At 33.4% G+C, this 107,010-nt stretch overlaps 4 protein-coding genes across 7 annotated transcripts in view; 3 read left to right on the plus strand and 1 right to left on the minus strand.

Annotated features, from left to right (window-relative positions):
* The window catches only part of LOC140436297 (clavesin-1-like), a 50,220-nt gene extending 36,381 nt beyond the window's left edge, over nt 1–13,839 (plus strand). For both annotated transcript variants that reach the window (XM_072525005.1, XM_072525006.1), the window contains exons 5-7: nt 2,918–3,111; nt 11,927–12,105; nt 13,410–13,839. In XM_072525005.1, the coding sequence (XP_072381106.1) occupies nt 2,918–3,111; nt 11,927–12,105; nt 13,410–13,578 (542 nt within the window). In that variant the 3' untranslated portion in view covers nt 13,579–13,839. The remainder of the gene's footprint in view (nt 1–2,917; nt 3,112–11,926; nt 12,106–13,409) is intronic.
* A 14,556-nt stretch (nt 13,840–28,395) lies between these two features.
* Nucleotides 28,396–82,627, plus strand: LOC140437809 (alpha-tocopherol transfer protein-like). Of its 3 annotated transcripts, none has more exons than XM_072527558.1 (7): nt 28,396–28,565; nt 57,727–57,896; nt 65,712–65,806; nt 67,021–67,171; nt 80,135–80,328; nt 80,706–80,886; nt 82,447–82,627. In XM_072527558.1, exons 2-7 carry the CDS (start codon nt 57,728–57,730, stop codon nt 82,581–82,583), a joined length of 927 nt encoding a protein of 308 aa, XP_072383659.1. In that variant the 5' UTR covers nt 28,396–28,565; nt 57,727; the 3' UTR covers nt 82,584–82,627. The 3 variants fall into 3 exon arrangements, with proteins under 3 accessions (XP_072383659.1, XP_072383658.1, XP_072383660.1); XM_072527557.1 differs by lacking the exon at nt 28,396–28,565 and adding an exon at nt 35,902–36,061; XM_072527559.1 differs by lacking the exon at nt 28,396–28,565 and adding an exon at nt 48,250–48,393.
* On the minus strand, nt 44,531–46,476 carry LOC140437926 (uncharacterized). Its single transcript, XM_072527711.1, is given in 2 exon segments — nt 44,531–46,162; nt 46,315–46,476. Coding segments are annotated over 2 exon segments (1,794 nt in total).
* A 3,348-nt stretch (nt 82,628–85,975) lies between the features above and the next one.
* LOC140436298 (alpha-tocopherol transfer protein-like) lies at nt 85,976–93,316 on the plus strand. The gene is made up of 6 exons (XM_072525007.1): nt 85,976–86,134; nt 86,210–86,295; nt 89,489–89,683; nt 89,834–89,980; nt 91,830–92,082; nt 93,217–93,316. The coding sequence occupies exons 1-6, from the start codon at nt 86,038–86,040 to the stop codon at nt 93,246–93,248; spliced, it is 810 nt and encodes a 269-aa protein (XP_072381108.1). The 5' UTR covers nt 85,976–86,037; the 3' UTR covers nt 93,249–93,316.
* Nucleotides 93,317–107,010: the final 13,694 nt, after the last annotated feature.

Consider the following 107,010-nt stretch of genomic DNA (forward strand, 5'->3'; position numbering starts at 1 on the left):
GAGAAGCTATGAGCATATTAACGTGTTTATTAAAAACGGCCTAGGTAGGCGTGGCTAACGATCATACCAATATGGCGGTGGGATCATGGCCGGACTCAATAATATTAAAACTACTATATAAATATGACTAGTTATTCAGAAGATTTAATCATAATCTAAAAAAGTGCAATACATTTTTAATAAACTATGATTTATTTATCCCGCGGTAAAAACTAAAAACACGATATATTATACATAAATATAAATTAATACAGTCAAATACTATTAATTTATTCTTTGATATAACGTTATTCCTGTAGATTTTTTATTAACATTGCTTCTGCTACTGCAACTACGTTTAGAACAAGAAACCATTATTATGCACTATCACAATATATTGTTACAGTTTCTATAAAAGTAATATAAAACTAAAAATATTCGAAAAACAACAAACGTAAACAAACGTATAAGATCTGTCAAAAGTGTCAAAACAATCTTAACAATATGGCCGAAGTGAGGTCGTTTTTAGTCACGTGATGCCCCTCCATAGATTCTAACTGGATGGTTTTAATGAACAATGATAACAATAACAAAACATCAAAACTTAAAAAAAAAAACAACTATATGTAACTTAAAATAAGTAAGCAAATAACAAGAATAAAACTTCTAATATATAGCTTAATACTTTGTATTGCCTCCCCTAGCCTCTATAACTCCCTGTACACGTTGTCGGCTCATGCTGTCTATGAGGTTGCGAATATCATCTTGCTGGATGTTTTGCCATTCCTCTTCTAGAGCCAAGCGAAGTTCATTAATTGAGGCTGGCGCAACTTCGCGACCTCTAATATTTCTACCAAGCATGTCCCAAACGTGCTCTATTGGGTTGAAATCTGGTGAACACTCTGGCCAGTTCATTTTATTAATACCAACTCCCTATAAATATTGTGTGACACACATTGCAGAGTGTCACACAATTCAATATGCAGTCAACGAACTCTCAATAAATACCAATTCAGTGTGCACCTCTCGGGATATTGTGCCGTGGAAGTAATTTGGACCCAGTTGCTGGTTTGCAAGTTTCCAAACCAAATTCATGTAATCTTTGACGATCTTTGATCTTTGATCTTTGAACTGTAAATATACTTATATTATTGCCTCGAACCTTTTGAAGCTGATTTCTTGTTTGCACCGCTGTTAAATGTCGATCCCGCAAAGCGTTGACTCGTATAAAACGATCATCTAAAGCGGTAGTTTTGCGCTTCCTGTTACTTCCCGCTTTTTGCTTGTTTGTTCCAGTTCGTGTAAAACGTTCCACTACCCTTTGGATTGAAGAGCGATGAGTGTGTAGTACTCTAGCCACATATTCATATGTAATTTCGCCCATCTTCAACCAGAGCAACGGCTTTCGCGCAATCTTCGACACGAAGAACCATGATCGATCATAGGTAAACAAAATGTAAGTGTCAATATGACATAATGATAACAGTCACCAAAGCCACCTTGTCGTATTACAAAATAATCATAATTAAAAGTCCTAAATTGTGGGTGGAAAATTCATTTGGCTCTAAAAAATGAACCAAGGCATATTTTGTCACGAAATAAAAAGCACAATGCTTAGGAGACATGGTTGCAACCGAAAAATAATGTTTTACAAAAATTCGCACACAGGATGTTTCAAAGTTAGGATAATAAAACCACGTTTTAATTAACCCGGTACAATAAGTCAAATATAAAATTTTATCAAAAAACTGATTATACCAAATTAAAATTTATAAATTCATACACAGTGTGCTGAAAAAATCATCAAAATAGGGCTAAAAATAAGAAAATTGAAATACCTTGAATTTGTCCAAAATTTTCTCCGTTGCGTTTTTTTGGATCTGAGTGTATAAAAATTCGTATGTGTTCAGTCGACGATGCTGCTAAGAATCTTATCGTGAGGCAGATGTGTGTGCAGCTTGAGGAACGAGACGAATATTATAAAAAGTCCTAACAACTAAAATAACTCATTATCAACAATGAAAATGACCCAGAGGCATTTGAATTTTAGTCAGCACATGAGATAATCATGGAGAAAATCAAAGAAACTTCCATTAAAATCAACTAAACTTCTAAAAAAACTGCAGAAGTTTCACTAAATGCCAATGAAAAGAATTTTTTCGAAATGTTTGCATCTTAATTTGTATACGAACTTTCTGTATAATTATCTTGTTGTTCAACTGCCAAGCTTATTTTCCGCATTGTTCTGAATAAGGATCTTGGATCTAGCTATTTCAATACAATTTTTAATCCCTTGAATTTGCTGTGCATTATGAGCTAACCATGTTTTCAAGTACTTGTACCTAATTATTCTTGATATATTATGATTTGCTGTCTCGTACATGTTTAGTAGTAAACATGTCTTTTGAAACGACAGAAAATGTGTGTGACTAGCAGAAGTAGCAACAGAGGATATCAAAAGATATCCTTCTTCTTGTGCCCTGCTCGATTATCGTGCGTTGGCTATCAAATTGGCTATACTAATTTTGTTGACGGCAGCTTGGAAAAGGGATGCAGAGGATCTGTTAAACTGTTCTCTTAGGTTTTTAAGCCATGACGTTCGTCTTCGACCTGGTCCTCTTCTTGTATCTATCTTGCCTTGTATTATTAAACGAAGTACATTATATCTCTCTGGGTGACCACAATATTCTGGTTTGTGATTTCTTACTGTGTTGACCACTTCCGTAACTTTTCCCATCCTCTGCGAAACAATCTCCATACGAATTCGTTAGGAACTTTAGCAGTTTTCTCTCAATATCGGTATCAAATTATTCTCTTCTTATTTGTTTTTAAACAGAACCAATATCTTTGGTTTTTTTCTCGTTTAATTATATGTCAAAGTGGGTATTCTGTTTTTTATTAAGTGATTAACAAAAATATGATTTTGTTATTATTTTAGGTAATTGGGATCCAGCTAAATTTTCGGTGGACGAAGTTTTTCAAGCGACTATGTTAGTATTAGAACTGGCGATACTTGAACAAAGAGCTCAAATTCTAGGCGGGATCGGCATGTGGGACCTCGGTGGTCTCTCCTTAAAACAAGCTTGGCAGATGACGCCATCTATAGCCAGTAAAGTTGTACAAATCATGGTGGTAAGTAATCTTTTTACTATTATTAAATAGTATTAGACTTTGTTTTTCGATGATTTTAGACGAAGTTTTTCTTTGTCGGTATTTGACTAGATGAACAATAAACCATTCTGTTCCCACTCGTCATTGTATCTCTTATTTTTCATTTTAGCAAATTTTGCGGTTTTTCAATTATTTACTTTTATTCTATTTATATAAGTATATATATATATATATATATATATATATATATATATATATATATATATATATATATATATATATATTCTACCACTTTCTACCCTAAGGTGTTGGGTGTAAAGTCTCTTTTTAGGTTTCGTATACAAACTTCCTCCAATTCTTCTTGTTGCTTGCCAATTTCTTCGCTTGCTCTTTGGTGACTCCTCTCTTGTCTAGCATGGCGGCAATTTCATCATTCCAGGTCTTCATGGGTCTACTCCTCGGTCTTTTTAAGATTCTTCTCGCTTCCAACACTTGTTTCACTGGTCTTTCTTTATCTATCCTTAACATGTGGCCATACCATCTCAGTTGGGCTTCTTCGATTTTCTTCCCTATTGATTGGACTTTAAGGCGTTCTCTTATTTCCTCGTTCCGTATCCTGTCCATACTGGAGGTGAGCGTCCAGCTTTCACATCTAAATGTTAAGATAGGTACAAAAACTGTGTTGTAGATAGCTATCTTGGCTTTTTGAGATACTTCTTTTTTCAATAGGAATGTGCTCTTAATTGCGTGGTGCTCTATTTTTTATATCATTTGATTTATTGGCATTTTTGCCAGGGACAGATTGCGGACGCCTTACGACGAGATATCCTTTCGGACAGATTCCGGCGCCAATTACATCTTTAACACATTAGCCCAGGGAGACCGACGGTTTTACGTGCCCTCCGAAACATGGTGAACGGCTAGTATCATTAATGTTTTCTTTAACTTTTTCTATAATGGCCTGAAAAGAAAAATAATGTGTGAAATCTTGGCCTGATGATAACCCATTGGCAGTCAATGGGTTAAAAAGATTTTTTTTAATGTTAAAAACTTTCCGATAATAATGTAAAAGAGGAATATTACAGCTAATATTATTTGCTCATCAAACCATCACAAATTTAAAAATTGTTATAAAACAAATTTCATTATATTAATAACATAAAACCATCGCTTAGCAAGCTGAATAACATTAAAAATTTGTTATTAAAAAAAATCTAAAACAATGCATTACATAATATAGTTCAAACGACTTTCTCGCTAGAGTAAATTATGTAAAAGAATTTTCAAATCTATTAGGAGGAAGCGATTCGTGTGAGAGTCAAGTACCGTTCAACCGAATACGACACGAAGAATTTTATAAGTTACGACGTTGTCACTTTCTCTCATTCATCGCTTGTTCTGCGGTTTTTTAAATGTTACATTGAATAGGTTAAAATGGCAAGATTTTACGTACTATTAATTATAAATATAAAAGGACATTAGTCTATTCTACGTAAATGCAGAAAGCTATTAAATGTTGTTCAAAAATACGTAATCTATTTTTTGATCTACTTCTTCTACAACTACTTCTCTATAATAAATAATATTACCTTTTTTTAATCTTTATTACTTAGTTCATATTGTTATTATTCATATTTTTCAAGATATTTCAATACTTTTTTAGCCCATTAATAATAATCATCCTCATTATTTTTTTTTTATTTACCGTATACGCAATTTCTTTAAAAACTTTTAAGAGCTCTGGCGTATGCTCACATAAATTGCTAACGAGTTATTCGATAACACATTTAAGCCTCATTTTTTCATAGGATGTCTTTCTTGAGTAGTCACCGTTGTAAGTCGCTTGAAAACAATTAGCTTGATCCATTTAGTCCTAACAGACAAGGAGAAAAGCACGGCAAACAAGCAAGCAATTTAATTAAACCCAGCCCGTGAGACATGTTCACCGCTAAAAATTACGTTCGGGTGTAACAATTCATTGGAACGAGGTGTATTAACTCGAGTAAAAACAGGAGTCACTCCACCGCGCTCCAATGCTCCAAACCATCCTTTCCCCCCTATAGCACTCTGATGCGCCGTAGGGGCATAAATATCAGCCAAATGCTCTTCATGTGGGAGTCCTGGGTAATAGAACTCCAACATGGTTTCCTAACCGAGTTCATAACTCAGGACAGCGCATTGTCGCTATAATCCGCATTGTTATCTTACTGTGGCTTATCCGCGAACTAAAATTGGGCCACAAGTCTCCGCTCAGAGCTAGGCTCAGTTCGGCGACTTGGTGCTCAAGGGGTTGGGCCCTACGTGCCCGGGTTTTTAATGATTTTTGTTATTATTTTTTTTTTTTGTGGCTTGCGCCGGTTTTTGTTAGTAGTTTTTTTTTGGTGGCCGAAGCCGGTTTTTTTGTGTATTTTGGATTTTTTTTTGTAGGATGCCTGAAACATAAAATCAGAATTAGTATATATTAGTATAATAATTATCTACTTAAAATTAACTGGGTCCACATTGTACGTTGCGATTGTCCACGAGTTTTTTGAGCTACGAACTATCTTCTTGGTGCGTTGTTTTTGTTGTTTTTTGTAGTGTTTTCTCTCTGGTGTTAGAAAAGCACGAGCAAAAAAACCTTTTAGACCAAAATAGTACAAATCCAATCATTGCATCTGAAATTTTACATCTTCTTGAAGTTTGCATAAACCAAGACTACTTTGAATTTAATAATGAATTATATACAAATAACAGTGCAGGACTTATAATGGGCAATCCTCTAAGCCCATTGCTATCAGATATTTTTATGGATCATCTAGAGAAAAAGATTTCAAAACATCCCATATTCAAACAGTTTTTATATTGGTGGAGATACGTAGACGACGTACTGGTATGTTTCACAGGAACTAACAGGCAACTCGACCAATTTTTATCGTATATTAATTCTCTTCATAGTCATATTGAATTTACAATAGAAACAGAACAAAATCAATCCATAAATTTTTTAGATTTAAAAATTACCAGACTTAAAAACAAACATGACTTCTCCATATTTCATAAACCTACCCATACTGACACGACTATTCACAATTCATCATCCCATCCCACACAACATAAACTGGCAGCCTATCATAGTATGTTACATAGATTAACAGCAATTCCTATGTCAAAATACAATTTTGAGACAGAATTAAATATCATTAAGCAAATAGCAGTAAACAATGGATACAACGAACAAACAATTAATAAAATGTTAAATCAAAAACTACACAAGAAAGCCCTGAACTTAGTATTTCCACCACCAGAGAAAAACCCAGTACCTTCTGCTCGATTACATATACAGGCAAAATATCGACAAAAATAGCCAAACACATAAAAAAGAAAGGAATAACACCAGCTTTCAGAACAAATAACAACCTAGGCAAATATATTAAAAACAATAAGAGCCAACATAAAAAACACTTACACAGTGGTGTGTACAAACTTAAATGTGGCGACTGCCCAAAAACTTACATTGGTCAAACAGGTAGAAATTTTAATAAACGAATAGCAGAACATAAAAGGGCTTTCATTAATAGAAAAACAGATTCTACATACGCACTTCACCTTCTAGATCACAATCATTCTTTTAATGACGAATTTAAAATTCTACACATTCAAAATAAAGGCCTTAAGCTATCTTTGTTAGAATCTATGGAAATCAACAAATTAAAAAACACAGATATAATTCTGAATGACCAGCTTGAGACAAACAGTTCTCCCCTCCTTAACCTATTTCATTAGAGACTATAAAGTGTAAACCCATGCCAAAAACAGATCACTTGAGAAAGGCAATCAGCCGAAACAGCTGTAGTGATAATAATTTAAAATAAATTTTGTGGAAGTTTGAAAACAAAGTTTTCAGTGTTTTATTGTTACATAAAATGAATTTCCATCAAGTAACGGTCGAATCCATCAAAGATCTCTTTAAGTTTTGCCAATATCGAAACATATAAACTAATGTAATATTACGTTTTCTTCTACTGACGTTTGTATTAATTTAGGTACCTTAGTAGTTTCTGATAATATGGCAACACTGGTACGATTTAAATGTTCGATAAAACTTGAACTATGTATTTAACATGTACTAACAAAAAGTCTACTGTCAATAGGAAGCGAAGTAAAAGTAGTACATCGCCATAGTAGATAACATTTTTAGATCCACTTTTCCTACTTTGTTCGGAATAGTGCTAATTTTAGAACGTTACTCAGCAGTTTGTAATATAGAAATGCAATTTTTATATCAAAGTTCAAAAATTATAACTTAATTTAATTGTAATAAAAATGATTGTATTTATGCAGTTATACATAATCTTTTAACAAATTTCTCTAATTATTTGGTAGAATTCTGAAATAATATCTGAGGTAGAATATATTGAAAATATCTTCTTCTTTTTCTTTACCAGCCTATTCTGGTCCACTCCCGGACATACACCTTTCCTTCGACTGATCCAGCGAAGACTGTACCTAATTGTAATTGTAATTGACTGTAACTAATTTTTTTAAAACATAATGACGATAAAGCTTGATAAATTACTCGGCAAGGGAATCTAAAATTGCATTCCACATGCCGTTCATCATGGTCAAAATTCGTAGTGAATTCAGTTTCTGGTACTCCAACCGAAGTAAAGTAATAAAACGTAATGACGGTATTAGATTTTTGTTTTGATACAGGGCAGGGCTATACCGCTCTGAGGAGACCTAAAGAGGTCGAAATACGTATAAGCGGCTGTCGCTGCCCTGTATTAAAACAAAAATCTAATACCGTCATTATGTTTTATTACTTTACTTCGGTTGGAGTACCAGAAACTGAATTCACTACGAATTTTGACCATGATGAACGGCATATGGAATGCAATTTTAGATTCCCTTGCCGAGTAATTTATCAAGCTGTTTGTTTCGCAAGAAAAGTTTTCGAATAAAGCAAGATAAAGTTTTGATTAATGCAAAAAATCGGGGTTCTTATTTACTAAATTGTTTTTATATTTATCCGTTGTGTTTACCGTATTGCTCCATTTGTGCTTTTAAATATGTTTATTTTGATTCATTATCTGGTTTTTGAATGAGTTAGGACACTATTCGCTGGAAAAAAATCGGGAATATAAATAATACATACCATCGTTCTGTGAAACTGTATGATTAAAGTCTACATAGAAGTTAAATTACAAAATATTTCATATTTTTATTATGTATCAGAATGTATAGTTCTATAGAAGCCATCGTACATAGTAGGAATTTTTCCAGTATCGCAAAACCATAATAACCCAGTTAACTTCTTCTTATCTATTGGCAAAAGATTTGTGTATACTTTACATGGAAATTTGTCAATAGAAGATGGACGTCTCCTTTTTGCTTTTGTTAGATCACACCTGTTAGAATCGGAACTTGAACCATGCTTAAAGAAAAACAAAATTTAGTGTGTTATACGTAAGTACTGATTTCCTTTATTTGACTGATTTTGATCATTCCTTTTCCATTGTCAATTTTCCAATTTTTGTTGCCAACAAGACTTTTGAAATCTAGGAAGTCTTGTGACATTTCTGTTACATTAAATGCTTTTCCGATATTTTTGGCCATTCTCATCAAAGTAATCCATAGTTCAGGAACATACAAGACCGAGTGACGTTTTTTCGTGTTTTCAATTGCAGCATGCATGCTGTCTCCCTCATTTTGGGTGTGACCTTTCACTAAAAATCTATGAGTAAAACTAACTTGGAAATAGATAGCTGCATAAGCAAACATTGAAAATATGGTGTGGTTTCTGTTTTGCCCACCACAGTTATCCGAATAGAAGATAAGTGATTTAACTCCCTTCTTTTTTGCGTCTCTATAAACTTTCACATACAACTAGAAATTTCGTTTGAACCTCGTTTAGGAATTTGTTCATGCCATACATAACAGAAACCATCATTGTTGCCTGTATCAAATATGGTGAAGTTGTATGTGGTATACTTACTTTTATAAAGAAATCGTTTACGTTCGATTATGGAGTCGCTAAAACTTTTTGGAGATAGTAACATGGAACACAGATGGTCTGATAATAAGGCGAGTTCTTTGTCACTGTTTTTTATAGTTCCAGCCAATATTTTATTGACTAAGTGACGTTCAAAGCTCTCCTATAAGCCGACCTTTCCAGTTTCATCAGCTAGGTTAGACTCAGCAAACATTGCACTGATCTTTCTTTGGTCTAAAGAAACTGATATTAAATTCAGAGTTAAAAATATCTCTATACTGGCGATGCGTAGCAAGTTTTTTGAATGCTTAAACCCTCCTTATGATACATCCTCTTAGAATCCTTCTGAATATAATGTGAGGATACCAACAGAAATAATTTTATGTGCTTTCTTACAGATTCTGAAATATTTGGAGTAAGTTTATGCGGTCGTACTTTATGTTTTCCACGTTGATCTGATTGTCAAACTCCAGTTTCCTTTCTTTTAACCAATGCTGTATTTACCCAAGTTTGTGAAATACCAAGAGTTTTTAAAAACATATTTTTACAAATTTGGTTTTGTTCACCGTCAAGCTGAAAATTATATTGCCGAAAAAAATTCTCACTACAGTGTACACCAGCAAAAACAGTACTTTGTTTTTTCTCGATGTGTGTCACATGCTACACAATAAAGTCCCATTACCTTGTATGATCTTGCAAGTTCCAATAGTCTTTAAAAATCCTCTGTCTCATTTCTTCATTTATTTTTGTAGTACACTTAGCCTGCATGTTTGTTGGGAAGTTTCACCTATTTTTCTTGCCTTAACCAGTATTCCCTGTCGATTTGTATGTTCCAACTCACGATCTAGACCAGTTTTAGATTTTACATCAATCCATTCTTCCTCTTTTCTTTCTCGTTTTCTACCCAGTTTAACTGTAGTATTACTTTTCTTGTTCTTCTTACTATTACTTACTTGTTCCTCATTTTCCTTCATATTATCATATGAAATTTTCTTATTATGATCTAAATTAATTAATTAAGCTATTTGTGATTTTCCAGAGCCCAAGAATAAGAAAGAAACTTTACAGTATTTGGGAATGATAAATTTTTCGTCTAGGTTTATCCGTAATCGTTCTGATTTATTAGAACCACTGACAGCTTTACTGAAGAAAAATGTTAACTTTAATTGGGGTATATCACAAAAGGAAGCATTTAAAAAATCGAAACTGCTACTAAGTGTCCTACTTTGGCCTATTTTGACCCTACCAAACAAATTTTGGTTCAAGCTGATGCATCTTCTTATGGCTTAGGAGCATGTTTAATGCAAATTTCTGATGGAAAATCTAAGGTTGTGGCATATGCTTCAAGATTAATAACAAATACTGAGAAAAGGTATGCTCAGATTGAGAGGGAAGCACTAGCTTTAACATGGGCTATGGATAAGTTTTCAGAATATGTTATTGGTTTACCATCAGTTACATTGCAAACGGACCATCGTCCTTTGTTGCAAATTTTACAGACAAAACCAATTGATGAACTGACACTTAGACTACAACGTTTCAGGTTACGTTTAATGCGTTTTAATTACATTGTTCATTATTTGCCAGGCAAAGATTTAGTTATCACGGATGCTTTGTCAAGGAATTTTTCTGATAGCGCTGAGCAACCAGAAACAGAGGAATTAGAGGCAGAAACAGAGATTCATGTCAAATTTATACTGGAGTCTTTACCAGCTACCTCTAGTTTTCTGGAACAAATAAAAGAGGAGCAAAAGCTAGATATTATTTTATCTCAAATAATATAGTATACTGCAGAAGGATGGCCAAATAAACACAAGTTAAATCCTGAATTAATCCCACCGCTGCCACCATGTTTAGTTGGGTTCTTGAATAAAAACTATTACTTGAGATTAAGTTACCTTTATTCTAGCTTCTATATAAGTTTTTAAAACTACCTCCCGGTCATGCCTGGATAACACTTAACCTAACTTATTCCTAACCCTCAATCTCTACCTACATGCCATCTATACAGGCAACCAAAGATACCCTAACAGAACATAAAGGTAAATAACCTGGGTCAGTGTCTGAGCTTGCATGAAAAGGGTCTTCAGTATCAACTTCAAAATTTTCGTTAACTGTATTCGTTTGTTCCTTTGCTGAAAACAAAAGACGATGCATTCTATATTATGAATCTTTACTTATTTACATTAAAACAATCCTATAGACGTTTCGATATTAGCAACTATAACTTCTTTGGTCGCGTGGTCCGGGTTATCACAAATTGTTTCTAAAAAAAGATATATAAATAATTCATGTTTCTATAGTTAAAAGAGGATCCCGAAGCCAAGAAAGAAAACCAATCTAAAGGAAAAACTCTTAAACAAACTGACTTTAAAAATATAATATAAATGAGTATATAATTATTAAAAGTACATAGCAACTATATCGCAACGGATTAGATGAAACATTTTTAATGCTTAAAAGCTAGATCAAAGACCTTTGCAAGAGGCATACGAAAACGAGAAAGTATAAAATCTGCCACAGAAGAAGAAATTTGCTTTCAGAACTAGACTTCTCAGGAACAAAATATGGTGGAAAAAGGATGTAGGGCCACTGATTATTTACAATAAACTATTTTAACCAATACGAAAAAGCACACAAACGCAAGACAACAAAGAACGATACTACGCAAGAAGAGTAATACGTGAGCGTTATTTATTTTTATTTGTATGTATATGCTAGACTTGCGTGAATCACGCTGTATATTTAAATTTATGTTTATAAAGCGCACATTTTTATACATACACTTTTATTCCATAAGTGATTTATACACTTTATGTACATTATTTGTTTCGTTTAAACCGGTATTTTCTTTTCTTTTAGACTTCTTTTCCAATGAAGATAGAAGCTCTGCACATCGTCAATCAATCCTGGGTATTCGATATGTGCTACAATATTTTTAAACCGTTTTTAGATGACAAGATGAAGGAGAGGATATTTTTCCACGGCGAGGACATGGAAAGTCTACACCGACATATCGATCCAAAACATTTACCGGAAAGGTAAGAATAAAAATTAATAAAGCAACAAGGTTTTTTCACTGGTAGACGAAGGTCCTTCAAAGGATGGAAATTCAGACCCTATTATGTATTTCAATGACTGTAATTTCGACTGCAGTGTCGAAATTCTCTTCTTTTGGTATGTGTAGCAATAGTCCAATGTACCAAAATCCCAATGTACCAATAGTCTCTTTTACAAAAATATTTGATTTACTGTTAGCAGTACACTGTCATGCAAATACTGTACAGTTAGAATCCGAGCTTTTACATCTTTTTGTTATAAATTACTCGATCTGCATCATCTGCAAGTTCATCTTAAGATGGTAAAACTAAGACACCAGCTTGTTCTAGTAACAATTTTACTCTGAATAATTAGTTGTTGAAATTATTTCCATAGAGGGTTTGATGTTTCTAACTTAATTTATTTCTGCCATTTTGTCGTTGCGTTCCGTACCATATTTTCCGTAAAAACTTTCTTTCCTTAATACCACTATGTAAGTCACTTTACTTTTTTTTTCTTCTATATAGAAGCAATGGACGACAGCAAGATTGATCATGGGTATAGTGAACTTATATTTACAAAAATGCCACTACATCTTAAGATGCACGATAAAACCCGACCAATAAAAATAAAACGTGGGATAAGGCAAGGAGATACATATTCACTAAAATTGTTCATAATGGCATTAGAGTACGCGTTTAAGATGGTCAATTGGGACCACAGAGGAGTAACAATGGACGACGAAAAGCTTAACCATCTCCGTTTCGCATATGACATTGTCCTTATCACAGATAATTTAGGAAGATGCAACCCTCTAGGGATGCGTGGTGGGAAATAATCTACTTAGATGGAATATTAGAAAGAATGAGTTGATAAACATGAACGTTTTTATTATAACAATAATGCATAGTTACGATATGAACTACTTGTTGACTCGTTGACACTTTTGTTATCCTCACGTAGTGCCAGCACTAAAAAGATTCAGTATAGAATTGTAATAAAACACAACCAACACATTTTGGTCTTAAATTGGTAATCATGTAAAAAATCTATTGAACACACTGCAGCAATCACAGTGGCTTTAGTTATTGAGGTCCATAAACCTTATTTCTCTGTATTATAAATTTATTTTTGTACGTTGGTAACAAATTAAGACAATTACAATTTTTAGAAGTTGATATTGGTGGAATAACAGATTTGACAAATCATTTATAGAATAGATGTTTCTATAAACGATAAAAGAATTTCCTTCACATCTAATACCCATTCTATAATGTTAATTTACTAATTTTTTACGATTTTTTAGATATGGAGGAATTCATCCCGACTACAACTACAACGACTGGATAGAAGGCTTCCTAAAAAACGATCAAATTCTGAAGGAGATGACTTCGTTGGGATATAAATATAAAGATGAAGATGAAAGTGACAGTGAAGTTGAAAGCAAAGACAAGCTAGAAAATGATGAGCAGTGATAATAAATCGATTAGAAACAATAATGGTTTTAAAAACACTGCCTACAGCTACTAAAGCCTTTGGTAGCTAAAATCATCTTGCACAATGCTTTGGTCCAGTTGGTGGGATTAGGATAGAAGCTTTGCTGATCAGTTATTTATTGCAGTATAAGTTACACATTATTTGTATTAGTTAAAAAATTTATAGCTGCGACTAGCGTTTGTTTGCTTTTTTATAAAGTAATGATGTTGTTTAAGAATAAAGTATTTTATTAAATTATATTTGAAGTAATATATTTAATACACTAATACATTTTTTATAAACACAAGGAAACCCACATGCATACTAGAGAAGGACCCGAAATATGCAGCGACCATTACATGGTAGTAACAAAGATACAATGAAAAAAGGAAAAGTGAAGAAAAATGCAAAAAAAATATCTGAAAGACTAAACAAATGAGACGTACTATAAATAGAAAATTGAAAGAAAAAAAGTTTGGAAAGAAAATCGAATAAAATAGCAAAAGTAACCCAAAGCTATTTTGGTTTTTTTTTATTTATTTACGCTGTAACCACCAGGGTTATTAGCGACCTAAAAAATTTAATACAGGTAAAGTTAGAAAAAATTACAATAATTGATATAGTCCTGAGTCTTTAAGATAACTGATTGTGTTTTTAACGTTCATGTTTTTTCCTAAGGCTTCCTTTATGTTATTTGGGATAGTGTGCTTCTTTCTTGCTGCTTCATATGTTTTGCACTGAGTTAGTATATGCTTCACGGAGAGTGTTGCTTGACAATTTTCACACATTGGCGACTCAGTTCGCGTAAAGAGGTGTTTATGTGTAAAGTTACTGTGTCCTAGTCGCAAAGGTGTTATTCTCACTTGGTCGTGTCTATTCGCTGTGGGGTGGAGCCACGGTTTCACTAATTGTTTGATTTCCTTCAGTTTATTTTGTGATGTACTCCACTTATTTTGCCACGCACTTAACACTCTATATTTTATTTGTGACTTGAAATCATCTGAAGAAACCTCATTAATAAGAATGGAGTCCTGGCTGAACGATGCTAAGCGGGCTAGTTCATCTGCTTCTTCATTTCCTTGTATACCTGAATGTGATGGAACAAACATGAAGTCAACAGTGATCTTATTATTATTTAGAATCTCTATTTCTGATTTGATATGTAAGGCAATTGGATTATTGGTATATAAACGTTTAATAGTGTGAAGTGAGCTTAGTGAATCGGTTATTATGAGAGACGGGGACTGTTTCGACTCTTTTATGTGGATAAGTGCTTGTAATATTGCAAACAACTCCGCAGTGTATGACGAAGTAACGGGATTGAACTTAAATTTTAAGGATGTATTGGGTGTGAGAATCGCTGCACCAACACCGTCTGAAGATTTGGATGCGTCAGTATATATCTTATAGTGATTTTTATAAGTTTACATTTCTATTAAGAATGATTGTTTGATCAAGTCTGTTATAGTCTCACGTTTTTTATATATACTAAGGTTAGTATTAATCTTGGGAATTGTTCTTTATTACTAGCTATTTTAGAAGCATATGAGAGAGAAATGTATTTGCATCGTAAACTTAGGGGTGGTTCTCCAGTTAAGCATTGTAAACTTTCAACTGGTGTCGTTCGAAACGCACCTGTAGCTATTCGTAGAGCTGTGTTTTGAACAGTTTCTAATGTTTTCAATACTGATACTTTGCTTGATGAATAAACTATCGCACCGTAGTCAAGTTTGGATCTAACTAAAGATTTATATACATGTAATAGTGTATTTTGATCTGCTCCCCAGTTTTTGCTGGAAATAGTTTTCATAAAATTTAATCCTGCTTGGCATGATTTTTTAAGTTCTTCTGTATGTTTTTTCCAGGAGAGTTTTTGGTCGAAAACCATACCTAAAAATCTGATATTATTTGTGAAATTGAGGGTTTGATTATATAGCTTCAGATGTGGAGTTAGAGTGTTACGTTTTCGTGTGAATAAAATACATTTAGTTTTTGTCGGTGAAAATTGTAATCCAATAGTCCTAGACCATGATTCTAACTGATTGATTGTTTGTTGTAAATGTTTTTGAATAGATGTAGAGTTTTTTCCTTTAGCAAATAAAACTAAATCATCAGCGTATAATCTTCCTTTAACAATGGGTGAAAGCTATTTTGGTTGAAGACGATAAGAAACAAAAAAAAACATTAAATATACAGAATTAAATATAAAAATGAAGAATTAATAACAGAAACAAAAGAAATAGTTAAAAGATGAAATCAACACTTCCAAGAACTGCTAACGGATATAAACCAAAACATTAATGAAGAACAAAACAGTATATTGAAAGATAACGCAGAAAACTCAATAAACGAGGAAGAACTAGAAGAAGCAATAAAAACGTTGAAGTATGGAAAATCTCATGGAGTGGATAGAATAACAACAGAAATTATAAAAAAAATGGGAAAATGGAGAACAAATATTACTAAAAATAATGAATAAAATATGGAAAAATGAAGATCTACCGGAAAATTGGAAAGTGTCATTAATAGTAGCCATATACAAAAAAGGAGAGAATGTAATAACTACAGAGGATTGACGTTGCTATGTACATGGTATGAAACACTTGAAAAAAAAAATAATAATAATCAAGCGATTAAGAACAATGACCGAACACACATTAGACGCAGCACAGGATTTAGAAGTGGTAGGAGTATACAAGATCATGCATTTACTTTAAGATTGGTAACACAAAAAGCGCTGCAAGAGAAAAAGAAAATATGCTTGAAACAGAAAAAGCCTTTTATAAAGTACCAAGACAGAAACTACGGAAAATATGAAGAGAAAAAGGACTGGACATCAAGTTACTAAGGATGGTACAAAAAATATACAATGAAAACAACAATACCATAATTTATAATAATACAACATAGATACGTTTACAATAAACGGAGTCTTAAGACAGGGGGGGCACTTAGTCCAACACTATTTATAATATTTATGGACAAAATTGTTAACACATGCACAAAAAGAAGTAAAAAACTGAATGTAGGATTTAAAAATATGTAAAGAGTAGAAATCTCGGAAGGAGTATATGCTGACGATTTGGTGCTAATTGTAAAACTGAAAAAGAACTTCGGAATAATTTGGAAATATGGGAAGAAGTACTCACTGAAAACGGAATGAAGATAAATATTAACAAAACAAAAGTTATGCAGATAGAAGAAACAAGAGAAGGTCTTAATATAGAAATTGAAGGAAGAAACATAGAACAAGTTAAAACTTTGACGTACTTAGGAGTGATAATGAAAGAAACAGAAATTATTATTTAGAAGCAGAAATTATTAGCAAAGTAGAGAAAACGCTACAACTGTATCTTACAATGAACAAAAAATTTATATCCAGACAAGAACTAACACGGAATACAAAAATAAATGTTTTCAAAGCAGTTTATAGACGTGTCCTGCCATTTGTCAGCGAATCATGGGTACTAACGGAATTTCAAAAGAGCAAGACACAGGAGACGAAGTTTTTAAAATGAGTTAAAGGCGTTACCAAAATGGATAGAATAAGGAACACAGATATAAGGAACGAACTGAAAATACAATCCACATTGGAATTTATAGAAGAGGGGCAGCTGAGTTGATGGGGTCATTTACAAATCATAAAAGATACCATCCCAGTGGGAAAAGTGTGGGAAGAGTAAAAATTTAAATTTTTTTAACATATCTACACAAATGCATAAATGGCATTTTTTTTATTTCAATTTATTTAGGAGTTATGGTAACCGCAATATGTTATAGAGTGATTTCCTATGGTACAATTTTTAGTGAATAAGTTAAAATAAACAATTATTATGACGATTTTTATAATTATCAACTTGTTCCCAGATTTTTACATTATTAAAGTCAAAGTTATGTCCTGTCTTCAAGTGGTGGTCCACTAAGAATGACTTTTCCTGACTAAATATACCTGAATATATTTCCTGAAAATAACTGACTACGTACCATCCATTACATTTTATAGATCAATTTACCATGTTCCTGATTCTTTCTCAAATCTCTACTATTAATTTCATCTTTCTTCTTTATAATACTGTCATAATAATTGTTTATTTTAACTTATGCACTAAAAATTGTACAATGGGAATTCACTCTATAAAATATTGTGGTTACCATAACTCCTAAATAAATTAAAGTAAAAAAAAATGTCATTTATGTAGATATGTTAAAAAAATTTAAATTTTTACTCTTATAGTTGTAAGTATTGAAATATTCACTTTGTTTACATATAATATTTATTCTAATAAATTTAAAGTTTTCTCCGGAAGATGTCACAAAATCGTGACGAAATATTGAGACATAGAACAAATAGAGTTTTATTTCCTACAGACCGATTGTTGATACTATAAATCTATATATATATATATATATATATATATATATATATATATATATATATATATATATATATATATATATATATATATACATATACAAGTCTATGTACCTTTAGCTCAGAGTGAAGATAAATATATCGAAGAATTTTACAATCATCTTGAACAAGTATTAAAATATGGTAAAAAATCTAAAATATTTATTATATTGGGTGCTTTCAATGCCAAGGAAGGCAATGGAAAATGCTAAAATTTGATTGGAAAATACGTCCTTGGCGAGCGTAATGAAAGGGCAGAAAGGTTGGTCGAATTTGTCCAAAAAAATGGTAATAGAAACACGTTATATAAGCTTTCATCAAAAAGATTATATAACTGGAAATTGCCTCATAATACAAAAAATAAAATCGTAAGAAATCAGATTAGATCAGATCACACTATATTATTACAGGAAGAAGATACAGAAATTCTATCAAATTCGCAAAGACGTATCCAGATGCTGATGTATCTTCTGATCACAATATAGTTGTTACTGAATTCATATTTAATCTAAAGCAGTCTAAACAAAGCCAAAATAGACACCACATGGATATCTCCATACCACACTAAGAAACAGGAAAACAAAATTTAACGTTCAATAAGAATAAGTCAATATCTACTGCTAGCGACAACTGATAAGAGAAAAGGTCAGGATGCAACATTTATTGGAAGAACTTAAAAGACATTTCTTATAAATAAGTAAATAAGAACTCAATAAAAAATGCCAGAAAAAAACTGAATAACCGATGAACTACTTAAGTAAATTGAGAACATTGAGAACAGAAGAATCATTAAAACTGTAGATAAAACAAGATATACGGAGAAATACAAAAGAAATAGAGTGAAGCAAAGAAAATTTGGAGAGATTGGTTAAGTGGAAAATGCTGTGAAATAGAAAATTTGCAAGAACTACACGATTGGTTTAACATACATAAGATTAGAGAAATTACCGAAAGCTACAAACACAGGCATGGAAATAAACTAATTGACGGCAACTTACAGATAGTAGCAGACAACGCAACAAAAATACGAGTATAGAAGTAATCTATAAAAGGTCTCTTTCAAGAAGAAAGTCTCGAACAATATGAAACAAGAAAACAATATGAACCAGAATATAAAAAACGGAAAGCCTCCTGGTCCGGATGAGATATCTGTTGAACTACTTTTATTGTAATCAATAAGAAAAACAACGTCCAAGAACGCAAAGCTCATAGAACAACATTACAGTGAATTTTTTTTTAATTATACACAACCGTATTTACAAAAAATTAGAACCTAGCATAAGTAACACATAGTTCGAATTTCGTAATGGATTGGGATGTAGAAAGTCTTTAGTCTATTTAAACATATTAACACAACGATGTTTTGGGGCGAATAAGTATGTATATACCTGCTTTATAGAGGAAAGATCTACTTCAGAAATAGCAAATCTTTCCCCACGAGTTCATGGTTTTGCCCCTAAATACCTTTCTCCTCGGGGAACCATGCCACGACCCATATAATTTCTATCTACACCTTTTTCCTTCCCATCCTACAACAAAAATATGAAGAAAACCAGATACATAAAATCCGAGTTACGCTGCCGCTAAAAATGGTCCTGAGACCCTGGGCGGAATCCCATTGAATATCAGCATTGCTCCTGTACACGGAGCTCTACAGGAATCGACCGACATTCCTCAGCTACTCGTGGAAATAAATATGAATATTCACCAACATGAAAGGCAAGTACGGTGTTAAAATGCCAAAAGCCCTACCACTGTAAACCAACCCAGCTCAAAGTGCATCAATAAGATAAACCTCAACATCGCTACATATAATGCTCTCTAGCGGGAAAAGATTCAAAGAAATGGAAGCACTCTCAGATGTTAATTGGGATATTGTGAGTATCAGTGAAGATAGAAAAAAAGTAGAGAGTCTTAACATACTCCCATCAAACTATTCATGGTACTACAAAGGAGAAGAAGAATCGACAGTCGGAGGCATTGGTTCCTTTATTCACAAAAGAATTGCAAACAGAATTGTGTCAATAAACCAAATCTCAATCAGGATGATCTACTTAAACATCAAAATAAGCGCAAGATATATCCTAAGATCGTTCAAGTGTACGCCCCTACTACAGGACATCCGTATGAAGAAGTCCAAATATTCGACTATCAAATATCCTGTTAATCAAGGAAAATCCTGGCCACTTTTAAATAAAATGTGGCGATTTCAACGAAAAAAAAAAGGTACTAGGGAAGACATCTCTGAAATAATATTGGAAAATTTTGTAAGCGAAGGCAGAAATGATACAGGCAAACAACTGCTAACTTTCCTTCTGGAAAACTTCTTCTTCTTCAAGTGCGATCTCCGCGGCGGAGGTCGGCAATCATCATAGCTATTCGGACTTTTGAGACGGCTGCTCTGAAAAGTTCATTTGATGTGCATCCGTACCACTCTCTCAGGTTGGGCAGCCATGACATTCTACGCCTCCCTATGGTTCTCTTTCCTTGGATCTTTCCCTGCATAATCAGTTGGAGCAAGGTGTATTTCTCTCCACGTGTAATATGTCCGAGATATTCTAATTTTCTTGTTTTTATTGAATTTAAAATTTCCATTTCTTTGTTCATCCTTCCCAGAACCCAGAACCTCTTTGTGACGTGTTCTGTCCATGATAGAGATTGTGGAAAACAATCTCTATTAAATGAACAGTTTTTTCAAATAGAAAATCCGTAGAAGATGGACATGGGAAAGCCTTGATGGAAATACATGGAATGAAATCGACTATTTCTTAACAAACAAACAAAAATTATTAAAAGACGTAAATGTATTAAAATAGTTTAGTACAAGCATTAATCATAGATTTTTACGACCGAGAATAATGATATCATCCAAAAAAGAAAGATACAAAATAATAAATAAGAAACAAAGAAACAAATGGAAAAAACCAACTAATATTTAGGAGAATACAACTACTATTTGGTGAAAAGTAAAAAACAAGAACATCAAACGAAAATCAGGAATACAACTTGGAGAAAATTTTTAAGTTTGAAGATCTTAATGGATAGGCTTACCATACGTGTGATTGTCCCGGTTTTAGACATCGGTCCCGGAGTCCCGGCCGGTTTGTCATTTTGTCCCGGTTTGACAAAACTGTCGTAATTTTGAATTTTTGTTAAGTGATTTCACACGAATGATTTTTTTCCTCCTGGATTCATATTTACTGATAATAAATAAGATTATTCACGTTCGTATTATATAAACAATTCTAATAATGATGATTGCACATCTGAGGGTTCCCACAGAAGACGTGCTTAATTCTCGAAATCATCAAAATGACCAATTCAGCAATTCACCGTATCACATTTCTTAAACACATTATTTCAGTGAGTCGTTAACGAATATAAATATTAAAACAATCAAGAATTGATGAATTTAAAAAAAACAGATCTCAGTTTACCCTAATCATTTGCAGTGCGATTATATTTCGTTTTTTTTTGTGAACGGTGGTAAAATACGAAAACACTTTGTGTTTTATTTAATTGCTGTATTTGATTTAAAATGCCGAAAAGAAATTGCAAATTCACAAGCGAACTTGAAAAAGACTATCCTTTTATAAAAAAAGCTTTGTAGTGACAATAGCAGGGTGAAATGCCAGCAATGTTTTTCAGAATTTTCAATTGCACGCGGTGGGCGAGCAGATATGATATTAAAGATCACTTAAAGTGTGCAAAACACAAGACTAGTGTAACGGCGATTGCAAGTACTTCTATCAATTTTTTTTTAAATGATGATCCCATTCAAAACGATTTAATTATTGCAGCTAAAGAGGCCACATTCGCTTATCACACGGCAATGCATGATATAAGCTTCAAAACATCTTATTGTACGTCGAAATTGATTTCAAAATTTTTTGAATCAAAATTTGGGGTTGCCAGAACCAAATGTGAAGCGATCATTTTAAATGTGTTGGCACCTTTGTCTTTGTCAGAGTTATATACCGACTTACAGATGGCCTTTTTCGTAAGTGTTACTAACGACACCTCAAATAAAAAGCACATCAAACTGGCACCGATTATTGTTAAATAATTTTTACCATTAGAAGGTGTACATGTGAAACTATTGAATTTTAAGTCCGTTCAGGGTGAGACATCGGAAATATTGACTCAAAATATAATTTCAACATTACGTCGTCATATCATTACAAAAAACGTAGCTGCATTTCGTGGCGACAATTGTAATACAAATTTTTCAGGTGTGCATAGAAGAGGACAAAATAATGTTTACAGAAGACTTAAACAAGAACTCGGTGTAGATATAGTAGGAATTGGATGTGGCGCACATATTGTACACAATTCACTTCAAAATGCTGTGGATGGTTTACCAATCAAAATTGAACCACTAGTTGTCAAAATACATAAACATTTTCATATCTACACAGTTCGAGTAACTCAGCTGAAGGAATTATGTGAATGTGTAGATGTGGAATATAAAAACCTCATCCAAAATAGAAGTACTAGATTTCTTTCTCTTTTGCCGGCAATTGAGAAAATTCTAAATATATTCGAAGGACTAAAAGCATATTTCCTTTCCCAAGATAACTGTCCACGTGCAATGCGAGATTTTTTTGAAAGTGAAACGGGAGAGTTATATTTTTGGTTTGTGCATGAACAATTAAACAATTTTAACAAAAATGTACTACTCATGGAAAAAAGTGAAGCAAGTGCGTCTGACATTATTTTGGAATTAAGAAGATTGAAATCTAATCTTAAAGAACGCATGGACAGCAATTTTGTACCACAAAGAGTGAAACAATTATTATTAAAGAATCTTGGTAGTAGCCAGGATATTGATAAATTTCAAACAGAAGTAACTGATTTTTACCGACGATGCATTTCATACATTGAATTGTGGGAAGACAGTTTCGGAGGAGCTGACATTTTCGAATGGATTGGACTGAATTACGTATTGAAATGGGACGAAATCGAAGGATCTGCTGAAATTATAAACAAAATACACGGTTCAGACGATCCACAAAATATTAATATTGACAACCTTTTTGACGAGCTGTCACTTACGAAAGTTTTTATAGCATCAAAGAATGATGAATGAAATTCCACGACGATACAAACTGATAACTGATTATGTTGACAAATGGGTTCTACTATTTAAACATTTTCATGAACAACACATCGATACACCCAACCTGGTAAAAATGGTGCAATATATTTTGTGCTTACCAGGCACCTCCGCTCCTTTAGAGCGTGTCTTCTCGATAATGAAACATATTTGGTCGGACGATAGAAGCCGTATGTTGGAGTCTACCATACAAGCATTACTATACTGTAAATTAAATTTTATTATGACATGTAACGATTTTTACGAAAAAATAAAAAAAAATAACATTTTATTAAAAAAAGTATATACAAGCGAGAAGTATGAATGATACAAAAATAGGTATTTTATTAATAAAATTTTTTGGCAGCAGCTTAATAGTTTTTTTTTATACTTTACCCTATCCACCATTTACTGTCCCTCCAAACTGGAGAAAGAAATAAAAATAATGAAAAAAAGGGTAAGGGAAATGTAGAGAGGAAATAAAGATACTAAAAGAGGGGAATGAAGAATTGCAAATAAAATGTGGCAAATTATAGAAAAACAATGACAAACAATGTAACCAAGACAGAAAACAATATGGAATGGATGAGAAAGCTGAACAGAAGGATGAACAGAAAAACACAAAAAACAATATAATTTCAGGGGAATGCAAAAAGTAGTTATATGAGTAACTTTTGAATAGAGCCTATAGAGTTGTAGCCATAATTTTAGGGAAGAACGTGATAGGAAAATACACAGCTAACAGTGCAAGACAGACCCATTAAATGACAAAACGAAGCTAAATACTTAGGAGTCACAATGGATCAAGCTCTTACATTCACACCACATGTTAACGCGACAGTCTAGAAACCAGCAACGACCAGAGCCGCGATAAGAGGACTCACAGGAAGAAGAATCAAATTGGCTATAAAAACAAAATTGATGAATAGCATCATACTACCAATAATTACATATGCGTCTCTTCATCTTCAACAACTGCCTTAAAGAAACTGCAAACGTGCCCAGATACGTCGCTGAACGAACGGTTCATATTCAGAGACTAAAACAAATAAGAGTACTGGATATGATAAAGAAAAAAGCAAAAACAAAATTCTCTGAATTAGAAGACCACCCAAACCGCATCCTGCAAGAGATATTAAGGTATGATGTGTACCATAGATGGAAACACAAAATACCCAAATAGCAAAAATTAGCAAATATATAATAAATTTTACAACAAAACCTACAACGTCAACTACATAGTTAAGACTCAACAAGAGAAGAAGTGTCAAATGCCATTCTAAAACTTAAAGACAATAAAGCCCCAGGAATCGATGAAATCTCTTCGGAAATGTATAAAAAAGGTGGTGATCAACTTTTTGCAGCAATCCATAAACTAATAGTACATATAATAGCATAATGAATTGGTACCAGAAGAGTGGCTAAATGGAATAATATGCCCGTTGCATAAAAAGGGTGATCAACTGGAGTGTAAGAACTATAGAGGCATTACTCTGTTTGAATCTGCGTATAAAATCTTCAAAAATGTATTGAAAAACTTAAACATTTTACAAAGGATATTGTTGGTTAATATCAATGCAGATTTACTGCTGGAAAGTCAACTACACATCAAATTCAAACCCATAGGCAGATTCTAGAAAAGTCACTAGAATATAACATAGATACACAGCATCTTTTCGTCGACTTCAAAACAGCCTATGACACTGTGAAAAGAACTGTTTATATAATGCAATGATGAACTTTAGGATCCCACCTATGTTGGTTAAGTTGACCCAACTAACAATGCAAAACGTAAGCCCATGCGTTAGAATTGAAGAAGAAAACTATACGTTCTTTGTCATTATTATTTGTCTAAGACAGGGGGACACGCTAGCGCATTTGTCGCATTCGCTGACGATATAGCTATAGTGGGGAGAAGCATGAGAGACATGGTGCAGTATTTTACAAGGCTTGAGGACGCGGCAAGTGAATTAGGACTTGTGGTAAACAAGGAAAAAACCAAATATATGTTGGTTTCTAAAAACCTCCGAAATATCCAAAAGAGAATTAGCAATAGCAAACAGAACTGTATACGGTCTCCAAAAACACTTAAAAAATAAAAATATAAAACGTGAAGTAAAGCTCAATATATAGAAGACCTTAATAAGACCGGTTTTAATATATGGGGCTGAAACGTGGACCTTATCTCAAAATGACGAAAGACTTCTTGGTATTTTTGAGAAAAAAATTCCTGGTAAGATTTTTGGGACCGTAAATGAAAATGGGCTATGGCGTCGAAAATACAACTTTGAACTATATCAGTTATACACCGATCCAGATATTGCGAAATTCGTTAAAGTGCAGATACTTAGATGGACTGGACACATTGCTAGAACGTCAGAATGCGAATACACGAAGAGATTAACATTTTCAAAACTCACAAGAAATAGAGAACGGCCACGAAAGAAATGGATTGATGATGTAGAAGAAGATGATTATAAAATCTAGATAATCGTGGCTCTATCCAAAGAAAAAAACGCGCTCACCTTTGACACGGCACTTTATTTACTAATGTTGATTTTATCTGTTTGAGACAGCCCTAAAAAAACACACAGAGAACAAAAAAAAGGCCTTGTACCCAGATGATAAGCACTTTGCTGATAAAAGAGCCTCTATAGCGCATCAGAGCGCTATCAGGAGGAAAGTGAATGGTCTTGAGCATTTGAGCGGGGTGGACTGATTCTTGATTACGCGAGGTAATCCTTCTCGCTCCAAATAATTTTACCACCGTAATGTCATATTGAAGGGGTGTACAAGTCTCTTAAGCTGGGTTAAACTATTGCTTGCTCCATAGGAAAATACAAAACTGGTTTAAGAAGAGGCAGAATGACAACAGACCAAGCTAAAACAAATACAAAACTTCACTGATGTAAGGGATCTAATTTATGGATGAGAAAACTTAGTGTACCTTTAAAAGTTATTCTAGATGACACCAGTTTGAATATTTAGTTGATAAAATTAAACGTCAAGGAAACAATAAAATTGATTGCGGAGAAAACTGTAATAAAAAATACGAAGATTAAAGTATCAAGCTCATCGCATAATAACGACCTTGGAAAAATATGAAAGAATAAGAAAGACTACAAATGCAAGCAGAAGATGTTATTAAAAATTTGCAGGCATAAGGTGGACAAATATAAATAGCAAGAAACAGAGAAGACAATAAGAAATCAGAAGAGTATGGTTGATGCTTTAAAAGACAGGTGCCACAAACAAACAAATTTACAGTAATACTTTACGTTCATATTACGTTTAATAAAGATGTAATCTTTTTGTATTTATTCTTGCATTTAACAAGTTCCTTTCGTCGTTTCTAAATTACAAAACAAAAGCATCTATTTTGCAAAAGCATTTAATCCGCTAAATGTTTTACCTCGCCTATAAAACTAAAACAATGAGCACGTGACGTGAAAAGATTTTCCTTCACCGCAACTGCATTAATTCAAGGATTCACAAGAATTGAATTGTTCTTAACATTGCCTGTGTAACAACTATGAATTATTTTATTAATTTTAATACACTTTGAGTCAAAAATAATGCCTGCTTTTGAAAACAACTTTATTTTCCATGGAGTAGTTGCTTGAATTTCTAATTTCTAATGTGCACAGCAAATTGTGCGTGTCCGCTAGCAGTTCTATCTCATCTTTTATATGGCCTACCTTTTAGTCTACTTCCCCCAAGTTTATTTAACGTTTCAATTTCCACTTTACCATTGAGAATATATATAAAGATAACATAGCTATGGTAAGATGTAAAGGAAAACTATCGCAACCTATCAAATATGAAACTGGCATTAGACAAGGAGATTCGCTGAGCTCATTAATATTTAATCTGATAATGGATGAAATCATAAAGAAAGTTAAAAAAAGAAGAGGATATAAAATGGGAGAAAAGGAAATAAGGATAATATGCAACGCCGACGATGCCATAATAACAGCCGAACATGAAGATGACCTATAAAGATTAATTAAAAAATTCGAAGATACGGCGCTCATATACAACATGGAGATCTCAACAGAGGAAACTAAAACGATAGTGATATCAGCGGAACCGAGACGATGTAAACTAGTCGTAAATAACAAAATAATAGAACAAGTGATGGAAACTGAATACTTGGGAATAAAACTGTCAAGCTACGGAAAAGTGGAAGAAGAAGTACAAAAACAAGTGAACATGGCAAACAGAGCAGCAGAATGTCTCAACAACACAATCTGGAGAAACAAATACCTCACAACGGAAACGAAAACCGGGATACATAAATCAACAATAAGACCGATAATGACGTACACAGCGGAAACAAGAGCAGATATAGAGTAAACACAAAGACTACTGAAAACAACAGAAATGAAAGTCTTACGAAAAATAACAAACCAAACTCTAAGAGATAGAGGAAGAAGTGAGGAAATACGAGGGAGATGTGGTATAGAGGAACTCTGGAGAATGGAATCAACACATCGAAAGAATGACAGAAAATAGAATAGTACGAATAGCAAGAGACAAATCGCCAAATGGAAGATCATTGGGACGATCGAGGAAAAGATGGTCAGACAAAGTCAATTGAGGCTAAAAACCGAAGTAAAACAGGCATTAAGCCTATTTATAAAGTAGGAAGAAGAAGAAGAAATTAATTTTTATATTTTCACCTGCTAGCATGCTAGTTTGATAGGATATTTCCTTACCTAGCGATTCACTAGGGTGTCGCAATTTTCCAAATTTTTATATAATAACTTATGGTGGTTTAGGTGTTTGGTTTGGTTTCTTTACTTAGTTCATCCTCGTCTGTGTGATATTCTATACATTCATTTTCCTATTTTTTTTCTTCCTCTATTTTCTTTTGTAGTGTACCTATTTGGAGTTTTATTTGTTGTATGACCATATTTAGATCTTTTCTTTTTTTTTTCCTGTAGCCAGTCGTTATATCACATTTGCTGAGTAAAGAGCACTTGATTTTGTTGAGTAACGGATGCTTTACTTGGTGTTGTCTTTTTCACAATAGGATAATTTTGCAAGTAAAAACTTTTAAATTTTTACGTATTCCTTTTTTAAATACTAATTTTATTTTAATTTAAAAATAAATAACGGTAGAAATTAAAAAAAAATTCATTGCCATCTAAAAACAATGGCAAACAATGAATTCAAACTAAAATAGCAATATTTTTGTCAGCATGTTTATAATCCCGCATTAGGTATTACACTCATAGATTTGCTCACTGTGAATATTTACATTTTATTTATAAACACTCATTCTTTATAAAATTATCTATAGTGTATGTGTTTGTATATTATTAAGGTTAAAGTTCTTCGAAGATTAGATTAATCTTAATGTGGAACTAAATATTATGATTTCCTTAACGATGCGCTGAGTATTTTTAGTGTGCATCCCAGATTCGTTCTAGTTTTGTGTTGGTTTTCATTCGTCTGTTTCAAACAAACTTAGTAAAGTAAGTATGCACATATTTTTTATGGAAATATTTTCAAGTGTCAGTTCTAATTGATATAACAGTAAAAATGAATCACGTTAAAATAAGAGTGTGTTGAAATTTTTTTCATTTTTCAATTTCATCTATTTGGAAAAAAATAATTGATTTTACGTAAAAGTCTCATACAGTAAAAAATTTATTATAAATGTTTATAAGCTAAAAACTCAGCCCTTTTTCAAACTGTTTTTAATAAAATTTACTTCTTCGTCCCACCTTCTTCACCATTCTTCTTTCGAGTGATTCCCGACATTCTTCTTTCTTCCATTCTGCCAATATGTTTCACTTTTTTGCTGTTTAGCGCCCAATCGTTAACTTCGTCTACGCCACATATTCTTTATGTTTTTACTTGTTTCACTATCTATAAGAGTCTTTCGAGCTATGCCACGAAGTAGCTTCATTTCTATTGTATCAAGCAATCTTTTGGTTTTTGTTGTTTCTGGTCTAGTTTGTGCAGTGTATGTATTATAGGCCTTATACCAGCTTTATATATTCTCGATTAAGTCTCAATGTGAATGTTTTTATTAAGCCATATTGTTTTGTTAGATATATATTGTGGCTAAATACCCCACACGGGGTTACGCCGCTTAAGCTCTCTAGATCTATGTTACGAGGTAGATCAGTCCTCATTTTCTTTATTTAATTTTTCCTGTTATTTTTCTCCACTGTTTCCTATCTCTGGTTTTTTCTCTCCATTGCCGTACGCCCGCCCTGTTGAGATCATTTGTTACTTCTTGTAGCCATGTAGATCTTGGTCTTCCACGTCTTCTTTTACCAGCTGGTGTCCATTCCATTATTGAAAATATTGTCGTAGATGGTCCTGATCTCCATATATGTCCTAGCCATTTTGTCCTTTGCTGTTTTATTTTACAAACTATATCCTCTTTAATTTCGTTTAGTAGTTTATGATTCATTCTTTGTCTATATTGGTTTTCATTAATTTTTACTGGTCCTAATATTGCTCTTAGTATTTTCCTTTCTAGTATTCTAAGGTCTTTCGGCAGCATACATCATAGTAGGTCGAATTATTGTTTTATATATCTTCATTTTCGATTTCTTGCTCAGTAATTTATTTTTTAGTATGTCTTATTTGCTGTAATTATCCTTTCTTTAATTTCTGTTTCCCTTTCTCTATTGTTTGTTATTAATATTCCCAAATACTTAAACTTTTCTACTTCTTCAAATATATATTCTCCCAGTCTAGTCTTTTTGTTTTCAATTTTTTGTTAAATCTCATTATTTTTGTTTTTTCTTGATTTATTACGTACATACTTTCCATTGTTTTTCTGTTGTTCATGCTATTATTTGTCCCTCTCTCGTTCTCGTGCAGATAATGAATCTCCTTGGCGTACACCTTTATTTATAACAAATTGTTCTTGTGTTTTTACAGTTACTACAGTTTTGCTCATTGTCATTGTCGTTTTGTTAGATAGCCGGGTATTTTTGTTGCTCTCGTCGTATATTCTCTTACTTCTGCTTCAATGTCGCCATGGCCTGATAGTTCAAGCTTGTTGTATTCTATAACTTTCTCTATCAAAGACTTTATTAGTTATAATGGTTATTCGTTCCTTCAAGTCACTTCTAAATCTGATTTGCTCTAGTCGGTTGGTGAAAAATAAATTACTTTATACCAGTAACTACTGTTGTTGTGTTTTGATGCATATACTTTGCTATATTTAAAATTTGTATGTATATAGACAATCACCTTATAAACAATGTGTTCTGGGAAAGGCCAGAGGGAAGAAGATCTGTAGGGCGGCCTAGAAAAAGGTGGAAAGATGCAGTCAAAGAAGATCTAGAGAAAATGGGAATGCGACAATGGGAATTCCTGGCACAGGACCGACAAACATGGAAGGCAATAGTAAACATGGCAAAGACTCACGAAGAGTTGTAGCGCCATTGATGATGATGATGATGATATGCAATGAATATAAGCGTCTCTATTGGTAAATAGTGTCAATATCCAAAGGCATAACCAACCGAGGCGTACAAATAAGTATTTAATGGACAAGAAAATTTACATCATGGATGGATATCCATGGATATTTGGATAATGGAAATTTACATGGATACCCAATTCATTTCACGGTTTGAGGATCTTTTAAGTCCCTCCTATCGAGTTTCTGTTTTTCTGCTACTCACACCTATCTATTCATGTACATATTTTAAAGAAAAATACTAAAATCAACTATTTTTCATCATAATTTACTTTCCTTTTTTTTTAATTAATTTACTTTTTGAGATTCTTAGCCATTGTAAATCTTCTATAGAGTAAAACCCTCTCTCAAAAAAAAATTATTCAAAAAAAGCTAATTATTAAAACATCTTGCCACGTGCGGTTCAGATATATTGTTAGAGTTCAGAGTCATATGTTCAGAGATATTTATTAACGAATATTTTATATCATGCATAATTATCCAGGATATAATTATTTTCAACTTAGCATTAAAAAGATTATTGCCTATTTTTTATTAAGTCGCTAATGATAGATCCGTATTAATCACGAAACTAATTGCATCATGAATATAATTTTTCTCGAATGAGAATGAACATTATCTAAAAATCAGACAAATAATGAAATAAATATCAAAAAATAATGAAAAGGAAAAAGGGGAAATTTACTTTTCGAAAAACTAATACATATAGGAGTCCCAACTAAATGTGGTTTGCCGCAGGGATCTGTGCCTAGCCCTCTGTTGTTTAATCTACATACTATGGATCTAAATAGTATGTGTATTAATTATTGTAATCTTTTACAATACGCCGGTAATTCCTGTCTTTACATTTCTAAAAATTCTTATTAGGAATGTATTGATTCAATAAAACGGATTATGTACAGTTCAAGAGAATACTTTCTTAACCAAGGGTTGGAACTCACTTCGAATAAATCCGCTGTGGTGTTGTTTACTGATCATTGCTTACCGAATATATCCAGTATTAGAATTGATAATCTGAGTATACTTGTCCAAAAACACTATACTTATCTCGGCGTAACACTCAATACCAAATTAACATGGGAAGAACATATTAATATATTGATATAAGGTTAAATGCTCGAATAAATAAATTTTAATCAAATAAAAGGCAGATATCGAGCACAGTTTATTAATTAAATCTTGCCCAAGTACTTTCGCTCCTAGAGCATCTTCAGGAGCATCTAAAATAAGCCAAGAAACGTTTTTTCAACTGAAGAAAAATTGATTAACTTCGAAAATTATATTTATATCTGTTTAATTAAGTGCGAAAAAAGCCTAAATGTTTTAACGGTAAGTAACCGTCACCAATGAGACTAAGGTGAATCTAATGTTTCATAGGGCATATACCAGGTCAATTCTTAATTATGGTTGCTTTGTATACGGGTCTGCTACAAACACTAGACTTAAAAAATGAGACCGAATCCAGTACAAAGCTCTACGTTTGGTTTTAGGTGCACTTAAATCTACACCTACTGAAAATCTATTAGCCGAATGTATGGAACCTCCATTACATTTAAGACGTCTTTTTTAGCTGAAAAGTTTATTCTTAAGTAACAACCTTTATACACAAATTTATCCTGTTTTACCTACTGCGCCTATAGCTGCAAGAAGTCATCCCAATAGAAGAGTATATTCAATGTTTGTTAGATGCCTTGTTAATCATGCTACTGTGAAAGCCTATTTCATAGATTTAATTTAGGTGAAACGTGAAACAGGACTCTGCGATTATAATGGTAACACTGACGATATCAATCATTGGATGTTCGAGTGCATATATAATGATACTGCTATTCAGTATCTATTGGAAAATCTGATAAAAAAAACAAATACTTCTTCCTCAGAGTCAATCTTCTATTTTATATATCTCTCGTCGTAATATTAGGCTTAACCAAATTTTTTGGGATGTTTAAAAAGTACTAAAAGGAAAATTTCGCTATGAAAGGTACCTTAGCGTGAAAAGTATCCCTATATTATGTAATCCCTTGTTGGTTGTAAATATTCACTTTAAGTTGGTTAGGGTCCTGAATGTAATGAATGAAAGTATGGTTTCTTGTCAATCTACTGATTCTTGTGATACTGATGTTTACAAAAATGGTACACCATGCCTTTATTTGCCCAAAAGTGGAAGACCCAGATATTTAACTTCTTCTCGGGAACAGAAATTAATTCAGAATATGGAGAACCAATTAGGAAAGTCTTTGCAAAATGTTGGCCGAAGATATGTTTCACGAACTACTGTAAACAATTCGTAGATGTTGCCATGCATTGTAAAATTCTCATTATTGATGATGAAAAGTATTTGACTTTATCCAATTCCTAAATGAAAGGTAAACGGATTTTCTACACGCAATGTACAAGATACGCCGGACGAAGTTAGGTTTAAGGGAAAAGTGAAATTTGCCGATAAAATTTTGGTATGGTATGCCATCTCAGAAGCTGGTGTTTCACAGCCGTTTGTTAGGCGTATTCGCGGTGAAGCTCTCAATGCTGACAATTACGTTGACAGATGTCTTACAAAGCTTGTTTAATTGATAAATGCTCATCACCCCAATGATGAAATCATACTTTGGCTCGACCTAGCGTAATGCCATTCTGCCAGGAGAACGACAGATTGGTTAATTGATGAAAATATTAATTTTTTTTCCAAGCGCGACAATCCTCCAAATTAGTGTTGCCCAAATGCAAGAACAAGACGAGACTTAGACAGTCTTGGTCTTGGTCTTGCGCCAATACACCTGGTCTTGGTCTTGGTATTGCACTCCCGGTCTTGGTCTTGGTCTTGGTCTTGCAGCAAAAGTCTTGCTAGTCTTGTAGTTACCCATTAGCCTATTGCTATTTAATAAACGTTACTTTAGATCTTAGAACAACGTAACAGAGTAAGTACATTTTAACCTTGAATTAACATAGCCATAATAAAGACCAACCAAATTAATAAATGTCTAAACAACTGACACTGAGTGGGGTTTGAAGCCACGATCTAAGCGATCCGTGCCTATGCTCTAACTAACTCAGCTATCTACCATGCCCCACGGAAGTCAATCTGTTTCTTAATAAACGTTTACATTTACTAAGCTTACATGTGCTAAAGCATGGTAAAACACAAAAAAAAACAAATTAATGACATAAGCATGCCTGTATTTTAAAGAACATTATCTGGCTAGAAAGGGATTGATGAACAGGATGGGAAAAAATCCACATAAATGTATCTAAAGCACAGATTTTTTAGGTGATAAGATAACAAACTATAATCCACTTATTAAAGCAAAATAAATGTTTTTACCAATCTTATCTCTACTTTTATATAAAACACTAACTTGAAAAAAATAAAGAATAGGTAAAAAAGCAATGATAATCAAAAGAAGGTATTTTAAATTAGGGAGATACCTACATTAATTTACCAAAATAAAGTAGTAGGTACATAATAATATATGTAATTGGTAATAAGGTAATAAATATATTTTTTTACATGTCCATTTTTCCAGCGGTTTTTAAAAAGCTTGTGATATCTCCACCGAATTTTGGTTTTTGAGGAAGAAATATTTGTAATTCCTTTTTGTAAAAAGATATTAGATGCTTCCTTAAACCTGGCGTATTTCTGTTGTTCATTTTCATTTCAACCTTTCTATGTAGGCATAATTTACACAAAGCAATTTGGGATGCATGAATTATTTCGAAAAACTCATCGAATTTGCTTTTAGGTCTTTTAGATCTATAACTCCAACGCTCACTACTCCGACTAGAACTATTTGAATCTTTGTCCCTTATGTTAAATTGTAAACTTGTCACTCCGAGAATAACAAGGATTAGATGAAAAACAATTATTACATTAGACTTAAAGGAAAGCTCAATTGGGAGTTAAGTTAAGTGATGTCGAAAAAGTAACGACTATACTACTAGTTACTTTATTTTCGTTACTATCCAATTAATCCAATAGTATCTAATAACAAACCGAAAATTATATACCGTTACTTCGTTAGTCTAAATACTTCGGTATTTAAGGCGACATTATCTGTTATTAATTTGTCTCGTTACTTTTGAATATTAGCCGTGCTCTTTCAGCAAATTTTGTTTAACCGTATGATCTCATCGCACACTCAGCAGAAACAATTTAAAATCTTAGGCCGATAAGATTTGTTTATTTAGATTCCTCCTGACTAAATTATAATGGGAAAAAAATTGAATTATTAAGTGGGTGTCCGTAACAATTATATTTTTATTAGCTAGGGTGACATATTTTAAAAAATATCGATACGATATTACTGTCGGCGTCGCAATGCAAGAAGATTATTTTTATGATTAAAGCGCGGCTATTTTCAAATATGGACAATTAATTTCAGAGCGAAGAAGTCGTCTGCTGGAAAAGAATGTACAAAATATTTTATTTTTACATTGTAATTATGACCTCTGAGCATGTGTCAAATGTGTTTTTTAAATGAATATTTTGATTCGGTATGTATGTTTATGGTATTGTTTGTAATGCGCATAAGTCCAGTTTTTCAAATTTTTTTGCGTCTCATAGAGTCTTTAAGCATATACCCGAACTACTATACTCGCTAAATCCACACTCAGTCCTAACTGCAAGACGCAAGAGTCTCGCAGGCTTAGTCTTGTTCTTGCCTTAATCTTGCACGGTCAGTCTTGGTCTTGGTCTTGCTAAAATTAGGCTGACTTGGTCTTGGTCTTGGTCATGCAAAAACGCAAGCACAAAACCAAGACTGCAAGACCAAGACCGATTTTGGGCAACACTACTCCAAATGTTCCTCAGGCAAGGCCTATAGAAGAGTTTTGGGCTGTTTTGAGTCGATTAGTGTATAATAATGGCTGGGAACCCCAAAATGAAGATCAGCTAAGGTGAAGAGTTTTGCAATAATTTCGTAAGATCGATTTAGAAACAGTCCAAAGTTTTATTGCACACGCAAGACCAAATTTACGTGCTATCGAAGATTATGCACCTCTTTTTGTTTTATAAAAATATATTGTAAACCTTAAATATGTAGACTTAATTTCCTGTATTAGGTAATAAAATAAAATTAATTTACAATTAAAAAATACATATTTATTTTTTCCGAAAACTTTAGGGACATGCGTTATATAAAGTCCAATTTTATTATTTTTAATAAACAAGTCGATTGCAAAACTAAAAAGTATTTATATATTAAACGTTCATCAATATTCTTCAAAATATGAATAACAAAAATAAATTAACAAATTAGCGGTTATTCAACGGCACTTTCAAACTCAAATAACGTTTTTTTTGATTGTAAAGAATCTATAACTGTTAGACAACAAATGGTTTAAAATGGTACCTACTCGCCGGTACGGTGCCATATCTTCGCTGCTAAACACAGTCGAAGGTGAAGGAAAAAGTCTTGCAATAGTTGCAGCGTGCTATAACCAAATTGGTTCCGATTGTGTAGTCAGTTTCGTTGTAGGAAGTGGGTTTATTTGATCGAAAATGCGTGAAGTTGAGTTAAAAATACAATGGTGAGTTTTTTAAATTAAATAATTTTTTTAAGAAATTTAACCAGAGTTGTTGAATATTTTTTTTTTCTATACATTTTGGTACTTTCTTTATTGTCGCTTCTTTATTCTCTACTTTTTGACTTTTTTAGTTTCTTATGCTAATTCTTTATTTAGCTCAAGAGATTTAATAAATCTAAAGATCTCAGTAAATGTTAATGAATATCAAAAGTTTAATAAATCCAAAAAATCCAATAAGTTCTAAAAAATAAAATACATTTTATGAATTACAAAACTATTAATCATATTTACAATGTAATCTTTTTAACATATTTTTCCTTGCAATTTTTTATTGCTTCTTTCTTCTTCTTCTTCTTCTTCTTTCTTTTATTTCTATTCTGTGTTTTCGTTTTCTAAATCTTCTATCTAACGGCCATCATCAAGACAATGCTAAAGAGCTCTGTGGATGTTGCTCCAAATCACTTGCGCACGTTTTCAAGCCAGGAAATTCTTCTTTTAGGACTTTTTTTGCCTTTAATCTTTTCCTGAAGTATAACCTGAAGTAACCTGAAATATTGTAGTTTTGACATTTTACTATTAGCAGCAGGTCAGGTTGAAAATTCATTCTATTTTTTGTTAGTAATTCTTGCGGTCCATGAAATTTTGATAATTCGTCGATATATCCACATCTCGAATGTCGGTATTCCAATCTCTATGAACTGCTATATGTACTCATTCTTTTGAGGTTTAAGCTTTATTTTTAATTCTTCATTTAATGTAAATCCTAGATATTTAAACTTTGATACTCTGAATGTATAATATCTGATTTTTTGTCCATGGTATGGTGCGTTGGTTTTTCGATTTACTTATGGCATATTTCATCTTCTTTGCTACTTCTTCTACTTCTTCACTCATTGCTACGACTGGTATCGGTAGGAATTTGTAAACGTTGCAGGGTATATACTATTAACATGGTATCATGGTTGTTTCTTGCATTTACTTTTATGGATTTGGTTTTATTATTATTGATTTTTAAACCTACTTTATTGGCTTCAGTGGAAAGTGTTTCCAATTGATCAGCCACATCTTGGAACCTTTGTCCTAATAGGCAAATATCGTCGGCGTATTCCAGATCGCTTCGGCGTGTGGTTAACGTCCATCGTATCTCTCTTGTGTCTGAGTCTAGTTTGGAGAGAATATAGTCTACTGCGATATTAAAAAGAAACGGAGAAAGCACGCATCTCTGTCTAACTCCAGTAAGTATGTCAAATTCGTCGCTGTTGATTTCATCGTGGGTCACTATATAATAAAAATTATTTTATACGGGATGTTTCTTAGCTCTAAAATTTTCCATAAAGCAGCAGCTGTCAAAGGCACGCTCGAAGTCACAAAAACCATGTATAGGGGTATGTCCCATTGTTCCATTATTATTGTTCCATTATTACCCTGACAGTATTAATGTGGTCTATACAGGAGGATTCTGGTCTAAAGTCTGCTTGACAAGCTCGAAGTTTTGTTTGTTAATCTTTTAAGTATGATGGTCGTGAAAATTTTATTTATTGCGGTAAGCAAGGTTATTCCTCTTCAATTTTTGCGCAGTGTGAGGTTGCCATTTTTTGGAATAATAATGTTACCCCTTTTCCAGCCCGCTGGAATGCGGTTTGTTTCCCACACCTCTCGGATTACGGGGAGCAAAAGTTCAGCTGTTGGATGCAAATCAGTTTTAAGTATTTCGGCAGCAATGTTATCATTGGCAGCGATCTTATCAGAGATTTGATAGCTGTTATTATATCCGATTTGGAAGGCGCCTCGCAAGATATATGCAAGTCTAAATTCTGCGGGTTTTCGACAATTTCATCTGCGTTTTCCTTTAGCGTGCCTAGCATCTCCTAAAAATGCTCTTTCCATCTCTCTACTTGGTCATTTGATTGGTAAGTAATTCGCCTGTCTTGGATCTTACAATGTTTGAACAGTTGGGCCCATTTTTTGTTAGTCGTCTAGTAATTTGGTAAAGCTCTCTAGTTCTGTTGTGTTGTGCAGCTGTTTCAGCTTGTTTTGCCAGTTCTTCAGCCAACCTTCTTTTATCTGTTCTTGCATTTGTTTTAACTGTTTTATTTATTGTTTCATATTCTTGTTGTCGGTTCGCCCTTTCTTCTACAGTTTTTGCTTGCAAAATACCTTTCTTCTGCTGTTTTCTTTTCTAGATAAGATTCCAAGTTTCATCTGACATCCACTCTTTTCAATGTTTCTCTTTTTTACCCAGTTTATCTTCAGCTATTTCTGTCAAAACATCTGCCAAATCTTCCCAGCTATTTACTTCACGTTCTCTTGTTTTGGGTTGGAGTTCCTCCCTAAACATGTGACGTCCTGGAGCCGTTTTTAATTTGTCTAGATTGTATGTTGGTTTGTTGGTGTTTCGCGTGATTCTGTTTTTTGCCATCTTGATTTTAATTGTACCAATTACGAGATGATGGTCACTTGCGATGTCTGCTACTCTTTTATTACGTACATCAAGAAGAGATGATCTCCATCTTTTTGATATACCGATGTGGTCTATTTGATTTTCTCTTATATGACCTGATGAGTCCATGTAACCTTGTGGATATTTTTACGTTGGAAGATGGTTACACCAATAACTAAGCTATGATTGGAACAAAAATTATATTAAATTCAATTATTTTAAAATTTATTGTTGCGCAGCACTTGGAACAAAAAAGCTCGAGAATTTTTTGTTAAAATTAAATTTATTCCATTTTCCCCTTCATGTTGGCTCCTTTGTTACATCCTTGACAGGTCGTGGTAGTATTATTGCCATTTGTTCTGTTTTACTGGCAACTGGTGTACAGTTTAATATGATTAAATATTATTTATTTTCTTGAATATATGATAATATTTTATTTCTTATTGAATTTCCTAGCATTTCGATCAATTCATTATGTGTATCTTTTCTTTCTGTCAATATGTGTCTCCATAATCGGGTCAAATTTAAAAAAATTGCCATATTTCTACCGCGTAATATATCCGATGATCTCCGAAAAACTAAGTGTTGTCCTTCCCAAAATTTTATATTTCTATGAATCTTGTTAAAACATTTATTTCATGTTTCATCTCCATATCCACTATAATTTGCTCTTGACAATGAATAGTGATTTTATTTTTTATTTTTATTATAATTGATTCTACGTCTTGATCTAACAAGAATGCTATTAAGATTTTCTATCAGTCTATATTTTATTCTCACCGCCCCCTTATATTAATTGATAAAACACGTCGTTATAGTTTACATATGCTAGATTTAAATAACGTGGACTAAAGTGGACCTGATAACAGGATTTTGACAGCTCTTGTAGATGAGGAAAACAATTTTTGGGGCAAAGCAATTTTATCTTTGGAAAAGATTTTTAGTAAATATTGATTGGCGTACCGACACTACACTGACCATAGTGTATTCTGTTCGTCTTACGTTCATAGAAAAGCATTTTATAATTGATCGCCCACGTGCAGTTTTCCACGTGGCAACCGAAGAAGAAGACTCACATTTACATCACAGCCACATACATTTTTTATCTAGATACTTAGTAGTCCAAAGTAGTCTAGTATGTTTAAAGAGGCATCTAAATTACAAGATAAAACTTTATTTTCCTAAAAGAAATATATTTTCGGGGGCTTTAAAGAAGCTTAAGCCTTTTAAGAGTGTCTAAAAGATATGTTTAATAGCAGATTTGAAACAATTCTTAAAGCAACTAATGAACACTATGAATCGCAAGTTTCTAATATTGTTGTTACTAATTTTTTTGTTTGTTTTTAATTAACTAATTCTTTGGTCCAGTAAAAAACAATTACCATCAGTAAACAACATCGAAAATATAATAGTAATCAATTTATACTTAAAATGTGTTTATAATTTTTATAAATAACTATTATATAACTAAATAAAAAATATATAACACAATGAACAACGTACTATGTATTTAAAAAATTATGTAAACCATTGTTATCCAATTTACACAATTTACAAATCTCACCTAATAAAACTGATTTAAAACAACAAAAAAGACTATTTTACAAAATCAATATACTACAAGTTTAAATACACAATAAACATTTAAAACAAGAAGATTTGCTCTAGTTTTTGCTGTACTAATACAAGGTGGTAAACAAGAAAAAAAGTAGTTTTTCACGCAGTAAGACACTACTTGAATTTAAGTACTGTTCCCTGAATTTTTTACTTTCGTTCTCTCGTCCTTGTTTTTGCGATGTCGTCTTCCTTAATCACTATAAATCAAGTTGGTTTTAAGAAAGTAGTGCAAATTTTTACAAATGTTTCTAAATAGATAAGATTATGTAAGTTACGAAAGTTTCAAAAACGTAATATGTTATTAATTTAAAAGATTTGTTACATATTATTTGCTAGTTTTTGTGTGTAGTTCTTGAACACCGTAGTATAATTGTATACCACTAACAGAAATGTGAATACAGTTATTTATGCACTTGGACGTCTTTTCTGGGCCACAAATTTTATTTCTCTTCATTTATTTTGATGTGTATGGCATTTCTAGCTTACTACTAACCGTACAAATATGTTTACACAATTCTCAAAGACCAACAGTTAAATCAATTGACTAAATAAAGTATCCGGGTCTCTTTCTCATTTCTAAAGGCTCTACAATCATGTTGAGGAGGCAGAATTTGAATAACAGAAATTTTTTTTGTTCTAACTTTTACTAACTAAAATCTTCTTCTCTTCTTTTGGTCTTTTCTTGTCTCGGTAGGATAAGACTATGTGTCTCTGGCGCTTAATTATGAGATCTTTGCACCAAACTCATCATTTATATTAAACTCCAACAAGAAGCCAGTTTTCTGGATTTAAACTAGCACCTTTTTATGGAGAGTTAACTGTTTTCTTCTAGCTTGACAGATCTGATCTACAAAAAATACAAATTACAAATGATTTGCTGCATTCCGTTAAAATTTAGTTCTTAACATTTTGAATGTTCAGATTAGCAACGCTGTGATACTACTTTTATCTTCACCAATTACCCTTTGTTCTCATCATTATCATCACCATCATCCTGTATGAGTCCACTGTTGAACATAGGTCTGACTCAGCTCTTTCCATCGGTCTCTGTCTTGTGCAACTTGCATCCAGTTACTGCTAACATGCTTCACGTAGTCAATTCATCTGATTAGTGGATATCCTCTGCTCCGTAATGCTTCTTGTTTTGGTCTCCACTCGACAATACGTGTTGTTCATCGTTTGTTTGATAATCTGCAACGTGTTCTGCCCAATTCCCTTTTATCGACGCTCTCTATCTATCTATATAAGGATTTTTACAGCTGTCGCCGCCTTCCTTCTTTCATCCAACGTCTCCAGTCCTTTCTGTTCTGCCATTCTCCATCTCTAAAGTCTCGTCTTTCCATGGCCTCGTCCACTTCATGCCTCCATGATCTTCGGGCTCTACCTCTTTTTTCTTTCCTATTGGGCTCCAATCCGAAATCTTTACTATCCACCTTGTATAATCTGTTCTTCTCACATGTCCATACCAAATTAAACGTTGTTCTTCGATGTAGCTGAGTATGTCTTGTTTCACTGTCATTCTTCGTTTTATCTCCTCATTTCTGATGCGATTCATTTTTGTCACTCTGTAGCTTCTTCTCATGAACTCCATTTCAGTTGCTGTGATTTTGGACCTGTTTCGTTTATTTATTACCCAATTCTCAGCTCCATAGGTCATTATACTGCGTACCAAGGTGTTATAAATTCTCTTCTTTGTATTTCTGGTAATCTGTTTATCCCACAGTACCCCGTTCATTTGTTTAATACATGTTCTTGTCTGTGCTAATCTGCTGGTTATCTCTTGCTCGGTGGTTCCATTTTTTGAGAATATGAATCCTAAATATTTGAATTTGTCAGTGCCGTTGATTTCCCTATTATCGTCCATTTCCAAGTTTCTCACTGGTTCTTGCTCTGTTGTTAAATATTCGGTATTTTCTAGATTTATTTCCAGTCCATTTTTTGTGTATTCCTTTTCTAATTTTCGGAGCAGATAGCACAGATCTTCTTCATCTTGAGCCGTTACCACTTGGTCATCTGCAAAGCTTAATGTGTACAAGAAGTTGTCCCGGATTGGTATTCCCATCCCTTCACATTTCCTTTTCCATGGTTTTATTATTTGTTCAAGAAATATCTTGAACAGTGTCTGAGATGTAGAGCATCCTTGCAATAAGCCTTTTGTGGTCTTAAATTCGTTGGAGTATTTATTGCCGGTTTTAACTCTTACCTTGTTTTTGTTGTAAAGGTTTTTTACGGCTTCTATTAACCTCTGAGTTATTCCGATTTCCTTCATCGTGTTCCATAGTTGTTTTCTGCCAAATCTATGAATGCCATGTGTACTGGTCTATTTTTTGCCATTTTTTTTCAAGCAACACTGGTGGAGAGGTGGAGACGAACATCAAGAGGAAATTATTAAAAAATAACAGATCGGCATATACCTATATGCTCCGTGGATTTTAAGAAGGCATTTGACAGGGTCGAAAAAAGGGCGTTATCCAGATATTATACGCAAGAAAGATCATGTAATAAAAGCATACATAAAAATAATTTTTAGTATCTCTAATTATCACATGGTTCAGGTTTTCGAGGAGATATTTGTTGCTACATATGATATTACAAGGTAAAATACAAGGAAAGAGGCGCATTGGAAGAAGTCGCATTTCCGGGTTAATAAATTTAAGAAACTCTTGACCTACTCAGAGCTGCAGTACCAAAAGCGAAGATAGACCCTATTGATTTATTTTATATTTGGGAAGTATAATTTACTTGTACTTAATTGTCTTAATCTTAAGGTCGAATCATAATTTTTTATTTCTTCCGGCATACTTACAATTTATCATTTGCACATTTAAACTTCCGGGCTTATATAATTGCATATAAATATAATTTTAAGTGCCAGCTGAAAATACTTTGTTTCGTTGCATAAATCAGTGTGCTCAGATAATTTTTTACGATATTATATAATCTATTTGTCTAGTCATCTAACATTTCGCTCGAGGTGCCCGAATATTTTGATGATTAACGGTGTAGCACTTGGAAATGTTTTTAAACTTTTAGTAGGTCAAACCATCACAAATCTGAAAGAAATGAGCTACATAATATGCAACTCTTACTTTCAGTAATAAGCGAATTGTTCGAGAGTTTTTTTATCACGCGCTTTATTAGAAAAGAACGTAATAACAATTAAATGGACACTGAAGGCAATTAAAAAGACATTTTCTAAAGAAAAACTTGAATTTTATGGCAATATTGATAAAAAAAGACTGAATACTTCTTATATTATTTTTATGTAATTTAACAACCAGAAAATTACTCAGTAACTGAAAGAGTTGACTTGAAGATGCATTTGTAAGATTTATATTATTTTTAAATTTATGTTACAGTTCAGTTCGTTTGCAGATTTTTCATATACAGAGGATAATTAGAAAACTTCTCGCCATTAATATCTTCATTTCCACCAATAATATAAAAAATCGAAAAGGCAGGTTGTTGGGGACATAGCAGTGGCGGCCCTTGCTAACTATTCAGAAACATATTTTTTTATCTTTAAAACATCTCAACCCTTTAACGTACGGTATTTTTTTTTTGGATTTTGTCTATTATGATCGATTTGATGACTTAGTGATACCTTTGGAAACACTTAAAAATTATTTAAAAAAATTATTCTTGATTTAGTTATGATTTAAGGAGTGGTCCGATTAGGAACCACTGACCGTTTATGTACTTGAAGTGAAAGAAATGTTGGATGGTATCAATAAAGGACCACTTACTTTAAAAACAAAATTTATTTATTTTTTATGAAATGGTTCGAAACATGATAAAAGTAGTCCTACACTACATTGTTTACATTTTTTTTAGTGCTACACAAAGTGCGTCGCCGTTTTGTTCCTAGTTAGGTTTAGTCCAGATAATTGAAGACCTTGGGACCAGAAAGGGACATGCCACAAAAGATTATTTTGGAGAAAACGTCATTTTAAACTTATTTTCAAATCCTGAAATCCAAATTTTACATTGTTCTCGGAAGTAAGGTCCACAATCGTTTGGAAATATGTTATTAAATACACAATAAAAGTAACAAAAATTTTTATTGAACGGTTTTTGAGTTTTTGAACATTTTTTGAAAAAATATGAGGCTTATCCCCTTTTGAACAAAAAAATATATTCTAAAAAATGAACATAAAATGCAACAATGAAATAATATATTTAGTTGTCAATATTTTCAATATCCGAAAAGTCGTCGAAATGTTCAATATATTCCAGTGATTCATTATCAGTACCTGGTAGAAACTGTTGGCAGGCACCAATTTCTTCATAAAATTTTAGGAAAGCTGGTGGAATAAACTGTAACAGCTGGGAAATATTTTCAATTTTTTTTCTATTTAGTGGAATAGGTTCACTGTATTTTGATTTCAAATCCCTGGAAAGTAAAATTGACTTCCTCATACCTTTCTTTCCAATATTAACTGCCTATACATTATGTTAGGTTGTTCAGATGAAAACTTGAGGCTTGATATTTTGGAAAAGTTAACTTTTTCCTTGTCATCTGTATGGCTTTTTTTCGTAATTTCGCTTTGGAGTTCTTTAAAAGAAAAAAAGTCGGATTGTTTCAATACAATTACCTCAAAGCAGTTTTTTCTTTTACATTTTCTCACTGCTTCGTACCAATCGTCTGGAGTATACACTTGTTTTAATCGATGACGCTTATACTTTTCAATTACTGCGAAGTCACGGTCACATGGTAATCTCGTATGCCCTACTACCAAGTATTTGTGCTCAATAGAAGTGAAAATGCCTTCTATAGTAAGTTGTTGCCATAAACAAATTAGAGACCAATTTTTGTTTTGGCCGCTGCAGTTATCTGTATACACTATAAGTTTATTAGCAGTGGGTCTATTAGTTCGAAAATATTTATATAAAATGCTGGCAATTTCATCGCTACCTCACTTGGCAATGTTTTCTGGCCACATGTACATGAAGGCCTTTCCACTAATACAGTCATGGATGCCGAGATTATAAACCCATGCCTTTCTCAAATAGAACGCTGCTCCCACTGTTAAATTTGGCGCTGGCATTGCATGTTGTAGGTCAAAGCTGATAACCATTGCATTTCCCGTGGCTTTAGCCTCTTCTGTGTCCTTTTTCATTAGATCCTGCATGGCCTGGGCACGTCTTTGATGTAACTCCAAATCAATTTTCAGTGTCTTTGCAATTTCTATGTCAGCTTCATTACTAATTTTCACATTCATTGAATCACATACTTTACAAGTATCGCTCTTAGGTAACTTAAAGCCTATATTAAATTCTGAGCAGAATATGCGCCTATATTTGTCTTGGGTTACTGCCACAAAATTATTTTGGCGGCACCACTCAAGATAATAATCATGATATAAACTGGAAATTGAAATATCGGAATCTAGGTAGACTTTTGTTGGGTTTTTTTGTCTGCTGTAATGGCTTGTGTATTTTGGTATCAAATTAATATGCTGTCTAACATACTCACAGTGTTCTTCTGGTATTTTCTTGTTGTTGTTGTCATGCTTACCTCTTTCATCTGACTTTGGAGTAGACGCACCTTCTTTATTTTGGTGAACCAGTCTTTCAATACGTTTTTTTGAAATGCCGTGTATGGCAAGAAACTCTTTCTTACAAATTTCAATTTCATCTCCATTTACTTTGACTCTATATTTAACTGATACATTTCTGGACGAATGAATTCCTTTTGTTTTCTTTGGGTAACTTCTCTTCTTTGGAATTACTGTCATAGTTGAGAAGAGGTAAATATTTTGCTTGTCATAATTACCCAGGTTCCAAAAGGCATTAAATATATCATTTTCCTTACCTGCCAAAAGCTGTCTACACTGTTTTGTGCAACCGCAAGGCGCACCTAATTTTTTTGGTTCTATTTTCTTCCCTTTTGTATTTATATATTCGTGACCTAGATTTCTTTTAGTCTTGCGCTTAATTTTTTTATGCCGTTGGGTATTCTTGTGTCTCCATCTAGAAGGCGCCTTCTTTTCTGGAGTTGGCAAGACACCTCGAGAAGTCTGTGGGGTAAAAACCTCTTCATTCTCCTACAATAAAATAGGTATTTTACTAAAAAGGGATAAGCCACAAAAAACCTTTAGAACAGGATAAGCCACAAAAAACCTTTAGAAAAATCCTAATGTTTTTAGGTTCGAAAAATGTAACATAAGGGGACAAGCCACATATTTAATAAACTTACCATTTTTAAGTTGATATTTTCCGAATCGCTGCTATTTCCGGACACTGTATAGTCTTTGTCATCTTCGCTTTCATTTAAAAATGGATCTTGGTCACTGTGATCAGAATCAAACTCAGAAAAGTCTATTTTCCGTTTACATGCACGGGAATGTTCCGCCACCATGTTGATTGCTACTGTGGCTTGTCTCGTTATGTTGAAAAATAAAGTAATGGTGACACAACGGGACTTAACTACAGCGGCGCCATCTATAAGAAAAAAGCTGAAATTTTCTCTTCGGGACATTAATACGGTCTTAAAGTGGGCGATTTCTACTTTAACTCAATTTTGATGAAATTGTGGCTTGCCCCCTTCTGGTCCCAAGGTCTTCAATTGGTGTCGGCCGATATACGCTCGACCGTTTTGCGCCCTTACCTGAAATCGGACGGTTTGCGCTCTAACACTTTCTTAATGGAAATGTATAGCTAATTATTTTCTTATATCGACCGTTTTGCGCTCTCTTGTAATCGACGTTTAATTTTATTCTACCATAACGATCAGGTAACGGTCGGGCTAGTAAAATTAGTTTTAAAAAATCATAAAACTATAAAAAAATAATAAAAATAAACCATCTTCCCTTCACACTTTCATTCAGGCTTAGGACTGTCATAGTTTATACATAATATAAACATTGGCGTGTTTAGAAGATGTTTTTTTATTTTTCATTTTTTTTTCGTTTTTTTTTTTTGTTAATTTTTTTTTTGTTTTTTTTTTTAATTTTTTTTGTTTTTTTTTTCGTTTTTTTTTAACTTTTTATACAGTAAAATACAAAAAAATCTTGGGAATAAAAAATTGTCTATTGCAGCTTCTGGACATATTATGCCAATGTCGTTAAACACAATCTTAAGTCCCTTGCATCTTTATATTTCTGTAAAGTTTTGGATATTCTTTCATCAAGATTAATATGTTTTCTTGCGCCGCTTTCCTTCTAGATTGAAAGTAAATCGATCATAAAGGTGATCGTTGATGATCGAAAGTTCTAAAACGTTATTACTGCGATGTCTTTGATCATGGCAATTCCACATTTCCTTGGTAATGTGGGTATTTTCTAACCATTGTTTGACAAAGTAGTCATAAAACTGTTCCATTTTTTCAGAAATAGGAAATAAGTCCAATATTTTGAACATTTTTTCATATACATTGATTGAAATGAAAATTACAACCGGAAATTTAGGCTTCGGGAAAATAATTTTCTAAGGCACCAATCACTGCCTGTTCAAAATCCAGTTTTATAAGAGATGGTTTCGAATTTGCTAGTTTCTCTTTCATTGATGAAAATAACATATCGTATGTCTCTTTAGTTTGCTGGCAAACATTGTCATTTTTGTCCACATTGTCATTTTTCCATAGCTACCTCTGGATTTAACGTAATTGTGAAAAAATCAACTATGTTGACATAAGTGAATGCATAGCCACGGTTTAGTGAATTTTTTTTATATTGTCGAAAATAAATAAAAAACCATAAAGGTGATGTTTTTAATAAATATTAATAAAAACACCATATTAAATAATATGGGAACTTATAAAAACATGCAGCTTATAATTTGTTTATGGTAATCGACTTAACTGCAAATTCCATAGGTGGGCCAACTGATATGGGAAGAAGCTCGTAGTTACTATATCATATGCTTTCTCAACATCAATATATTCCAAGATAAGTTTCCTTCTTTTAAATGTATGGCAACTTCTGTAAAATACCCAACTACTAAAATTAGAACTACTTAATTTAAACACCTGTCCACCCCGTATACATATTATTTAAAATAATTAGTACTAATAGTAGTACCGATTACCTTTAATGCTATTGATGCACGATAAAAGCATTAACGATAATTTTGAACAACACGTAAAAGGTGGAACCATCCAATGAAAAACTTTACATAAAAAAATAAAATTATCGTTTGCAAAAAGGTATTAATATTAATGACTATGAATTTTATATTGGCGATAAACCAAGTGTAGAAAAATCTTGGTTTATTTATATAATTGTTGAATAGAAGATAAACGGTGGCTAGTATCTTTGTAATTTGTTCTTACAAATAGGTAAGTACAAGACAAGTACAAGACATAAGTCCATTAACCCTCTGTTGCACTGGTTGCACGGTTGAGGCCTGACAGTCCAGGCAAAATTCTTTTTTTGATATTTATTTTATATATATATATATATATATATATATATATATATATAAATGGCAATATATATTCGAGATATACCGCTAATCTAATTTTTTTATCGAAATTTCTTTATTTTTAATTTTTAATCGAATTTTCTTTAAAATCTTGCATAACAAAAACTAGACCACCCCTCGTAGGGAAAAAACGGAAAAACTTGTGTGTCGTAGAAAAAAATATTTCAAATAAAAAATGTAGCTAAAACAATTGCGGCGTTCTTTGCAAAAACCCCAGTTGTCATAATTTACAACATCGAAGATATTTAACAAAAAGTTATTTAATTGAAGCTTATTAACTTTACTTCTTCTTTGTGTGCCGTGCTTGTATTCAAGCGTTGACTATCGTCATGTTGACAAGCTGATGAAATGATTCTCGGTCGGCAGCTAGATGAAACAGTTCCTCGACCGTTCGACCTGTCCATTGTCTAATGTTACGCAGCCAGGACAGTTGTTTTCTTCCGACCCAACGTTTTCCTTCAATTTTGCCCTGAATGATTAACCGGAGTAAGCGATATTTAGGTCCTCTCATTTAATGACCGAAGTATTGGACCTTTCTCATTTTGATGATGTTGATCAATTCTCGCTCTTTGTGCATGGTCTCTAGCACGCGTTCGTTAGATATGTGTGCTGTCCACGGGATTCTGAGCATGCGACGGTAACACCATAACTCAAATGCTTCTAATTTGTTAAGATTTTTTATTTTTGCTGTCCAGGTTTCACATCCATAGAACAAAGTGGACCAGACGTAGCACTTCAATACTCTTAGACGTGTGGTCAACGACAGACTTCTACTGCATAATACCGAACGCCAGTTAATAAAATTTTTCCGTGCGAGTTCTATTATGGTCTAAATTTCCTCGTCACTTTTAACCATGCAGTCAATCCAGCTACCCAGATATCTAAAGTGTTCCACCCTTTCGAGGATTTTGTTATCTAATCTTAATACTGAGTCTTCGATATTAATTTTTCCGACCACCATCCATTTTGTTTTTTTTTGCGTTGATTGTTAAGCCCTTTTCAGTGCATTCGTTGTTTACAGCATTCAACGGGGTTTGAAGATCTTCTAGACTTTCTGCCATTATTGCGGTGTCATCGGCGTATCTGATGTTGTTAATAATTTCACCACCGATCTTAACACCTTCGCGGCGATTATTTAACGCTATTTCAAAAACTGGTTCAGTGTAGGCATTAAACAACATCGGTGACATAACACATCCCTGTCTGACACCACGCTTAATAGAAACTTTAGCTGAAACCTCTTGGTCCACCTTAACACAATCTGTCTGATTGTAGTAAAGATTTTTAAGCAATCTAATGTCATACGTGTCCAGACCAACTGAGTCTAAGCATTGAAATAATAATGTATGTGGTACTCTATCAAAAGCTTTTTCCAAATCTATAAAACATACGTAAATATTTTTCCTAAACTCAATGCTCTTTTGTAAGAGTATTCGCATGCAAAACAGAGCTTCTCGAGTACCCATACCGTTTCGGAAACCAAACTGCTCATCACCAGTTATCCCCTCACAAAGTTTATATATGCGACAATGCAATATTTTCATAAAAATTTTGAGCGTGTGACTCATTAAACTGATAAGTCGATAGTCGCTACACTGTCTGACATTCTTTTTCTTGGGAATAGTTATAAATATCGATTCTAACCAGTTGTCTGGTAATTTGCCGCTGCTGTATATCTTATTACAGAAGGATGTGATAATCGTAACACTCTCATTATCTAATAGTTTTAACAATTCTGCAGGTATTTCGTCAGGACCAGAAGCCTTCCTTCGTTTCGCTTGGTCGATAGCCTTCTGAACTTCTGAGATTAGAATCGGCGGGCTTGTATGTCGGTTAGATGTTATTTCTTGGTAGATTTTTTGGTCATCGTTAAATAATTCTATTATGTAATTTTGCCATTCGGTACAGCGCTCTTTTTATCATTTAAAATTCTACCACCAGAGTCTTGTAATATATTTTGCCCATAAGTTCTGCTTTTGCCTGTTAATTCTTTTAGTTTTTTTATTATTAACTTTACAGAAATTCTCAAATTAGTGATTTATTATTTTGATGATTACACACAGTTTACAATATAAATAACATTATTTTTTCCTTCGGTTTTTTTATGAAAGACATTTATTCATTTGACATATGGGTTTTTGCAGGAAATTTTCATTAATTTATTGAAAAAACGATATTTTAATAAACCAAAATAAAAAATGAACGAAAACTTTTATTTGAAATGTGAAAAAATTGAAATATAAAATTGTTGAAATTTGAAACAAAATATTTAGTCTCCATCACATACACCACTGCTGTTATCGTCTTCGTCTAAATCGGCAATCTTTTCAGACTGATGACCAGATTCTGTGAGCAGTTCGTTATTAAAGTTTTGAGCCTCTGTTTTTTCAAATATTGGGGTTAAATCTCTAAGGTTTTCTTTTTTTCCCTGAAGAATATCCAAACGCGTACTATATAACGGTTTAAATTCAAACTCTTTCGGTATAACACGTTTGTTTCTTATAAGGGATTTTTCCCAGCTACCTGTATAAGTCTGTCTTACTAAAACAACTCCAGGTTCATCAACTGATTATCTCAACATTCGCGCAGTTTTGATTTTTACTAGAGGACGAACTGATCTAAGAAAAAATGGAGTTACTGCTTCTGAAATGTTAAATATCACAGACAGATTACCATCAGTTACGGTAAACGGTGATGGTTTACTCCTAGCATTCTTGATTACGTTTTCCCATTCTTTAGGCATTTTGACGGTTTCAGATTTTTTATGCTTTTCAATAAATGAAAAATCTTGGTTGCAACTTAAAAATAAATTGCCTCGAATAGGAAATACATGTGTGATAGTTTCAAACATGTATAAACCATGGACAAGCAAGTACAAAAATTTCAGAAGAACTTAGTTTTTATTTTGTCCGGCATCTTCTTCTTCTTCTTCTTCGTCTAGCCATTCACGTCCACATCTGAACATAAGCCTCTTCAAGTCTTCCTTTCCATTGTTTTTTATTGTACGCTACTTGTAGCCAATTTTTCCCGGCAGTCCTTTTCAGATCATCTGTCCATCTCATAGGAGGTCTGCCTCTGGGTCTTTTGTGTTGGTATGGTCTCCAGGTTAAAATTGATCTGTGCCATTTGTTTAGATCGCTCCTAGCTACATGTCCAGCGTATTCCCATTTCAACTTTAATGATTTTTGCACCACATCGGTGACTTTGGTTTTCTGTATTATCCATGTGTTTGTTTTCTTGTCCTTAAGTGATATACCTAGCATTGCTCTTTCCATCGTGTGTTGAGTGACTCTAAGTGTCCGGCAATATCCGTCGCTTATTAGGATAATATTATTTGTCGTCACCTCGTTAGATCGTAAATATTCTAACACTAATGAAGCTACTTCATTTTGTCCTTTTCTTCCAATGGTTTCATCGTAAGAGAACATAGTTGCAGTATTATTTCCATAATTGTGGACACCAAATACGTATAACCATAGCTGCCTAGCATAGAATACTGCATTGGTACGTATATATGTGGCATTGGAAGGTTTTGCATATAGTCAAAACAGAAGCAAGTGTAGTTCTCTGAATCATCACGTGCTTTTAATTTATATTTTCTTTTTAGTTCATAAAACTTCTCAGCTTTACGTAAGTGGAGTTCTTTCTCAATATTTAATTTTCGCAAGTCTTCTGGATCGTTACAACTAGCTAATAGTTTACTTTGATACCGATCGCAAGTACCACATGTATCACTTCTCGGTAAGCCAAATTTAAGGTTAAATTCGGTATGGAATATTTTCCAATATATTTTATAAGAAGACTTTACACCGCTATGTTTTATTTGGTCGGTTTGAATGCTTGCCTCGTTTATCCTTTGGTGCTGATCCACCATTGAAGACATGTTTTTGTAGCCTTCGAACCCTTTCCTATGGTATTCCATGAAGACCGCAAAAAGCCTTTACACATACTGGTTCTTCTCTTTTTTCCAACCATATTTTATAATTATAGGCAGCAGAATGTTGGTCTTTGAGCGTTTGTGGAACATTACCTTGGCTTGGCGCATCATTTTCTACTTCTGTTCGTAAAACATCCCTAATTTCAGCGTTTTTTCAGCTTCTTTGCTTTGGAATGTGATAATATATAGTCCTTCAATGAAATATACGTGCTAATATTTTAATTGTTTAAATAAAGCGATTAATTTTACCTGCTAAATAACTATATTGCTCGTTTTTACTTTCCAAAGCATAAAAGTGATCGAAAACTCGAGATTTCTCTTCATCAATAATTTTAGAAAAACATTGAAACCGTGAACACCTAAAAGGAATATAAATGTTTCACTCATCATTTTACAATTAATATGTGTAACGTACTCGCAATTGGGACCCATTTGTACGTGTGCTTTTTTATGCCCTTATAATTAACATGTTTTTGTCCCTTCACTCTTGCCTGTTTTATCTCTGTACGTCTCAGCACCCTCCTTTTCTTTTCTAATGGCACATTTTCACTTGAACTTTGTTGTTCGAGTTCATTGTTACTTGTATTTATTATAAAACTCATTTTACTAAATTGGTTTATGGTGTTTACTTATAAAATCACACAACACAACTATTGTTTCGAAGGAACAACTATTCGAAGGAACGTTAACCTATAAAACCTACTGACAACCAAGCGATAAAGTTTCCTGCAAACACACCAATAGTCATTAACAACTGTGGTTTTTGTTTTGCAGCAAATTGCGCTTGACATATGGGGTTTATGCAAAATCGCCTATATTTTTCTCGCTTATATCTTGGACTACTGTGGTTTTAATGGAATTTTCTTACGCAAGGAACATAGGTAATTACTCCTTCAATCCATAGATGGCGTAAGGCCATTTCCGAAAAAAACTGACATATGGGGTTTTTGCAAAGAACGCCTCAATATTGAACAAAAATGTTCATAAGCACTTTTTTGTAAAATAAACCGTTTTCTCAAAAATATCGCTTGAAGCCACGCGGCTACGCGCGCGTATTTTAAATAAAATTTGTATCAATTCGACGGTAAAAGTTCCATATCTTTTGATTAGAGTGTCCTAGTGACAAAAATCAAATGTTTCAAAGGTGAAAAGTGCAGCTAAATTTTTTATTTAAAATATTTTTTTCTACAACGCACACATTTCTTGTACAAAACATTTCTTGTTTGAAATAGTTTTTTCTAAGGGGTACAGATTCTTGGTAAATCGATTTTTTTCCTTCAGACACATAAGAAATTATTAATATAAATATTTAATTTATTCTTTTGTTTTATTATAAGACTTTTTTGAATTCCTGGAATTAGTTTTTAGAACGTGTTTATGATTTGTTTATTGTAGTTTTATTATTTTTGTCTGGTATGGTTATTCCTTTATAAATCACAAATAATATTAATCATTTTGCTGTCAAAATAGACTTGAAACAGAATGAAAATCCATCTTGTATTTTGATATTAATCATAATAACAGCAATTTTGTTCCACGATAAACCGTCTTACATCATTTTCACAATAATTTATTGAATTAATGCAAATGTTACAGGTCATAAGGAATAAAATTATGTATATAGGGTTATTGAGTTCATGTCCTCACCGTGTACAGACCGTAAACATTTACTTTCAATAACAACTAGTATAGTCTGATGTATTTGTTTATAATAATAACAAAACACTAGCTACACTTTTACTAATTGCTGTGTGATTAATGTTGACCTTCATGCTTGGTTATCTTGTCTGAATGCGTTGTTTGGCATTCAATTACAAAAAAAGCCAATCACAAAGCAACGATTTTTCTTTGTGGTCTATAAAACGTTAAGGACATAAAGCGGATGGTTGTATATATAAAATTTGACCATGAAAATTGGAGGTAACACGATTGCAGCGTTTTTAACTCTTGTCTTGACAGTGGCAAAATTCACCAAAAAGGCTTTTTAGTTACTAGTGAAATAATAATGTATGAATTTTTCATCAGTTTTTGTTTAACAACTGTTTATAACTCTTTTTTTTTTCTTCTGTGAACTCCAATAGTTATTTTTGTAGTGTTGTAGTCCTGCTTTCACATAGCAATTTTTTCGGAAAAGATCGCTTAACTTGAAAATTTGGGAATAAGTAGTGAATAGTCTAAGGATCAACATCTATATGATGCTGAAAAGAGTTTTTACCATGAGGGTAGTTTAACACCATCTCAGGAGTGGAAATTTTTTATTATATTTTGTCCACAAAAATTGCTAGAAAAATTAATTATAAGCAAAAAATATTCTATACATTTTTTTGATAAAATTAATAGTTTTTAATTTATTCGCTATCGAAAGTATTAGTTTTGTATCGCTGCTCAACAATGATTTGTTTTATCAAAAAAAAAAACTGTATCTAATTAACAAAAATGTACGTTTTGAAAAAATAAACTTCTTCTTCTTCTTCCTTCTTGTATGTAGGCTTTAAAGTCTGTTTTTTCTTCAATATTAGCCTCCTAAATGTTTAAATTATCGCACTATCTCTCGCTATCCAACAGACTTTTCCCTGATATTCGTCGGATTATTTTATCTCTGTAGTTTCTAGTAGTGATGTCTTGTCCCCGCCGTGTATGTTAATATAGGTCTAATTTTGTTCTGAAGCTATTTTCTTGTGGCATTTTAAAGTAATTACTATTTAAATGGGAATAAGCCACAATTAAAGGTTAAAGTACGTTTATTGACGTTTCAATTTCCACTTCGGAAATCGTTTTCAAAATACAAACATTAGTTTGGTGAAGTATTTGATGTTTTGTACTTCGTGTAGCCTCTCGTTTCCCTTTACATTTCTCTTTTATTTCTTTTCCATGGTGTATTGGTGTTGTTTCCTAGTGTGACTTTGCGTTTTCTTAGAGCTTTTGTTACTGCTTCTTCAATGTTGTTTTTAATTTTCTCCCAGCTCGCATTTATATCTTCAATGTCGTCTACTTGTTTAAGCTTTATCTTCGTGCTAGCCTCCTTTGATATACTTCTCTTATAGAGTCGTTCCACAGTGATTCTACTTTGAATTTTTTCTCGGTGATATCCTGTAGAAAATGTTTTGGTGTTATTTTCATTCTTATTTTTGCTAGTACTAGTTTGTGTTCACTCCCTGCGTGCGTCTGCTTAGTTTAAAGTTCGGATATTGAGAATCTGTTTTGGGTTCATTTTTCTAGTAGTGACTATAAAATCAATCATAGATTTGTGCCCCCTTGAGTTTTAAAATGTATATTTATACTTAAGCTTATGGTCGAAAAATGTATTATTGATTCTCAGTTCGTTAAAAGCACAGAGATTAGACATGAGTTCTCTATTTGCGTTGACATGGTTTTCATTAAATCATTGTTTTACTCCTGGAACTATTTCATTTCCGATTCGTGCATTAAAGTCACCCATAAGAATTAAGGGTCCTTCATGAGATATTTCATCCAGGATGGTATGCAATTCTTCGTAGAATGCCTCTCGTTCCTCCTTAGGTTTGCAGTCCTCGGGGCTATAGATAGATATAAAAATTAATTTTTGGTAGTCCATTGTGATGTTCATATGTATTATTCTTTCGGAGATATAACGGCAGTTATTTATGTTATCTTTAAATTAAAAAAAAATAAACAAAATGGTTTTTTAATTTTCTTTAAGACCAATATTAACCGAGCTATACTTTATTATAGGATAGCTCTTCTTCGTCGAATGCTAAATTTTGGAATTTCAAAACTATGCATTTTTCTAGGACAACTTATAGAAATTTGATTTAAAGTATTTAAAAAGACCCTATCTTTGACAAAAGTCTCTAGCAGAAAAATTGAGTGACTTATGATGAAAAGAAAGTCAGTCCCTATTTTTTTCAGCAAGAAACTCAGGGTATACAACCCCCTAATTAAAAGCCTAATTAAAATTAGTCATTGACATTGTAGTCTTAATCTTCTTTATTTATGTATTATTAATACATTCTAGAAGTTTGACCGACTTTAAGTAATTAGTTTTCAAAAAATGGAGTTAAAAGCGAATAACGAATTTTGTACTTTGGTAAAAAATGCTCTTTTCGTCAAAATAGAAAGGTTAGCATTAGAAATAGGAAAAAAATGTTTATATAAAAAATTGTAGCTTTTTAATTTCCAAGAATTTGGTTTAAGTGATATATTGACAATTAAAACTTGTATTGACAAGCAAAAATCACCTTTAACAACCCTTTCAAAGTCACCTCTTTTTGAAACTGGGGGTTTTAAAGGATTAAGGATTACCGTGACAATTATAACTTCAATTTTTTTTAATAAGAAAGTGATACCTCATTTAAAAATTATTCGCAAGAGTTAACTTAAAACGTCATATTTCAGCAAGACGGAGCTACGCCCCACTATGCCGCCAGGGTGCGAAATTATCTATATAACTTATAAAACTAGCTTATAGATATGTTTTTACGGCAAGATGCAAGATGAATTGAATGCAAGAGACATATGGGGTGGCCACGAAGATCTCTCGACTTAATCCTATTAGATTTTTTTCAATGTGGTTACTTAAAATTGTCTCAAAATGCCGTACTATTGATTACAGGATGTTGCAAAAAGTTAGAGAAGAAACAAGAAATAGATTTTATTACTGCCAAGAAGTAAATGGGAAACATTTTGAACATCTTGTACATTAAAATAAGTTTTACCTTTTAATTTTACTATTAATTTGTTTATTCAGTATTAGTTGTCACTTGCAGTTCGTTACGTATTGTGAATTATTAATTCAGTTGTAATAATTTAATAATAATTTAAGACTAATAAATATCTTTTACTTCTATATAAAACAAAATCTCTTCTACCATCATTCAATAAATTGTTACAAGGTACGTATTAAAAATCTTTCTCGCATAATTTAAATTCTGTGCATTTTCGAACCAAAGTATTATACATTTTTAAAATCAGTATTTCAAAAGTTTTTAAATGAAGTATCACATGATGTACTTTTCTATTTAAAAAAATCATACGTATGACTGTCACCTGAAGAGGAATCGCGTAAAGTTCGAAACATTGATGCTATAATATACTTCGATTATTTTAAAAATCGACCTGTCCGAGCGTTTTGCGTGCTAAAAATAAATAAGTTAATAGGGAGGAGGGTAAGAACACTTATCGCGCATGGTCATATATATATATATATATATACACTAATATATATATATATATATATATATTAGTTTTTTAATATACATATTTTTGTTGCAGTATGTCCCATCCCTCCTTGGACACACCCCAAAAAAAGCAAACAACATTTAAGGGTACTTTCGATTTAGAAGAACCCTCGCAGGAGTTGCTGCAATGGGCCAAAGAAAACATAAATGAGGATCCAGATACAAGGGATTTGTTGATCTCTGAACTGAAGGATATGATATACGGTATATATTCACTTAATAACTTTAAGTAAATTTATCTAAGAAAAATTGAACAGGTTGGCGCATGATTCAAATGTGCGTTTCTGGTTTAATTTGCCTTAAACAATAATTCTTATTTTTTTCTTTAATTTGTTTACTTCACTGTTTGTGTGCATATCTTCAATTTCTTCTGCATCTATATTTGTAAAAAACAAATTGTTTTTTTAGGATTTGCAACTTTTTAATGGTTAATAAGTTGTCTAATAAATAATAAAAGAGATATAATACATTGAGAATGAACCAAAAGTTTATTTTAAGCTGTTTGAATTATTTTCCCTATTTTTTCGGACAGGAATAGTCCAGTCATCAGAGAGTTGACCCTAAAAAGCATACGAACAAGCTGAATTATGCAGAGAATATTAATTTTGGGACCTCAAAAAAAATTAAAAAAAGTTTACCGCTTTTACCCCCGGGCTTCCCCCTCGCAAAAAATCGATTTACTAAGAATCTCTACACCGTAGAAAAAAATGTTTTTAATAAAAAAATGTAGCTGAGTTTAAAAAAGTTTTAATAGTATATTACATAACGAGAGTTGTAAGAAGCTTATTACATGCGAGTAAAAAAGTTGCGCGCGAGCCGCGTAGCGACGAGCGCAGTAATTTTACAAGCATGTAATAAGCTTACAACTCAAGTTGTGTACTATACTTTTTCTACGATTATTTTCATTTATAAAAATAAAAAGTATAATAAGTAACTTTTATTTATTTAACAAAATTCGGGAACAATTTAAATTAAACATTTATTTATAATAATTATTTAAAAAATTTTGGCAATTATTTATAACTATACCCTTATCCGACTTTGGCGGTTGTTCAATAATACATGGTGAGTGGTGAGATGACGAAAATGTACGGTGTGTTCTTTTTGAACATTGGTATTTTCAGTGTATGTAAAGGTCTGTAAATTACTTTCAATTGAATTTATAATTCTATTGGCTGTTGACGTATTATTTATTGACTTATCGACATATCCTTCGGCCGTTGTTGAAGATTTCCATCCGCCATGTCGTTTAAGAGCCATTAAATCACCACCGGCATCTACCAAAATAGTGGCAGAAGTTCGTCTTAAGTTCGTACACAGTGACCTGTGTACATTTTGGGATCTGGTAACTTTAAATATTCGGCTATTTGTTTAGTAATCCAGTAAAATAAGGCAAAAAAGAGGGCAAACCTCGGAATAAAAGATAATAAGCTGAAAATTTGCATATGTCTTTATTTTGATGGTATAAAGCTTACCTCAAAAGTCTCATATAATCACGTGTCCGCGACTTAAGATATTAAAGGTCAAAGGTCACGAAAATGAGTTTTCTGCAAATATCTCGTTTCCCTTACACTTTATGACATTTAAGGTGGTAAGAAAAATTGTAGAATGGAAAATTCTCTTCCATTTTTTCTCTCAAGTACTTTTATGTACCTTCAATCCTTCTTAAGATAGAGCGCAAAGAGTGGGGGACGGCTTACCTGTGTATACGGTAACGTGAAGTTACCCAGTAGGATTCAATAAATAATAAGTTATATAGTTAATTATTCACTTAAAATACTATTATTATCATTAAATTTTTATTATTTATTATTTAATAAACTATATTTATAGATATTAATTATAAAATATATATTTTTTATATAATATTTATTTTATTTTTACAATTAGATAAAATTACATATTAATTTTTACAATAATATTAAAGCAATGGAACAACTAAGAAGAACTGCCGGTATTTCAAAATCTTACGAACTCCGTTTTGATGAAACAATGAATGTGCCTATCAGCCAAGAACAATTTTTATTGAACACATCTAATAAAAAAATCTTTATAGACATGCTTATCGACAAATTAAAAGCTGTTAATATCACTACAAAACAAGCCAGAGATGATGCTGATGTTCTCATTGTAGAAACAGCTATTGAAGAGTCTGAACATGTAGGAAAAACTTCCGTCATTGTAGGAGAAGATATTGATTTGCTAGTTATCTTGATAGGACGAAGCTCAATCACATCAACAAGAATTTTTTTTTTTTTAAATTGGTAAGGGTAATGCGGAGACAAAATTATATTCATCGAAAAGTTTTGATAAATACCCTCATTCTATCTTTTAAAAAAATTACCATTTACATCAGTCACCTCAACTATTTCAACAAAAAAACTGCTCTGTACAAGAATTATTTGAAAATGGAGTACGTATTTTCTTAGCAGCGAATAATGCTCCAACATCAGAAGACGATATAGACTCTTTTCGATACACCCAGTTCATCAAATCAACAAGACTCAACAAACCAGTGCAGTTATCAAGTCTTCCACCTTCAAGTGCAGCAGCTCGTCAGCATATCATTCGTGTCTATTATCAGACCCAAATTTGGTTGGGAAATGATTTAGAACCCCAAGAATTCGGCTGGGTAATTTAAAATGAATTTCTGGAACCAATAACAACATTATTACCGCCAGCACCAGAAGAACTGCTGAATACAATATTTTGCAATTGCAAGAAAGGTTGTGGTTCTAATTGCGGATGCAGGAAATCAGGATTGCAATGTACTTTAATTTGTGGGCAGTGTAATGGACAATCATGTCTAAACGCTTCATCAACGTCAGATGATTTCAATGAAGAACGTGAATATGCACCTGATATTCTTGAATATTTTTATTCTGATACTTTAATAAACGAGAATGAAGATGATGAATCCGATATTGAGCGGTCAGAGGAAGAAGAAGAAGAAGAAGAAGAAGAAGAAGAAGAAGAAGACGATGAAGAAGAAAATTAATACAAAAATATTAACCATACATAATAAAAGAATATATATTAGGTATATTTGTAACTTTAATAAATCGATTATTGGATTAATAAATAAATATATAATTTAAAAAAATAATAAATATGATTTTTTCAGTATTTAATTAAATATAAAAATTATTATTGTTGAATTCTGCACTTGATCTTAATTTATCGTATATACAGCTGTTAAAAATATCATTAAAGGTCATTTGAAATATTTCATTTAATATTGTATTGCAGTTCTTCTTAGTTGTTCCATTGCTTTAATATTATTGTAAAAATTAATATGTAATTTTATCTAATTGTAAAAATAAAATAAATATTATATTAAAAATATATATTTTATAATTAATATCTATAAATATTTATTAAATAATAAATAATAAAAATTTAATGATAATAATAGTATTTTAAGTGAATAATTAACTATATAACTTATTATTTATTGAATCCTACTGGCTGACTTCTCGTTACCGTATACACAGGTAAGCGGTCCCCCACTCTTTGCGCTCTATCTTAAGAAGGGTTGAAGGTACATAAAAGCACTTTAGACAAAAATTGAAGAGAATTTTCCATTCTACAATTTTTCTTACCACCTTAAATGTTATAAAGTGTAAGGGAAACGAGATATTTGCAGAAAACTCATTTTCGTGACCTTTGACCTTAAATATCTTAAGTCGCGAACACGTGATTATATGAGACTTTTGAGGTAAGTTTTATACCATCAAAATAAAGACGTATGCAAATTTTCAGCTTATTATCTTTCATTCCGAGGTTGAATCCTTATTTTACCGGACTATAGGAACACCGCCTATTTTGTTTAATCCTACCACCTGTTTCATACATTTACCTCTTTGATAATTAAGAAAAAATTGATTTATTTGCGGATCGCTAATCTGTAGTCGAATTTCTATATATTGTTTGCAGATTTTATAGAAATTTCTGGAAACAACGAAAGAAATACATACTCGTATTTTGGTTTTTGTATCAGGAATTTTAACCAATAACATGGTACTTAAATCATCAATGTCACAAATTTTAAGATCTTTTAACTCTTATTTCCTACAAGCTCTACCTATTTCAATAATTGCAATAACCTTAAAATAAAAGTATTTTAAATAGGCACATTTATGTTATAAGTACTTACTTTTAAATAACATACCTTTATTAACAAGTACTGTACATCAGGAGCTCCATTGAAAAAAAGTTTTATTTTATCAGGATGTAAAATTTTAGATTTTTTGTTTTTAAAACCTTCTGATTGCCTTTTTAGATAAGCTCGCAATTTCGGGTAATTTTCAATATTAACAATATTTTTCAAAGTTACAACACTTCTTAGCATAGAATATATTGCCCATAATGAGGATGGTTTAAATTTCTTAGCGATTTCTCCAAAATAAGCCAAGAGTACGTTTTCAGAAAATGAATTTACATTATATGTTGTACGCCAATCCATAAATTGCTGATATACCTTTTCATATCTTCCTCTAGATTTTTCTGGTAATAGGTTCTCGGTAGTGTTCGCAGCTAACTGCATAATATTGTGTGGTGTGCTACTAAGTTCATCTTCACTATTCGATGAACCCATTTTATTTATCTGTATTTAAATTACCACTATATTTACACTGACAGATTAATAATTTTTAATCTGTCAAAATAACGTCTGTTAATTCGTTTCCATGGTAACTCGACCAACTAACTTACAAGGCTTATGTGATATTACACATTTGTATAGAACTGAAGCGTAATTTTTTTTTATTAAGTGCTAGTCATTACGTGTCAGTATCTGTTTTGATGTATTAACTTAGCATCCAAATAGTAGATAATGTAGCATTTACTAATTTATAGTAAGAGAGTAGAAAAACAAAAATATTTATAAGCATTTTTTGTGTACATGAAATTTCAATTTTGAGTTGTGGTAACAAATATGAGCCATTTGAAATATGAACGATCACACGTCACGGAAAATGCATTTAAGAAGACTGTTTTGTGTGTAGTTTATTGCAAAAGTTTTGTTCTTTTGAAAAACGTATAAAAACGTTGTGTGAAAGTTAAAATCCAGCGTTTTTTAAGCATATTTCAAATGCCTCACATTTGCTGCCAAAATTCAAAACTAAAATTTCATGCTATAGGTTTTAAAGAGTAGGCTCTAGTAATCGAAACTTTATAGTATCCAGCCAACGAAAGGGATAGTCTGTATTGATCTAGTGAGAATCATAAAAAATGGCGAAAATCGCGGCACGTTAATTTATTTAACACCTGTATAAAATCTGACTTTATTTGCGGTAAAATACAAAAACTGCATACGAAAACTGAACTCTTTACCTTTAAAACGCATCTTGATTTTTGTCAATAGGTCACTTGAATCAAAAGATATCGAATTTTTACCGGCGAGCTGATTTTTTTTTTAATGGCATAGTCAAGTGCCATACAGTCAGTCACAACATGAAAATTTTCTACCCAGAAAGAATAAAAAGATAATATAAATTTCAAAATTAAGTAGCATTACAAATTTTAAGCATTAAAATTATTATTAAGGATAGGATAGAGATAAAACATGGACACTCGTTTCTCGTCTAGGTACCCATCAAGACATTGCTTTTAAGACAAACTAGATTGGGTCACGGATAAAAGATAATAACAAATGGGGTAAAACAGAGGTTAGGATTCTAATTACAGTTAAATATTAAGCTTACTTTTGCAAATAAATTCCATCAAACATTCATTTACAACTCTTATATTTAGAGATAGCAGATAGCACATATTGTACGGAGGAAAAAGTTTGATGTTGACTAAATTTTTTATTAGATCTTCAGTTTGTTTTGTGTATTTTTTACATTCGAAGAAAATGTAATCTAGATCACCTTCTTTTTGACAGTCTGGACATAAATTTGAATTTACGATTTTTAGTTTGGACAGATGACTAGGATAGCAGGCGTGTCCAAATTTTATTCTAATTATGGATGTTATATACCTTCGTGGAACAGAATAATTTTTAAACCAATAATCACTTGGGATTAAAGGCTGTATAGAAGCATATTGCGAGGAAGACTGCGTACTATATATATGCCAAGATTGTTTCCATTTACTATTGATATTATTTTTAATTATTGTTAATGCGTCTGGTATACAGATTTGGTGTTCAGCTTGCGTTCCGGTATCAATGGCCTTTTTAGCTAATAGGTCAACATGTTCGTTGTATTTAAGACCTATATGTGCTTTAACCCACAAAAAATAAACAACTCTTCGGTTTTTATAAAGGTCATAAAGAAGTTTTTTAATTTGAAAGACATATATATTTGAGTTATTACTAGGAAAATTTAAAGTTTCAATGGCTAACATAACAGACAATGAGTCAGATACTATTGTAACAGATGTATTCTGAGTGTTTTCAAAGTATCTTAATGCTTCATATATTGCTACAGCTTCAGCACTAAAGATTGAAAAACTAGGATTTAGTCGACAAAGTTTTTCTGTATTAGTTGATGGAATGTAGAAAGCACACCCAGTACCAACAATAGACTTTGAGGCATCCGTATAAATAACTAAAGAGTCTGACAGACTAGATAAACAGGACCTCAAAATATTCGAGCTAACAGAAGAATTTACATGGTAATTTGGTTGTATCACAGTAATGGGTTGCAAGCACGAATAAAAATGTTCGATGTTAAGATTATCCTCTGATTTAAAGTCATAATCAAAATTTGTCAGGCTTCTAAAAGCCTCACAAAGTGGAGGTGAGTTCTTAAGTCTCCAATATCGATTAGTTAAATCTTTTTCGTTCAGTTTTCTGATATTTGAGTAGAGAGTAGTGTTACGATTTTGTATATTAATAACAAACTTTTGACTGAGGTATTCTCTTCTATAGCCCAAGGGATTTTCTAGAGCTTTCACATGTAGAGCATTAATAGGCGTCGATTTCATGGCACCCAAACAAATACGCAAAGCTGCGTTTTGAAACACATCTATTGTTTTCAGAATATGTTTACTTGCTGAACCATATAATATGCATCCATGTAGGCGAGCTGATATAAATTTTATTGAACATTGATTTCGCGCGCGTAAATGACATGCAAAATCGACGGTCGCTTCAAGTGTTGTTTCTAAGAGAACGGTTCATTCTAAACAAAAAATGCTTATTAACATTTTTGCTTAAAATTATCTCAGCTACATTTTTTATTTGAAATATTTTTTTCTACGGTATACAGATTCTTGGTAAATCGATTTTTGTTTCGTTTTTACCACTCTGTGAGGGGGGTTTTAGGGGGAAGCCCGGGAGTAAAAGTAGTAAACTTTTTTGCACCTTGTTTGTGGTCCCAAAATTAATATTCTTGGCAAAATTCAACTTGTTCGTATACTTTTTAGGGGTTCAGTGGCTATTTCGTCTCTGACGACTGGAAAAGAAGAGGTAGTTTTTATGAATGTTAAGGGTAAAAAAATAATCTGATTTCAAAAATTACATTAATTACCTGAAAAGAAACTTTATTCAACATATTTGAACATAAAGTGAATCTTTAAAATAGATAAATCAGGACTTTTCAATCTTTTTCGTCAATGGTAGCTTTTACCCCAAAATGGCAAAAAGCACACATCAAGACAATATAACCTGTGATGTGGAGGTTAAGAAGAGCTGCCTACTTATTTTCAGGAGATTCCATGCAATCTAAAAAAATTGCTAACTGTTGCCTTATTGTCCCCTTCTGTAAAGTTGAGAGCATTTTTGAAATTGTTTTCGCTTTGGTTAGGTACTTAATTATCGTTATTAACCAAAAGTTTTTAATACTCTCATTGCATTATTTTTTTTTCAAAAAAAATCTGTATCTCTTTAAAACAATATTCCGCTAACTTTCTGTATCATATATTATGCATGAATAATATATTTCACTAATATTAAAAATTTATCAATGAAAACAACAATCTCTGTCCTTAACTATAATATCAACAATGTTTCGGTTTTCAGATAATTTATATTCACGCACGTATGCATGTCTAGCGTATTTTTGTTCACAGAACGAGGCGAATGCACTCCTACAAGGACCGATGACGAGTTTCTGCTGAGGTTTCTAAGAGCTCGCCATTTTATTCTTAAGAAAGCACATCGATTGGTAAGTAGTTTATCTGATTAAGTAATCTTAATACATACTATCATTTGCCACTGGCAAGCATTAGGAATGAATATTCTTTATTTAAAAAGGCGATGTACAAGATCGAAGTATGACCGTTTAATTTTCTCTTATAAATTTTATTTTGACCTTATACAAAAAATTATTTATTTACATATAATAATTAAGAATCATATAAAATAAAAAGAAAGATTGGTACAGATAAAAGCATTGGCTACTAACACAGAGAGCAAAGTACGAGCCCCTTCCTATATCATTTGGCCCAACGTTAGATTGATAAGAACATCAAATTTTAGAGAACAAAAATAAAATTGCAGCGTAAATTTGTTTGTAAAAACGCATAGAATATGTAATATTGGCAAAAAAAAAATGTAAAAGTTTACCACTGAGTTGCATCCTGTTTATTTTTAATGACATCCACAATTCTTCGAGGCCTAGTTTTTACCAAGTTCTGACAAAATTCCCAATGTATACTAATCCCATATTTTTTGCAATTTTTTCTTCAATTAGTTGACGGACATGGCAGGATATTTTTTCAAAGCTTTTTTTATTTCGCGCCACAAAGTCTTAATCGGGAAAAGTCGGGACTGTTAGAAACCCATTCCAGAAGTGGTATGCCATGGTATTCAATCCATTTTAAACTCTTTTCTGAGATATGACAACCTGCGCCGTCCTGTTGGAAGACAAAATATTCCGCTGATTTTAAACGTTGTTTCAAAATCAATAAAAGAGATTCTTCTAAAATATTCTCATGTTTGTCCGTGTTTACAATCCCATCGATAAAATGTAACTTTCCTTCACCTTTAGACGACATGCTGTCCCAGATCATGACAGACGCAGGAAATTTGACTTTTCTCTTCAGAGAGTCGGGATGGAAGGCTTCATTTTTCCTGGGAATGACGCGACTCCTACTATCTCCAACACACACTTCAAATCTGGACTCATCACTCCATTGTATTAAATCTCATTGCGACTGAGTCCAATCTTTATGCTCTTTTGATCATCTTAGTCTATTTTTTGTTGTTGTAATGTTAAAAGTGGCTTTTCCTTAGCCTAAAACAAAATGAAATTCATTAAAAACTATTCGTACTAATTTTTCAACTATAAAACTTACTTTGTAAGTACCAAATCCCAACATGTATTTTCATTAATTCTCTATTAAACTTTTACTTCTGCACTATATCAATTTGTTTTAGTATGTAAACTACCATAACTTCATGGAAGAAGCTCCTGAATATTTCAAAAATGTCAACTTGCAGAAGTTAACAGAGATCAAGAAGACAAAGATGTTTAATTGCCCTTTAAGTAGGGATCAAAGCGGAAGAAGAATGTTGATATATAATATTGGTAAGTAAATACGAAGGTAAATAGGAACACGAAATTGGTGTTTCTATTTTGAAGTTTAGTATTTTTAACAACACCGATAAATATTATAACCTCTAAAGTCTGGTGCTATTATAGAGTTCTATCTGCGATCTGCAAATAATCCTAAATTTATTTTGAACTCAAAGACCAGACAGGAGACAAAATAAATTTAAGACAGAGAGTGCGACAGTAGTGTATACAGTCGCCACTGCTGTTTAACGTATATAAGAGATATATTTACCAGGTACTTCTTTCAATGATGAACGATATCAATGATTAATACAATACATTATTTAGAATGAACTGAATGATGTATCGTAATGGTTAAATGAAAACTTTGAAGACTTGAGTCTAATAAAGTTAAGTTTTAAGTTCCATTCATTCGTTAAGTGTAATTAATCTCTATTGATTAATTATAACTATCGCCATGGCGTTTAAAATCCTTTTCTTGGGTGAGGTGGATTATTCCTCTCTTTTCTATTCTCTTTTCTATTTCTTCCTGTTCTTCCACTGAACTTTCCAGTCTTTAACATTCATTGTTGATTAATTGATAATATAAGACATCTACATCATCCAGCCATCTTTTTCTAGGCCTTCCCCTACGCCTATGGGACAGTTAGTTTTTCTTCTCATCATATCTGAATGTAGTCGTCTCTGTACATATCCTATCTTCTTCTGAATTCTTCTCCAATTTCTGCATTTGTTTTTATTCTTCTTTCTCCCTCTCTTGTTATATTGGGACCCAGTATCATTTTCATCATTTTTCTTTTAAATTTTAGAATGCTATCTTCCTCTTTATTATTAATCGTCGTTGTTTCCACACCATACGTAACAACAGTTCTCATTAAGATCTTATATAGGTTCATATTTGTTCTCTTACTTAAAGTCTTGCTTCTCAGCAGATTTCTACTCATTCCATATGTTTTTGTCTTTCAGAATTCTTCCTTTATTCTCCCTTTTCCGGTTTTCCCTGATGTTAATCCTTCATCTTTTTCTTCTTGTTATATAGACATGACTTTGTCTGTTTTTCAATGTGCCTTTAGTAAGTTGTCGTTCCATCGTTTTTGTGGCCTTCCTACTGATCGTCTTTCTATTTAGGAACCGTCTCTTGTCGTCTTCACTATTCTATTTGTTGTCATTCGGCTGATATGATTGTTCCATTCTACTCTTCTATTTCTTACCCAGTTCTTGATGTTCTCCACCTTGCATCTACGTCGTATATCTGTACTTCTAGCTCTGTTCCATAGTATCTTACCATCAATGTTTCTAAGTGTTTTCAACTCTGCTGTGTCTAATATCCTTTTTGTCCTCTCTGTGTCAGGTCTTGTTTCTGCCGCGTATGTTATTATTGGTCTGATGACTGTTTTGTAAATTCTGCCTTTCGTTTCTTTCCCAATATTTTTATTTCTCCATATTGTTTCATTTAGGCAGTCTGCGGCTCTGTTTGCTCTATTCACTTGATCTTCCACTTCAGTTTCGAGCATTAGCTAGATAATGTGATACCAAGATATTTAAATTCCATCACGTGTTATTATATTATCTGACCTTCCAGCTCCAATTTACATCTTAGTAAATTTGCTGTTGTAACCATGCATTTTGTCTTTTTTGGGGAAATTAACATGTTCAATTTTTTGCAGGTTATATTAAATTGGTGCAGCATTCGTTGTAAATCATCTTTACTTTGTGAGAGTAGTATTGTGTCGTCTGCATAGCAGATTATTTTAAGTTGTTTTTCTCCTATTTGGTATCCTTTTTCAGTTCTTACTTTTTTTATTATTTCATTCATAATCAGGTTGAACAATAGAGGACTCAATAGAGGAGGTTCTTATCCCATTGCCAGCTTCAATAGGGTCAGTTAGTTATGCTTCTACTTTTACTTTTATTGTGTAGTTTTGGTAGATATTTTTCGATCGTTTTGATTATTCCTAGAGGTATCTCTCTTGCGTACAGTAAGTGGATAACGTCTTTTAATTTGACCCGGTCAAATGCATTCTTAAGGTTCACGAAACATAGATATGCCGATTTGTTGTATTCTAATGATTTCTCTTGCACTTGCCTTATTATAAATATAGCGTCGGTGCATGATCTTCCCGACCTGAAACCTTGTTGTTCTTCTTCTTGTGTTATAATTTCATTCAGTTTATTTTTTATCACTTGGGCTGTTAATTTTAGTGTTGTGTTTTAAAAAATAATTCCTCTGTAATTTACACATTCTTCTTTTTGTGAATTCTCCTGTTTTTTTTTTTCATCTTACTTCTTGTATCGCAGCGATGTTTATTGTGTATTTTTTTAACTCTCTTGCTACTTTTTTCATCTTTCCAGTCCTTAATAACGTCTTAATATTTCATATTGCTATTTTTAGTATACTTTTTGCTTATTTTGTATTTTTTTGTTCCCTCTTAGTTCTCTTTAGTAACTTAAGTTGTAAGTTACCCAAGAAAATGTAAGTATTTTCCTATAAATGGATACATGTTGGACAATAAAGCTATATGATTATATAACACTATTGTTGCTTTTGCGGAAGAAATTGCAGAGAGACAGCCACAAGTGTAAAAAAAATATGTTTCGTTGTGTTGAATAAAGTGGTACACTGCATAAGTACTGTGCAATCAACTGATAGTTTAATTATCTTAATGTTCAAATATAAATAATGATCGTTCTTAGACTCGTCTGATTTAAAGAATTACACGCATTTATGCTGCACCTATCCGTAATGATTGAATCATGTGCCAACGACGCCGTCGTTTTAAAAACAAAATCAAAGTTATTGTACTGAAAGTTGTTCTTCGGCGAAATACCATACACTCTTTGCATTTATAAGTCACGGACACACAAATGATAGAATAAATGGGAACCTAGGTTGAATATATTTAAATAAATTTATTAAGATATTCTATGAGTAATAATATTGTAGAATTGGATACAGCAATAACTGAAGCTATAGTGTATTTTTATGTATGAGAGAGTAATAAAACAATAAATTATGTATGCAAATCCCTAAACTGTTGATACGGGTGACTCAATGAAAAACAGATATTTGTCAACAAGTTTACAGAAGTATATAGGAAAACAATTTTAAATTGAGTATGACCACCAGGTATAAAGGTTGGAGCAGAATAGAATACAATAGTTGTGAGGGTTACTAATCCCTAAATAAGGTTGCCAGTGTCGGAGTGATGGAGGTTAACAGGTACTAATGAATTTGCAAGAAATGTAAGATGTTAATAATAATAATATAACCAATAAAAGTTTAATAAGTACCTACCTATTTGCAAAATAAAGTTTAATTCTTTAGATAAAATAAAACGTTTTATTTTATCTATTTGCAAAATAAAGTTTAATTCTTTAGATAAAATAAAACGTTTTATTTTATCTGAAATGAGTGCATTCCACGAAGTAAGGGTTTCAACAATCAAACATTTAATTCTTTAATTCCAGGAATCTACGACAGTAATTGACTAGATAATTACCTTCTAAACTTATGCCACAGAAAATGTGATAGTGGGTTTTTCCATTTTGTATATAGGAAGGTCCAAGTGGCGTATTCAAAATTCTTAACAGTTCACTAAAAGTAGGTACTTCAGTTGCAAGGTGCAGTTTATTGTGTATACTAGTGTTATGGAAAATTTGGAAGTGCCGTGTAAACGCCGAAAAATTGGTCCTCCAACAGTTAATGAAAAAACATTAATATTTAATTGTTTTAAATCATTTACAGACAAACGTTTATGTGAAAGTGTTGATGAGACCGTTGAGTTAGTTAGCAGTACACTTGGTGTTGGGAAATCTACGATTTACAGAGTTATTAAAGAAGAGAAATGTGGTAGTTTTCAAATGCCACGTAATGCTCCAGGGAAACCAAAATTTCAAATAGAATATCATTTTAAAGAAGGACTTCGACGGAAAGTGCATGAATTCTTCTTGAGACAAGAATTTCCAACATTGGATAAAGTTCTTGTCTCAGTTCGAGATGATAAGGATTACCCAGAAATGAGTCGAAGTACGTTATGGAAACTTTTAAAAGAAATAGGCTTCCGCTGGAAAAAGAATCCCAGAAAGTCTATTTTATTAGAAAGAAGCGATATTGTCATATGGAGAAGACATTTTCTAAGAACCATAAAGGAAATGAGAAACCAAAAAAGAAAAATATTTTATCTTGATGAATATCAAGGGATCAACGAGGGTCATACACCAAATAAATTTTGGCAGGATGAAACTGTTACAAGTCAAAGGCACGCTTTTGTAAATAACTTATCTACTGGTTTAAACCCACCATCAGAAAAGGGACGTAGGCTGATAATAGTACACATTGACAGTTCAGACGGTTTTGTTGAAGGTGGTTTATTAACTTTTGAATCAACTCGTACCGGTGACTACCATGAAGACATGAACGCTGATGTCTTTCAAGAATGGTTCGAACAAATGATAGATCTTCTTCCTAAGAACTGTGTAATAGTAATGGATAATGCAAGTTATCACTCCAGACTTATAGAAGGACTGCCCACAACCAAGTGGTTAAAAAAAGACTTGCAGAATTGGCTGAGTTCAAAAAATATAACGTACCATCCCGGATCTATAAGAAAGGAACTTTATTCGTTGTGTGCCCTTCATAAAGAAAAATTTAAAAAATACGAAATTGATGAAATTGCCAAAAATCGTGGAATGACAGTACTTAGATCCCCACCATATCATTGTGAATTAAACCCGATTGAACTGGTATGGGCACAGATAAAGAGTGAAGTTTCAAGAAAAAATACCACTTTTAAAATTCATGATGTTAAACAGTTGTTTTTGGAGGCCGTAAATAATGTAAAACCTGAAAACTGGGAAAAGGCAGTAAATCACACTATTAAAGAAGAGGAAAAAATGTGGAAGCTGGACAATATTACTGATAAAATGATCGAGCCAGTTATTATAAATCTTGGTTCTGAAAGTTCATCTTCTGAATCTGATTTGGATTTGTAACAAGTAGCTGTAAGTTTTATATTAATATTTTTATTCATCTATTTAACATACCTTAGACGGTTTTAAAAACTCTTTTTCTCTTTTGTAATTTTTAAAAATTAAAAAAAATGTGAATTTTTTAAAACCCTTTTTAATGTAAGCCAGTCAGTTCTAATATAGTGTGTGATAAAAGAGGTCACTTTTGTTTACATACACATAACACTTTATAACACTGAAATAATTCATTTATTTTTTACAATTATTCAAAGTAATTTTTCAATTAATCTTGAGCACGCCCATGGAGTGGTCGGAGCTACCAGTTAAAATTATGCTAATTACTCTCTCGTTCATAAAAATAAACTATAGTTTAATATGAATCTGAGGATATTTTCTTGCGGTATTTTGCTTTTTAATTAATATATTTTTTGGTAATAGAAATACTTTATTTTCGACTTTCATCCTAACAATTATCTCCTTTTTTAAACAATAGGAATACACCTAATCTATCTACAAGATTATTCAGCATTTTTTCTTTAACCTTATTTTTATAAGATTGTTTGGAAACTAGATGTCACCTGGTCCATCCTAGCTTTTTTTAACATGAAATACCCACTTCTTTGTTGTGGCCTCACAGCATAGCACTGACACTAACTTGTCACGTCCTTGTTGTGACTACAATGCACAATACTTACTAAACCTTGCACAACTTCACACATTACACAAACTCGAACGGTTGTCCTCTTGAGTCTTCGGATCTGGGGTTAGTTGACAAGAAGCTAAAGTACATCATGATTGGGATGCTTATGGAGCCTCTCTTCATGTCTCCTGGCGACTTTCTTAATTTCATTTGGAATAGATTCGTGGTTATAAGTTGGAACCATTGATTTCTAACATCTAATTGTTTAGTTCTTAGTAAATGAAATATTTTTGATACTTATATAATTAGAAAGCTTAGAAAGAAAAATTAAAACAAGCATTAATTGCATACTTAATCAATATTTTGAACACATCCGATATTATCATCAGATATTGCATTTTAACTACCAATCGAAATTTCATAACATACTATAAGGATGTAATTACATATTTTGTAATATTGTTTGTTTGTAGTGTATTTATCTTTATACATTTGTTAAATAATTTTTATATAAAAGCCATTAAAGATGCAATAATATAATGTAAACCATTTTATATTGATGTATTATTGTAAAGTAAAGTAATTTCAAGATTAGACTAATTAAATATTATAAACTAAATACTAAATAATAATAAAACTAAATACATTATTTTGTAATGTAAACTAAATTGTACCGTAAACCAGGGTGAAAATGGTACAAATTTTGACATTTTTTAATTTGTAAATGTAAATTTTTTTACAAAAACATTGTTTAATTGAGAAAATTGTTGCTAGGATACAAACTTTAATTAAACTTACTAAAGAAATCATTTGAAACAGTTAACATATTGTATAAGAGTAGATACCTAGGTATAATTATTTAAAAACCAAAATTTTACTTCTTACAGTCAATGAGGAATTTATTGGGAGAGACCTCCTTCGGACCTTCAAAAATTCTCACAACTTGTTCAAGTTTATACCAAATTTCATCTGGTGGGTTGGGCCAGATCCAATGCTTCCCACTCTTCTTCATAGCTGTCACTAAAGCCTCTCCCGTCTCATCAAAATTGGATACCATTAGGTAAAGTTGGCCATCGTATTGCACGACGACAAAATCACCTTTTTTTTGTAGAGCAGGTTGATTGGTCGGAGTGCATTCATTGTTTGAAGGAGAATTTCTGAATTTTCCTCCTTCTTGAATGGACCCATCAACTGCAGAAACAGTGCTTAAGGTTGTAGTCTGTTCTGTAACAACTGGTCTGGCTGCTGGCGTTAGTGCAATATTTGATGAAATGCTTTCTCTCCTAGAATTTCTTCTTCACTCTCCTCGCCCATATCTTCATGACACCATCAATCGATACTATCTTCTGAACTGGCTTCACCATTGGGCTCTTTCCTTCGTGACTGTTTGGTTTTTCGTTTTCTTGATATATCCAGAATTTTCTTTTTGGTTGTAGATCTAGAAGTGCTGGCTGCAACGTAATCGTCGAATGTAATCCCTTTACCCGCCTCAACTATTGGAATATTGTAAAAACCGTGAAATACAGGTGTACCATTGTCGCCACCTTCAATGGTGACTTTTACAATATTTGTTAATTACATCCATAAAAACAGTTGTACGAAAATGTAATTTTACACACACTGTGTTAGATTATAAGTAAACAGAATATGATACTTACCGATTGCTTCAGTTGATTCGAAATTAATGTCCCAATGAAGGTTTTGTCAGGCAGTTGAAAAATCACAAAAATCAGCTGTTCACTTCAATAAAACTTCTGTCGGAATGGAATCTTCCACAATAATAAGATTAATCTAATTTCGTCCACTACTAGTGCGACATCTATTAGCTACCCGAAAAAATCCGCTAGCTATAACAGAGATCGACAGTTGGCACTGGAATCAAGAAATAATGCCAATGTAATATTTTCACCACCCTGTACTATTCTCACCCCAGTTTACGGTAACATATAACTTTTAACGGGTTTTTATCCAAATATTTTCGGGACATGGTTTCCGAAAACGTTTTGTCTTCATGACATAGCCCGTTTAGGTTTTTAATTTATATACCTTTTATAAAGGATTTTTACTTAACATTTTTTGTGATACATGGTATACAGCCAGCTACAGGAACTTAGTTTCCTTGTGGATACCAATAAATATTTTGTAAGGTTCTTATCTCGGATTACAAATTGCCAGACCCGAACACTCAAATAATCAAAGCAATAATTATCTGGTGTTAAGATTTGCTATCTTATGTTTATCGGTATATAATTTTTACCTCTGTACCATTAACACACTTTTCATAAACATGGAAAGGGATTGGCCAAGGATTCAAATCAAGATACCGAGATACGCGTGTGTGCAGCTCTTATACATCATGATGTGTAATTAGCTCAACTGATTTAGAAAAAAAAAAGTTTATGAAATATTACGTTATTGCAATAAGGCGTTTATGGGATCGTTTTGATCAATTTCCTCCTGCTCACATATGGGATCGGTATCGGTATCGTATTAACAGAAACTAGGTCTTTAACGATATATTAAAACGGAATTCTAGATACAAATAATAACAAAATGTTGTTAACAATTAAGAAATATACAAATACAAATCAGAGATACATTTTTCTTAAGAGCTGTCGTTGTTCTTAAGATCAACAAGTCGGACGATATTTATTTCATATATTTGTGTCCAAACTCCAAAATAGAAAGCTTCTCGTTTTTTTAAAAGCCAATAAATTACTCCTTTATTTCTTCCTTCGTTTTTCATATGTTTCAACATTTTTCAACTTGTTATTAGCGTGTTGTCAAACTCTTTGTTTATCTTTACATGAGTGTAATAAAAATAAATAACTAAGACTATTTAAAAGAAAAGTATCGTCAATAATAACAGACAAATAAGAAAACACGACAGAAGAAACATCGATGAAACAAGTCTAAAGATGAAACGTATTTATATAAGAATTTATAGCAAGCAAGCAATTTGATAAACCCAGGCTGTGAGACTTGTTCACTCCTTAGAATAACGTTCGGGTGTAACAATTCATTATAGCGAGATGTATTAATTCGTGTTTAAAACAGGAATTACTCCTCCATGCTCCAATGCTTCACACAATCCCTTTCTCCCCCATCTGATGTGCGATAGGGGCACATTATCAGCCAAATGCTCTTTATGTGGGAGTCCTGGATAATAGAACTTCAACATGGTTCTCTTACCGATTTAAAATTCAGGCTAGCGTGACACATTTTATTCAAGTTTGTTCTCTGGTGACATCTGCGAAACTAAAATTGCTTGCTTGGGTCTCAAGTCTCTGCTCTAAGCTACGCCCAGTTTGTAGACTTGGTGCTCAAGGGGTTTGGGCCCTACGTGCACGGGTTTTTTGATTTTTGTTAATTTTTGTTTTTGTTAGTATTTTTTTATTTTTTTGGTGGCTGAGGCCATTTTTTATATTTTCTGTTTGTTTTTTTTTTGTAGAATGTTCTGAAAGAAAAATCTTATTAGTGGGGCCTACACAGTTTTGTGGTTGTCTGCATTGATAGAGCTATGAACTATCCTCTGATGTTTTCTCTCCTGGGTACAATTTTATTTTTAATCCACTATTTGTTGTTTCGGACGTTTGTATTTCTATCGATGGAATGCATCATATCTCATTATCTCTCGCAGTATGGGAATTGGGAGGTTCTCCAGTTCCGCAAATTTTATTATGGCTTTTTCAGTCATCATGTCAGTCATCCTGACTTGTAGTTTCCTGAATAGAAATTGTTCAGCGATGTATCTCGGTACTTTGACTGCTTCGCTTAAGCTGCTGTTATGGGCCGCTTGGATCCTCCTCTTTGATGGGTTACAGATGTATCTTCATGCGAGACATGCGTTCTTAACTTACTTCTTCTACCTGTGGGTCCTCTTATTGACACTACCTGTAGGTCCTCTTGTTGACACTTGCCATGCTGGCTTTTTATGCTATGGCGTCTACGTATTTTTTGAATGTTAGTCCTTTATTTATTATTACTACCAGGTATTTCGCTTCGCTTTTCCATTCGATGGGGTTGTTTTACACTGTCAGTTGTTCCTTTGGCTGTTAATGTCTCTTTTTGAAAAGGACCACTCGCGTTTTTTCTGAGTTTATGGTGATTTTCCATTGTATACTCAATTCTTCGATGTATTCTAATGCTGTTTGCAGGTTATTTACTGCTATATCTACATTTCTGTGTTTGGCTGCTATCGCTGTGTCATCGGTATAAAAGCTGAGTAAAGTTCCTGGTGTTCCTGGAATATCTGCAGTGTATATTGTATAAACGATTAATAAACGATAAAGTTATAGAAAAAGTTGAAGAATACATATACTTAGGACAAAAAATAATACTAAATAGGGAAATTCAAACTGAAGAAATAAAAAGAAGAAGAAAGTTAGTTTGGGCAGCATTCGGTAAACTGAACTATATACTCAGAAATCAACAAATTCAATTACATCTTAGATCTAAAGTTTTTGATGCATGCATTATTCCGATATTAACTTATGCGGCACAAACATGGACAATCACAAAAAAGAATATGAATATACTTAGAGTCACTCAACACGCGATGGAAACAGCAATGCTAGGTATATCACTTAAGGACAAGAAAACAAACACATGGATAAGACAGAAAACCAAAGTCACCGATGTGGTGCAAAAATCATTAAAGTTGAAATGGGAATACGCTGGACATGTAGCTAGGAGCGATCTAAACAAATGGCACAGATCAATTTTAACCTGGAGACCATACCAACACAAAAGACCCAGAGGCAGACCTCCTATGAGATGGACAGATGATCTGAAAAGGACTGCCGGGAAAAATTGGCTACAAGTAGCGTACAATAAAAAACAATGGAAAGGAAGACTTGAAGAGGCTTATGTTCAGATGTGGACGTGAATGGCTAGACGAAGAAGAAGAAGAAGAATATTGTATACAGTAGTGGTGACAGGACCGCTCCCTGTGGCACTCAAGACTTCGGGGTTCCGAGGTCGGACAAGACTTGTCCTATTCGAACTCTAAAGCTCCGGTTGCTCAAGTACGAAGAGATTAGTTTCATCATTGCCCCACTATATCCATAGCCTCTCATTTTGTAAATAAGCCCTTTACGCCAGACTCTATCGAAAGCTTTGCTTACATCCAGGAAGGCTGCTCCTGTGTATTGTTTGTCATTAAATCCAGCTGCTGTGTACTCTGTTAATCTGAGTACTTGTAGCTCGCTGGAGTGTTCTGACCGAAATCCAAACTGCGCTTCTGGTATTATTCCTAGTCTATCGGTTTCTGCTTGGGGTCTGCTGGGGATGACTCTATGTCTACGATCAATGGGGATGTCTACGATCTTGCTGATTGCTGGTAGTAAGCATATCGGTCAGTAGTTTTGCTAACGTGCTGTTCTTTTCTTGCTACGACATCCATTTAATAAGTATTAACCAGCTCGTCCAAAATATTTGGATTGGTTCTTATGCCACCTGGATTCTAGGAGCCTATATTCAAGTATCCCCTGTTAGCGTTCTTTAGTTCGGCGCTAACTTTACATCATTAATCGCCTCGTTGACTTTTCTAGTGACCAGTTCTTTAACTGTGTTCACTATCCCATCTTGCAGATTTTTGGAGATCAATATTGTATTGCTCTCCGTCTGTTGGTCGGTCCTCGCAGCCTGTGCATTTGTAGGCCCGGTTGCTTGTATTGTTTGTTGTTGTGGCCTCCTTGGTGGGGCTTGTTGCCCTTAGGGTCTTTCCCAAGTATTGCATTTTGGGCATCCTCTGAAGTTTGCGGAAAGTTAGCCCTGACAATTCGCGGATTTTGCCTTTTGTTCGGGTGCACTCTTTGCATGGGTGGATTTTCTCCGCATTTGACACACCTTGCTACCTTGTAGCATGCATTTTGTGCATGATTATTGTAACCGTTTCAAAAGATTTAAAAGAAAATCATTATAAACTTCGATTATTTTTTTTTAAATAAAACTACTAACCCCATCTATCTGTCAAGTACCTACCTGTAGCCGACTCAAGGATTCTTCTGTAATTCCCAAATATATCCGGTAGATGAGCACATTCATCGCCTTGTCACTCACGCCCAGAATCAGGCGCCATGATAGCGTCTCGCTCTTTTCTCTTAAGAACGTCCAACCGTTAAGACGTGTTTCCAAAGTGGGTCTCATTTAGAGGTGAGCTAAGAAATCCTTTTCTTGTCAATATTTCAGATAGATATTTATTTTTTAGACCCTTATTGGAGAGGCTATAATGCTGATATATTTCTAATACATGTCGCAAGATAGTATTGGTATGGAGTTATTCCAGATCATGGCCCAGTAGCGGTATCTTTTTATGGAATACCTAACCCCTCTTATCTAGGATGGTGGTGGATTGATATAGGACGTAGCCGAATCAATGGTTTATTTGGTTGACTGATTAAATAAGAAAGAAACAGAGCAGATTAAGGTTGTACCAATTTTTATTATACCTACTTTCAAGACAACGGAAATGATTATGAACTCAAAAAAATGAAAATATAGTGAAGTATTCTAATTTTATTTAAAGGTTTATTTTCTTCATTATTCCTAGTTGATAAATAACTATATTATTTTCAATGTAAACAAATTTGGAAATTTGGGGTTAATATACATATATATTCATTTACTTTATAACTAATTCTTAATTTAATACGATACAAAGTTTTTTTGTTCATTACTAAGAAATAATAAAGTATAGTATTTTTGTAAACCTTCGATAAATCTTAATTTTTTTGCTCGTCCCCTTCGAGGATAAACCAGGGGTGGCGTCCAATAATAAATTATAATTTCATATTATCTAATTGTGCTTGGATTTAAGATACGATATAATTTCTATATGTTTAAAAAAACCCCGCCCAATTCTCTTCGACAGTGAGCGATTCTGGCCTTGCATATATCATTGTAGCACGGCAGTGTTACAATATAACCTTGGTGGTTAAAACACTGTGTAGTTCCGGTTGCCTTTCGTATCGTAATTCTTCAACTACGATCCTCATGTGCATCTAGTTGGTGATTTGCTTTGCCTTAGCCACGTCCTCCTTCTCCAGGGTTAACACGAACAGAGGGGAAAGACGATACGAATTTATATAAGAATATATATTATATTTATATGAGATTAACCCACAATCTATTGTAATAAAAATTATAGTTCACATTTGACAAATGTCTTTACTTGGCTTCGATCTTGTGGCAAAAACGACATGTTTTTAAGTTGAAAATTCTGAGGGTGGTAATTTCACCCTCTAGTTGATATCAAAGTCTGTCTTTAACGATATGACATATTAGTTTGACACGATTTTGGTTCACAAAGCTATTGAATTTGTTTATAATATATAGATATAATTAATAACTCTATTTTCTTTTAGGTGAATGGGTTCCCTCTGATTTTTCTCCCACAGAGCTTATTCAATTTGTGATATTTTTGGTTCAGTTAAGTATGTTAGAGCAGAAAACACAGATAAAGGGAGTCGTAGCTTTGTTTGATCTTAGTGGATTGTCGCTGGAAATGGTGTGGTACATGAGTCCCACCTTAGCCAAGCATTTGGTCAATCTTGCTATGGTAAGCCATTTTTATTATTAGATTTGCACAAATACGAAAATAAAATGGGAAAAATAAGTACTTACTTGCTGTGAAATACCTAAAAAATAGGTTATAACATATACAGACTGTTGTTCCCAGTAGAAACTAATTATTTAATTATTTTTTATAACTTAGAACTTTTTCTTTTAAAGACTCTAATCGATTTATGGCCTTAAGAGGAATTCGTCCATCAACTAGTAAAAACCACATATAATAGTTAAAAATTAGTGAAACAGTATATTAAGCAATAGAATATTTTGTTCATTCTCTGGTTTTGATAGTTATTACCTTAGTTATTAGATTAAGTTATGAGCTTAGTCAAGATCTTATGTGTATATTTCTTATTTTTGTTTCAGACTTCAATGCCCTGTCGTTTAGAAGCCGTGCATTTTCTCTATAGCTCATGGATGTTTGATACTGCTTTCAACATGGTAAAGGTTCTAGTATCCCCGACAGTAACAGACAGAATTCACTTCCACAACGACCTGGAAACTCTGTATTCCCATATAGATCCCAAATACCTTCCGAACTCTTTAGGTTAGTGCCCAATACAATCGAATTCATATTTATAAATAGTTTGTACTAAATCACAAAGTATAATACAGGATAATACTGTAGGAGTTTGTAGTTAAATATGATTTGAATTTCAAGTTGTGTAATAATACAAACAAAATCACTTAAACTAAAAGTGCTCGAAAGTTTTTACAGACACTTTGAAAGACTAACTCACCGTTAAGATCTTCATTCCCGTGAATAATATGAAAACTAGTTCATGCGATATTTTGAAAATGGTACAAGTAGTGTCAGTAAAACCACTGTTACAAGTTATAATTGCTGATACAAATGACATTCGAACGTTTTTGTGCAGCGATTGGAATTATCGGTGGTTATGGTGAAATCATGGAATTATCGGTGGAATATATCGGTAGTTAATTCAAAAACGAGTCAGTCATCGACTAGTGCACTTGGTGGAGGCTTTTCTTATCGTCGTCTCAATTCAGCTCAATCTGTTAAAGAAAGGACGGAGAATCTAGGTAAAGACTACTGTGTCAGGTTCAGAATCCCAAGACGGTCAACCTCCGTTTAACTTGCTAAACAGCTTCGTTTCTGGAGTCTGCCAGCGGCCTCGGTATCTGATTGTTACCGGCAGATACTTAGCTCAATACGCTATAATCTTCTGTCGCTGTTACTGTCGATAGAGAGTCCTTACTTTCGTTGTTTAATGTTTAATAATAATTTATGTATTTGATTTATGTACAGTAAGGTTAGAAGATGACCAGGAAGACCCTGTTTAGGATTTTTAGTGATCCTCTTCAGGATTTTTGATTATTGATTTTTTGTTACGTAAAAAGCTCATCCTAGGCTCTAGGGGTTTTGGGTTAGCTGGAGTGCAGGATAGCTTCCTCTTATCGTGTCTTCACGCTCATTTATGTACTTATGTAGCAAATCTTTGTTAAAGTTATGTACGTAGTGAAAGGGAAAAACCTAGTTAAAGGCAGCTCAACAAAAAAATAAATCGAAGATGCAAGGCGACAATATATGCAAATAAATTGAAAGTCACGATCAAAACAATCTGCCAAGAAATGTATTTAGAAAAATAGGCTACATAACAAGAGACTTTAAAGACAGAACTTGGGCCATTGTAGACCACACAGAAACCTTAAGAACCAACAGAGAAGATATAGCAGAGACATGGAAAGTATATTGCCGGGATCTATATAAAGATGGTCAACACCAGGAACTTGTTCACCAAATGCCTGAAGAAATCGAAGAAGAATCTAATACACTCGAGAATAAAATAAGACTGGCAATGAGTAAGCTCAAGTATAACAAAGCATCATTTCAGATATGATAAAATAAAAAAAATTGTCTATAAGTTGGTTCTTCAAAGTCTTCGAATCCATCATTATACCTAACTTTGTTTTTTTTTCTGTATTACATAGGTTTCTTGGTTCATTTCTTTAAAATATTTCTTCTGTCTTATTATTAATTAATAATTGTTGATAAATTGATCATTTCATCCACAAGTATTATATACGAACTAAACAAAACAACAAATGTGCTTTATTTTATTAAATAGTATGTTTTATTTTGTAGGTGGAGATCAAGAAGACTATTCCTTAGAATCCTGGTATAATGATATATTTGAGGCCCATAGTGAAACGGTGAAGACTGAATTAGAAAGTTTAGGATATCCTGTTAAAGAATTTATCGATTCTATTGACAAAAAATAAAAAATAATTTAAAAAATAGGTGTAAATAAATTTCTTTTTCAAAATGTGGTTTTATTTAAGAGCGAATAAAATAATTTTTAGCTGAAGATAAATGGTGATCTCTTAAGTCAATCTTTGCAGACTCCGTTCTTTTAATTCAGCGTTCCTTTATTCTCTTTTCCTTACATCCCTTACCCTAATATATACATTTTGCCTTCTTTCTGGTCTTGATCTTCTAGCGCATCTTCTCCAAAAATGTATTACTATAGCTTTATGACTTTTTATGGATGAAAAAGTTCTGAAAATCTCATGAATGAATCAGGTTATGAACGTGGGATTGTAAACAAGGAAACAGCAAGAAAAAGAAGTTAAAAGTACAATAATAGAAATAAAACAAAAATAATTCGGACATAAAATCAGTCAAAAAAAAAATACGTCATCTTGCGGCAATATTCGAAGGCAAAACAGAGAGTAACAAAAGCATGGAACGTAGACGAATATTCTGAAACTGTTTTTTGTGACATATTGAGCAAGACATTGGATGTGTTTTTTACATCGTTTTTTATATTATTTGTTTGTGTAATGTGTGTTTATTTAGTTATATGTTTGGGTATTGCGTATATGTATGTGTATTGTATGTTGCATATGTATTGTGCATAATAATTGTAGGTAAATGATATGTCTACGACTTTCTCTTCATCCAGTATCGTTGGTATATCTTTGTTATTGATTTCTTTTTACTACTGGTCTCCAAAGCCTGCTACATTCTACAGATGGCTTTGCTAAACATTTTTCCTCGTTAAGTAGGATGAGATATGCTTCCTTGACTTTTCTCTTTGTTATGTCTGACCGTCAGTATCTCGGACCTTCCTGTCGCCGACGACTGAATGCGTATGCCAAATACAGAAGAAACATTACGTTAAATGAACGCTTTCAGACACGAATACTTTTGCACCACATTCCATAGACGCGCGATTTTCTGTCGAATAATTGTGAATGAGCAACGAAAGAAAGAAGGTGTTTTCTGAATATAGTTAAATATTGGAGCGTGCTGTATTTGATAATGACAAATTTATTTGTTTGGTACAATCAAATCCCTGTCTATGGGATACAGCATCGCCAGATTACTGCAATAGAAATAAAAAGCAGCAGTGCTGGGTCGAAATTTCTAAGCAAATGTGCGACAAATTTGAGGCCATGACTGCAGTACAGCAAAATGAATATGGTAAGAAATAAACATGTTTTTATTATAAATACATAGGTATTTTGTTTCATACGTATACAGTTTAGTTTTAAAAGTTTGCTAATTGGAATATTGATTATTTAACGAATATAAAACTACATTATTGTGAAACGAATACGGTCATTTTTTATTTAGGGCGAGGTAAACAATTTACGAATTGGAGATAAGTACACAGATTTATTTTAAATTTAAGTCATAGACTTTAACTTTAACTTAAAGTCATAGAAAGCCGTTCTTTTGATGAAATACTTTTACGCATAGTTGTGTCTTTTTTACTCAATTGAATTTCCAAAATTTTATGAAGTTCTTCAAACGACTTCACAGCCATTCGAAAATAATTAAAAAACTTCGATGGATATTGCAATAAATCTTGATACAGCAAATTATACGTTCCCCTGGTTTCTCTTAATTCTACAATAGGATGAACCCACAAATTACGTCGTCTTTTCAGTTTCTTTTTCTTTTTATTTAATATGTACCACAGCATAACACACTCTTCTACATCCATAATCCAAAAATATAACCGCACTGCACTGCTACTATTTTCATACTGACGAGCATGCCCGTGAATCCGATACAGCAGCCATCACAAATTCTGTATCTCGCATACAGTATCCTCGTCTGCGAGATCCTTTATGATTACTGATGCATCTTTCCATTGTACTCTGTGCTCGATGCCCAGGCACGTTTGCATATCTGAGAATTGTCGACGTCTCTGTTCTTGATGTATGTTTCATGCTCATTTATCCTGACACGTAGTGGTCTTGCGGTTTCTCCCACATAGAAATGGTAGGGTATTTTATAGACGCAGTTCTTTGATCTTTCTTGCGTGTTGTTGAGTTTGGTTTTGCACAAGCTAGATCTTAATGTATTGGTTATTTTGAATGTTGTTGTGATGTTGTACTTATCTCCTATCCGATAATACGTGGACTGTGATTCAACGCAAAAAAATACATAAAACTAGGTACGGAACAAACGATGAATACAGAGCGTTATCGAAAGAAATCAAAAAACAGTACCGCAAAGACAAAGCTGATTACATGTCTCAAATATACCGAGAGATAGATGAACATGGCTGTCGAAATGAACCGAGGGATTTATTTCAGAAAATTAAACTCCTTACCAGAGAATTTAAATCTCAAAGGTCTGTAATAGATAAGGAAGGTAATCTAAAGACCGATACTGACAAAATATTGGAAACATGGCGAAACTACTGTGGCGAGCTATATAAAAATAACGAGGTACCAGCAGAAAATCAGTGGCCCTCTGACTATCCTCAGTAATAGGGAAACGAGAAAAGAGAGAGATGTTTCGGGCTCTGTCGTATAATGATCTAATAATTCTTGTTAATGTTTATGTTGTGGTTTGAGTGATCCTGTTTCATGATTAACACATCCAGAAAAAGAAGTGAATTGTTGTTTTCTTTTTCGATAGTAATTTTAATTGATTCTTTTTTATTGTTGATGTCCGTGAGAAATTGATTCAATACTTTTGGTCCAACAGGCCAAATGGAGAACATATCATCTACATATCTCCACCATACTGTGGGTTTTCTGTCTTGTTTGTGTACAATGTTTTGTTCGAAATCCTCCAGGGATACATTTGCTTATAATGAAGATAAGGATGAGCCCTTGGAAATTTTGCTTGTAGAAATCATACGAATATCTTTGCGAAATTGACAATCTCCTTGATATTTTGATATTCAATTAAAATGTCACATTTGATCCGTATCTCTAGATTTATATCAAAAATGCGAAATATTGCTGAAGGAACAGACTTGGTCTGTTATGTACCCAAGCAAACTTTTATCTGGAATTTTTTCGCTCATGAAACAAAAAGTCTGATAAGTTTTGTATACACTTATGACAAATGAATGAATGAAAAGGAAAAGCAATTGAATAATTTCTTTCTTGTAAAAATAATTTATTAAAACCTGTTGGCAAAAAATGGCAGTAGTATTTGATATAGTGATGTCTATATATCTAAAATTCATACAGGACAATTTTGTGTTGATACTTTCTCGAAAAAGTCCATTTGGGTCAAAATCATCCCGGCCAACTTTACGATACGGTATAAATACTTATTTATTTTCACCTACATATTTCCGATTCTGTCCTACGGTTTGTTGACAATTACTTTCAAGTTCATTCTCAAATGACATGTCCCAAAACGTAAACAAACATTTGTCAAAACAAACAATCCGCTGAACGCCACAATCTTTAGGACTAGGACATGTCGCGATCAGTTAACCTCACGTCTTCAACTATGACATCAATTATTGAAGAAAAAAAAGTTAAAAAACTAAAGGAGTTTGGAAAGATTGCCACAGGTTGGTACATTGGTTAATATCTACTTGTTTTAGTGTAGTGTGATAGAGATTAAAACATCGATTTATGTTTTTTAGAAAATAAAGTGAACAGATTAGACGAGAGATTTCTAAAACGGTTTTTGGTTGGAAGACAGTATGATACTATCGCAGCTTTAAGAGCAGTAAGTAAGTTATTAGACTATTGATCATGCTTTTAGGTATCTTTTGTGGATGCTTTAAAAAAAATATTGCAGATCTTCTACAGAGCTCTATATCGTAGGCATAACGAAGTATATTAACAACTTTATCGTTGACTTTAATATTATTAGTTCTAAAATTTCTTGAAACGTAGGTATTGGGTAGTATTCTTCTTCCTTATATACACCTTCATGTACTATCTTCTCTTAGAAGGCTCAAAATATGCATGATAATTCACACTTTTAAATTCACCAGACTGAAAAGTCAAATAAATTACATCTAAACCGGTCCCTGAAGTAGTTCAACCAGGAAATAAGTCTCCTTCTTGTTCCTTGTATTTTTGTTTGCAGTATTACTTGCAGCCGAATGTTTACGTATCATTATAAATATGCCCTATATCTTAATGGTGTTCAAAATTCCTTTGCCTTTTCTCTTCTTTTTTTAACACCTTAACATTCGTCACTCTATCTACCCAGGTTATTTCAGTATGTTTGTTTTAGTCTATAGCTCAAAGGCCTCCAATTAATTTGTAATGTCTTTCTTGAATCTCCAGGCTTCAATTTCGTGGAGTGATACGGAGAACAAATAGCATGTAAGAAGTATTAGTGGTATAGCCATTGTGCTATCTCTGATACTTGTTCATTTCGTTGAATGCATTTCTTGCTTGTCTTATTCTTGTCTTAAATGTACCAATTATTTTCGTTTTTATTAATAGTTGTTCGCAGATAACTATATATTTTTTATCTTTCTTTTTTTGTTCTGCATATGTAAGGTTTCTCTACATTGCTGAGTTTTTGTGATTAGAGCAAACTTTTTTATGTCAAGAAATAAACTATTTACCTATGGTTTGGGTATAATTGTTGATATTTAGGGAAAATCTGTTTTGCTGACACCAATGCAAAAATCTATGTAAATCCTGTTAAAGCATACAATAAAAAATTTGTTTAAGACAAAGCTGCCAATATCATTAATAAAGCAGTTAAAAAAATTGTTGAAAGGTGATTCCCCTGAGGAACCTCTGAGGTGGCATCCAATGGTTACGAGAGAATACCATTTATGTTATTACTTTAATGACGATTTGATAAAAGATCTAACTTAACGCTGACCCAAATAATCCCAGAGACGATAGCTTACTCATCAACATAGAATGATTTACTGTGTCAAACGCCTTAGAAAAGTCGGGTGTAAATAGCATGTACTTCACTTCTATTCTACAAGGCATCGGTCACGAATGTTTCATAAACCAGCAGAGATCGTCTTCCTATTGGGGAACCGTCTCTTGCCGTCTTTACTACTCTATTTATTGTCATTCGGCTTATATGATCGTTCCATTCTACTCTTCTATTTTTTACCCAGTTCTTGATGTTCTCCACCTTGTATCTATGTCATATATCTGTACTTCTAGCTCTGTCCCATAGTGTCTTGCCATCAATTTTTCTAACTGTTTTCATCTCTGCTGTTTCTAACATCCTTTTTGTCCTCTCTGTGTCATGTCGTGTTTCTGCCGCGTATGTCATTATTGGTCTGATGGCTGTTTTGTAAATTCTAAATTTCATTTCTTTCCCGATATTTTTATTTCTCCATATTGTTTCATTTAGGCAGCCTGCGGCTCTGTTTACTCTATTCACTTGATCTTCCACTTCAGTTTTCAGCTTTCCGTAGCTAGATAATGTGATGCCTATATATGTAAACTCCAACACTTGTTCATTATCTGACCTTCCACCTCCAATTTACATCTTAGTAAATTTGTTGTTGTAACCATGCATTTTGTCTTTTTTGGGTAAATTAACATGTTAAAATTTCTGGCGGTTATATTAAATTGGTGCAGCATACGTTGTAAATCGTCTTCACTTTGAGAGAGTAGTATTACGTCGTCTACATAGCAGATTATTTTAAGTAGTTTTTCTCCTATTTGGTATCCATTTTTAATTCTTATTATTTTCATTATTTTATCCTTAATCAGATTGAATAATAGAGCACTCAGGGAATCTCCCTGTCTTATCCCATTGCCAGCTTTAATAGGGTCGGTTAGTTCTTCTTCCACTTTTCTTCTGGGCCGTATACTCCAATGATGTTCAGGTCTTCCTTCTCCATTCTTATCTTTTCTGTTACTATTCTTTTTGATATATATATTGGCACTCTTTGATGTGATTTTGGTACCTTTGGTATATTAGTAAGGCTACACCTTCTTTGGCCCTGTTTTCTTTTTCTACTCCACTGTAGATTAGTATGTATTCACCTAATTTTGATTAGGGATTTTGGTTGTTTTTCGCTTGTCCTTATTTCTTGCTGTGGTCGTCTTCATAGTAGTAGTTCTGCGGTTACCACAACCGATCCCAAGCCCGAATAAAATGTAGACTTTTCTGGATAGCCGTTTGCTGACTTTTAGGTCTTTTAGAATTAAAATATATGTCCTGTGGTCGGTCCATGGAATTTGTCCTAACTTTCTTTTTTCTGCTTGTCGTTCCAAGATTTACATCCGTATCTCAGTATTGAGAATATTAAGCAGTTGATCAACCCCATTTTTAGGGTTCGTGAAATTTAAGAGTCCTTCCATATTTTGGCCATCTTTACATCTACGTTTTATTTCTTGTAGTGACCCTATGTTTGTGATTAATGATCCCATAATAGTGGTGTTAGAAAATAAGAGACAATTTCTTAATACTTTACAAATACTTTACTAAATAAAGAGCACTTTGGAATTCGTCTATAATTCCTAACATCTGTCTTGGTATCATTCTTATAGATATAAGTAATATAACTTGTCTTCCAACCTTCTGGGAAAATTCCTAAGTTAAGAGATAAATTAAAGATCTTTAGTAGAATTGGCGATATAACGAATATAGTGAATGACATCTAAGAAATCTCTTGGAATGCCATCTGGACCAGCTTTCAATTAACATTCATGAGTTTCAAACAGTTGTACACATCCATTAAATCAATACAAATATAGCCTGTTGACAGCAGGATTATAGTTAGACAGGTAAAGCTGTGTATTTTCATTAGGAGAATACACTGAACCAAGAAAGTCAGCAAACATTTAAACTATTTGAGATGAATTATTAAAAGTAACATTATTATATGACATAGTATATAAAATGTTGTCAGTGTTTTTTTATCAGATATGTTTTTTATTAGAGATTATTATTAGAGATGTAATACATCAAACTTCTTTAGATTAAAAATTTCGAAAGTTTCGTTGACCGACACCGCAACAAATGGCTCAAACTAAAAAAATCTCGAATCGAACTGATCCTAAATTGCCAAATTGTCGAAATATTAGAAAACACGGGTCTTCAAGGCCAACATATAGTGTGGATTCGATTGGAAAACTGGGATCCCCAACTAATTACAGCTGATGAAATTTTAGAAGTAAGTTTTATCCTCTCTTAAGTATCCCAGAAACAATTTCTGTAATTACAATATTGTTGAATGTGATTGGTTTAAATTTGTCTACAAAAATAAACGATTTTTTTGAGAATTTTAATATTACTGTATAATAATTATTTTCTTTATCAATAGATTTCAGGTATGTTATGCGAGTTGCTTTATTCCAAAACGGACGAAGTTAAATATATTGATATTATTATGGATTTACACAATTTTTCGTTGAAACATATGTACGGATTGTCCCCCAAACTTGCCAGGAGGATGGTGTTTTTTATATCAGTAAGTATTGTAATCTCAATAAATTAATTATAGTAGATTTATATAGGTGATAGATACATAGATACTTTCATACGATCCCGATATAAAATAGATCTACTTCAAAGAGGTGACCCTACGCAAGCTTTGACTATCTATCAACCCTTCGAGGAAAAAAAATCATGTCATTGTTAATACAAATTATCTGACTATAACTTGTGCAAAACGAGATATAAATAATAATGGAAATGTCTACAATGCTATAAAATAACCGTCAGTAATATCGTGTTCTATTCCGATAGTCAAACGGCTCTAAAGGCGGGTACACATTTGCGAGCAGAACTGTTCGCGAACCGTTTGTGAACGCTATATTCGTGAATGTGTACGGCAGAAAAAACCGCTTGCGTACTGTTTCATCGTGACTCGTCGCGAACCAAATTGTTGCGGTTTATTTCACGACTTCAAAGGAAGCTCGGCTTTCAGTTTGGACGGCGCTTACTAGACGCAGCGAACATTTTTATTGTGTCATCAAATCGACATTGTGTGAATGACGTGTTCCTTCCTAGAGAGACGTGAGAAAACAGTAAACTGATTATTGTCATGGACGTATAAATAAAGATAAAATCTTTATTTATACGTCGATGATTACTGTACATAATTTTATTTTTGTTAAACAAGCAAAAACAGGAACATAAATCAGTACCCAAATTATAAATAAAATGAATCATTTCGCACATGTGTGTTCGTTGTTGGTTTGTCGCTTTCCATGGATCGAGATAAGTATGCGATTAGTACGATGTAGAATATTTTTCAAGGATCTGTACGCGTACTGTACGTATACCGTTCGGCTCGCATATGTGTACCCACCTTAAAAGTCCTCAGTTGTATGCAGTTTGATTTAAATCTTATAAGGAACTATTTGGTTACCCCCTTTTAAGTTGGAAGTTGGAATGTATAGACACTAGCCTGGGTTTTAATGCACCAAGGTAACGTAAGCAATAATAATGCCTATAAACTGACCCACGAAGGCAAAAGTGCGCGATTCAAGATAATTCTTTGGAGTAGTGAGTGAGGAAATCTACCAGAACAAAGGCGCTAAAGAGTTTATTAAGCGACATTGCACATTCACAGCTAACTTCCTGACCCACAATCGAAAGGTTGTCAGGGTGAGAGTGGGGCTGTTGACTGGACACTATAGGCTCAATAAACATTTAAGTCGTATGGACCTAACGGAAGAGGATGCTCGGTTAGAAGAGAGGAAACAGCTCTGCACGTCTTATGTCAGTGAGAAGAACTCACAAGGTTGCGGTATCTTATATTTCTTACCCAGTTCTTGATATTCTCCACCTTGCATCTACGTCGAATATCATGTTCATCTCTGCTGTTTCTAACATCCTTTTTGTCGTCTCCGTCAGGTTGTGTTTCTGTCGCGTATGTTATTATTGGTCACCAGTCATGAGGTGATATCTTAGCGCCTTATTAGGTTGTATCTCATTCTTTATTATCTGTTCATTCGGTAACCATTCATTCACTTAAAATAGAGATATCCCCTATATAAAAATACAAGAACTTATAGAGACCAGCGAAGCTCGAAGCTAACACAGACAGAAAATGACCAGAAAATAAAGAAAAAGGAGAAAAGAGATAACCTCCTTAACATAGACAGAGATCAAACAGCTGTTTTGTACCCCAATTGATCAGAATGTCAGATAATAGACTAACAAAAAAAACTTGGAAATGGGTTCTCAAAATATGAAGAAAGGAGACCAAAGAAATCATGATATTAATGAAGTTATAAATAGAAAAGAATAGAAGACAACCAATATCCATTTTTTCTAATACACTATTTTATAAATTTTCTCTTAATTTTTAGGAATGTCTCCCGGTCAATCTGCTGCACGTGTATGTAATTCGCCAACCTAAACTTTTCTACGTAGTTTTCTCTTTGTTTAAACCATTTTTGGAGGAAAACATAAGGAACTCTATAAGAATATGTGGACATAATTACGAACTGTTAAAAGTCACCATTGGTAAAGATAATCTACCGCCACAACTGGAGGGTACTAGCGACAAATTGAATCCAAACAAATGGTTGAATCTCTTTTACGACAAAAATACTCAGAAAGGTAAGGTGTTGATGTTATAGTACGTTTTTATTGATAATTATCTGGTTAAATTATAAATTTATAATTTTCCTCCTCTTAAAATATTTAAATATTGTTTTGCATAAACCTTAAATGCAAAAAAGTTAATACCAGTACTGTGTTTGAGTTTACCAAGTTTTTTGTCTCTCCTGAAAAATTGGCAAAACTGGACTTTTTCCTTTCTGCAGTTAGCGATTCATATGTAGCCGTTTTGGGTTTTTTATCATCCTCTTCTACCTTTCTTGACCTGCGCGTTGGGCGCTGAATTTGAGCCACAGAAATGAGAAAAGTTAAACACGAATTTAGTTCATCATGGAAATTGAACTAATTTACCTTTTTAAGAATTAATCTTCCGTTTACGTCCTCCACTTTCTCCATGCAGTTTAACCTTTTGCATTGACAAAACTCGCCGAATTCGTATGACGTAACCAAATGTTCTTAAGCCATCTCTCATCCGGCACGTCTCAGCTTTTCTTTTTACAGGTTCCATTGCCAAAACTTAAAGAAAATTCACGAAAACACTACTTATATCTGTCATAGCATGAACTACATGCTCGGATGTAAACAAGAAACTGGTGGTGAGCAATGAAGTTTCTACGGCAGGTTAGCGTGTACTTGGACATTCCCCGTACTTACAGCACACAATCCGTGGCGCATCAGATATTCCTTCTCTTAGGCCAACAGGTGGGTATTTTCAAACCGCAAAATTCGTGACAATCATTTTTCTAGTCTCTATAAGACCACGTTTTGCTATACTACATGGGCAAAGCTAACAGGTGGCGTAGAAATCTCAATTTCATTTTTTTATATTCCCCCTTCTAGCCTAACACCCTTCAGTCATTGTTTTTAGGATTAATTTTTTTTTTGTATGCTTATTTCAAAGGTTCATAAGCTACATTTTTTGTTCCTGATGGCTACTGTCTGGCCACTTTGTTATGATTGTACATTGCTGTCATTGTGTTTGTCAGTTTTTGTGGACCTATCGTATATTGCTTACCATAGTTTAGTTCTAGATATTATCTAGTACATCTAGGTACGTCTTCATGATAGATTGGCCATTCTTTTTTCTATAAGGTGTATGAAGACAATAAACTGATTTTATATTGTTTGTTTCAGATCTAAAACTATCAGGATACGAATTTTACTGACACTATACAATCAATGTTTTTATATTTATTTGCACTTATTTTTTATAAATAAAACTTAATAATTTCTATATTGTGTTTAAATTAAATACTATTTCAGCTCTCCCTTTTACTTTAAAGATTTTAATTTAAGGTATCAAAAAAAATTATCTAAAAAATGATTTGAAATTCATCATCATCATTCAATCTTCGCTTATCCACTGCTGGACATAGATCTCCCTCATAATTTTCCATCTATTTCGATCTTGTGCCTCTTGCATCCAATTCCTATGACAACGTTTTATATCGTCAGTGACGACGAAAAATGACGACTGACGATTTGAAATTACTCATTGCTTAATATATGATTATGACTAAAAAGTAAAAAGGTACTGAAATGGAATGCAAAAGAAAATAAACCCAAAAAAATGGAAATTGCTCCAAAAAACTAGAAAAAGAAAAATGGATGGATGGAAAGGACACAGACAATGTAAAAGAAGAGGAAAATAAGTCAAGGTATATTCTGAATCATAAGAAAAATACAAAAAACAGCAAGAGACTTAAGAAAATGGCAAAAAACTTTCGAACGTGGCACGTGAGGACGCTGCTGGAAGTAGGAAAAATGGAAGAACTAATGACACGGTTAAAAAAGTACAAGACAGATATTGCAGGAATTCAGGAAACCAGATGGGGGCATGGAAAAATCAAAAAGGAAAATTATACAGTATGGTATGTAGGCAAAGACCAAATTCTAGCATATGCAGACGACGTGGACATTATAACAAGAACTAGGGCGAGAACTGCGGAAATCCTAACCGAGCTAGTAGCAGCAGCAGAACGAATGGGGTTACAGATAAATCAAAATAAAACCAAATTCATGGCGACTAACACAAACACAAGAGCTGGAAATGTTGACACAAATTTAAACATCAATGACCAAAACTTCGAAGCAGTCAAAGAGTTCATATATCTAGGGACATCGGTTAACCCCAATAATAACACATCTGAGGAAATAAAAAGGCGAATAATAATTGCAAACAGGTGTTATCATGGTCTATCAAAGTACTTAGCTAACAAACGTCTGTCTCAAAAAAATCGTATAAGGCTGTATAGAACACTGATAGTCCCCGTTCTCACATATGGATCAGAAACATGGACGCTAACGAAAACAGATGAATCCGCTCTATCCATTTTTGAAAGAAAGGTGCTACGCAAGATATTCGGAGCGGTCTGTGAGAACGAAATATGGAGGTGTAGATATAACTTTGAACTGTAGAATATCTACAAGTATACGTTTGGTGGTAAAGATATTACCACTATAATTAAGCGAAACCGCCTGCAGTGGGCAGGACATGTAGCCCGGGCCCCTGAGTCAAACATGATAAAAAATATTCTAACAGCGCAACCCGTGGGAATGAGAAGACGGGGTAGACCAAAGCTGAGGTGGATGGACGGGGTAACACAAGATGCCGAGAAGATCGGAGTCGGCAACTGGAAAATGCAAGCGAGGGGCAGAATAGAATGGCGTAGAAAGCTTGAGAAGGTCGAGGCCCTCTAAGGGCTGTAGCACCAAGATGATGATGATGATGAGAAAATCCCAGAAGAAGGTATATTAATCCTTATAGGAGATTTCAACGCCCAAATAGGCAAGGAAAATTGCTTCAGATGGGTTGCAAGTGCAAATTCAATCCATGATATAACAAACCATAATGGAGAAAAACTATGTAATTTAGCATCGGTATTAAACATGGACCTAAGTAGCACGAGATATAAACACAAAGACATACGCAAAATAACATGGATGAGACCAGGAAGTCTGGAGGAAAATTAAATAGACCATGTACTGTTTAAAAAGACACACAAACAATCGATAAATGACGTTAGATCTCACAGGAGCCAACATCTATTCGGACCGTTTATGTAAAATAAAAACAACGAAGAATGAAAGGCCAAAAACACAGAAAAAATGGGACGAAGATAAATTGAAAGAGAAAGAAGTAAAAAGATTTGTACAAGAAGTAACTACAGAGACGCAGTTCAAAGACAACAAATGGAGGAACAGTGGAAAAAATCAAACAAGGAATAAACAATGCAGCAGAGAAAGTGATTGACAAAATGCAAAATAGAAGAAGAAACAATTCATTTATTAAATTATAGTGCAAATTAGCACTAGAAGAAAAGCATAAATTAGCATAAATCTAAAAACACTTAATATTTCCAAAACAGTTAAAGATAGGTACAGGACATTGTAAATAAAATATTTCTAGAATATTTTGAGGAATCCAAAACTTGAATAATATATAGAATGTTGTGTTTGAAATAAAAAAGTTGGTATGGACCACTATTATATGACATATTAAAAAAGGAAGTTAATAAAAGGAAAATGCCAGTATTAGTATGTCAGTAACATATCGAGGGTACATAATTTTTGTTTTTTTTTTTATAACAAACATATAAAATCAGAATTTGGTGTTTATTGAGAGTAAACTAAATGTAAAACCAAATACTTACCACGTCGGGATAGTATTATGAGGTTTTTTTCCTCATGATTTACTATGGAATCACTAACAGGAGAATTTTACTGTCATTATGGCATGACTTTTTCTGACGGATATTCTCAAGTTAAAGTTGATTTCAAATAATCGAATGAACTATCTTACAATAAAGTCGTCCCAGCAACGCAACTCAGCAATATTGGCAATATCATTTTCATTGTTTGAGTCAGATAAAATTAAATTATTAAAAGAATTTTTCACCAAGTAACAAAAAACAAAATTTGTTTAATTTGTTAATGTTTTTATTTTGATAGCGATTTCCGAAGTGGAAATTGAAACGTCAATAAGCTTATTTTAAACTTTAATTATGGCGTATTCCCGTTAAAATAGTAATTACTTTAAGATACCACAAGAAAATAGCTTCAGATCGAATACATAGTGCTCGGCCGTATCGGACCCTCTACATTCTGCGCAGTTTCCATTCGCTACCTTCCCTATTCTTTCTAGGTAGGCCCTGAACGAGCTATGCCCTGTTAGGAACTGGGTGAAAAAGTAGTTAGTGTCTCTGTGGCCGCATTTCACCCAGTCTTCAATATTTGGAATTAATATCCTCATCCAGTCCGCCCTATGCTCGTTTGTCCAGTCTTCCTGCCACACCGTTATGCTGCTATTCCTAGATACTTTTTTCTCCTACTTATACTTTTCGTAGGTTTCCAGCCTTTCCTCGACTATAAGGTGAATGGGTAACACATCTGCGATCACTTGTATGGCCACCGTTGATGTTGTTTTGTATGTACGCGCTATCCTTAGCAGTGCTTTTTTAGGTCTTTTTCTAGCATTCTCTTATGTTTCTTGATGTTAACTGTGAGTGAACCACTTCCATCAAAATTCTCCTTTTGTCAGTTCCTGGTTCTCCCACATTAGACATAATCCTTGTCAGCGCCTTGCGAACGACGTACTTCACGTGCTCACCAAAAGTTCGCCTCGTATCTATGACTACTCTCAAGTACTTCACTTTTTTGGCACGTAAGATTCTTTCTCTCTCCAGTGCAAAAACTATAATAGTCTCTGGCCCTCGCACCCTTAAGGATCATATCTTCAGTCTTTTCGTCCGCCAGCATGAAGTCCCTGCTTTCTATCCACGTCTTCACTTTTTTAATGGTTTGGTTCGCTCTTTGCATGATTGACCTGTTTTCGTTGTGCTCCACCAGCACCACCAGGCCATCCGCATACACTATTGCCTATACATCAATGCCCAGGTCGGTCTCCAAAAGTTCATTTTAAAGAACATTCCAAAGCAACGTTGAAACGGGCTAGCTCATAATTGTCAAATTCAGAAAACCACTTGTTGTTGTTAATTACCTCGAAAGCCCAAAACGCTTTTAAAATATCAACTATTTGAGGCTTTTATGTAATTTATGGCATTTTAAAAATTGATAATATACGTAATTGTGTACCAAAAGCTTAATTGTTTACGGTGCACTCGTTCGAAAAATCCCTGCATGACCTAGGTAGGGGATTTGTCGCTATAAAACGGGAGTAGTTCACAAGAACTCGAGATGATCACATCTACGGTCTAGCGTCGAAGATGTTACTTCAATAAAAAAGTACTATTAATGTGTTAAAAGTGACATAGAATATTAAAAAGGAATATATTAAATACAGTCGACTCCCTCTATAACGAGAACTGAAATGGCAGACTAATTACCTCGTTATAAGCCGATCTCGTTATATCAGACAACAATAATACTGTGCATACATATAAATATGTAGATTTCTAAAATATTAGCTTCCTATAGTGAAGCCATTCGGAGCAATATAAGATTCTAAATATTGTTTTAATGGCGTTTTTGAAAAAAAGTTGTTTACTTTTATTGTCAATGAAATATGTTAAAACAAAAAGAAGTTGTTTACTTGTATTGTCAATGATATACGTTAAAACAAAAAATCTGTACTTACATTTTTTTCCAACTACATAATGTATAAAGCGTATTTTGAAGGATAACATAAACTATTGCTTCTGCAATTGTAAAAAGTCTGTCATTCTTGACTTCTTTAAATTGTCCAGTATCATTCTATCATATTTTCTAAAGATGTGAAACATTTGTATTTATTGTAAAGAAGTTTATTGCTGGCAGCAGTTAAGATTATTGCCGGCAGTTAAAAAGGGTATTTATTTATAACCACAGCCGGGTCATAAACGTAAAAAACACGTTTTTCGATCTTATTTCCTCTCGTTATAACCAAATTTGCCTCGCTATAGACGATTATATTTCAATAGAAATTTCACGGGACATCTAATGTACCTCGTTATAAGCGAAACCTCGTAATAACCGTGTTCGTTATAGAGGGAGTATACTGTATAAGACAAACATCACGAATGTTTTATTAACACGTGACACGCTAATTAAATCTAAAAGATAAGAATATTACTAACTGCAGTTTGAAGTATTTGTTTATTAATCACAGAGTGGAATATTAAATTACTAAATCCAACAAAGTACATCAGTCTAAATCATTTTAAAATATAATTAGTATCATTACCTTAGATAATTTTAATTTACATGAATTTTCACTTAAAACAACGATATGTAAATGAAAAATTTTTACATAAGCAATTAAAGATTTTTTTCTGTCAAAACAGCTGCTTGTTTTTATTAATGATGAAGCCCTCCATAAATAACAAAATAAACAAAAGTTCAAAAAGATTAGACTCAGTGGTAGCCCAGTGGTCAGGGCGTTAACTTCTTCCTCCTCCTCATATGTGTCATATCTGTTAAAATTGACAACCAACACGGGAAATGCATTTCTGTTGCGTGCTTTTGTATTCTTCTTCTTCAAGTGCTATCTCCGCGGCGGAGGTCGGCAATCATCATAGCTATTCGGACTTTTGAGACGGCTGCTCTGAAAAGTTCATTTGATGTACATCCGTACCACTCTCTCAGGTTGCGCAGCCATGACATTCTACGCCTCCCTGTGCTTCTCTTTCCTTGGATCTTTCCCTGCATAATCAGTTGGAGCAAGGTGTATTTCTCTCCACGTGTAATATGTCCGAGATATTCTAATTTTCTTGTTTTTATTGTATTTAAAATTTCCATTTCTTTGTTCATCCTTCCCAGAACCTCTTTGTTCTGTCCATGATATTTTCAGAATTCTTTTGTACACCCACAGCTCGAATGATTCCAGTGTTTTCATTGATGTCGCATTCAAGATCCAAGCTTTTGTATTAGCTTATGTCAAATATGTAAATTAAGAAAGTTTTCCGTCACGTCAAAAACTTCATCCTCCTCAATATTTTCTCCTTCGTAAGGATGTAGTAGCGTCACGTAATTTGTTTGACTATTTCTGTCCAATTATCTCTCTCCTGTGCGCGTTGTTTTGCTTCGGAGAATGAGTAACCAGTCATCTCCTTTATTTGGTCCTACCATCGTACTGGAGATCTTCCTCTGGATCTTTTACCCGCTACGTTACCTTCAACTATCATTCGTTCCATGCCTTCTCTTTCTCTAGTTATATGTCCAAAATTTCTCAGTATATTTTGGTTCATAGTTATGATCAGTCAAGATAATGGCATCAACACCCAACAATAGAGCCAGAAACATCGGCCACCAATTCACGGTTGATAATTCTACCTTTGAAGTGGTGGACAAATTCACATACTTAGGCTCCCTGATCACCAAGGAGAACGTCATGACGGAAGAAATCAAGCGAAGAATAATCCTAGCAAACAAATGCTATTTTGGACTGAGTAGACATATGAGAAGCAGAAACTTAAGCCAAAAAACAAAAATAACCATATACAAAACCCTTATACAACCAGTGTTGACATATGGGTCGGAGGCATGGACCATTTCCAAGGCAGATGAAAATCTCCTGCTTATATTTGAACGAAGGATCCTGAGAAGAATATTTGGTGGCATCTGTGAAAATGGTGTTTGGAGAAGGAGGTACAACTACGAGATATATCACAGATATAAACATATATTTGGTGGTAAAGACGTAGTATCCTTTATAAAAATAGGAAGACTAAGATGGACAGGACATCTGGCAAGATCACAGCAGAACAACCCTCCTAGAAGAATCCTTATGTCACAACCTGTGGGAAGTAGAAAAAGGGGTAGACCAAAACTCAGATGGAGGGATGGTGTAGATGAGGATGGTAGACAAATAGGCGCAGCAAACTGGCAACAGTTGGCAATGGATAGAACTGACTGGCGTAATAGACTTGGGAAGGTCGAGGCTCTTTTATAGGGCTGTAGCACCAATGATGATGATGATGAGTTATGATGAGTCTAGCTTTTATGTTAAGTTCTGCTAGAATTGAGTTATTTGTGAGATGAGCGGTCCATGATATGCGCAACATTCTACGGTAGACCCACATTTCATGCCATTATACGCTTTGAGTCGGCTTTTTTTATTGTCTAAGTTTCATTGTCTAAATATCAATGGTCGAACAAGTCATAATTTTGAGTTTTTTGTGATGTCAGTGTTCTTCCAAATTCTTGTGAGTTTGGCTGTTGCCGATCTGGCCATTGTGATGCGTCGACGGATCTCGTCTTCGCATCCTCCACTGTTAATAATAACGGAGCCTGAAAAATTAAATTGTCTGACCACTTCGTAACCTGCCATGCTTTTTTTCTCTGCCTGGATGTTTCTGATCACCGTGCCTAACCTATTTATAATTTGTTCCAGTCCTTCTGGTGATGACGCCAATATAACAGTGTCATCAGCATAACGTAGGTTTTTGATTTTTCTTCTTCCTATCGTTGCTCCACCTTGCCATTCCTCAAAAACTTGATGCATAATATGTTCACTTTATATATTGACTAAAATAGGGGATATTATACATCCCTGTCGAACTCCAGATTTTAATTTGAAGTTTTTCAAAACCACATTATTAACTCTTACATTAGCAGTATTATTTACATATAGTTTTGTAATAAATTAGATGTTCTGACGTACTCATTTCTCTAAGTATATGCCACATTTTATCCCATTTCATCACATCTAAGGCCTTGGAATAGTCAACAAGGCATAAATATGTTTCTATGTTAAACTCTCGAGACTTTTCGATAACTTAACGAATATTAAGAATATGTTTTCTTGTTCCTCTACCTGGGACGAATCCGCATTGTTCTAGGGGAATTTGTGGTAAGAGAATTAATTTTAGTCTTTCATTGAATATGGTTAGAAGTACTTTACTCGCGTGTGATATCAATGTTACTGTACGGTAATTACTGCAATCTGTCGGTGAACCTTTTTTATATATGGGAATAAACGTGAGTCTCCCCTGCGGTGACGTAGGAATTCACAAGAAATGGTCAAGAAATCAAGACGGGGAAAGCTCCCGGCCCCGATGGTGTGCCACCGGAGGCACTGAAGATCGAAACAACAGAGAAACCAGGTTCGATCAGAAAAATATAAAACGATCTACTGCGAAAGCAAGAGTTTCCCAGGGAACTAAAGGAAGCAAATCTGATTTTGCTCCTAAAGCCTGGGTAACCCCCCGATTCAGTATCCTCTTATAGGCCAATATGCCTTCTGGACTGCCTTGGCCAGTTCTATGAGAATCTTGTCAAGAAGAGGCTGGGAGGCGTGTTGGCAGAGAAGAGAGCTCTATCCAACCAACAATATGGATTCAGAAAAGGTCGATCAGCAGTCGACACCGTGATCTGAATAAGGAACGTGGTGAAAACAAGCAAAAAGTTCTTGTTTTATTGGCCTTCAATTAAGTGAACTGGGGTCTAATCGTAGACAAGATTGTCGAACTTTGGACCCCGGAGTATGTGTCCAATATAATAAAGGACTACCTATTGCAAAGAAGCATATGCATATCGAAGAAAAATAAGATGAAAATGACTGCTGCAGTACCCCAAGGGTCAGTCCTGGGACCCACACTATGAAATATTTTATACAACGGGGTACTAGAAGTAAACAAAACACAAGGAGTAAGGGCTATTGCATACGCAAACGAACTAGCTCTACTTATAGAAGATATGAATTGGGGCATTATAAACAAAGTAAATGAAGCAATAGAAAAAACTGCGAGATTGATAGAGAGAAATGACCGAAAACTTGCAGTAGAAAAGACAAAAGCAATCATCTTGAGAGGACCACGGGACAAAAAAACGTAAATTTTCGGTTCAGAGGCTCCGATCTAAGACCCCAGAAGACCGTTAAATACTTGGGAATCATACTAGACGACAAAATGGTATTGAGATACCACATACAAGGCGGAAGAGAGGTCCTCGACCCTTAATAAGATAATGCCGAATATAAGAGGCCCCGGGTCGCACAAAAGATCAGTTATCCTACAATCAATTATGTCCATGATTGATCAGGGTATGCAGCGCGTACAGAATCGTATCAGCCATTGCCTTACAAGTAGTGGCCGGTGCTGTGCCGGCGCATATCCTGACTAATGAAAGTGTTCGGATGCACCAAAGGAGTAACGGAGCTTTAAGTTGAGGAACGCAAGAAAGAAAAAGGAGTTTGGAGATCTGGCAGGATCAATGGTCAAGAGAAACAGATAAGGCTGCCTGGACGATGGCCCTTATCCCAGATGAAGTAGAGTGTAATCACAGACATGTCAACTAGTACTTTACCCAATTTATGACGGGACATCGATCTTTCCGGTCTTATACATATAGAATAAAGAAGACTGAGGACAATCTGTGTCCCAAGTGTGGAGTGGTGGATGACGCTCATCATGTGGTATTCGTATGCCCTGCATACAATGTACGGCAAACCTTGCTGCAGCTGAGCCTGGGGTCACCTCTAGGCGAGCCATATCAACCAATGAATAAAGCAATTGAAAACAAAACAATTTTTGACTTAGTCATTGATTTTGTGACAGAAACCACAAAACACAAAGAAGAGAAAGAGAGGAAACTGCAACAAAGGTGAACTGTTTATTTTAATGTGTCGTATCTGTTGGCGTTAGTGGGGTGAGCCACTATTCAGCTTCCACTACTGACGCTGAAATTTTAAGTGAATTCTTAAAGAACTTGACTACATTACAGAAATCAATTTACATACGTGTTGTTTTGTTTCTACTTGTATCTAGTGTACGATGTGTGCTCCTTTTGAAGAAGCCTTTTACTAAGTAATGGGCTTGTGTAGATGGAGGGATGAATGGACCTCCCCCTAGGGGTCTGGAGTTGCTTGTACCTGTTGTCTGATCTTTCTCGTTAAGTTTAAGACGGTTGAAATAACGGCGCGATCGCTCCTTTCTGCCTATCGCTCTGCACAAGGATGGTTACCTTACAGACGTGCAGACGTGGGTGGGGTGTCGAGACTGGGATGCTATGCCAATCACGGAGCGCAGACGGAGAGAGATAGATGGGAGTTATGAGTAAAGCTAACGGGTCAGATTGTAATCGCTAAGAGCGGTTCTAGGCCCGTCGGTTGGAGAAAGAGGGGGTGAATTTAGTTGGTAGGCGGTCAACTACGGTAGTCGTCTGAATCCAACAAACCTGTGACACCTTTCCAGAGGTCTTTTGAAGATTCTCACCTCACAAAAAAAAAGTTTTTGTGCATTATTTATTATTAAGTGGCTCACCGTGTATTATTAGGCCGATATGAATTTTGGACAACGCTAATCCTGAAATGGAATCACGGCGAATCTGGATATCCTCATTTATAGGTTACTTAAATCTAAAAAATTGTAAAAGGATCGTAATGATGACGTATAGGTACAGGTTTAGGTGGTGCCTTCCTATATACATATGTAAAAACGATGTATCATACACACATTAATCAATTACGTATTAAAATAATTATACCTATTATATTTATCAGCTTTCCAAAAATGATTAAACAATACATATTCATATTAGCACTACGCAGAAAACATCATTTTTGAATTAACTGTTCACTTTATTTTCCTAAAACAATTGTTTATTTAAAATATTCCTTGTACATTTTTTACAATGTTAAGTTTAATTTAATGCTATGCAAAAAAACAAATCCATTATAAATTTTTGCCTTTATCATAATGTTTTCTTTAAATTCGGTACAAAGTTTGTTATGATTAATATATTTTTATGTTCGCTATCAAAAATATGCAATATAATATGCCTTTTCCGGATAAATGTTTAGATACAAAGAGGACTGATAGAAATTTGATAACTGACAAATAAAAATAATTCAGAAATGTTGTTGTAAATAACTCATCAAAATATAAGAATATCGTTCGTTCGACAAAAAAATATTTTTCTTCATTCCAAGGTTTGGGTATTGGTGGCCTGTTGTGAAGAGACCCCCTGGATATTATAAAAACAATTGAAAACGTCTAGGAAAAGCAATAAGATGGAATTCAAAATAGATGGACACCTTACGGAACCCATATATACAAGCAATAAGACTACAGGGGGATTCACTAAGCTGTAGGTTATTCAATCTTATCATGGATGTGGTCATAAAGAGCATCAATAACAGTAGAGGATACAGAATGGGGACCAATGAAATTAAAATTCTCTTTTACGCAGACTCTGCAATATTGATAGCCCAAAATGAAGATAGCCTTCAACGGCTAGTTCACACTCTTATTACAAGAGCAAAAGAATTTAACATGACGATTTTAACTCAGAAAACTAGAACAATAGTAATCAGTAAATAACCAATAAGATCTAAAATGTAAAAGTACCTAAGGATTACACTGTCCAGTTATGGAGATGTTGAAAAACAAGTAAGAAATCAAGAACTACATGAAAATAGATGTCTTAATCATCATTATCATCTTTGGCTCAACAATCATCTGTTGATCCTGGCCTGCTCTAAGATTCATCGCCATTCTATTCGATTTCTGGTGACATGTTGCGATCTTCTGATCTTTAATATCCCACCAACTGAGTTGGTGCCAACTACATCTCACCACCTAATTCTCGGTCGGTTATTGCTTCTTCTTCCTATAGGTATTCCCGTCGTTAGCTTTTTAGCAAATCATATTTTCAGGCATTCGTATTATGTGTCCAGCCCATCTAAGTCGCTGTGTTTTAAGGGACATTGCGACATCTGGTTCATTAGAGAGTTGGGATAATTCGAAATTATTTTTTTTACATCACTGTCCTTGATTCTTTATAGCTCCAAATATTTTGCGGAGTAGAATATTTTGAAAAAACAAGTACAAGAAATCCTAGAAGATAACAACAGACACGAGAGCAGAAAATGCTATAAAAGAATAAAAGAAAGTACGGTCGTTTAGACCAAAATTGACAATATGTAAAGACAAGGACGGAGAACTACTAACATCATCATCATTGGTGCTACAGCCCTGTAAAAGAGCCTCGACCTTCCCAAGTCTATTACGCCAGTCAGTTCTATCCATTGCCAACTGTTGCCAGTTTGCTGCGCCTATTTGTCTACCATCCTCATTTACACCATCCCTTCATCTGAGTTTTGGCCTACCCCTACTTCTACTTCCTACAGGTTGTGACATAAGGATTCTTCTAGGAGGGTTGTTCTGCTGTGATCTTGCCAAATGTCCTGCCCATCTTAGTCTTCCTATTTTTATAAAGGATACTACGTCTTTACCATCAAATATATGTTTATATCTCGTAGTTGTACCTCCTTCTTCAAACAGCATTTTCACAGATGCCACCGAATATTCTTCTCAGGATCCTTTGTTCAAATATAAGCAGGAGATTTTCATCTGCCTTGGAAATGGTCCATATCTCCGATCCATATGTCAACACTGGTTGTATAAGGGTTTTGTATATGGTTATTTTTGTTTTTTGGCTTAAGTTTCTGCTTCTCATATGTCTACTCAGTCAAAAATAGCATTTGTTTGCTAAGATTATTCTTCGCTTGATTTCTTCCGTCATGACGTTCTCCTTGGTGATCAGGGAGCCTAAGTATGTGAATTTGTCCACCACTTCAAAGGTAGAGTTATCAAACGTGAATTGGTGGCCGATGTTTCTCGCTCTATTGTTGGGTGTTGATGCCATTATCTTAGTTTTCTCCTCATTTACTTGCAGGCCCATATTTTTTGAGGCGTTTGAGAAGGTGGTATATATTTATTCTAGCTTGCGTGTTGTGCGGGCAACTAGATCAATATCATCTGTATATGCCAAAATTTGGGATGATTTATTAAAAATGTTTCCTCTGTTGTCTATTTGGGCATCTCTGACCGCCTTTTCCAGAGCTATGTTGAAAAGGAGACACGCCAGCGCATGTCCCTGTCCCAGCCCAATATGCATATTTCGACTTTGCAAACAACTTTACGCATTGTAGCCTTAACCAATCTTATCAGTTTATCGGGGATGTGGAATTCATCCATGGCTTTATACAATGTATTTCTTAGGACACTATCATAGGCCGATTTAAAATCTACGAAAAGATGGTATGTGTCGATATTGAATTCATTGGTTTTTTTCAGTATTTGCCTTAGAGAAATCTTATTCCTGAGCAACCTCACAGCAGAAATAGACCAGGGTCGATAATTTTTGAAACCAATAAAAATTATAGTAGAATGAAACCTATTGGAAAAGGAAGAGAATATGCTAAAAATTGAAGAAAAGATAAACTTCACTCCATCCGAGGTCGGGAAGTGGGAGGGTGTGAGTTTTTAAGGGTAAAAATCGGTTTATCGCGATTTTAGGCGAAACTACAAGTGCTATGGAAAAAAATTAAATAGCAAAATTGTAGGTAACAAAAAGATCTACAGCTTTTGTATTTACACTTTTTTCACATAACCTCAAAATTTTTGTGGAAAATTCAAAAAACTAAATTTTTTGAATAATAATCGACGATAATAATAAACAAAATATCAGCTTTTTTTAAAAAAGTCGGTGGGCTTTTTGTTCGTTGAAATCTCTACTTTCCAAAAGTGTAAAAAAAAATATACATTACTATGAGAGATATTCACATACAACGGCACAAAAAAACGCAAAAAACGAAGAAAACTCGAAAAATTTTTTTTTCATTATTATGTACAATTTTGAGATATTTATTAAAATTAACACTGTAATTACTGATACTGCGTAAGATTTCATGGTACATTGACAAATAAAAAAATTATAAATTGAAATATTCTACTATAATTAACAAACAATTAAGTTAATAATGTTTAGATATATTTGACAAGACATCTACAATATTATAAAAAAGTTGTAGAATTTTCTTTTAATTAAAAGCATACATAGGTACTTATTTATTGCTATTTGAAGATAATTTATATACTTGAGTGACCTTCGGAAAATTTTAGTCCATCAAAAGGTATTTCGTAAGGAAGTGGGGAAGGGACATGGCTGGGCAACGAACTGACACTGACAGCAACAGATTGGGGCTGG

The sequence above is a fragment of the Diabrotica undecimpunctata genome, chromosome 3, assembly GCF_040954645.1.
Source record: "Diabrotica undecimpunctata isolate CICGRU chromosome 3, icDiaUnde3, whole genome shotgun sequence".
Taxonomy (NCBI): domain Eukaryota; kingdom Metazoa; phylum Arthropoda; class Insecta; order Coleoptera; family Chrysomelidae; genus Diabrotica; species Diabrotica undecimpunctata.

Bases quoted from the DNA above. Each gene is read 5' to 3' on its own strand.
- LOC140437809 (XM_072527557.1), top strand. From the start codon at position 36,033: ATGCGTGAAGTTGAGTTAAAAATACAATG. The intron at 57,897-65,711 runs GTATATATTCAC...TTTTGTTCACAG, and splicing joins ACTGAAGGATATGATATACG to AACGAGGCGAATGCACTCCT. The intron at 67,172-80,134 runs GTAAGTAAATAC...ATTTTCTTTTAG, and splicing joins AATGTTGATATATAATATTG to GTGAATGGGTTCCCTCTGAT.
- LOC140436298 (XM_072525007.1), top strand. From the start codon at position 86,038: ATGTCGCGATCAGTTAACCTCACGTCTTCAACTATGACATCAATTATT. The intron at 86,296-89,488 runs GTAAGTAAGTTA...AAACTTCTTTAG, and splicing joins CTATCGCAGCTTTAAGAGCA to ATTAAAAATTTCGAAAGTTT. The intron at 92,083-93,216 runs GTAAGGTGTTGA...TGTTTGTTTCAG, and splicing joins CGACAAAAATACTCAGAAAG to ATCTAAAACTATCAGGATAC.